This window comes from Enoplosus armatus, chromosome 7, assembly GCF_043641665.1.
Source record: "Enoplosus armatus isolate fEnoArm2 chromosome 7, fEnoArm2.hap1, whole genome shotgun sequence".
NCBI classification, from domain to species: domain Eukaryota; kingdom Metazoa; phylum Chordata; class Actinopteri; order Centrarchiformes; family Enoplosidae; genus Enoplosus; species Enoplosus armatus.
The window spans coordinates 160208-303756 of record NC_092186.1 but is presented as its reverse complement, the minus strand read 5'-3'; the positions used below and the strand labels follow the sequence as shown (position 1 = coordinate 303756).

General features: G+C 43.2%; 7 protein-coding genes and 1 long non-coding RNA gene across 9 annotated transcripts in view; 5 read left to right on the top strand and 3 right to left on the bottom strand.

Moving 5' to 3' along the window:
- map1sa (microtubule-associated protein 1Sa) overlaps positions 1-7013 on the top strand; it is an 11930-nt gene extending 4917 nt beyond the window's left edge. The window contains exons 3-7 of the mRNA XM_070908842.1: positions 1420-1502; positions 2055-2195; positions 3106-6361; positions 6556-6770; positions 6858-7013. Coding sequence (XP_070764943.1) covers positions 1420-1502; positions 2055-2195; positions 3106-6361; positions 6556-6770; positions 6858-7013 — 3851 coding nt within the window. The remainder of the gene's footprint in view (positions 1-1419; positions 1503-2054; positions 2196-3105; positions 6362-6555; positions 6771-6857) is intronic.
- Positions 7014-20681: 13668 nt separating this feature from the next.
- Positions 20682-37103, top strand: palm1a (paralemmin 1a). Its single transcript, XM_070908841.1, has 10 exons — positions 20682-21184; positions 21566-21611; positions 22529-22609; positions 26180-26307; positions 26552-26615; positions 28173-28194; positions 28271-28339; positions 29099-29173; positions 30623-30754; positions 36520-37103. The coding sequence occupies exons 1-10, from the start codon at positions 20682-20684 to the stop codon at positions 37101-37103; spliced, it is 1704 nt and encodes a 567-aa protein (XP_070764942.1).
- A 9509-nt stretch (positions 37104-46612) lies between these two features.
- Positions 46613-52894, top strand: misp (mitotic spindle positioning). Its single transcript, XM_070909121.1, has 5 exons — positions 46613-46670; positions 47194-49225; positions 51200-51462; positions 52220-52258; positions 52495-52894. Exons 1-5 carry the CDS (start codon positions 46632-46634, stop codon positions 52582-52584), a joined length of 2463 nt encoding a protein of 820 aa, XP_070765222.1. The 5' UTR covers positions 46613-46631; the 3' UTR covers positions 52585-52894.
- Positions 52895-58870: 5976 nt separating this feature from the next.
- Positions 58871-69090, bottom strand: plppr3b (phospholipid phosphatase related 3b). Its single transcript, XM_070909250.1, has 7 exons — positions 69007-69090; positions 64895-65080; positions 64107-64233; positions 63345-63540; positions 62978-63035; positions 62107-62280; positions 58871-60253 (listed from the first exon to the last, which is right to left on the bottom strand). The coding sequence occupies exons 1-7, from the start codon at positions 69088-69090 to the stop codon at positions 58871-58873; spliced, it is 2208 nt and encodes a 735-aa protein (XP_070765351.1).
- Positions 69091-70711: 1621 nt separating this feature from the next.
- med16 (mediator complex subunit 16) lies at positions 70712-89282 on the bottom strand. Of its 2 annotated transcripts, none has more exons than XM_070909196.1 (17): positions 89271-89282; positions 89107-89170; positions 87508-87692; positions 87142-87249; positions 86427-86596; positions 84993-85274; positions 84744-84893; positions 84467-84572; positions 84059-84214; positions 83035-83258; positions 80863-81069; positions 74595-74805; positions 74371-74504; positions 73509-73701; positions 72631-72847; positions 71672-71755; positions 70712-70957 (listed from the first exon to the last, which is right to left on the bottom strand). In XM_070909196.1, the coding sequence occupies exons 3-17, from the start codon at positions 87644-87646 to the stop codon at positions 70831-70833; spliced, it is 2508 nt and encodes an 835-aa protein (XP_070765297.1). In that variant the 5' UTR covers positions 87647-87692; positions 89107-89170; positions 89271-89282; the 3' UTR covers positions 70712-70830. The 2 variants fall into 2 exon arrangements, with proteins under 2 accessions (XP_070765297.1, XP_070765298.1); XM_070909197.1 differs by having other exon boundaries at positions 71672-71752.
- Positions 89283-91169: 1887 nt separating this feature from the next.
- tmem259 (transmembrane protein 259) lies at positions 91170-103965 on the top strand. Its single transcript, XM_070909276.1, has 10 exons — positions 91170-91226; positions 94638-95043; positions 96393-96707; positions 97205-97313; positions 98312-98422; positions 98524-98646; positions 99001-99101; positions 99394-99451; positions 99909-99992; positions 103829-103965. Exons 2-10 carry the CDS (start codon positions 94822-94824, stop codon positions 103963-103965), a joined length of 1260 nt encoding a protein of 419 aa, XP_070765377.1. The 5' UTR covers positions 91170-91226; positions 94638-94821.
- A 15224-nt stretch (positions 103966-119189) lies between these two features.
- Positions 119190-122489, top strand: LOC139287282 (uncharacterized). The gene is made up of 3 exons (XR_011597417.1): positions 119190-119212; positions 120413-120439; positions 122255-122489. It is a non-coding gene; the product is annotated as an uncharacterized lncRNA (long non-coding RNA).
- Positions 122490-125991: 3502 nt separating this feature from the next.
- Positions 125992-143549, bottom strand: part of grin3bb (glutamate receptor, ionotropic, N-methyl-D-aspartate 3Bb) — a 66245-nt gene continuing 48687 nt past the window's right edge. The window contains exons 5-9 of the mRNA XM_070909014.1: positions 133571-133686; positions 132414-132565; positions 127346-127510; positions 126853-126920; positions 125992-126733 (exon numbers count right to left, since the gene is read on the bottom strand). Of these exons, the coding sequence (XP_070765115.1) occupies positions 125992-126733; positions 126853-126920; positions 127346-127510; positions 132414-132565; positions 133571-133686 (1243 nt within the window). The remainder of the gene's footprint in view (positions 126734-126852; positions 126921-127345; positions 127511-132413; positions 132566-133570; positions 133687-143549) is intronic.

Genomic DNA, 143549 nt, shown 5'->3' with positions numbered 1-143549 from the left:
GAGAGACAGAGAGAGAGACGTAGAGACACAGATAGACAGACAGACAGACAGACAGGTAGGCAAAGATGTATGGCAGCACTAACAGTAGAAATAGCTGTAATATTAGCTGAGATTAATAATAGCAGCTTTAATAGTAACAGAACTACGACTAAACATAATAACTGTAGTGATGAGAGTCAGGCAGGCCCATGGCGGCAGCAGCACCCAGGCGTACCAGGACCACGATCCACAGCGACCTACGAGTCGACAAAGCACAAAGAAACTCCGGGGAAGAAATAAAGTTAGTAACATGCATTGGACTGTGATGAATGTGCAAAGATGAGGAGGGAGAGGAGGAAAGCTCAGTGCATCATGGGAAGTCCCCCAGCAGTGTAAGCCTATAGCAGCATAACTAGGGGGCTGGGCCAGGCAGGCCTGAGCCAGCCCTTAACTATAAGCGTTATCAAAAAGCAAAGTTTTAAGCCTACTCTTAAAAGTAGAGAGTGTGTCTGCCTCCCGGACCCAAACTGGGAGCCGATTCCACAGGAGAGGAGCTTGATAGCTGAAGGCTCTGGCTCCTGTTCTGTTTTTGGAGACTCTAGGAACCACAAGCAGCCCTGCATTCTGGGAGCGGAGTGCTCTAGTGGGGTAATAGGGTACTATGAGCTCTTTAAGATATGATGGTGCATGACCAGTAAGAGCTTTGTAGGTGAGGAGAAGGATTTTAAACTCTATTCTAGATTTTACAGGGAGCCAGTGCAGAGAAGCTAATACAGGAGAAATATGATCTCTTTTCCTGGTTCCTGTCAGTACACGTGCTGCAGCATTCTGGATCAGCTGGAGAGTCCTCAGGGACTTATTGGGACAGCCTGATAATAAGGAATGGCAATAATCCAGCCTAGACGTGACAAATGCATGGACTAATTTTTCTGCATCTGTTTGAGACAGGATCTTCCTGATTTTTGCAATGTTACAGAGGTGAAAGAAGGCAGTCCTTGAAGTTTGTTTTACGTGAGAGTTAAAGGACATGTCCTGATCAAAGACAACTCCGAGATTCCTCACGGTGGCGCTGGAGGCCAGGGCAATGCCATCTAGGGTAACAATATCCTTAGATACTGTGTTTCTGAGGTGTTCAGGGCCAAGAACAATAACTTCTGTCTTGTCTGAGTTCAACATCAGATAATTACAGGTCATCCAGGTCTTTATGTCCTTAAGGCATGCTTGAAGCTTGGCTAACTGGCTGACAGATATCCCAAAGCTTTGTGTCTGTCTGAAGAAAGACTGAACCAACATTTAATCACAGGCACAACCCTAAAAAGGAAGCTCTGTAGAAATGATACGATGCTCAGAAGCTAACTGCTAACGTGTCTCTGTGCTCAGCCCGATGTGCTGTCCTCCTTGTTTGTTTGCTTTCTGACCAGCTGGTGCGTTTCCCTGCAGGTCAGCGGACTCTGCAGCACAGCGGAGATGTTCTGGACACTCAGGTTGTGGTGAATCCAGCTCACGACTTCGTCTGCTCAGAGGTGAGAACAGATGTAAATACAGAGAGAAATAAGAGTTCTTCTTTAACAAACTGAGAATATGTCCTTGTCCAATAAACACTGAACAAGTGTCCCATTTATTAACTGTGGAACTGATTCAGGTCATGTGTTTGAGTCTGTTTCACCATTTATTCCTCCTGTTCCACATCATTTCAGCCCTCCTAAGCTGCAGCTCTGCAGTTTATCTGCACCGTGTTCATCAATGTGTGTCAGCCTGCAGTGAACCATCTGTTGAATTGATTTGATCAGATTCCTGCAGCTCATCCCTCTCTGATGTAATAATGTATAGATCAGATGACGTTAGTAAAAGTTCTGAGACAACGAAATGCAGTTTGGCATAAGAGTAATATACATATATGAGTATGCTAAGATATACACAGTATGAACATATGCAGCAGTTAATGTAGGCAAAAGACAGTGCAGGTGTAAATACAGACAGTAGTATGGGCATGTGAGAGTATATATAGTACTGGTGTATGTACAGCAGTAAGTCAGTACCACATTCATGGATGAGTTTCCTGTTTGTGTGTTCAGGTCCGGCGACTGGTCTGTGATTCGTCCCGACACAAACTGTTGGTTCTGGCAGGTCAGTGTGTCGAAGACACCGGAGACATCGTGTTACAGAGAGGTTGCTTCTCTCTCAAACACTTCATCCACATATTTGCTGATGAAGAGGTAAGAAAATGTGTCAGACTGATATTTAATGAAAGTAATGATGATAGATGTCCCATTAAACTGTGAAGATGTTTAGCTCTTAAAGCACGTATGTGGTGGGAAGAGTAGCACACTAGCAGGACAGAGGACTCACACACACACACACACACACACACACAGCTGGACTGAGTTTACAAAGTGCTGCACAAGAAAGTAAAAAAAATAGTTTAAATGATTGGTTGATTAGTCAATCAACTATACTTGAAAGTCGATTGTCATTTATGAAGAAAATGAAAAAATTCCACAAAACTGGAGGTTTGTTGCTGCTTTTTATCAATTATCTCAGTAAACTGATTCTCTTTGGATTTTAGACTGTTGGTTGGACAGAACAAGACATTTGAAGACGTCAGCTTGGACTCAAAACACAATCAATCACAAAAAACAGATTAGTTGATGAAGTTTATTTCCATCCACTGTTGCTGTGTGAACATGAGTTCACTGGTTGATGGAGATAAACAGCTGGTGGAGCTAATTCTCCAGTCGCTGCCATTAAACCACTGTAGAAGAAGAGGAGGGCACGATGAGATGACGTCATTAAAAGAGCTGCAGTTGAAGCTCAGACGATGGAGAACCATGTGGAGAAAATGATGGAAACATGACATCTGTGTTGTGAGGAAGGTTACAGCCTCCTCTTCGCTGTTTTACATCAGCGGCGTCCATCTTGGTGGTTTACCAAAATGCCTCAATGGCGCTCCTCTGTCAGTTATCATATGAAACCCACCCCATATTAGATAAATGATTCTGCGGCAGACCTGGTAATATTTTTATAAGTCCCACTCTTTCCTGGATTTGTGCGTGACTGACAACTGTTTCCAATATTCAAAATAAGAATGTTTATCATCAGTCAGGTAATTTCTCTCTGTTTTGATAGGTTGGTGAGTTGTTGAGCTCTGCAGACCCAGCGGTGAAGGCCAGCCTCACCCTCAGCTGTCCAAACTATGGTCTTTGGAAGGACACTGTGTTGGAAAAACACAACCTTCAAGACTTCATAAACATCCAGATCAACCCTCCCCTGGTTCACCCAGAAATGGAGGGTCTGCAGGAGTTCACGGAGTATCTGTCCGAGTCGCTGGAGCCTGAGTCACCCTTTGACCTACTGGAGCCCCCAAGCACCGTTGGATTCCTGAAACTCTCGCGGCCCTGCTGCTATATCTTCCCTGGTGGGAGGGGGGACTCTGCCTTCTTTGCTGTTAACGGTTTTAACATCCTGGTGAACGGCGGCTCCGATTCCCGCTCCTGCTTCTGGAAACTGGTTCGACACCTGGACAGGATAGACTCCGTGCTCCTGACTCACGTCGGTGTGGACAATCTCTCCGGGCTAAACAGTCTGCTATGGAGGAAGGTAGCTGAGCAGGAGGAAGAGTCTGCTGGATCTCAGACGGAAGAGGACTGGATGAAAAACCTCATCTCCCCTGAGATTGGGGTGGTCTTCCTTAATGCTCCCGACAGATTGAAATTCATACAGGGAGATCCCAGCAAGCTGCAGAGTTGTGACCAGGTGGCACTCACTCTGCAGCACCTACAAAGACTGGGGATCAAACCTGAATTTCTCAGTCGGTCCAACGGACCCAGTATAGAACCAGTTATCTTATTCCAAAAGATGGGAGTTGGCCGTCTGGAGCTGTACACACTGAATCCAGTCAGCAGCAGCAAAAACCTTGAAGCTTTAATGCAGATTTGGCCAAACAATGGATCAAATGTAAAGGGCTCAGATCTTCCACTACCATGCCTTGTTTCAATTTGTGCTTTGCTGGTCTGGCATCCTTCCAGCCCTCAGGAGAAGATCATCCGTGTCCTTTTCCCAGGATGCACACCACAGACCAAAATTCTGGATGGACTTGAGAAACTCAAACATCTAGATTTCCTCAAACATCCGGTTGTGTGTTTGAAGGACCTAGAAACATCCAAAACTGAGAAACAACCAAAACGAGCAGAGAGTCGGGAAAGCCTTAAGTCCCAGTCTAAGGACTTCAGACCCAGTTGTGCCTTGCAGAAAGACAAGCTTGGACGAGTAGATGTCAAAAAACAGGAGGTGAAAACAAAGCCAAAGGCAGCAGGTGACATTACACCTAAAGAGAAGAAGGATGGGGAAGGAAAGCCCAAACTAAAGGATGCAGATACTAAATCCAAGCCTCCGAAACCTGTTGAAAAGTTTGTTCCAAAGAAAGACTTGTCAAAAGAAGAGAAAAAGGAAGTCAAAAAGAAGGACGAGAAGGCCCCAGCTGCTGTTGTAAAGAAAGAAGAGAGTGGAGAGAAAAAGCAGGAAGTGGTAAAGAAGGAAACTCTAAGTTCAAAACCAAAGAAAGACATCAAACCTGAACCAAAAAAAGACAGCAAGAAGGATGTAAGAACAGACGAGAAGAAAACAGCTAAACCAGCTGTTAAAGAAGTGAAGAAAGCAAGTGCAGTATCAACAGCAAGTACAGAACTAAAAAAAGCTTCGGGCAAGAGCGGGACTCTAAAGAAAGATGCGACTCTTCCAAAGAAAGACACTTCGAATAAAGGAACAAAATATAAGTCAGGTTCAAAGGATAAGGAAAGCCAGAAGGAAGTAGATCGCTCCAAGGTGTCCACACCTGAAGACGTGACAGCTGAATTTAAAAGACTTCAATTGGAAGATGACAATGGGAGCAACGGTCAAAACTCGAAGGTCACGGCAGTAATGAATTCTAATGGCGCAAAGGCTAATGGGAACCAGACCTCGACAGTAGAAAGTCCAGAGAAGTTTCGCTGTATGGAGACGGACCAGGATATGGTCGTCGCCTCCTCACTTCTTGCCAAGACTTCAAAGGGTGAGCTCAGTGTTAACTTTGATTTCCTTCCGACTGCATACCACCCTGTCGGGGATTTCTTGAGAAATGGTTCAGATGACGTCTGCGCAAGTTTAAAGGAAAAAACTCTGGAGCTGGTCTCTCCTGCAGATTCTGCCTCTAACTGTGCTGGACATTCCCCGTTCCATCAGTCCCATGAAGAGGACATTGTGGGTTTAGGTGAGGACAACAGCCTCGAGGTAAGAAGATCCAGTCTTGACTTCAAGGATTACAACCAGGGAGGTTCTTGTAGATCCTCCAACCGGAGCTCCCTGAGGGAAGGTCTGGAAAACTCCACGTCCTCTCAACAGTCCAGTCTTTTGACGCTCAGTCCTCCTTTGAAAGACATTATGCCAGATTCCTCCCCCACCATGACCTCCATGCCAGCTGAGGTCGGCTCTCCTCATTCTACAGAAGTTGATGAATCCCTGTCTTTTTCTTTAGAGCAAATGCTGCCACCCACTGCAGTGTCACCGAAAGGACCCATGGGAGACAGAGTATACTCTAACGGACATGTTAGTGAGTCAGCCTCCAACACAGGTGTGGCCTTACCTCTGAGATCAAACCATAATGGGCGTTGTGGAAATGGATCAGAGGAACACATCCACGGGATGTCAGAACTCATCTCAGATGTTCCACATGATGTCGATCTCTGCTTGGTGTCGCCTTGTGAGTTCCAGCACCCCAAGACTCCAGAGAACCATCAGCAGCATGTTAGCCCTGGCCTCGCCACCAGTAACTCGCCAGACCTCTCCAACAACAACAACAACCAGTCTCAGGATCAAAGCAGCAGCGATTGCCCTTCAGCCTACAGCCAGGAAACTCCACCCACATCAGTTAGCGACTCCCTCCTGACGGCCACGGACTCTGACGTCCCCCCTTGTACAGAGGAATGTCCTTCCATCACAGCAGATGTTGACTCTGATGATGATTCAAGTAGCCTTTTCCTGCCCAGTCATCCACAAGATCATCCCAGTCAACGCTACTCCCACATGGGTGGGCAGCTTTCCTCCCATGACCCGCCACCAGCCCAGGTCACGGATTTGCCCCCATTACCACCCCAGCCTGGAGCCTGCATGGCTGACGCAGAGGCTGACTGCTCAAGCAAGAACCTGAAGAGTTCAGTTGCCAAGACCAAGAAACCAACAGGTCCAACGCAGAAGGTGACCTCTGGAAGTACTGCAGCCCTTAACATCAAGTCCAAAGCTGGCAGCTCCATGGGGTCACTAAAGATGACCTCCAGCCTTGACACAAAGCCATCATCCCGAAATTCACTTGGAGGCTCCAGAATTGGAACTGCAAAACCTTCATCCTCAGGTTGGCATAGTCTTGAAAATGCTGACAGGGTATTTAATAGAAACAATGCATAGAAGTTTGCTTGATATTAGATGATACTACATGGCATAAAATGAGTCACTATGGGTAATAATTATGCTAATAACTGATTGATTCACAAAGATTGTTTCTTTGTGGGGAACAGTTTTAATCTCATTCTGCTGACCTCCTCCCAGCTTCCAAAGCTGCATGTTCTGAGGGTTCTGTGACCTACGTGGACCTGGCCTACCTGCCATCTGGCTGTGCCTCCTCCACTGTGGACCTGGAGTTTTTCAGACGTCTTCGTTCCTCTCATTACATCATCAGTGGAGACGATCCTGTGAAGGAAGTGGCGATGAGGAGCATCCTGGACGCTCTGCTGGAGGGGAAGAGCAACTGGCCGGAGGTTCAGGTCAGTAAAAACACTGAATGATGTTTGTTTGCTTCACTTTCTTATGATCTGTTCACTGACTTGTCTGTTTCCTTGACCTTTCTTCAGGTGACTCTGATCCCAACATTTGATTCGCTGTCAATGCACGAGTGGTACCAGGAGACCCATGACAGGCAGAGGGAGCTGTCAATCACTGTGCTGGGCAGCAACAGCACTGTAGCCATGCAGGAGGAGACCTTCCCCGCCTGCAAGGTCGAGTTCTGAGCCCGCAGCTTCACCCACTGACAGCCCCGCCCACCTCACCTCTGACCTCTGCTCAGATGTACGAGGAGACAAAGGAGACGGAGAGTAGACTTTTGTTGTTGCCATGGTTACATTCAGACCAGACCAATGAAAGTTTGTGTTCAATCAGGTTTCATTAATAATCTGTCGGCTCAACCTGAAAGCCCCACCCCTGTCAGCTGAGTCTTTTAGTGAGCATGCTCAGTTACTCCCTGCACAGCTCTCACTTTTAGTCTGAAGGTTAATGGGACAGGAAGTCCAGGTAAAGCTTCAAAAGACAGTATCTGAATGAGATGCTGGCCTCTTAAATAAGAAACGGTTCCCTTTTAGATTTCCTTCACCTGTGTGACATCACTGCACGGTCACCAACTGTCACTTCCTCTCTGCTGGATCAGGACCTTCTGCTCACCTGCTAACAAACATTAGCAGATTAACAGGGGGCTGAATATTAACACGAATGTCCCAAATTAACTTTCTGAACTGAAATTGAATCTAATTGATTCTTAAAGTTTAAACTACTTCATATAAATAAACATGAAAATACTTATTGATCCTGGGAACTGGGACCACTGGAGCAACATTGCACCAAAATAAGAAACTAAACAAAATTTAACTCTAACATTTATAATGAGCACAGAACATTTAGCACAGATATTCATTGAGATACAAATATAATTATGTATAATGTAGCATTAGTTGATAGCTAATGTTAGCATAACTTGCACTGGTTGTCACTCGTTAGCAGCTCAATGTTCAACTGTAACTTCAGTTTCACTGATTGTTCTTCAATTTCAGATTGATTTCGTTTCTTACCTAGTTGGACAGAAGCTCACTGCGTCCTCCAAATAACAGAGCCTGGAGATGTTATCTTGATACTATTTATCTCATAAATATGAGATATGATCGCCTTGATTACGAGATGAGACCTTGTAATGAAGAGTTCTATATTTCACAATCTTTATTTTTGTGGTTATGCACTCTTTATCCTGTGATTCCGTCTCGTTGTTGCTAGATCTTTATCTTCTTTGTCTTGTAATTACACAATCTTTGTTTCGATGCTAATTGTATTTCACACAAGAACATTATCTTGTAATTGCACAATTTTATCTAGTAGTTATGCAATCTTAATCGCGTAACTACGACATCTTTATCTCGTAATTATGAAAACTTTTAACTCATTGCATGATCAGTATCTGGTATGTATGCAATCTTTATCTTGCATTTACGAAATTTAAATTTTTCCACGAAATTAGGTGATTACCTCATAGTTATTCTGAGATCCTTATCTCATAACTATTAAAGATTTGTAAGATACAGAATTCATAATACGAAGAAAACATGTCGAGTGTTTTTTAGGTGAATGTGTTGAAGCTTCTGATCCAGCAGATGGAACGACTGCAGAGACTTTCCGAGTTTAATATTCCCACATGAATCTGTTTGAATTGATATTTGGGACCAAATGCTGCCAATAAACAGCTCTGTGATCAGTTTTATCATGTGAAGGTTGAAACACAACTGCATGCTGCACAGCTCAGATCAGATCTCACCTGTTTGAACTGAAGGAGAAAACATTTCTACTTTGACTTGTTTGTTGAGAAACGTAGTTTTAATTTTTACTGTGTGAATCGTTGATTATTAAAGACTGAGCCATCCTACAGGTTCAGCAGGTAGAAATGCTCAGTTTGCTCTGTGGCTCTATGTACTACATTACCCATGAGCCTCAGCTGTTGTATCACATTCAGAACTAAAATGTGAAAGTGAATTGATTTGATTCAAATGTCTGAATTTGTCTTTCAAAGCCCAACTTCAGCCTCCCGCTATCTACTCAACAACAGTTTGGAGCTCTCTGATTGGATGGTTCTTACAGCAGTGCTTTCTGGGACTTGTAGTGCTTTTCAGATTTAAAGTAGCCAGTTGAATCTGTGGGGAAAATCAATCAGTCTGTTCCATGTTTGTTTGTTTTTTAGTTTAGAAACGACGACTAAACCCATGAAGCTACATCTTGACCGTCCTTTTATTTTTTCATTTCTGTGCGTCAGCTCAGAAAAAATCAACAAAACATTTCAATCTTTAACTTATTTATTTATTTAATCTTTTTTTTTTTTTTTACAAATTGTCCTTTTTTTAAATTCACGTCTGCGTTTTGACAAAACCCTGAGTCTGAACTTTGGTACGAGCTCTGACTTTAATCAGCAGAATTTAATGTTGAAATAACCTTTGAGCATTAAATGTTTTGCTCCTTTAATTCACGTCCAGTTTCATTCAAATAGAAAATATTGCTGAAGTTAATTGATCGGTGAATCTTTAAGGGCTAAACACACAAACATTCAGGTAGTTTATTTTTCTCGCCGACGTTTGAACTTGAAGCTGATCTCTCTGCTGAACAAGGGGTTTTTATAAACCGTTTGTTTCCTGTTCATCTGCAGTGTGACTGTTACTGCAACATAATTATATAAAGCGGAAATATTTAGAAATAAAAGTTGTAATATTATTTAAATAAAGTTATAATTTAGAATTAAAAAGTCACATTTTAGGATTTGATCTTTTCTCTTGAAATTACATTTAAATTCACAGAATAATTAGAATAAGTAAAAGTATGACGACATTGTCAAAATACTTTGACCTTGTACATCATTTTGAGTTCTTAGAATATTTTCACCTTTTCTTGTATATTTAAGTTTTAATTGTCATATTTTGACTCAATTAAAATGCAGCTTCATTCTTATATTTGCAGTTCCTTAGAATTAGAGCTTTATACTTAATAATAAAAGTATAATAATTTTCTCCAAATAATGACTTTCTTTTCATAATTTTACAACTTTATTATCTAAAATTTATTTTTCTTCATTAGTGACTCTAAAATGTTGTTCAGCCGAGAAGATCTGTAATCCAGTTTAGCTTTAATCAGACGTCAGTCGTTATTTTCCTGTTTTTCACCCCACACACACGCACGCACACACGCACAAATTTCTGTATGGAAACACTAATTTGAATGATTCTTTCAAAATAAAAGTAGCCCTTTAACAGAGTGTCTGCTGTGTGTTTTATTCTGAAAACCATGTGTCAATCAGTGTTGGTAAAAACGGTTCATCTCTGTAAAACTGTTAGTGTCCTCTGCCGCGTGCAGGCCTGTCTCTCTGCCTGATAATAGATAACTTTAGTTGTAAATAAGTTCAGTTGGTCTGTTTCTTTTTATTGATTTTGCATCAATACACCTGATTGCTTTGTTAAATCTGTTGACTGAGAGAAAAGACTTCAACTGTAAAGCACTGCAGTGTGATGTTGCCCTCTGCTGGACTGACAGCACACACAGCTTCAGCTTCATCATCGTCACCGCCATCATCCACCCTCCTCTCTTCCCTTGTTTCCTCCCCTCCACCCTCTACTCCTCCCGTCTCCTCTCCTCCCCTCTGCCCTCCTTCCCTCCTCTCCTCCCTTGTTTCCTCCCCTCCGCCCTCTTCTCCTCCCCTCTGCCCTCCTCTCTTCCCTTGTTTCCTCTCTTCCTCTCTCCTTCCCTCTTCTCCTCCCTTGTTTCCTCTCCTCCACCCTCTACCCTCCTTCCCTCTTCTCCTCCCTTGTTTCCTCGCCTCCGCACTCCTCTCCTCCCTTGTTTCCTCCCCCTCCACCCTCTCCTCCTTCCCTCTGCCCTCCTTCCCTCTTCTCCTCCCTTGTTTCCTCGCCTCCGCCCTCTCCTCCCTTGTTTCCTCGCCTCCGCCCTCTTCTCCTCCCTTGTTTCCTTGCCTCTTCCCTCCTCTCCTCCCTTGTTTCCTCGCCTCCGCCCTCTTCTCCTCCCTTGTTTCCTCGCCTCCTCCCTCTACTCCTCCCCTCTCCTCTCCTCCCTTGTTTCCTCGCCTCCCCCCTCCTCTCCTACCTTGTTTCCTCCCATCCACCCTCTACTCCTCCCCTCTCCTCTCCTCCCCTCTGCCCTCCCACCCTCTTCTCCTCCCTTGTTTCCTCGCCTCCGCACTCTTCTCCTCCCTTGTTTCCTCTTCCTCCAGCCTCTCCTCCTCCCCTACGCCCTCCTCTTTTCCCTTGTTTCCTCGCCTATGCACTCCTCTCCTCTCCTCCCTTGTTTCCCCACCTCCTCTTCCCGGTGGGCGGGTCTCTTTTCTCTTTCGGATGTAGATCAGTTGATTCGGGCAGCAGCGGACTGATCTGCAGTCAGACATGGAGTGAGTACACTTTTCTTTCTTCTTCTCTTTAATAATGTCTATTTCTTCTTCTTCTTCTTCATGGTTATGACGTGAACTGTGACTTGAATGTGAGTGTGCGGTGGCTCGTGTGTCGTCATTGTGCGGCATCAGTCCGTCAGACCGCTGAGTCAGGATCTTTATTGCCGGGAAACGGCAGAGGAGCGGAGGGAAAACTGCGCACAAACTGCACCAAACTCCATTGCTAATATCAATAAAATAAGCGGAGTGATGAACAGTATGATCAGCGAGTGTCAGAGGCACTGTAGGCGGACATTAAAGGGTTAAATCACATTCAATCTGGGCGGAGTGACAAATGCACTCTGTGCACTACTTTTCTGTGCGGAAGCAAACCGGATAGAGCTGATCACTCATCAATGAGCAGCACGAGCCTTTATAATTACATATAGATCAGTTTTTGCCACAAAGGACCTGATTTATGATCAATAGCTGCTGTCCAGTTAGACATGTTAGGACAAAATGACTTCCGATCATTTTTCAAAGTAAAACCCTCGCTATTGTCCGGTTTTATTATTATTAATAACAATGATAATAAACTTTATTTATATAGCACATTTCATACATACAATGCAAACTGTACATACACATTGAAACTAATGCAATAAAACAGGGTCGAATTATATACATTATTTATTCTATTCTATATTTATATTTATACTTGAACTGTGCACTGCTGACTGCTACTGACTTAAAATTACAATAACCTGTGCAATAATTAATCAGTGCAATACATATATATATATATATACATACACATACATTGTTATTGTATATATTTTTCGTTTTCACTTAAATACTGCAAATGTATATATTTTTTATATATTTTATATATTTCATATATTTCTTATATTATATAATATATATATATAGTTCTTATATTTTTACATACATACTTCTTCTATTCTTGAATGGGAGCACCTGTAACGTGTCTAATTTCCCTCCGGGGATCAATAAAGTCTTTCTGATTCTGATTCTGATAAGAATAAAATGTAAAATAAGATAAAAATGAAATAAAAATAAAGTTGCCGTAAGATTCAGTAAAACCAGGATACAGACGACTGTAGATTAAAGCGCTGACAGAAGTTTATATTCATAAGAGAAGCTGTGGAGGGTTTATAAACTAATAATAAAATATTATAATCAATTCTCAGAGACAGGAAGTCAGACATCGGTGTGATGTTCTCTCTGACTCTGAAGTCAGAGATTATTTTATTTAATCCTGTAATCCACATTATTCTGCTGTTAAATTACAGAAAAAACAGACAAACATCATTGAATTAGTCGAGTTTATGAACTGAATCATTTCCTTATTCATGTATTATTGTTGTCAGTTAATTGTGCTGATGCTGTAGACGGTTGAAGGACTGAACTCACCTGCAGAGACGTGGTTCAATATGGTCTCTGGTCTCTCTGGTCTTGGTGTTTTTGCAGGTCTGAAGAGGATCAGAACTGCAAATTAAAAACATTCTGCTGAATACATTTGGTTAAAACATCTTATAAAGTATAGCAATCACAATAATAATAATGATATTAATAGTAATAATAATTCTCTCGTTTTGTCATGAATCTCTTTTCTGAGCTGGTTTCTGGACTCTTCATATTCTGTTTTCTCTCCTTTTGTCTTTTCAGTTATTTAATTGAATATTTTATTTTCTTGAAGAAGAAAAAACAGGAAACACAACAATAAATAACCAAAGCGTTTATTTTAAAAAGTTTTAATATGATACATAAATATTTTAATCACATTTAAAACTTCTAATTGTACCACACACACTTCCCTCAAAAACGCTGTAGTTTTATTTTGAAGGTGAGTCTGGCTCACTTCCTGTGTGTAGTGCTGCAGCAGGGGGTGGAGCCTCGGGGGGCGGATTCATGACAAGACAAGGACACAGACGAGTTGACTGCATGTGAACTGATGTAAAAACACAGAGAATAACATCTACAGCTTCTTTTTATTGTGAAAAACAAAGCAGGAAGTTGTTCTGAGAGTAAAAACTAAAGCTGGTGTTTGTGTCGATGCTCCAGAGATCCAAGGATGTCATGACTTCTCGTTTCAATTAATCAATGTATGAATCAATAAGCTAAATAAAAGCAAACAGCCGATTAAAGATAATCACTTCCTGTTACCTACATGTGTCTACGTTTGTTTGTCTGTCCTCATCTCGTCTGTCTGTCTGTCTGTCTGACCTCATCTTGTATGTTTGTCCATCCTCGTCTGTTTGTCGTCATCTTGTCTGTCTGTCCGTCCTCGTTTGTTTGTCTGTCCTCATCTTGTTCATCCTCATCTGTTCTCGTCTGTCTGTCCTCATCTCGTCTGTCTGTCCTCATTTCGTCTGTTTGTCTGTCCTCATCTCGTCTGTTTGTCCGTCTTCGTCTGTTTGTCTGTCCTCATCTCGTCTGTCTGTTCTCATCCCATCTGTTTGTCCGTCCCCGTCTGTTTGTCTGTCCTCATCTTGTCTGTCTTTCCATCCTTGTTTGTTTGTCTGTCCTCATCTGTTCTCGTCTGTCTTTCCTCATCTCGTCTGTTCTCGTCTGTCTGTCCTCATCTCGTCTGTTCTCGCCTGTCTGTCCTCATTTCGTCTGTTTGTCTGTCCTCATCCCGTCTGTTTGTCCGTCCTCGTCTATTTGTCTGTCCTCATCTCTTCTGTTTGTCTGTCCTCATCTCGTCTGTCTGTCCTCATCCTGTCTGTTTGTCTGTCCTCATCTCGTCTGTCTGTCTGTCCTCATCCCGTCTGTTTGTCCATTCTCGTCTGTTTTTCTGTCCTCATCTCATCTGTCTGTCTGTCCCCATCCCGTCTGTTTGTCCGTCCTCGTCTGTTTGTCTGTCCTCATTTCGTCTGTCTGTCCTCATCCCGCCTGTTTGTCCATCCTCGTCTGTTTGTCTGTTCTCATCTCGTCTGTCTGTCTGCCCTCATCTCGTTTGTTCTCGTCTGTCTGTCCTCATCTCGTCTTTTTGTCTGTTTGTCTGTTCTCATCTCGTCTGTCTGTCTGCAGTCTGTGCACTGCAGCCATTTTATAGAACAACCCAGATCAATAGAAGATATTATGAAGAAGTGCTGTGGCTCTGTTTGATGTGGAAGATGATGAGATCTTCATCAGTTAGTTCCCGTACAGTCCGGCCCCCTCCTCTGCTCCGGGGGGATGTGATGGACAGAAAGTGCTGATGAAATGTTGAGTGGACTTTGACTTCAGAGTTGAATTGGCTTCTATCTTTTCAAAGTAAAGGTGTGTATGGAATAGTTATGGCTCTCTACAAGCACAAGTACAAATAACCCTGCTGGTCTGAATGTTTCTGATAACGTGGATCTATAATTAATGTTTGAAATTAAGTGACATTAAATGTGTGAGAGGCGTCATGATACGGTCTGGCTTCAGTTCACCACCTCACCGTCTCCAACATGTTGGTAGAGTTTAGAACAGGTGAGCTCATTCTCAAGTCAAGTTTGTTTTTATAGTTCACAACTTTTGCATTTTTTCAGGCCCCCTTTTGTTATAACGGAGACCCCTGGACTGTACTGGACTGTACTGGACTGTGCTGGTGGGTACTGGGTTGTACTGGTGGGTACTGGGCTGTACTGGACTGTACTGCTGCAGACTGGTGGCTGCTGTGTCTGTGTCGGGGGTGGGCAACAATAACAGAAACACAAAAGCTGGTTTAGGAGCTGGTTCACTCTGATTCTGCAGTTTGTAGTTTTTTTGCAGTTTGTAGTTCAGTTAACTTCCTGTCTGTACAGTGCTGCTGCTCTCCAGTCTGAACTGGTTTCCAGTGGATCCAGTACACACCATCAAACCCTGTTGTTCCCCTCAGATTGTCTGTTGTTGAGTCCGGTCTCCATGGAGATGGACAGCAGCTTTGTTCAGGATCCTTTGAATTCAGCTTCACCAAAACAAAACTGTGCTGAGCTCAGCAAAGTTCAACTGGTTCCCAGTTTAACTGTTTGACAGCAGGAACACTGAACACACACACACACACACACACACACACACATATACACACATATTTATCTACTGATATTAAATAAATATATACAGTGGGGTCCAAAAGTCTGAGACCACCAGTCAAGATTCTTCTATTTTGCATTTGTTTTTGTTTGAATGTAATAGTAGGGCATTAATGACAGCATGCAGTCCAGCTGGCATGGACTCCACAGGTTTGTCAGAATCAGAATCAGAATCAGAAACTGTTTATTGCCAAGTAACATACATTACAAGGAATTTGCTGTGGTCTGAAGGTGCTATTGTTTTGATAACAAATAAGTAGAATATAAAAAGTAAAATAAGAATAAGAATAAAAATAAGATAAGATAAGATAAATAACAACAGTGCAGTGACCAGAATAAAGTAAAGTGTCCAGGTAAAGTGTCCAGTAGGGGGTGGGTGCGTTAATGTAACGTATAACTTGTGTTTGTGTTCGGGGGGGGGGGGCTCTATGTAAGTTTGTCAGGTTGACTGCAGAGGGGAAGAAACTGTTTTTGTGGTGGGAGGTTTTGGTCCTGATGGACCGCAGCCTCCTGCCAGAGGGGAGGGGGTCAAACAGATGGTGTCCGGGATGGGAGGGGTCAGCAGCGATCTTCCCTGCTCTCCTCAGGGTCCTGGAGGAGTACAGGTCCTGAAGAGATGGGAGGTTGCAGCCAATCACCCTCTCTGCAGAGCGGATGATACGCTGCAGTCTGTGTCTGTCCTTGGTGGAGGCAGCAGCGTACCAGACGGTGATGGAGGAGGTGAGGATGGACTCTATGATGGCAGTGTAGAAGTGAACCAGCATTGTTTGTGGCAGGTTAAACTTCCTCAGCTGCCTCAGGAAGTACATCATCTGTTGGGCTTTCTTGGTGAGGGAGCTGATGTTCAGCTCCCACCGGAGGTCCTGGCTGATGATGGAGCCCAGGAAACGGAAGGACTCCACAGTGTCCACTGGAGAGTCACACAGGGTGATGGGGGTGGGTGGGGCTGCGCTCTTCCTGAAGTCTACAACCATCTCCACTGTCTTTGAAGCATTAAGCTCCAGGTTGTTGCTGTTGCACCAGGTCACCAGATGGTCAATCTCTCACCTGTAGGCAGACTCATCCTCACCAGAGATGAGTCCGATGAGGGTGGTGTCGTCCGCGAACTTCAGGAACTTGACGGACTGGTGACTGGAGGTGCAGCTGTTGGTGTACAGGGAGAAGAGTAGAGGAGAAAGAACGCAGCCTTGAGGGGAGCCGGTGCTGATCGTCCGCAAGTCTGAGACGTGTTTCCCCAGCTTCACGTGCTGCTTCCTGTCAGACAGGAAATCTGTGATCCACCTGCAGGTAGGGTCAGGCACGTTCAGCTGGGAGAGCTTGTCCTGAAGAAGAGCCGGGACGATCGTGTTGAAAGCAGAGCTGAAGTCCACAAACAGGATCCTGGCATAGGATCCTGCGGAGTCCAGGTGCTGGAGGATGAAGTGTAGAGCCAGGTTGACGGCGTCATCTACAGACCTGTTGGCTCTGTAGGCGAACTGCAGGGGGTCCAGCAGAGGGTCGGTGATGGATTTGAGGTGGGACAGGACCGGGCGTTCAAATGATTTCATGACCACAGAGGTCAGGGCGACGGGTCTGTAGTCATTTAATCCTGTGGGCCCTGGTTTTTTGGGGACGGGGATGATGGTGGAGGCCTTGAAGCAGGCTGGCACGTGGCATGTCTCCAGTGAGGTGTTGAAGATGTCCGTGAACACTGGAGACAGCTGATTGGCGCAGCGCTTCAGGCAGGATGGGGAGATGGAGTCTGGTCCAGCAGCTTTCCGCGGGTTTTGTCTCTTGAAGAGCCTGTTCACATCTCTTTCAAGGACAGACAGAGGTGTTGATGCTGGAGGAGGAGGGGGGGGGCACTGTGGGGGGCAGCTGTGGTGGTAAGAGGTGTGAGAGTTCAGCCCCAGGTGTGATGAGGGGGTTGGGGCTGTTGGGCTGGAGCTGGTGGGTGATGGTGTGGGGGATGGTGTCAGGACTGTCCCATTGTCTTTCAAAGCGACAGTAGAAGTCGTTGAGGCTGTTGGCGAGGTGTCGGTCGTTAGCAGAGTTGGGGGCTCTTGGCTTGTAGTTGGTGATCTGCCTGAGCCCCCTCCACACAGAAGCAGAGTCGTTGGAGGAGAACTGGTCTTGTAGTCTCTCTGAGTACAGTCGTTTAGCTTCCCTCACCGCCTTGCTAAACTTGTACTTGGCTTCCTTAAACTCTGCTCTGTTGCCACTCTTAAACGCCTCTTCCTTTTCCAGCCTCAGCTGTCACAGTCTTGCTGTGAACCAGGGTTTGTCGTTGTTGTAACTCACCCTGGTCCGAGTTGGTACGCAGCAGTCCTCACAGAAGCTGATATATGAAGTCACAGCCTCTGTGTACTCATCCAGACTGTTGGTAGCAGTCCTGAAAACATCCCAGTCAGTACAGTCCAAACACGCCTTCAGGTCCTCTGCAGCTTCACTGGTCCACTTCTTCGAAGTTCTCGCAACAGGCTTAGAAAGTTTTAATTTCTGCCTGTATGCAGGAATCAGGTGGACCATGTCGTGGTCAGAGTGTCCCAGTGCAGCGCAGGTGATGGCGTTACTGACTGTGGTGTAACAGTGATCCAGAGTGTTCCCCTCCCTGGTGGGGCATTTAATAAACTGTTTGTATTTGGGGAGTTCATGTCTGAGGTTACCTATGTTAAAGTGACCGAGGACAATAACTATGGAGTCCGGGTTGGTCTGCTCCGTTTCCAGTATCTGGTCGGCGAGTGCGCGCTGTGCGTCCTGCACGTTGGCCTCCGGTGCAATGTAAACACCGACCAGAATGAATGAAGCGAACTCACGGGGGGAGTAGTAAGGTTTACAGTTTATGAAAAAGGTTTCCAGGGAAGGAGAGCAATGCCGTCGGATCACTGTCACGTCGTTACACCAGCTGCTGTTGATGTAGAAACAAATACCTCCACCCTTTGTTTTGCCGGAGAGGTGTGCGTCGCGGTCTGCTCGGAGAAGCTGGAATCCGTCCAGCTGCAGCGTTGCGTCGGGAGTTCTTTCCACCAGCCATGTCTCCGTGAAGCACAAAACAGCAGATGAATAAAAGTCCTTGTTTCTCCTCATCAGCAGCTGGAGTTCGTCCATCTTATTCCCCAGTGAGCGCACGTTAGAGAAAAATATTTCGGGCAGCGGTGTGTGGTGGCACGTTTCCCTCTACGTCGACGTAGAGCTGCAAAGGTGAGAGCACCTTTGACCAGAATGTCCCATAAAACAGTTAAAGGTGCAAGAAATTCGGGAAACAAATCCACTGGAGTTGTTCCCCTGATGTTCATGAGCTCTTCTCTGGTGAAAGAGCTCCTTGAACCAAAACAAAAAACACCGTTTACAAACAAAACAAGGCAAAACAATGCGCTCCAACAGACCGAGGCAGCCATCCGCGGCGCCATCTTGGTGTCATCTTGGTGTTGTGCCAAACCTGATGACCCATGTTATCCCAGCATGATCTGACAATGTTCCAAAGGGCTTCTTGTGATGTCACAGAAGGCTTGGCTTTCTGAGTCTTCAAGTGCCCCCCCATAAATAGTTCAATGGGGTTGAGGTCAGGTGACTGTGGAGGAAAGTCCATGACAGTCAGGACTCCTTGGTCTTCTTTGGTCTTCAAGTAGTTCTTGCAAAGCTCTGAGGTGTGTTTGGGGTCCTTATCCTGCTGCAGTATGAATCCCTCTCCACAAAGATGCAGACCTGAGGGTACACCATGTCTCTGAAGAATGGAGTGGTGCTTCTCCTTGGTCAGGGTATAGTCGATTCCCTGCAGGGGTCCAACTCCAGAGTAGGCAAACCCTCCCAGTGATGAAGGCAACCCCCCCCAGTGATGAATATTCCCACCACCATGTTTCCCTGTTGGTTTGATCCACTGCGGTATCATTCTCTCTCCTGTTCGTCTCTTTACATACACCCTTCTGTAACTGCCAGAAATCTCTAACCTGGATCAGTAAATAGGACTTTTCTTCATCGACAGTAAAATGCTGCTGTTTCTTAGCCCACCCCAAGAGTTTGGCCTTGTTTCCCCTTCTGAGAAGTGGTTTAGAAACTGCTACTGGTCCTCTGAGACCACTACAAGACAGCCTTCTTTTGACAGGACTTTTGCTGATCTTTATTTAGCATATTGTGTATCTGTGATGAAGGTGCTTTTCTATCTCTCGGGGAACTAAGCTTGATGTATTGATCTTCTGATGGTTTGGTCACTGTTGGTCTGCCTGATCGAGCTTTGGATACAACTGATCCTGTTTCTGCAAAGTGTTTTAGAGTTCCATGCACTGCCCCCTTAGAAACCTTTAGTCTGGCCATGATTTGACTCTGAGAAAGCCCCTCTTTGCTCAGATTAACAGTTTGACTTCTGACACTTTCACTTAGTTCTGATGTCATGCTTCCCACTATCACAAGGCCGCTTAAATTTGATTGCTGACCTAAAAATATGAAATATGAAATAACAACTTTTGACCATTGCATGTCACTAACAATATCTAATTGAAGAGCCCCTTTAAAAAATGTGTGTCTGTGAGCACCCGCCCCTTTGTATTTAGTCTTTTAAAAAACTGGACCAGGTCTGAATCAAACAACCAATCAGGGTTAGTGAGCACGTAACTGGCCAATCATTGATGTACAAATGATGGCTTCTATGGAAGGTTCCACCTTCTGGATTGGAGTGTGAATCAGAACGGTTGGAAGAGAGGAATCAAAACACAGAACCCGTGATTACCCTGATTGGTTGTTTGAGTCAGACCTGGTTCTTTCTGCTCACAGGGTTTACTTTTATGTTTACCTCATAAATTGAAACTTTGGACAGAAAACAAGGAAAAGCATAATAGGTCCCCTTTAAGGGAACCTTATAAACAATGTTTATTTATCTTCTGGATCAGTGACATTAAATGTTTTATATACTGTTTAACATATATTTTAAAGGTCTAGATAAAGTTTCAAGACAAAGTTCTGGTGGAGAGATATTAAATCCATAATATATATCAGTAAATAAAATCCACTGAGTTTAATTAGTGAGTAACTGTTGAGCATAAACTCAGACAAATAACATCTGCGTCCTGACTGAGTTAATTTCTTACTTTCAGTCTGAAACAAGAAGAAACAACAAAGTAAAGACAGGAAGTTTGTTAGTAAACCAACTCAACAGACCTTAACACAAACTTTAAACTTACACTAAGTTTAAAGGTAAAACCTAAAAAACTGAAATAGAATAGAATCATACTTTAGATTAGTCTATTAACTACAATTCAGTTTTTAGATAAATCTCCTTCTCTCTGTCTATAAAATCATCTCGCAGAAACAGAAACGTGTTGCAGTTTATAAAATCTTCTTCAGCAGTATGTTGTTTGTGAGCAGCAGCTGGTCTCTGGTGGCTGACTCCACCGTTAAACAAAGAAGATTCAGTAGCAGTGAGCTAACAGCTAGCGGCTAACTCTCATGTGACAGTCAGGCTGCAGATGAACAGCAGCTCTGTGATGCTGAGACTCAAACATCCAGACTCAGACATCCAGAATCAAACATTCATACTCAGACATCCAGACTCCGACATCCAGAATCAAACATCCAGACTCAAACATTCAGACTCAGATGTCCAGAATCAAACATCCAGAGTCAAACATCCAGACTCAGACGTCCAGACTCAGACGTCCAGAATCAAACATCCAGAATTAAACATCCAGACTCAGACATCCAGAATCAAAGATCCAGACCCAGACATCCAGAATCAAACATCCAGAGTCAAACATCCAGACTCAGACATCCAGACTCAGACATCCAGAGTCAAACATCCAGACTCAGACATCCAGACTCAGACATCCAGACTCAGACATCCAGAATCAAACATTCAGAATCAAACATTCAGAATCAAACATCCAGACTCAGACATCCAGAATCAAACATCTAGACTCGGACATCCAGAATCAAACATCCAGACTCAAACATCCAGAGTCAAACATCCAGAGTCAAACATTCAGACTCAGACTTCCAGAGTCAAACATCCAGACTCAGACATCCAGACTAACAGCAGTACCTCCACAAACTAAACTCCACTCTCCTTCAGTGTTCTGAAGCCTGATACTGGTACTTCCTGTCCACATTCTAAGATAAATGGGTCATTGATAAGCAGACTGTGGCTTCACCCACACCCCTGACCTCATGGGCGAGCCCCCCCCCCCCCCCTTGATGTATCACCTCCTGTGGATCAGGATGTATACAGAGTTTAAAAACTGTGTAATGCTCTTTTAAAGGTAATTAGAGCTGAACGTTTGTAATTGACATAAAACATCAGAAACTCCGTCCTAACATGTTTGTCTGTCTCTCTGTCTCTCTGTCTGTCTCTCAGGGTGAGTGAAGCTCTCTGTCAGCAGGATCGATCGCAGCTCCTTGCAGTGAGTCCAATTTACATACTGTCAGTGAACACACCACCTCAACACAGATAAATACACACATGTATGTTCATACATGATATATGATATATATATGATATCTGATAGCAGCAGACATTTCAAACCTCCAGACACACCCTGAACGCCCCCCCATCCCCTCCTCTGTGAGCTGATCTGAGATCTGTTTCAGAGCTCTTTCCCTAATGCACTTATTGATCCACACACACTTATCTACTTCCTGTGTAACTCTCAGACCTCAGCAGTAACTGCAGTAGTATTAGTGGTAAAACTGTGTGTACATGCTATAATACTGTGTAAAAATGACTAAATGAAGTACAGTTGAAATGAGTCTCAGGATATTAAACATGGTATAATCCATTGTTTGCTTATTGATAGTGATGTTGTAAAACACACAGTTCAAATAAGGTGTTGTGAAAAGTAGTCAAAGGAAACAGCACAGTTTTCTGAAGATAATTGAAGTGTTTTGACTTCATACAGTTAACTAGTTTTAACTACATACAGTTAACTGGTTTTAACTAAATACAGTTAGAGAGTTTTAACTAGTTTTAACTACATACAGTTAGCTAGCTTTATTTACTTTTAACTACATACAGTTAGCGAATTTTAACTGCATACAGTTAGCTAGTTTTAACTACATACAGTTAGCTAGGTTTAACTACATACAGTTAGCGAGTTTTAACTAGTTTTAACTGCATACAGTAAGCCAGTTTTAACTACATACAGTTAGTTAGTTTTAGCTAGTTTTAACTACATATAGTGAGCTAGTTTTAAAGTCGAGATTAAAGTTAGGTAAAGTATCAGTTGAAGTGTAAGATCTGAAAACAGTTGAAGTGTCAGTGATGAGAGGTCCCAGTCTCCACATGCTAGAAGCTTTAACTCTGTTTCCCATCATGCCTCAGGAAAAGAGGAAGTGGCAAACAGAGATTGAGAACAAGAAGCGTCAGCTGGAAGACGACAGGAGAGCGCTGCAACACCTGAAGGTGAGACAGACAGACAGACAGACAGACAGAGTGATGGTTCAAATCCCGGGAAAACTGTCTTTGGATGTAGTTTCATCGTGACACCTTGTCGTGGGTTAACTTTCATTAATTAGTATATCAACAACTTTGCAGTGTGTAATGTAGATTTTCTTATGCTGTCTGCTGGTTAACGTCGCCTTATTTTAAATATAATGCATATGATAATAATATGTCTGTGACTGACTGATCAAATAAACCTGAACAGAAAATGTCCAACAAGATGCCAAAATCAGAGTCAATAATGACATAATAACGGGTTAATAGCAGATTATAATATAGCTGTATAATGTATAATGTAGCAGATATAAAGCCATGTATTGTTCAGTATTTGTTATAACTTCTCCTATGAAGGCATATTTTATATTATTACAGCTGTTTTATGATATTATCATTATTTCTTCATAGAGCAGCCTTCACTCATTATAGTTGTTAACTAATACATGAGATACTGAGGTCCTTCAACATCTGCCGGACTATCCTAAGGATGTTCTATGAGTCTGTGGTGGCCAGTGCTATCCTCTATGCTGTTGCATGCTGGGTCAGCAGTCTGAGGGTGGCAGACTCCAACAGACTCAATAAACTGATCCGCAAGGCCAGTGACGTTGTGGGGGTGGAGCTGGACTCTCTGACATTGGTGTCAGAGTGGAGGACGCTGTCCAAGCTGCGGGTCATCTTGGACAATGTCTCACATCCTCTCCATGACGTACTGGTCAGACACAAGAGCAGCTTCAGTGGGAGACTCATTCCTCCCAAATGTACAACTGAGTGCCACAGGAAATCATTCCTGCCTGTGGCCATCAGACTGTTCAACTCCTCCCTCTGAGTGTCAGACACTCAGAAGACACAGACTGATTCTGGACTTATTTCACCTCTGTCAGCAACCACTTCCTCATTATTTATTCGAGTGCAATACATATATATATATCTATATATATATAGATATAGATATAGATATACGCAACAGAGCAATATATATATATATATACACACACATACATATACATTGTTATTGTATATATTTTTTACTTTTATTTTTCACTTAAATATTGTAAATGTGTATATTTGTTTTTCCTATTTCTTATGTTTATATCTTATTTTTGTACATACTCTTATTTCTAAATTTATGCTACTTTCTACTCTTGAATGGGAGCACCGGTAACTGTATAATTTCCCCCCGGGGATCAATAAAGTATGTCTGATTCTGATGAATAAACACTGAGATCAGCTACATTATAGTCTGTTATTAAGTGTTTATTAGGTAATGCTTGATTTTACAGGTTTGCAAATTTCATGGTAAGTAGGTGATAATTAGACAGTAACGTGTTTGAAACTTCTTTGAAACTACACCCAAATTACCCCAACATTAGCTAATAATTATATTCCGCTATTTCCCAATAAGAAGGTAATAAATAGCTGGTAATTTCTTTAATGCATTTCCAGGAAAGTAATACAACGTTAATTGATAATCATGAGGTAACAAAAACGCTTTACTCCAAGGTCCGTCAATCCTTGAAATTTCTTGGAAATTACAACCAAATAATTGTATAATTATATTCTCTTTCCCAATTGATAATTAGCAGGTAATTTATTTTACATGGTCCTACCAAAATATGCATAATTAGACTCAAAATATAGAGGAATTACATACCTTTGTAATTAGGCCTACATTCTTTTACATGGACATTATAGCACCTGTCTGCTCTAACCCCTAATAACCCCCCCTAATAAAAAACAAAATAAACGCTAACTACTGAACTAGCTAGCTAGTGCTTACACATTGGTCAGAAGAGTCTGTGTGTTGCTAACTAATTTAATGGTTTGGATTGTTTGGTTCATTCATACAGTTTCAGCGAGTTTAAGTTTTGTGAAAAACCGAACCGTAACTTCTTATTAGGAAAGAGCAGAATATAATTCTTAAATCATTTTGCAGTAATTTTCAGTACATTTTGGGGCAATTCGGGGATCATTTCAAAGAAATTTCAAACACGTTACTCGCTAATTTTCACCTAATTACCATGAAATTTGCGGACCTGTAAAATGAATCGTTACCATTTATTACATGCTTATATGCTGGTTACACATTCAGACAGGGGGGTTGAAGTTAAATGCTGCTGTGATTTGATTAAATTAGGCTGAAACTAATGACTGTTTTCATGTTTGATTAATCTGTCCATCATTTTGTCAGTTAATAATAATTTAGTCTTTAAACATCAGGAGGCAGTGAAAAATTTTTTGTTCAAAGCTGAAGAGATTCAGTTTACTGATAAAAAACAGAAAAACAGATGGACTGAGACATTAGAGACATTAGAGAGGCTGACAGCAGAGGATGGAGTGAGGTGATAACTGAAATAAATAAGATATTAAAACAACATTGTGACACTGGGCCCCTCTTCAAGATCAGGTCAAATACAGCAGCTGCTGATCGTGTACAAATAATATTACTAGGCAAATCTGCATGGGCAAACTAATAATATAAAATAATAACAATAACAGTAACTTTGAATGAAAGTAAACAATAACAATAAAAAAATATATAATGCGATAAAACAATTTAAAAACAATATAAACCAACTAATGACCACACACAGTAAACCAGGAGCCTGTGGAGCCCCTGAGGACCAGTTTGCCTCGTTGCTGATCCAGCCTTGTATTGTTCAGAGTCAGTGAGAGGGATTTATTTACAGTGTACATCCAGAGGTGTGGTGGCCCGGAGCTTTATGAGGCTGCAGACTATGAACAGCTGCAGAGTAAAAATATCTGCAGCTGATCTCAGATCGGCTGCTTTTAATGCAGGAACGACAGAAGCTCTGTGACTGCTTTCACTCTCAGACTCACAGCCGCTGCTTTCAAATAACTCAGAGTATTTTTAACGCAGCACACACAGAAACATGTCGGCTTCAAATATTATCTGATCTGGAGTCAGTGAAGATCTGAATAGAAACTGATAGATGAACAAAAATAATATATAATATAATATATTTAATATAAGTGTAAAAAAAAAGCTAAACAGAGAAAATAAAAGTTGTTTTGTAATTGTTGTATAAATTATAAAGTGTTATAAGATAAATTACAAATCTGAACTGTTACATTTGAATTTGAATTCTGTCCTGATTTGAGCTTTCTTGTAAGGAAAATAAAACACGACATCGGGATTCTTGTGAAATCTATCAGACATTATGAAGATGGTCATGAACGAGCTAAAATCCGGATGTTACGGACATTATTAAAATTCAAATGTTAAAGCCCAGTTAGCACTCTGCCTGTCAACCTGAAAAAGTTAACTTCATGTTCTGTTTAATTCTCATTATGGCACTGACAGAGTTTTCATGTTTTATTCTGTCAGTAATTATCTGTTGATTAAACAAGTATTCATTGCTTCATGTGTACACTTACTGATTAAATTATTTGATTTTAATATTGGCAGCAACAGGCTTCCATAACTACTTTTTTATGCAACAACATCACATTGTGTGTTTTTATATGTTTATACACGATGAACGTAGCGTGATTGTATTTCCTGTCTGGCTTCAGTCGAAGGCTCTGAGGGAGCGCTGGCTGCTGGATGGAGCTCCATCTGCTGGACCAGAACAGGACGATGTGAAGAGACAACTGGAGCAGGATGAGGCCAAGACCAGAAACCTGGAGGAGACCATCAACAGGTCTAAACTAGTTTGATTTAATCTATTCTAATGTAAAACCAGAAGCCTGGAGGAGCCATAACTCAGTCAAATCTGAACACACAGACATGTAACACATATTAATATTAAATCTTCAGACAGGATTTAAACAACAGGAGGACCAGCCAGTTCACAGAAAAGCAGGAGGCCTGGCTGTAATTATTACTGGGGGGGGGTGAAAAATGACCCACATACAGATTAAAATCCCTGTCTTTATGTGTTGCAGGTTGGAGCAGGAGCTGGTCAGTTTGGAAACTGGAGCCGTGAGTCAGACCATAACACACACTACTGTGAGTACACACATAACACACACACACACACACACACAAAGTTTGCATCTTTATTCATATTGGTCAGATTATATTAGTCACATTAAACTAGTCAGATTACAATAATCAGAGTACATTAGTCATATTACACTGGTCAGATTATATTAGTCACATTAAACTAGTCAGATTACAATAATCAGATTACATTAGTCATATTACAGTAGTCACACTACACTGGTCAGATTACAGTAGTCAGATTACACTGGTCAGATTACAGTAGTCACATTACACTGGTCATATTACAGTAGTCAGATTACACTAGTCACATTACAGTTGTGAGATTACACTGGTCAGATTACAGTAGCCAGATTACACTGGTCAGATTACAGAAAACAGATTACACTGGTCATATTACAGTAGTCAGATTGTAGTAGTCAGATTACACTGGTCAGATTACAGTAGCCAGACTACATTGGTTAGATTACAGTAGCCAGACTACACTAGTCAGGTTACAGTGGCCAGATTACACTGGTCAGATTACTGTAGCCAGATTACAGTAGTCATATTACACTGGTCATATTGCAGTAGCCAGATTACACTGGTCAGATTACAGTAGTCATATTACACTGGTCATATTGCAGTAGTCAGATTACATTGGTCATATTACAGTAGTCAGATTACGGTAGTCATATTACACTGGTCATATTACACTGGTCATATTACACTGGTCAGATTACAGTAGTCATATTACACTGGTCATATTGCAGTAGTCAGATTACATTGGTCATATTACAGTACTCAGATTATGGTAGTCATATTACACTGGTCAGATTACAGTAGTCAGATTACACTGGTCATATTACACTGGTCATATTGCAGTAGTCAGATTACATTGGTCATATTACAGTAGTCAGATTACAGTAGCCAGATTACTCTGGTCAGATTACAGTTGTCAGATTACACTGGTCAGATTGCAGTAGTCAGTATACATTGGTCATATTATAGTAGTCAGATTACAGTAGTCATGTTACACTGGTCAATTTACAGTTGTCAGATTACACTGGTCAGATTACAGAAATCAGATTACACTGGTCATATTACAGTTGTGAAATTACACTGGTCATATTACAGTAGCCAGATTACTCTGGTCAGATTACAGTAGTCATATTACACTGGTCAGATTACAGTTGTGAAATTATACTGGTCATATTACAGTAGCCAGATTACTCTGGTCAGATTACAGTAGTCAGATTACACTGGTCAGATTACATTGGTCAAATTACAGTAGTCAGATTACACTGGTCATATTACTGTAGCCAGATTACACTGGCCAGATTACAGTAGTCAGATTACACTGGTCATATTACAGTAGTCAGATTACTCTGGCCAGATTACAGTAGTCATATTACACTGGCCATATTACAGTAGTCAGGTTACACTGGCCAGGATGTTTATTCTTATTGTGGCTGTATAGAACTCTGCAGCCTGTAGGGGGCGCTAGCAGGAGTTTAGGCTGCAGTTCTGTTTCTTGTTGGAACTTTAAATTTGAACTTCCTCTCTCTGTCTTTGTGTTTACAGGTGTCATCAGGATCAGTTAAAGGTAAATGTCTTCTTCTCTGTTTGTTTTTGTGTAGCTGTTTTCTCTCCTCTCCCTCTCACTGTGTCTCTGTGATCAGCTGTAGAGGTCAAAGGTCACAGCAGCCATCAGCAGGACAGAGCTGCAGCTTCAGGTCAGATAGTTCAAGGTGAGACTCTGCTGGACTCTATTGGACTCTGTTCTACTGTGTTCTGTATCTGTAATCAGATTACAGTAATCAGTTTGTTGTAGTCAAATTACAATAATCAGATTACAATAAATAGATTATTGTTGTCAAATTACAGTAGTCACATTAGTCTAGTCTGATTACAGTAATCACATTATAGTAGTCAAATTAAACAAACAAGATTACAGAAATTAGATTACGCTGCACACAGTAATCAGACTGCGGTAAAATTACAGATTACACTAGAAATTACAGTAGAAATATTAAACTAGTTAAATTACATTATTGTCGTAGTTGTAGATTATAATAATTTGGTCATCACATTACAGTAAAATACAGTCATCAAATTACGAGGGCTGCCCCCTCAGTTGACTGAGGTTCTTCAAGTGGAGCAGCCGTTTTGCTTTTTGTCACCTCGTCACCCTGAACCTCCCGCCGAACCCTGCTCAAAAATCTGGCAGTTCAATGAAGTGTCTATATGAATATATATTATATTATATATCAACAGATTGTATTGAACAGCCAAATCCGTACAGATTACTGTCGTCAGATTACACGAATCAGATTACAGCTATCAGATAACAGTAGTCGCATTACTGTGATTAGAGTATAGTAATCAGATTACAGTGGGTCTGAATGGATCAAAGAGGAATCAACAAAGTGATGACCTTCTGATGACCTCACACTCAGAACTTCAGTCTTTGCTCTGTCTCTGCGCCCGCCTCCTTTCTTTCCCATGAGCCTTTGCAGAGGTCAAAGTTCACAAAAGCCCTCGAATGAACAAACCAAGAGAGGCGACGGAGGAGATGAAGAGAGGTGAGTCACAGAGGAAGAAACAGACCAACAGATGCAGTTTCTACTGTTACAGAACTCAAACCTGTCCTTTAATAAAACAGACCTGAGTGTACAGAAGAATCAATAAAAACTAATAAAAACTGTTAATCAGACAGACTGTTGATGTCCTGCCAAAAGTTAGCGTAGAGCTCTGATTGGCCACTTCAGTTCATAATCACAGCAGCTGCACATAGAGATGTGTAGAAAGCCAAACATGGCTGCCTGCTGGATTAAACCATAGACTGTATATAAAGATGGATGACATGACAGCCCCCCAAAAGTAAAGCCAAAACATCTCCATTGCCCCCTGGTGGATGGCTGCAGTATAGGTCATAAGCCCCGCCCCCTCCATGTTAGCAGATGAAACATGGGCCAAACTAAAAAAATCAAACAAAATCAAATACATTTTTCCCAAAGATGGTTTCTGTCATTTCAGGTAGTTCTTATATCACGCTGATGTTTGTTCAAGTGTTCATTTTTTTATTATTATTTTTGTTGTTATTTGATGCTATAAAAACGGGGTGAGACATCATGATTGACAGTTCAGATTGACTGTGGTGTGCTTGCGATTGGGTCGGACGGGTGTATGATAGGGACCTCCTGCTCCTGCGTCCGACGTTCAAGGTGATTAAACCCAAATTGAATGGATATCATGTTACATTGTCAATTCACAGTATTCTTGCGTCCCTCAGTAAGAAGACAACATTACCAATTTGTTAGTGAATGGTCAACGCCAGAACAACAAGTGAACAAGAACAACTAGCCCTCTAACATCCCTCTAACTCTCAGCCAATCACAGACGATCCCTCATAGGTAGCTGGAGTGACTGACAGGCTTCACAGCTTCCAACATGGAAACATGTTGACTGCAGTAAACAGTCCTTTTCATCTTGGCTGACCTTCTATCTTTGAACACTGTGACACTCGTAACATAACAGTAAAATACCTGTTAAAACTCTGTTATCATACAATCGTCTGCAATCACAAGTAAATGGTCTTGACTCCAGTCTGAATGTAAGTCTAGATCAGAGACCTGGTTCAGGTCAGAATCATGTCTTAAACCAAAGACCTGTTGACCACAAACAGTAGAGGTGAGCAGAAGTTGGGAGGTCAGAGGTCACAGCAGGTGACAGGTGAAGGGAAGAGGTGACATCAGTAGGAAGAGTTCAGATAAATGTGTCTTTATGTGTAACATTTAACCGTCTGTTGGTCTGTCTGTCTGTCTGTCTCTGTGTGAGTTGGTCAGCTTCAATGCTTTAATTCTCAGTCTTCTGTTTAAAATTTTTCTGTCTCTATCTTAATTAGTTTTGCTTTAAATCAGCAGCAGCAAGGCTGTGTGTGTGTGTGTTTGTGTGTGTGTGTTTGAGTCTGTATGTGTTTTGTTGACCCTGTGTGACCTCCTCTAACCCTACCCCCCCACCCCCCCCTCCAGCGATGTACTCGGTGGAGATTAAAGTAGAGCGAGACAGATTGACGGGGGAAACCAGGGTTCTGTCCACTAACACTACACTTCCTGTTGACCTCTCTCACCAAGGGGTCAAAGTTTACGAGGACGAGCGGAAAGGTGATGTAAGCAAACAAAAAAACAGAGATTTATGAGACGTTACATGCTGAACCAATATAGAGGCCCAAAAGGGGATAGCAAAAAACATTTTGAACCAGGTAGTTTCTAGAGAGTGCCAGGTAATTTCTAGATAGTGCCAGGTAGTTTCTGGATAGTGCCAGGTAGTTTCTAGATAGTGCCAGGTAGTTTCTGGATAGTGCCTGGTAGTTTGTAGATAGTGCCAGGTAGTTTCTGGATAGTGCCAGGTAGTTTCTAGATAGTGCCAGGTAGTATCTGGATAGTGCCTGGTAGTTTGTAGATAATGCCAGGTAGTTTGTGGAGAGTGCTAGGTAGTCTCTAGATAGTGCCAGGTAGCTGCTAGAGACTGCCAGGTAGGCTCTAAATAGTGCCAGGTATTTTCTAGAGTGCCAGGTAGTTTCTAGACACTGCAAGGTAGTTTCTGGAGAGTGCCAGGTAGTCTCTAGAGAGTGCCAGGTAGTTTCCGGAGAGTGTCAGGTTGCATCTAGAGAATGCCAGGTAGTTTCTGGAGAGTGCCAGGTAGTTTCCGGAGAGTGCCAGGTTGCATCTAGAGAATGCCAGGTAGTTTCTGGAGACTGCCAGGTAGTTTCTAAACACTGCCAGGTAGTTTGTGGAGAGTGCCAGGTAGTCTCTAGATAGTGCCAGGTAGTTTCTAGATAGTGCCAGGTAGTTTCTAAACATTGCCAGGTAGTTTCTGGAGCGTGCCAGGTAGTCTCTAGATAGTGCCAGGTAGTTTCTAGATAGTGCCAGGTAGTTTCTAGAGAGTGCCAGGTAGTCTCTAGAGAGAGCCAGATAGTCTCTAGATAGTGCCAGGTAGTTTCTAGAGACTGCCAGGTAGTTTCTGGAGACTGCCAGGTAGTTTCTAGAGACTGCCAGGTAGTCTCTAGATAGTGTCAGGTAATTTCTGGAGACTGCCAGGTAGTTTCTGGAGAGTGCCAGGTAGTCTCTAGAGAGTGCCAGGTAGTTTATAGATAGTGCCAGGTAGTTTCTAGATAGTGCCAGGTAGTTTCTGGAGACTACCAGGTAGTTTCTAAACACTGCCAGGTAGTTTCTAGATAGTGCCAGGTAGTTTCTAGAGAGTGCCAGGTAGTCTCTAGAGAGTGCCAGGTAGTTTCTGGAGAGTGCCAGGTAGTCTCTAGATAGTGCCAGATAATTTCTAGATAGTGCCAGGTAGTCTCTAGAGAGTGCCAGGTAGTTTCTAAACACTACTAGGTAGTTTCTAGAGAGTGCCAGGTAGTCTCTTGAGAGTGCCAGATAGTTTCTGGAGACTGCCAGGTAGTATCTAGAGAATGCCAGGTAGTTTCTAGAGAGTGCCAGGTAGTCTCTAGATAGTTCCAGGTCATTTCTAAACACTGCTAGGTAGTTTCTGGAGAGTGCCAGGTAGTCTCCAGATAATGCCAGGTAGTTTCTGGAGAGTGCCAGGTAGTCTCCAGAGAGTGCCTGGTAGTCTCTGGCGACCACCAGGTAGTCTCTAGATAGTGCCAGGTAGTTTCTGGAGACTGCCAGGTAGTCTCTAGATAGTGCCAGGTAGTTTCTAGATAGTGCCAGGTAGTTTCTAGAGAGTGCCAGGTAGTCTCTAGAGAGTGCCAGATAGTTTCTGGAGAGTGCCAGGTAGTATCTAGAGAATGCCAGGTAGTTTCTAGAGACTACTAGGTAGTTTCTAGAGAGTGCCAGGTAGTCTCTTGAGAGTGCCAGATAGTTTCTGGAGACTGCCAGGTAGTATCTAGAGAATGCCAGGTAGTTTCTAGAGAGTGCCAGGTAGTCTCTAGATAGTTCCAGGTCGTTTCTAAACACTGCTAGGTAGTTTCTGGAGAGTGCCAGGTAGTTTCTGGAGAGTGCCAGGTAGTCCCTAGATAGTGCCAGATAGTTTCTAGATAGTGCCAGGTAGTCTCTAGAGAGTGCCAGGTAGTTTCTGGAGAGTGCCAGGTAGTATCTAGAGAATGCCAGGTAGTTTCTAGAGACTGCCAGGAGGTCTCTAGATAGTTCCAGGTAGTTTCTAAACACTGCTAGGTAGTTTCTGGAGAGTGCCAGGTAGTTTCTGGAGAGTGCCAGGTAGTCCCTAGATAGTGCCAGATAGTTTCTAGATAGTGCCAGGTAGTCTCTAGAGAGTGCCAGGTAGTTTCTGGAGAGTGCCAGGTAGTATCTAGAGAATGCCAGGTAGTTTCTAGAGACTGCCAGGAGGTCTCTAGATAGTTCCAGGTAGTTTCTAAACACTGCTAGGTAGTTTCTGGAGAGTGCCAGGTAGTATCTAGAGAATGCCAGGTAGTTTCTAGAGACTGCCAGGAGGTCTCTAGATAGTTCCAGGTAGTTTCTAAACACTGCTAGGTAGTTTCTGGAGAGTGCCAGGTAGTTTCTGGAGAGTGCCAGGTAGTCCCTAGATAGTGCCAGATAGTTTCTAGATAGTGCCAGGTAGTCTCTAGAGAGTGCCAGGTAGTTTCTCAACACGACTAGGTAGTTTTTGGCGAGTGCCAGGTAGTCTCTAGATAGTGCCAGGTATTTTCTAGAGACTGCCAGGTAGTCTCTAGATAGTGTCAGGTAGTTTCTGGAGACTGCCAGGTAGTTTCTAGAGACTGCCAGGTAGTCTCTAGATAGTGTCAGGTAATTTCTGGAGACTGCCAGGTAGTTTCTGGAGAGTGCCAGGTAGTCTTTAGAGACTACCAGGTAGTTTCTAAACACTGCCAGGTAGTTTCTAGGGTGTGCCAGGTAGTTTCTAGAGAGTGCCAGGTAGTCTCTAGAGAGTGCCAGGTAGTTTCTGGAGAGTGCCAGGTAGTCTCTAGATAGTGCCAGATAATTTCTAGATAGTGCCAGGTAGTCTCTAGAGAGTGCCAGGTAGTTTCTAAACACTACTAGGTAGTTTCTAGAGAGTGCCAGGTAGTCTCTTGAGAGTGCCAGATAGTTTCTGGAGAGTGCCAGGTAGTATCTAGAGAATGCCAGGTAATTTCTAGAGAGTGCCAGGTAGTCTCTAGATAGTTCCAGGTCGTTTCTAAACACTGCTAGGTAGTTTCTGGAGAGTGCCAGGTAGTCTCCAGATAATGCCAGGTAGTCTCTGGCGACTGCCAGGTAGTCTCTAGATCAGGGGTGCACAGACTTTTTCAGCATGCAAGCTACTTATAAAATGACCAAGTCAAAATGATCCACCTAGTATAACAATGCAAAACATATATTTATTTATAAATATATTGAGTATTTTTTATATGTACAATATATGTTGGTGTACCTTGCATAACTGCATGAACCCATATTGCACAATATAACTCTGGGATGCATCTTGGCGTGCTTGTACGCGCATGCGTGGTGATCCATGTGTCAGAAAAGATCAGATGTCAGACTGGCTGCCCTGTATGTCAATCAAGTGACAAATTTCATACTGAGGATGGATGATAGGCTGACGTCTATTTTTTTAATGCCATGCAATCTACCCACACTACCTTTGCGATCGACCGGTAGATCGCGATCGACGTATTGGGCACCCCTGCTCTAGATAGTGCCAGGTACTTTCTGGAGAGTGCCAGGTAGTCTCTAGATAGTGCCAGGTAGTTTCTAGAGAGTGCCAGGTAGTCTCTAGAGAGTGCCAGGTAGTTCCTAAACACTACTAGGTAGTTTTTGGAGAGTGCCAGGTAGTCTCTAGATAGTGCCAGGTAGTTTCTAGAGACTGCCAGGTAGTCTCTAGATCAGGGGTGGGCAAACTTTTTGACTCGCGGGCCGCAATGGGTTCTAAAATTTGACAGAGGGGCCGGACCAGGAACAGATGGATTGAGTGTTTGTGTGAACTAATATAAATGACATGTAAAAGCCATTACATGAAAGGATTTGGCCTTTAACAGGTAGCAAAGCATGAATATGCAAGGCTCATTGTACAAATTGTTTTTCAAATGCATTCATTTCATAACACAGTAGAGAAACTCACGTTCAGTTTCAGTGGGAACAGTGTTGTTGATCTCCCTTTTTTGCCAGTGCATCAAAGTCTGGAGTTATATTTGTTGTGGCAATTCTCAGGATAGATCCGAGGTGTTGGTCAGTTAACTTGGATCTGTGACGGGCTTTGTTGATGTTAATGACGCTGAATGTCTGCTCACATACGTAGGTCGAGCCAAACAACGTCAGCATCTTCTTGCCTTTGCTCTCCGGACACAGCAGACCTGCTGTCTCTACCATGCATTCTTTCAAAAACTCGCCTTTGGAGAAAGGCTTGCTAGCCTTTGCCAATTTGAATGCCAGCAAAAAACTTGCCTTGGTACATGACTCTTGAATTGCAGTTTGTCGGTGAAATTTTTTTTGCTGAGTCTGTAAATTAGCTGTCAACCTCTGAGCCGTAGCTGCCGGTTCTTGTGTTGACTGCTTGCTAGCGTAGTTAGCATGCTTCGTGGCGAAGTGGCGGCTGATATTGTATTCTTTGAAAACCGCAACAGTTTCTTGGCATATCAGGCATACAGCCGTTGATCCGACTTCAGTGAAAAAATATTTTGTTGTCCACTCATTATTAAACACTCAGCACTCACTGTCCACTTTTCTTTTCTTTGGTCCGCTCATTTTTACAGAAGGGCTCAAAGGGCAAAGCGCAAAAATTAAGTAGAGAGTAATACACCACACTCCAACAAAGGTCAATGTGTCTGGAGTGCGCCATCTATTGGGGAAACGCAGGCATTGCAGGGAAAAGGTCAAATGAATGAGGTTAAATTATGATATAATTTAATTTATTAATATAATTTGGACAAGTTCGGTGGGCCGGATTAAAAAGCCCAACGGGCCGTATATGGCCCGTGGGCCGTAGTTTGCCCATGTCTGCTCTAGATAGTGCCAGGTAGTTTCTAGAGACTGCCAGGTAGTTTTTAAACACTGCCAGGTAGTTTCTGGAGAGTGCCAGGTAGTCTCTAGATAGTGCCAGGTAGTCTCTAGAGAGTGCCAGGTAGTTTCTAGAGAGTGCCAGGTAGTTTCTAAACACTACTAGGTAGTTTCTGGAGAGTGCCAGGTAGTCTCTAGATAGTGCCAGGTAGTTTCTAGAGACTGCCAGGTAGTCTCTAGATAGCGTCAGGTAGTTTCTGGAGACTGCCAGGTAGTTTCTAGAGACTGCCAGGTAGTTTCTGGAGACTGCCAGGTAGTCTCTAGAGAGTGCCAGGTAGTTTCTAGAGAGTGCCAGGTAGTCTCTAGAGAGTGCCAGGTAGTTTCTGGAGAGTGCCAGGTAGTTTCTGGAGAGTGCCAGGTAGTTTGTGAATAGCACGTTTCCAATTTTCAAAGAAGTAAAACTTCTCTGGACATTTAAAGTTCATGAAGCAACCTGTAAACTAAATAGTCCTTTGTAATAGTCATGGCTGACTTGAAGTAAAACCTGACTCAGCATGATACCTGCATGCTCACACTACACTCTCCTCTTCCTCCTCTTCTTCATGTTTCTCACAGTGACTCTTCACATCAAATGATTAAGACAAAAAACAGAGAAAGTCACCTGAAAGTCACCTGACAGTCATTTGACGAGCAGACTTCATCAGGTGACAGAGTTCAGTACAGACCTGAAGGAGGAGGAAGACGTCTGCAGCTGAAGGTCTGATTGTTGATTAAAGAGTAACTTTGCTCCTACCTATTTTCACCTTGCTGCAGTTATGTACAGGTGTACTCCAGTACACTGTGACATATAGCAGGAGGATAGTCTGTTTCTATTGGTCCTTCAGCTGGAGATCAGGTGTGAACTGTAATAGCAGTGTCCTGATCTGGACTCTGATCCTGATCCTGATTCTGCCTCTGTCTCTCAGTGGTCCATGAGATGAACGGTGAAGATGGCGTCCAACTGCTCAGCTTCTCCGAGGTTGAAGAGCTCATCCACAAAGCCGACGAGGCCTCGATGATGTCACAGACTGTTGCCACGGTGACCTCTCTCCCGACAGCGGAGGTCCAAGAGGAGATGGGTCCCAAGCTGCCGCTGCCGGAGATCACTGGGCTGGAGGCCAAACCAGATGGCGAGCCAAGCGCGGGTGAGGCCAGCGCAGAGAACCCAGTCACCATGGTGTTCATGGGATACCAGAGCGTGGAGGACGAGGACGAGACCAAGAAGGTGCTGGGGCTGCAGGGGACGGTAAAGGCTGAGCTGGTGCTCATCGATGACCCTGATGGAAAAACATCTCCGGGCGAAGGGAAGGAGAAGACCAGCGGTGTTCAGACAGCAGTTCTGCCTCAGCCTGCCTTGACTGCCCTTCCCTCCTCCACCAAACCTCCCGAGACGATGGCAGCGGCGGCGACGAGCAACGGGGAGTCGAAGGGGGAGGCAGAGGAGGTGCCGGAAGGAGCGGTGGAGATAAAGAAGGAGAAGCAGCCGTGTAAGTGCTGTAGCATCATGTGATCCTGCGGGGGCGCTGCTTTGACATATAATAACATAATATAAAAATAAAAAGGACAGAGACTTTCCAAGACAAAAACAACAGGAACTAAACTCCACCCACTGCCCCCAGCCCCACCTCTAACAACATGACATCATTTCCTGTTTCTTCATTCTCCTTTATTTTATAAAACCCTTCTTTACTTTTTTCTTGAAGCCTTTTTACTTTTGTACTCCTCATGTTTCTAGTTGTGACGCCTCAATGCATCTGATTAGCATTAGTATTAGCATTAGCCATGCAGTCCTGAGAATTGTAACATAAACCTCTCTCTTTATAAGCTCTAGAATATAAAACAGTGAATCCATTTTAGAGTTGTATTTATTTGATTTTGTAAGTTTCTCCTGCTGCAGTTTCACTCGATGATTCTGTTTGTTGGAGTCTTTTCAGCTTTTTTGGGGTTTTATAAGAGAAAATAAAAGTGACCTGACGGGTCGACTCAGTGCTGAACAGAAAAAACTGATTTTGTATTTGTGTTTGCAGACAGACTCCGTCACCTCCATCATCCTCCATCACATCACATGATATCACATATCCAACATGAGTCTCTTAAACCTGCGATTTCATTCATTCAGTCGACAACACAACATTTTTCTTTCTTTCATAAAACCTTCATGACTGACAGCTGACTGAACATCTGTGGCTTAATGGTCAGACTGAATTGACTGTTCACTAAGCCCCACCCTCCTCATGGTCAGTCTGTCCATGTTTATACATATTAACAATGATAACACTGGCAGAGTAATTTTTGCAGAGATGCTGCAGTCAGCTAACATATCTCAAACAGCTGCTGCTGATCCTCGTTGGAGCTCTGAGAGGAAACCGAGACTGTAAATCACTGAATGTTTCATCAGCAGAAGCATTACAGAACAAACACGCCGATGTAACAGGAAAGTCCCTGAAACTCACCCAACAGAGTTATTTCTGCCCCGTGTCTCTCGTCTGTTTGTTGCCTTTCAACTTTGTGGTGAAGTTATGTGAATCAATATTAAATCCTTCATATCTCATTGAACCAGATATTATCATTGTCATAATGCAAAATCCTACTAACTAAATAATCTGAGTATAAATATATATAATATAAATGTCGCAGTAGCCTGCAGAATAAATAAAGTCAAGATAAATAAATATGAGGTGTCCCAGTTTATTTTTACCTGGAGTCTCTGTAAGACGTCTGCTAACAACCAAGTGAAGACAACACGTCTTTACACGTCACAGGTTTTGTTGCTCGTTCGTAAAGTAACAACCAGACTAAAGGTGTTCTGACAGGATGGGAATTTTCACCTTGTTTATTTGTCCCAAACAGCCAAGAACAACGTGCTGATTTCATTCGGTTTTGTCTCTGTGTTCAGGAAACAGACTCATGAAGATGCAGGATAAAAGTGAATATCTCAAGTTGAAACGTCTTCAACTCACATGGTTGCGTCTTCATGTCAGTTTGTTTCAGGTTTAATAATTCAGGTCACTCAGTCATCAAAACGCAAACTTTGCTTTGCAGTCCGTTTGAAGAGACAGTCATGCTAGCATCTGTATGTGCTGCTTTGAACTAAATGCTAACATCAGCATTCTAACATGTTGAGGTGATGAAAAGAATCAAACTTTTTACAATCGTCCTGAGGGGAACATGAATGAACCACATTTCATCACAATCCATCGCATAGCTGTTGACATTTCAGTCTGGACCAAAGTGGAGGACAGACAGACGGACAGACAGACGGATGGACTGAGGGCCATTAAACATCCAATACAGCTCATCATTTATTCCTCACTCACTGACCTGCTCTCAGGGCGGCCATGTTGTTGTGATTCAGCAACAGTCAATAAACAACATGTGATCGTTTTTCTTCATAAGCTCCTGAAAAGCTGATTTTCTTTCTCAGTTGAAATTTAGCTTTTTGTCAGTGGAGCTGATGTGAAGCAGTGAGACGTCCTCAGAGACGAACACGCATCAGGTTTAAATGGCTTCATGTCTTCCATCAACAGATCTACACTGATCTGCTGACAGATGGTCGCCACGGTGACGACACAACAAAGATGGCCGACTGAAACAGATAGTGAGGACAAGAAGAGACGGATGAGCTGGTCCTCGTTTGTGTTAAAGAAGCACTGAGACGAGACATTTTGTCCAAACTCAAAGGTTCATCCTCTGAATGTTCTGACTGTTGATATCTGGAGGCTTCCGGCATGATGAATTTATTAACATCAGATCAAAAAATACAAAATCCTGAATGAACGTGAATGTACATCAGAAGAAATAAACCGGTGGACTGAACGCTCGAGGACTCACAAACCATCATGCGTTCACCGTCATCACATCGTGAACTGTGAGACTTTGTGTTTCCATGGTGACGAATTGACCCTGTTACAGCTCTTAATGGCATTGTTAATGGCACTTCATGCAGGATGTGTGCAGGTTTGCTGCATCACTCAGCAGCTCCAACAGATCTGGGGTCTCATTTATAACGAGGCCTGAAGGAGGCGTATGTTACTGTACTAGACTTTACCACCATGGTGAACTGAAACCAGACTGTATCATGACGCCTCTCACACATTTAATTTCACTTAATATCAAACGTTAATTATAGATCCACGCTATCAGAAACATTCAGACCAGCAGGGTTATTTGTACTTGTGCTTGTAGAGAGCCATAATTATTCCATACACACCTTTACTTTGAAAAGATAGAAACCAATTCAACTCTGAAGTCAAAGTCCACTCAACATTTCATCAGCACTTTCTGTCCATCACATCCCTCCGGAGCAGAGGAGGGGGCCGGACTGTATGGGAACTAACTGATCTCATCATCATCCACATCAAACAGAGCCACAGCACTTCTTCATAATATCTTCTATTGATCTGGGTTGTTCTATAAAATGGCTGCAGTGAACAGACTGCTGTCTGGAGACACCGCGGTGGTTCCACATACACTCTGCCTTCTCCAGTCACCTCTCATCTTCACCAGCTGCACACGGACTGCCATGAATCACCGTGACGTGCCGTCGATCAGCAGCTCATTGATATGCATCAGTATTCATGTGGGCGGGACATTCAGGATGGATCCCACAAACTGTTTTAGAAATGAGACCCCAGGTCAGTTTTACATGAGCTGCCAAACACTATTCACTTTAAACCCTCAGCTCAGGATCCTCACAGGAAGTTTGTGTTAACAGCAGAATTATACTGATGCTTATTTAAAAACAGACGTTTGCTTTGTGTTGCACTGCAGGACTTGAAATGTGAATGAGGTTATAAACACACAATAGAAACTTCATACTGTTGTCTTGGGAAAAAAATCTGCATGCCATTACTGTGAAACTGTAAATAATTTATTATTATTATCAGTTGTTACGAAAGTCATATTTATGTTGTTACAGTAGATTTGTGAAAAAATCTGTAAAAGTTTTGATGCAAACTAAAAAGGGAAAACTTCAGCTTTGGTCAGGGGACCAAATGTTTTTGTTTGAGGGCTGGATTTGGCCCACGGGCCTCTATTTGCCCACCACTGCTGTACCTGTCTAACTTATAACAAACTAATCCAAAGTATGCAGCCGTCTGAACGTCAAACCTCACTGCATCAATGCGTACAACAATAAAGCAAATATCTACAAAAGTAAATAGTACACATTATTATTTTACATTGTGACATCTATATTGCTGTGAATTGTGGGTCATTTTCTGAGGAGAGTCTGGTGAAGTCTGCACCGCAGCAGACCCTCCGGAGGAAAATTGTACATTTGTACATGTCTTAAGGTGCTGCGCAGGATTGAACAAACAAGGTCTGACATGTTAATCAGACATGTTAACATGTTAGAGCTGCTGGCAGGTGGATTTTGTTACCTTTGGACAGAGCCAGGCTAGCTGTTTCCCCCTGTATAGTCTTTATGCTAAGCTAATGCTGGCTGTACCTTCATATTTAGCCTAGAGACATGACAGTGGTTTCAATGTGAACACAAGAAGAAGAGGATTTCACTAAACGTTGAACTGTTGCTTTAATTACACGATGCTCGTTAGTAAAGCAAGAATTCAGGATTCCCAACCTGAAGTGCATGAAGATTTTCTTTTCCTTTCCAAGTAACCACGAGGAGGACGACTGGCGCCATCTTGGCTGTTTTAATGAGTAACATTCAACAGGAGAAATAAAATCATTTCACTCTAAAAACGGGGAACTGTTGGTACGTTTATTGCAGCAGAATTAGAATTATGTGTAAGGGAGAAGCACAGCCTCATCCTCCTGCCAGCTAAAGTAAGTGTGTGTGTGTGTGTGTGTGTGTGTTCCTGCTCTTCACAACTCTTAGCTCAGGCATTGATGTGATAAAGGGCTGACTCTGTAGAAACAGTTTGTTTAACAGGATGAAATCCATGTTGCAGAATTCTTCCTTCAGGATCAAAACTTAGCCCTCGTCCTTCTCTTCCTCTTTCTGCTGGACTATGAAAACCACCAACCCTCCTCTGACACCAGACATGACAGCTTTAATATTAAACAGACAACCAGAGAAAATCTTTGTTCAGAAATAATAAAGGGTCCTGGACTGGAGCCCTGTGGGGCTCCTCAGCATGTAAACATCATATGACATATTCTGGTAAGGTTTGTGTTGTATGAGCATGTTGCTTATTTTATTTTTCTTTCTAAAGTTTTGGGATTTTTTTTCTAAAAGAAGGTTGAACTGAAACAACCGCCATGTGATGTAACAGCACATGAAGATGATGTCACTGTGAAACTTTCTGTTTTGAGATAAAAGAAAATTATAAGCCCAGAAAGTTCAGACAAAAGGAAGTCATATGATCAAATACTGTGTGTGTGTGTGTGTGTGTGTGTGTGTGTGTGTGTGTATGTGTGTAGGTGTGTGTGTGTGTGTGTGGTCAGTCGTTGTATGTGTGTGTGTGTGGGGGTGGGGGGGCTCAGTCATTGTGTGTGTGTTTCTGTTGGTCAGCAGCATTCCTGACAAATTCTACTGCTCAGCAACACACACACACACACACACACACACACACACACATACAGACACACACACACAGTCTCTGGGGATCAGTCCTCCGTCAGCTGGCGGACCTGAACCTGCAGGGTGAGTCCACTTTCGGTTTATTTCTGTGTGTTCTTACCTGGGTGACATCATCATGACATCACCTACCTGTCTGTGTGCGTGTCCTGTCTTTTGATCAGCTGGTGGATTCATTGATTAATCATTGATGGAAAGAAATATAAAGTATTTTAGCCCCGCCCACCTCTGCCGTTGAGACAACATGATTGGACACTGCTGACACTCCCACGGTGATCGATAGCTCTGTTGATACAGAGATCACTGATGTTTGTAAACAAATGTTTGTCGACAAACAAACAAACTTATGATTTTTCCTCTGTGAACAAAATTAAACTAAACTAAAGTTTCTGAGTTAAAGATTTATTACGTTTTTACTGCAAACATTTCTGATGATGACAAAACTCTTATTTTCTAAAAAGAAGAAGAAAAAAAACTTCTTACACTGAAACAATAATAATAATAACCTGGTAAATCTATTATTGAGTTATTAGTTCTGTTCTATTAGTTTACGTGAAATTAAACTGTTTGTCAGTAGTGTGACGGTTTGTTAGTAACTTCCTGTTTACACTGTTGACACTCTCTGATTGGACAACATGACATTGACAGAACAAACTGATCAATGAAGAGCTGAGTCACTCCCTCTGTCTTTCTCAAGGTTGATGGTGATTGGTTCCTGCTGGCTGAGGGTCTGACTGATATCATCATCATCATTAGTATCATTATCATCATCATCATCATACAGACCAGAACCAGTAGGAACCAGTCAGATCCAGTTGAGACCAGGATGTTCAGGTACACTCCTCCCTGGCAGGTTCTCTGTCACAGTCTGGACCATGATGCTAAGGTGAGACTTCATATACACAGACAGACAGGCAGGCAGGCAGGCAGGCAGGCAGACAGGACTGAATGAGGACATAAAAGAGACATGACACAGAGAGACAATCACAGTGTCTGTTACCACAGTAACTGACTCAGAGTCAGCTCTGTTTCTGGACCTGAAGACCCAGAGTGCCCCTCATCTTAGGGTTAACTAACTCAGATTCTCACTAAATTCTGGACTGGTCCCCCTGCTTCTTCACCATGTTGACCACAACAACATCACACATACTGCCAGACATGAACCACAGACCACCAAGACTCACTGAACAAAGAGCTGCGATGTCTGACTCTGTTTATATCTGTGTGTTTTTGTGTTGAAAGGTCTGAATCAGTATTCAGTGAGTTAAATGCTACAAACATAACGCACCTCTTGTAAAACCATGGTCATAATAACTTTTGAAACGTGGCATTAAAGAGTTTGAAGAATACAAGAGAGGACAGATGACAAATGTCCTGATGTCCACTCCCAAGGACATTTTTTTAATGAAAAATGTCATTGCAACTTGTTTTGTTTCATTTTATCTGATAACAACTGAAACACAGAGAGAGATCATTCGTTTTGATCAATATTAAAGCACCTGAATGAAAACCTGAAAAATCTCCAATATCATCAACCTCAGCTCAGACAGGAAGTGATGTCAGATATCAGACACCTGTGGGCATGTGCAGTGTTTGTGTTTGACCAGCAGAGGGCAGGAGCAGCTCACCTACAGAAACACACAGTCAAAAACACAAGAAGAAAAATGCTGTTAATCACAATATATATATATATATATATATATATATATATATATATATATATATATATATATATATATATATATTACTGGTGCTGTTTCTCTGTATATATATTTTACCTGCTGAAGTTCAGAGGAGTTCAAGTGATTGACAGTGTGCAGGGTTTTTTGGTTCTGTCTGATTTTAGTAAAAGCACAAATGTATTATCAGCAGTGTTTCACTGTTTTATTTCCCAGAATGATCATGTGTGTAAATATATGTAAACAAAGTGAGGATGTTTCTTAAGGGGCTGGAGATCTGATGGTACTCAAAAGTATAGAAGTTTAAGTGTGTGTGTGTGCGTGTGTGTGTGTGTGTGTGTGTGTGTCGGAATGGGCGGGGTCTGTGTGGTGGGTGGGGTCTCTGATTGGATGATAGAAGCTGAACTTTGTCACATCAGTCAGTTATTATTCAGTCTGAGAGTTTCTGCTGCTGCTGACAGGGAAACTGATCTCAGGTAAGAGAAACAGCTTTCATAAGAAATAATATCTTAATAACAAATCATCATTAATGACAAAATCATCTTTGATAACAAATTAACTTTAAAATCATCTCTGAAAAACAGAAACATGTAGACAAGCTTTCAGGTCCAGTCTGAATGTTTGACAACAGCAGTAATAAAATAACATATCATAAATAATATATGATATATTAATATAATATCACTGACAGACGTTTATGTTCATCTTAATGTTTTAAACATTCCTTATAGTTAAGTTTTATATTTATTATTTTATTATCATTTATTACAAATAAAAATGAATTGTTTTAACTTGAACAATTTCATAAAGCTGCTGTCAGCGTGTTACCGCCTCCTGCAGGCCGCTGTTAGCGTGTTAGTGCCTCCTGCAGTCCATTGTCAGCATGGTAGCGCCTCCTGCAGGCTGCAGAGATAATTATAAACATCCTCCTGATGACTCGGCTGTTCTTAAACATGTGAAGTTTGTTCTGCAGGAAGAAAACATGGAGGCATTAATATGGTTAGGCAGACAGGCAGACAGGCAGACAGACAGACAGGCAAGCTTCTTGTTGGAGCTGTGGGAGCTGAAGTTCTGTCTGCCTGCCTGCCTGTCTGATAAACAACCAGTGCTTGTTATCAGCTGACAGCAGCAGTCAAATTGTAGGCGGGGCTTATCACTGACACACAGACAGACTGAGCTAGTGTTATAATGCTATAATGCTAATATAGTGCTAATACCTATAACAGACACTAGCCTCTCTGTTTTGTCTGTATGGAGCCGTTTGAAGCGTCTGATTGGCTCTCCAGTGTTCATCATCAGTGCTGACTGAGTGATGACACGTTTTAGAGTCAGTGACTGACAGTCTGCGATCAACATGAAACTGTTGAAACTACTAAATATCTGGTTCTGATAAAAGGCAAGAGGCCTGTGGACATAAAAACTGAAGGAGAGAAGTCAACTACAACTCCCAGGGTGCGTTTCAGTAACAAATAGCCAATCACGGAGCTTCACATTCTGTCACCCGCTAACAGCAGCTGAAGAGAAAACTGAAAACAATCTGCAGCGTCAATTAATTTGCTTTTAAATTCTGGTGCAGTTGTGGGTGAATTCAGTAACCATGGCGACGTGTTTTGAATTCACCACCCTGATTCACACCTCTGACTGGCCTCTTTTCCGTAGCAACAGCAGCTCAGGCTTGTGGGTATTGTAGTATTTAGAGAGAAAAAGTGCAAATAACTGAAACCTGTTTTATGGTTTCTGTGTTCAGTCACATTCAGAATCCCATTAAAGAAACACTTAAAATAAGACACAGAATGAACCAGCAGCTTGTCACAACTGCGCCCAGATGACCTTTGTCTGAAGGAGAAATAGTTTAGTTTGGATTTTAACCTTTGACCTTGTTCAGACTCACATATCTGTTTTATGATCAAATTAAAACATTCTTTGACCTTCTGATTGATGGGAACACACTGATGTGTAGTGTTAATACCACTTAATTCAGGCAACACCAAATATATGTAGCAAAGGCCTAAATACACATTGAAACAAAATGTAAAAGTAGAGGAATGGCGCTCAGCAGTATTTATACAAAATAACAGAATTTAATTCACATTAAATTCCCCTCGGGGGCACCACCTTATACATATACAGAAACTGATTCACAAACATATTTATACATTAATTAATGAATTAATTAATGAAACGTCTTTAGTATCAGTGAAATAAAATGTGATTTCTGTAGTGGAGCTGATGATTTATTAGTGGATATAACAGAATATGTATTTCATATCAAATATTATTTAAATAATGATGGATTAGACTTCAAGCATCACAAGAAGGAATGGTTGATTTATTAGGGGTGAACATCTTCTAATAATAATAATAGCAGAGATCTCAGTCAGTGTGAGACTTCATGAATATTTGTTAATCTTTGTAAAGTGACAGTTTCCTGCTGATTAATATTGATTTATAACTGATAATAATCTTATTAAGTGACAACTTGTTTCAGACCTTCGTTTGCTTCAGACATGAAAATTTTATTAATTTATTTGAGGTTATATTCATTCCTTCATTAATAAACAAACATTTATTTAAGTAATCTGTCCAATAATAGACGACACATGACAGATGGATCTGACCCTCCAGCTCTGGGTTCGTGGACTCGAAGGACCTCGTGTACTTGACAGACTCACCTGTATGATGACACAGTGGTTGCCGCGGCAACATGTCCTGTCAATGACTTTATGAGTGACGCTGTAAACTGTGTTATCACTGATCGATCAGCTCTGATAAACTTTATTGACATTCCACAGAGTTCTTTCCTCCAAACCAGAAGGTGATGAGTACATTTACTCAAGTACTTAAGTACAATTCTGAGGTACTTGTACTTTACTTTATTTCCATGTTATGCTACTTTCTACTTCTTCTCAGCTACACTTATCTGACAGCTTTAGTTACTTTTCCGATTTGAGAAACAAAATATGAGTTTATACAGTATATAAAATATGATGCAGTACACGTTGACAATTTACAACATGAAGTAGTGTACTTAAGTGAAGTGAATGTCCAATGTCATTTGAATTTTAAACATGTTGAGATTTTAAAGAAGAGGTAGCCACATTGTGTTTTGTTCTGAAAGACTCTGAATCCCATAATGCTTTTTTCATTGGAGTTTTTGTGATGTTGTAGTTTATTTTTTACCTCATCCAGAGAGCAGAGGGACTGTAACCTGACGCTGTTGTTTCCAAGTAACAGACCCATCCTCTCAGCTGTTTCCATAGTAACAACCCATACTCTCTGTTGTTTCCATAGTAACAACCCGTACTCTGTTGTTTCCATAGTCACGACCTGTACTTTCTGTTGTTTCCACAGTAACAGACCTGTCCTCTCTGTTGTTTTAGAAACACTCAGCAGGCGACCGTCAGGATGTTCTAACTCCTCAGAGTTTCCAAACATCAAGCTCCATTCAGCGTCTTCCTCCATCACAACCTCCGCCCCCCACCAGCCCCACAGCACCCACTGCAGCCATGGACAGCACCCCAAGAAAGTGGGTTCTGAAGCCTCTCTCCCCCCTGCTACAACCCTCAGACCTACGCACCATCACTGGCCCAGCCTGGAGCGACACCCCCGACCTAGACAATCTGATGGTCTTCACCTCCGATAGCATCTCCATCGGCCGTAGTCATTCCTCAGTGGTCGTCTCCTCACAGCAGGGTGACGGTTCCAGGGACGTGGTGGTTCAGGCCCGGCAGGTTGCAGTGTTGCAGGATGGAGGGAGCACCAGTGACGAATGGCATCCCAGCAGCCCCAGCAACCCCAGCAGTCCCAGCAGCAGCTCAGGCTCTCACTGTGGTTTCTACTCCTTTGTGGAGGATCCAACGAGTCCCGAGGCCGAGCTGAACGAAGCCTGGATGGCCTCACCGCAGCGGCAGACTCAGCTTGCAACCCTAAGGGAGGAGAAAGGATTCAAACTACAGACCTACACCAGCAGCAGGAAGCCAGAGAGTCTGTTCTCAGAGAACAATGGAGACTCGCAGTACAAAGTGGATCTGAACAACGGCATCGAAGCAATCCAGGAGGAAGAGGAGAAGCAGCTTCGGAAGGAGATCATTCAAAGTCAAGCACCAAAGAAAAATCCAACATTCAAAGATCAGCTGAGTGCCCTGGAGAATCTTGACCTGAGCAGATCTACTAACAAACTGCTAGACGGTTTCAGCGTGAGCTACAGTCCTGTCAGCTCCAGACCAGGACCTCTCCTCACTGCTGAGCACGGGACCATTGACAAGGAGCAGATCAACTTCAGCGCTGCCCGACAACAGTTCCTGAAGATGGAGCAGGGCCGGCCGATTGCACTCCTCAGCCCTCTGAGGTCCCCAAAAACACATCTGAACACATTTTTGCAGCCAGATCATAATGTGTCCTTGTCAAAGCAGGTGGAGACATACCACAGCATGGAGGTGAGTAAAGACACACTGTTTAATCAATCAGAGGAAGATGAGACCCACCCAGACAGGAAGGTGACAGTGTGCCAGACTGAGGATAGTCTCAGCCGGCAGAGCAGTGTGTTTGAGGACCTGGACTCCAGCCTGGAGGACCTGTCGGTGGAGGTGAGCAGTACATCCACATGTGACTGTGAGACCCCGATTGAAAGGGAGATCCGGTTAAATCAGGAACGTGAGGAGAACCTACGGCGCTCTCGAGGGATGAAGTACAGTGAGGGCAGAGCAGAAATGGTCGAGATCAAAACCAAACGTTTACAGTCACTGCTAACCCCCAGCAAAGCAAAGGAGAAGAACCGAGTGAGCTTCATCATCCAACGTGAGATCCTGAAAGAGAACCAGAGGAAGTACGAGCCTCAGCAGCAGGAAGGGTTCCTGGAACAATACCGAGATCCTCCACAGGAGCTGGAGGACATAAAGAGGGAGTTTGACCAAGAAGACAAGGACAAGAGGACAGAAGAAAGACCTCAGTCTGGAGATGCCGAAGTCTTCCCGCCACCTTGCTGTCCTCATCAACACCCCGAAGAAACAGAGTTGTACATCAGCCAAATTAGTTCAGCTCCTTCTTCCTTCTCTGCGAGGGACTCAGAGGTCCAGGACACAAGAGCTTTTCACCAAGATCGAACAACTTCTTCATCCTCCCACTCCTCCTCATCTCCATCATCCCCAACACCGACACCTTTGTGTATCACAAGTTCGACCATGCCTCGGTCCTGGAGGGAAAATCTGGAGTCCACTGGCCTGCAGTCCAGAGGACAAGGAGCTCCAGGTTTCATTGAGAAGGAGATCGAGGAGGCCTTGAGACGAGAGCAGGAGCTGAGGGAGCTGAGGGAGTCCAGGGAGGAAACTCATCGACAGCTCTTCTTTCCAGCTCCTCTAGTGGAACAAGCAACCAAGATGGCTGTCAGTCAGTTCTACCCACCTGTAAACACAGGTATGTAGTCCTAGTCCTATCAAGGCAGGATTACCTTCCAGGCAACTGGGGGCAACATTACATCTTTAATACTTTAATTTAAACTGGCGCTTACATGGACTGTGTTGCACCAGCTCTTCACAAATCCATCACTTCTTTAGAACAAGTCCTTCCTAAGTTCTCAGCAACTACTAGCTTGTTTCAAGCTACTAAATCACGTTGCACCATTAATATCAGATAGTAATACTAATGTGTAAATAGGTTGCTGGGAAACATCTGTAGCACTGTCCAATCAAGAGCAATCAACCACGTAAACAGGAAGTCACTGTAGCATCACAAGCCGTAATATAACCTTAAAAAATACATGTTTAAGAGGCCAAATGAGTTATTAAACGGTCAGTCCTTTGTTTTATTTATATCTGTGTTTGTGTAGTGAGTTATACAATATCAGATTAAGCTAACCGACAGTATTTGGTGTTTTTTGTGAAATGCAATTTCAAGTCTTTTGATCAATTCAGGTCAGACATGTCAACAATATTAACTCTTTTACTCCTCAGTCCAAACCGGTCATATATCAGCATGCTAACGTATAATAACACATTATTCCTCTTACACATGAAAAGTTGAACCCATAAGCAATAAAATAACATAAAGCATTAGGGTGTTTTGCTGCTGCAGTCTGGTGTTTCCAGTAGCGTGTTGTGGCTAATGTTAGCAACCTTTACAATGTGTTTGCTTATTGTTTCATTTCAGTGTTAACATATGTTAATATAGTTACTGAACGACATAGTGTGTCAGTAGCACACAGAAATATATATTGATATATATTGTAACCCGACTGAGTTTGATATTTCAGAGTCTGGTACAAAATCTGATAATGAAATATCAGCTGATATTAATTTTCTTAACATAAATAAACATTGTTGATAAGCTACAGCAGCCAAACTGAGCGTACTTAAATAAGCAATGGTGTTTTATTGCTTATGATTTAAACTTTGAAGATTATGTTACTCATTCTTCACTTTAAAGTACAGTTTGACTCATTAGCTCCAGTACACTTCACATCCCTACTGATTCTTTAGAGCGATTTCCCTCCAGGCACGTTGGTTTCACATTATTTCTATGAAAATGAACCTGCAGATAATTCATCACATCTGCTTTTATTTTTGTCAAAGTTCTACAGTGCAGGTTCTTCAACCAATCAGCAGCCTCAGAGTTGCAGTTCCTCTAACGTCTATCAGATCCTTCTGTGATCAAACTCTGACTGCATTGAAGTGAATGAGGAAACCTCCAACTTCTCTCTACAAACACAAAGTCAGTACACTGATGGAGGATTTTTAGAAGTTCCATTAAGAAGACCTTTAGGCTTCTTGTATCTTGATTGACATGTGTCTCGGCCTATCATGCTCAGCCTTGGTGATTGCTGCTTATTGGTTCCACCTCCACTAAATCCAGTTTAACTGACAAACATGGTGGTGAGCGGGAAACCTAAAGTCCAACTTTCAAAACAAAATAAACCCTTTGGGCAACAACCCAGAAAGCACCAGTGGTTTCACCACACAGTGAAGCTGCAGAGAGACGTGAACTTTGACATCAATAAAAGTCTTTGCAGGTCGATTTTCAAAGGAATTGTCTGAAACAAACGGCTGCCTAGAAGGAAAGAAATCAGCAGATGATTTGGAAAATAATCATCAGGAACGGAGAGTAAACAGGATGTGTAGTAAAGGGACTAAAACCTGAATGGAGTCTGGTGTGGATGCTGTTGTTTGTCACATATATATACTGGAGACAATGAGTAACTTAATGAGAGAATGAACAAAGTCCAGCAGCTTCAGGTGGTTCAGCTGCAGTTTGAGTAAATCAGTAACCAGTCGACAGGTTTTCACAGAAACATCAATCAGATCAGCAACATGTTTTAGACCCTCATGCTGAGGTCAGAGGTCAACGCTTCAGTTCAGCTGTCATTCATGTATTCTCCTTCCTGTTGTGTTGCAGATAAACCCGTCAGTGTGTCCTCTGCGTCTCCCCGCCCCATTGTCCGTCTTCCCTCCATCTCCTTCATCACCGCTCAGCCGTGGACCTCCTCACCTCCTCCCCCGTCCTCCTCTCGTCCCTTCTCCTCCTCCCCCCTTCCCTCCTGTTCATCCTCCTCCTCCCCTGCAGTGGTCCGCCCCCCCCCTCCTCTCAGAGGTCTGACGGAGACTCTGCTGCAGGACTTTGAGGAGAGACGAGTCCAGCTGAAGCTGGATGAGAGTTCAGTGAGTCATCAATACATCCTGGCTCTTATTTTGGAGGTTTTGTGCTTCACCCTGTCTGAATAAAGTTGGACTCATCAGTTGATGGTAAAAATCCATCTTATGGACCTTCTTCAGTTTTGCTGAAGTTTGATCACTTTAGGACAGCTGTTCACTGGAAAATAAGAAAATAAAACAAAACTTACAATTAATAGAACACTTATTGATGTGTCTCTGCCTCCGTCATTATTTGATCTTTTCAGTTTTCATAAACTGGTTCACGTTCATATTCATGAAACTTTCCTGTTTGAGTGTTTCAGAGTAACGTTTGTCTCCAGCAGCAGCTAAATGGATCCAAGTTGACTTTATTCAACTCACTTCCACCCAGGAACATGAATCATAAAGGCAGCTGACTATTGACTAACGGAGTCAGAATATAAAACATGTATATTGTTTACAACATTTACTATTTGTCATTTATGTTTTTTAATATTTTTTATATAACACGGCTGCAGACAGTAAATCAAATGTTAAAGTTGATCATCTCCTCAGCACAACAGATGGCTTTAATTTAAATGTATTTTAAACTTTATAGTCAGGAGACTTGACATACTTTCTTTACTGGCTCAGATATCTGAGTTGAACTGGACTGGTTTCAGACTCTGATATGAATCTGCTAATAACTACCAAAGTAAGAGCTGGGATGGAAAACTGAAAAGTGTTATTAAACTTTACTATCAGATAATTTTAACAGCAGAACTTCTGTTGTTTCTCATTTCAGTACGCAGGAATCCAGCCGGTGGATGACGTGAATAACGAGGTGCAACCTGACTTCAGAGCCATAGATTTCTAGCCTGTTGGCAGAGATGTCTCTACATTATATAACACCATATACCTCATATGAAGATGTTTTGATCATCAGACATAAAACGCATTTAACATTTAACATCGTTAAACCAGAGAGACACTGATGTGAGCTACTCTCGCTGTTCTCTCCGTGTCTCCTTGACACTTTGTCTCCTTGTTTCTTCGTCTCTTCATCTCATCTGTTTTCAGGTCGTTGAGTCAACTCGAGTTATTCGTCATAAAAACCAGCGTGCTCTCCGCTGGGAGGCTGGAGTGTTTGCCAACCAGAAGGGCCAGTGAGACCAGAAGGACCAGATCCAGGACCTGCAGGGGGGAAGAGGGGGAAGAACATGGTGTCTCCTCTGGTTCTCTCTGTTAGTTCAGATGAGGCGTCTCTTCACGAACAGGAGTTTTCTCTTTAAACTGGAACACTCCAAAGAAAAGGCTGCTCCTGATTGGTCGTAAAGATGAAAGCCCCTCTCTTCATCCAATCAGCTGCCAGCTGCTGAGTAGAGCCTCAGAGACATGTCTGATTCAAATAGAAAAGAAATGAAAGCTGCAGAAATAAAGAGTTAAAGTGAGTGAAGAAGTGTGATGAAGGTTTCTGATTTCAAAATAACAAAGAATAAAAATGAGTTTTCAAACTGTCAGTTCTCAGACTGTCTGTTAATATATCAGAAGAGCTCTGAACTGAAACTAATATCAACTGAGAGATTTTAATACTGAACACCAACAAACTCAAGATCACCAAGAGACAGACCTGAAACCTCAAAAGAAACTGGAAACATCCTCTGAAAAGTAAAAAGTGAATATAGTTCGGATGTTAGTAGGAACAAAAGTAGTATTTTCACAGTTAAAGAAAGGACCCTGTGGAGCCTTCGATTACCAGTAGCTGGTTTCACATTATTCCTCTGATCAACTGTTGGTGGCAGTAATGCTCCAGGAAACACATCAATGTGCCAACAAAGGCAGCAAAGAAGAAGACTGTTAGCACGTCAACATGGAGGTAAAACACGTTGTATAATTACAAGAAAACTTACAGTGTTCAATTGTAAACCAAAAACTGAAATACTAAAAAGCAGGAGAGTTCTTCATTAATCTCACAGGGAAATTACAGTGCTCAGCATATAAATAACAAACAGAATCAAATAAAAGCTGAGAATAGGAATCTGCTGTCGTCCAATGAGATCGCTTCACCAGAGACTCTGCTCATGCTCCTTCAAATCAAAAGACTTAAAATCAGGAAAACATACACACACAGCAATATGCACACACCAACACACCGAGCTATTAAAATGCCAAATTGCTCACACACACACATTCCTGGCTGCTGTTGCCATGGCAACACGCTGGCTGCTGGACAGCTTCCAGGAAATAAAGAAAAGAGAGGTGTGTGTATGCAGTTAACTGCCTATCTTTGTGAGGACCAGTTTGAGTTTTACACCTTCACATTTAGTCCGGTTTGGGGGGGGGGGGTCGGGGTCTTAATGACCACTGTGTAAACTATATTATTAAATATTGTTATTAAAGTAAAATATTTCACATTTTTATGTTTTATATTTACATACATGTATTTTTAAGTATGTAAAATAAATTAATATAGTTTTGTATTTACAAAATATACTTTTTCATATTTTTTACCTATCTGACGTCACTAATAAATGAATAGCTGCAACTGTTCTTCCTATTATTGTTATTATTATATTGATAAATGATTTACAACACTGATGTGAATTGTTTTTATATCAAATGGCCTCAATAATGTTAATGTGACACGGAACACACCTTATTATATATTTCATATTATATGTGAATATAAACTATATAAATACTAAATATATAACAAATAATAATAATAATAAATAATAAATATATACTATATAAAAATATAAAGCTTCAATAAACTCACTAACAAACAATGAACAGGAATAAATAACCTCCAGCAGACACCGTGTGTGTGTGTGTGTGAGCTCTTATCAGCCATCAACACTGTTACTGTGGAAACTGCATAATGAGCCTGAGGGTGCAGGACTTGAGTGTTTGTGCTTCCATTCATACTACAACTGATGCAGGGTTTATGCTCAACGCAGTGTCAATGCTCCAAATGTGACATCATCACGTATCTTGCGTCAAGCTGGAAGGCTCTGCAAGCTGTCGCAGCGCGTTGTCGTGCACCTCTGAATTTGTGTAACTTGGCGACGCGCCCTGAGAGTTTTATTTGAATGTGGATGCTTTGAAACTGGACTGACCCTGCAGGTACGCCTTTACAAGCACCTCTTTGAACCCTGCATGAGAGACCTCAGGGACCGCCACATGATCCTGAACTCATGGAGAGAGATTCACCACATTTAACAGATAAAAACTGATCATTCCTCCTCAGCAACAGCAAGACTGCAGCCATGTTGGTTTATGACGATCTTCCAACACTGGTCCTTTTGGACGGCCCCTGGTGTTTCGGATAATACTGCAACGGATAGTGCATTAAGCATAAACGCCTCTGAGCAATCTCGAAGATCATGCAACATCTGAGGCTCGCGTCACGGTGTCTCGCACAAGCATTACAAGGCTTGAGGGTCTGCGTCAGTCTGGCATTCCACGTATGCGCATTTCCTGATCCACACTCCTTTCCAGTGTGTGGCGGTGATGCACCATAATGTTATTGCCAAATGCCATAAAAATGAAGAAGAAGAAGTGTGTTTGTTGTTTTTGGCTGAACAAGAAGAAGAAGGCAAAAAGAGAAAATACAATGTGCGACCGCTTAACAAGAACGGGACCAGGGACAAGGAGGACACTGGAGCAAGAGATGAGGAGGAGTGAGGAGGAGGAGCAGCACTACGTTTGAGCATGTGCAGTCGCCAAATTCCCTTGCGTCTACAGGAAAGCATCTTGTATGAAATAAATATAAAAATCTTTTGGGAGTTTGGGAGCTCCATATTATATTTTGTACTGTTTTACTTATATGTATTCTTTTTATTTTGTCCTGTCAGACTGTGACTGCGTGTATTCCCAACTGTTCCCAACTAAAGAAAGGAAGATGATGAAGATGATGAAGATCCTGAATGTGAACCTGTTCAGTAAAAGTCAGTTTTATATTTTTCATTTATATATAACTTCTAGTCCTATGGAGGCCCCCTGGGGTCAGCTGAGATCTGTGTGCATGGAAACAGACAGTACAGATTTTTTTTCTAAGTTTGCCTCAAGGCTGAAAGGGAAATCTCCCAAAATCTGCCTGACTCTGAACGTCTCACAGGTCTTTAACCTCTCAACATTATTTGGACGGTTTAACTAGATGTCCTGCGGGACCAAGAACTCCAGGAGATTCAAATTATGAAGAAACTGTGAAGGAAGACAAGAATCTGAGGCTCTTTAAAGTGACGGATTAGAGAGGAAGTGACCTCGCTGATGGACTGCTAGAGACGGCCGAGATCAACTTCAGCTCTACGTTTATCTACGTTTATTCTTCATGTCTGTTGTTTTTCTACAGAAACCTTTAAGTAAAAAATGAAGTCAAGTTTCTTTTTAAATCTTGACAAAACAAGAGATACTAACTTGTATGCATGAGACACTATTTTGAAAGCACCAGATAACTTGTACTAACTTGTATTAACTCGTATGTACAAGACAATACCTTGTATGAGATATCAACTTGCATCCAGAAGACACTAAGTGGTCCTAACTGTATCACCCGGACCTGAATGAAAAGTTGGATTATTACTTAAAGCCAGAAAAAACTAAACAATTGCTTGATAAAGTGATTATAAAACTGGAGGTGAAAGAACTGGTTTAAAGACTGAGTGATCAAGAATAAGTTTTAATTTTTAACTTTCATCATGACGACCACAGAGCATGCAGCATCCATCCTCCAGACTGAACCTGTTTCTACTCTGTTCTTCTTATTTTGACAGATTCAACTCTTTTTATAGCAGCAGTTTTTTCTTTTTACTGTTTTCAGTCACAAAAGATTCAAGAAAATGATGCTTTGTGTTTTTACATTCAAATGGAAATGTTGCAAGAGATCATCAAAATTTAAAAAACTGCATCTCAGAGATGAACCGGATGTCCGTCTGATTTTAAATCAAACTGTCGACACATGCAACAACACACAGATACAGTAACAGCAGGGACAGGCCCAGGATCATTAATACTTCATATTTACAGAAACACTCCTTGACTTGGTTTCAGAGCCTCAACAAGCTGAGAGGCAGTTTGTCTTTCACATAATGATTTATGTTTCTAAGAGCTCCTGTTCTACCTCTGTGATTGATTGATTGATTGATTGATTATTAATGTTAAAGAAAACACAGATTATATCGGCAGAAGTATCAATTGTCCAAAATAAACTAGTTAACTTGTTTAACTTTTTTGGGGCGCTGTAACAAAATCAGTGAGTGTGTCTTTAAATTCTGAATATCTATATAAATATTTAATCTCATATTGGTCCATCCTTCCATCCAATAAATACACACATCCACACCCACACCCACACACACACACAACACTCTGAACAGACTTACAACCTCAACCAATCAGAGAGCAGCACACAAACAAACAAACATGCTGAGAATCACTATAGCAACCAAGCAATCACAACAGAAAGGCAACAACACACTCATCCAGGTAATTTACAATCAGTGTAAGACCTCCAACATGGCCGCCACAATGGCCATGAAGTCAGTTTATCTTCTTACTGCATGGAAACCAGCCATCAGTTCTCTACAGGAAACAGGAGGAGCTACACTGCAGGTTTCAGGTTTGTTGCATGTGTGTTCTTCCAGAATTAACCTTTAAAATCGTCTCTGTGCTCTTTACTTCAGCTTCACTTCAGATTATCCACATAATGAGTTGCCATGGAAACTCTCCAGCTTCCTGCTCGGTGGCTTAACGCTGTGGACAGTGTCTCTCCACTAACGATGAAGGACTCTAAGAACTAGTGCCCCCCTGTGGCTGTTGGATCTACTGACCATCAGATCAGGTATGTTGTTTTTTCCTGCATTAAAACCGGACCGACAGGAAGCGGGAAGTGGACGTGGCCGAGGGGGGCCCAATGTAAGCAAAACATTTTGGCTTTGTTTAGACTTTAACTTCTTTTCTAGAACAAAAAGCTTTAATTTGGCGCATACTTGTGATGTTAATGATGATTACAATGGACCATTTCACTGATCATGAGAACTGACCAAGTCCTAATACTTGTTTGCTGTCATGTCCTAAAAGCAGGGGTACCCGGATATGGCAAAGGCCAAGTGTTCTTCCATGTAGTTTTAGTGGTGCTATACAATTTCATTAAAATGCTCCTCTGTGCTGGTCTGGGAGTTTGCATCAACAAACACACCAAAATAGTACAGCAAGTTCTGCATGTAGCGTAAGTCTGGGAACCTGGAGAAACACCTCCCGTCCGGGCACAGCAGCATTAAATACAATGACATTTCATCAATAAACCAAATGGCTGCAATTAGTGGCTGAAGCGAAGATGCTTTCACGTGGAGTTCAACTTTGACATGCAAATTTACGCCACTTACCAACCCCCCACCTTGCAGCATCTTGACAGTACTGACCGTTGAACTTAACTTAAACTTTACAAAACCCTGCTCTGCCAAACAAGAAGCCAATGGTTGCCACTGCTCGACCTGCAAGTCCTCACTACATCGCTGAGGTTCCAGCAGCATGTCCATAGATGGTGCATTTGGTTGACATCATGCCCCTTTCAAACAAGGGTACCCCAAGGCTCAGTGCTCGAACCACTACTCTTCATCATCTACATGCTTTGGATGACAAAAACAGATGTCATGAACTCAATGCTATGCCTATGATACACACCTGTACCTTCACACCCAACTGCCTCCCGTGTCACTCTTCAACTGCGTTCATGACATAAAAAACTGGACTACATCAAACAAGCTCAACAACTTAACTGAACTCATGGTTACAGCATCCAAGACCGTCCTCAAGAAAGTCTGTGATTTGGTACTCTCCGCTGACAGCTGCTCCATCTGCCACTCTTCTGAGGTCCACGGCCTGGACCTCACAGTATTAACTCCACCCTACAGCACCATCCCTACCCTACAGCACCATCACCACCCCACAGCATCACTTCCAATCTACAGCATCCTACTGCATTACCCCCACCCTACAGCATCACCACCCTACAGCATCACCTCCAATCTACAGCATCCTACAGCATCTCCCCCACCCTACAGCATCACCCCTACCCTACAGCATCGCCTTAAATCTAGATTTATGACTCATCTTTTTAGCCAAGCTATTTATGTAGTTTTTCTTGTTTTCTGTATGTAAAGTGTTAATGGTTTTCGTCGCTTAAAATGTAATTATTGTTATTACTGGATATTGACATACTCTGTTATAACACAGATAAGACATCTTTTATGTTGAAAGACAACTATCCAGAGCGTTGAGCCACCGAGAATCAAGCCTGACCCTACTGGATGGAAACTTTAATTTCTTGCAGCTCCAACTTTCCATCACATGAAGCTCAAGAAATGCATAGCAACATGGTCCTCACTGCTGTCCAGGTACTGTGCTGTTACTGACCAGTTTCAAAATAAGGCTTTTGTTTTGAAAAGGTAAGAGACTAATCCTTGAACCTTCGTCCCTGCAAACTCTTATAATAGTTCTCCTGTTCAGTCTGGTTACGAATCTCTCGATCCAACAGAACTAGAGCCGTCTTGCGCCTCATGGCCATCTCCCTGCGCTGAGCATCTACTGACATCTCCACCTGTGGCTGAGGTGGGGGCAGGGCTGGGTCGGGGTCAACTGTGGCGCGTGGCGAGGCGGATCGGTTCGGCCGGAAGCTGCTGCCGCGGGCGGAAGAGTCTCCCCGGTTCAGGCTGTTGAGGTCGTAGGTGTCTCGTGGGTCGCCTCCGTTGGATGCCCCCACCCACTCCCATGGGTTAGTGTTACCTGCAAGGGGCGGGGCTTGAGGAGGGGGTGGGGCTTGCACAACAGGATGGTGGGGGGCGTGGGCATCCACCGTGATGATACCCTCCCGTTGTTGCTCAGAGGGGAGGCGGTAGTGCGGAGAGTCAGTGGTGGAGGAGGTGCCGGAGCAGGTGGAGGTGGTCTCAGAGGATTTCTCCCCCGAGGAGGAGGAGGGGAGGAGGCCTTGCTGCTTTGACATGGCAATGACCTGCATGAGTCGCGGCTGGTTCGTGGCACCACGGAGCGACCCCTCCCCGCTCGTCTTCTCTCGGATGGCGAGCCACTTGGCCCTGGTCAGGGCACTCTTTGGGGACACTGGTGGGGGTCCTGCTTCAGGGATCTGAGGCGGTCTGGGAGTTGCCACGGCTTTGGCACTCCCTGGAGGCGGTGTAGGGTTGCGACCTGAGACTGCCCTCCCAGACTGCACTGCAGGCTGGTAGAAGGGGACCTGAGACCCTCCCTCGTCTGTCCCCACAGAGCCCACCTCAGAGCCGTCCTCGCTGGCTTCGCGCTCCACCTCATCCCGGACGCTCAGGCCTCTCATCTCCATTGATTTCTGCTTCCACTCTGACACCAGCTGCTGTGAACGCATCGGGTCCATAGGAACCTGCACGGCCTTCAGACGTCGCTGCACTGGTTGCACTGGCTGCACGAGATCCTCAGGTCCCGTGTTGGCCCCCAGAACCCCGTTAACATTCATGCTAGCCCTCGGCAGCGTGTTGCTGAAGGTCAGCATGGTCTCCTTCCCCATGGGGCTGCGAGGAGCCAGCAGCTCCACATCCACACTGGCCCTCTTTAGGCTCCCCATGGAGTCCTTCTCCCTCTGCAGGGGCCCCAGGCCCTCCAGCCGGTCCATGGGGGCCGGAGCCGCCGCTATCTCATCGTTACTCTCCGAGGCGGAGGCAGGGCCCTTATTGTAGACGGACTCGTGTCCTCGCTCTGTCAGCGCCCGCAAAGGGTCCTCCTTCGGGGGCGGGGGAGGTGGGGCTGGATTGATGTCATCAGAGGACTTGAAGTTAGCAACAGCGTGAAAAGCCTGAAGAAAAAAGAATCATCTTTAAATGTTTAAAAAAAATCCTCTGATGTCACGCTGTAAACTGATGAACCTCTTGTGCTAATTAGTTCTTTTATGATCCATCATCAGTTTTACTGATTCAGTCGCAGAAACTCTACGGAGACGCTGGAGGTCAGTCACAGAAACACACTTTATAATGACATCATACTAAATGCTGCACGAAATTTGTGGTTTTTGTATTAATTTAAATTATCATTTCTATCTGATTGTTATTAACAGCAATTTCAGATGTTTTACAAACAAACGAACAAACACCAAAATACTGTTTATCAAAGCAGCCACAGAAAGTCAACAACACTTCAGTCAGCATGAAAACTGAAAGATGAAGAGCGAGTGAGACATGTGACCAGTTAATCATGTTTGTAATTTGTATTGATGAGTTGAGTGTGTTGGGGGAGAACTACCTTATGAGTGAAGATTTTGTTTCTATAGTTATGTAATAAAACAGTTTGATTTTTTAATTTGAATGTTGACTTGTGTGTGAAGACGTTTTGTTGTGCATTTTTTATGTTGGAGGTGCAGAATCCTCCTGCTGCACTGAGACGCTCCATCAATCTACTGTTTTATACTGATGCGGTTGTCGTGGCAACAGAAAGGACTGTTTGATCAGCTGCAAAGAATCACAGAGAGTCAGTGGTTCCCCCCGAGACACCCACCCCCCGATATAATGACAAATCCTGCTGCACCTTTGGACTGACCGCCAGTGTTTACAGGATGTTTGTTCCAGAAAAGGTCAGTTTCTCTTTCATGGTGCACTGGCGTGAGAATAGTCTCCAAGTCCTTCTTGCCAGTGTTGGACCATCTAACTGTATGGTGCAGACCATTCGACCTACCTGTTGTCTACATACATCCCAAAACGAATGCCACTGCAGTGCTCGAGGACCTGTATGTAGCCATCAGCAGGCATGAGAACGTGCACCCAGAGGCCTTTTCAGTTGTGATTTTAACCATTGTGCTGCCAAAATACTACCAACATGCCACATGACCAACCAGAGGCGACAAAACACTTCTTCACTGTTACTGCACGATCAAAGGACCTTACAGATCTATCCCACGACCTCACTGGGAAATCTGATCACCTGGAAGCACTCTCGTTAGAAAACACCGGTCACTAGCCTAAATGACGATCGTCCTGTTGCCTTGACTTCTATCATAATGAAGTGGGAAAGACTGATTAACAACCCTTGACCATAACAGTTTGCTACTGTTCCAATAGATCTGTAGATGATCTCACCCGATCTACATAATGCTTCAGTCCACCTTTAAAAGAAAAATACTTGTGTATGTGAGAATGTCATTTATTGATTATTGTTCTGCTTAATACAATCGTACCATTCAAATTGGTGGCGTCTCCGTCTGCACAGGATTGTTCTGTGACACAATTTATTATAAAGAGTCGGTCTAGACCTGCTCTATTCTCAGTGTCATGAGATGACTTTTTGACTAAAGAAAGCCCATAACATGAGTAAGGACAGCAGCCATCCTGCTCGTGGACCGGAGCCACCTGTCTCAGTCACAGTCCAGCTGCTGAACATGCACTGATCACATTCTGTAAGTCGTGTTACATGTGAGTGCACTGGCTGTGTGGTTATATGGGTAGTAAGTGTTACTGTTATGTGGGCTGTAGATATTATGGGATGGGTGGTCTGTATCTACTTTTTTCTCTCCTCTCCTGCTCAGAGAGGACGGAAGAATGAAATGGAGAGAACAAGTGTATTTTTAACTTTTTGACCTGGATAGTGAGTTTAAATGTGACATAGAGGACAGTGGTCATCAGGTCTCCAATTCAGATGCCTCAGAGTTTCAGATCTCACCAGATAAGCAGCGACGAAGGCTCCGATGAGGAAGCCCACGTAGACGTCAATGGGATGGCTGCGATGCTGCGTGATCTGAGTAAGACCCGTCAACGCCGCCGCGATGGCGAAAGCAAAAACCAAGACGGGTTTCAGCAGCTTGGTGCTGTCAGAGATGGTCGAGTTAAAATACATCTGAAAGATAATCAACAGTCTGAGATTAGTTTACTTCTAATATGGTGAACAGTTATGAACATTACATTAATAACAAATAACTATTACATACACAGCATTCTGTAAAACAAACTTTAAACTAATTTAATAAAATCCTTCTTTACATTACATCAATTATTAGGTATGAATTATATTTTAAAATTATATAATCAACTTTTTTCACAGTAAGAACAGGAAGTGACATCATGACCGTGGTTTAGTTTTAAACAAGCTAATTAATGTTAAAAACAGCAGCATATTTCCTCATTACAGTAAATTATTAGTTATAATAAGTTTACCAGTCGGGGAGGAGCAGGAAGTTAGCCAAGCTGTTAGCATATAGCTAGCATTTAGACTTTTAATTCATTGATATTTGCTTCTTAAACTATGAACAGCTGCTGACTTCTTTTTAGGGTTTATGATAACTTGTTTGCTTTTATTCATGTTGTCATGTAGTCATTCATGTTGTCTAAAACTGATGAAGACTCTCTGAGGTCCAAACCAGTCTGTGTTTTAACCAACATGTCCGGACTTTATTATTCTTTAATATTCTGTCTCTGAACAGCAGAACCTGCTGTATGAGACCCTTGAGGGTCAATTTATATGAAAGTAAAATCTCAAATAAAGTTCTGTTGGTTTGAACAAAGATGATCTGTGAGTTTATAACATGTTTTCTTACAGAAACATAAACGGCAGCGAAGGCAGACAGAGTTGCATGCTGGGAAGGGAAAGTTTTCCTGTCGGGACAGAAGAAAGACAAACTTTAATCAATAATCACTTTCTTTTTTTCCAGCTCTTTATTTAGAGGACAGTTGAGAGCATTTCAACAACTACGAAGAAGTAGTCTTTCAGTTCCAGTGAACATTAGAACCTTGTATGAAATGTTGAACAACTATTTACATTCTGATGTATTGTAACAAACATTAACAATCCAGTAACTTATCTGAGTTTAAAACAGGAGACCAAACAACCTTTTCCCCAGACAGAAGAACTGAGTTCAATAATCAGTCGTGACCAACCATCCAACAGAAACACAGGTAACTCACCTGGCGGCCATGATAGCGTGCTGGTCGTGTCCTGAGCAGATGTCTTTAGTGATGTAAGCGTTTCTGTCGCAGGAGACGCCAGCGAGGGTGTAGTTTGGTTTACAGACGGTGAGGAAGAACGGAGCGTGGTAACCTGTCGACAGCTGGATGATGTCAGTGACCAGAGCCGTTGCACACAGGCCGAACACATGCACACCTGCAGAGAGACAGACAAGTGTGAGGACTGAACACCTGCAGAGAGACAGACAGGTGTGAGGATTGACAATCAGCAGAGAGGCAGACAGGTATGAGGATTGACCACCAGCAGAGAGACAGACAGGTGTGAGGACTGACCACCAGCAGAGAGACAGACAGGTGTGAGGACAGACCACCAGCAGAGAGACAGACAAGTGTGAGGACTGAACACGTGCAGAGAGACAGACAGGTGTAAAGACTGAACACCTGTGTAGGTGGTTGTGCGGGTGTGGCTGGTACCACCCACAGTAGGTCTAGGTGTAGGTCTAGGTGTGGGCGATGTTGTAGCTGTAGGTGCGGGTGGTGTTGTGGGTGTGAGTGGTTTTACAGGTGCGGGTGGTGTTGCGGGTGTAGGTGTGGGCGGTATAGGTATGGTTGGTGTTGCAGGTGTAGGTGTGGGCGGTGTTGCAGGTGTAGGTGTGGGTGGTGTGGGTGGTGTTATAGGTGTGGGTGGTGTTGCAGGTGTAGGTGTGGGCGGTGTTGCGGGTGTAGGTGTGGGTGGTGTCGCAGGTTGAACCGGTCTCGTACCCACGAAGCGGACTGTCCTCCTCAGGAAGGAGTTGAAGTTGCAGCCTCCTGCGTTGATGCTTCCTTCTGGTCTGCGGAGCTTCAGTCTGGACTGCAGGCAGTAGATGAGACCTTCAACCAGCATGATCTGATACACAAAACAAACGCACCCTCAGAACCTGTCAGGGGTTCTGTTTAGATCCTCACAGCTCCAGGTTCAGGTTCAGGAAAGATGGAGGTCTACTGCTGAAAGTCAGTGTGGAGACACAGAGATCCACCACAACGGGACTCTACCAGACCTGAGTGTGTGTGTGTGTGTGTAGACGTGTATTACTCATGTTGTGAGGACAAAATCTGTTTACACAGTCACATTGTGGGGACTTGCCTTCACGTTGGGGTGAAGACTTGGTTTAAGTTAAGGTTAAGGTTAGGTTAAGTTTAGGTTAGGTTAAGGTTAGGTTAGAAGAGAGATGGACTACATCCTGAGGATGAAGTAAAAATCTATATGAAACCTCTCTAAAGATAAAACATGTTATTAAAAGAAAACACATCTTTAAAGGTGCCAGTAAGGGGTGGGGGGAATAAAACCATGATCCCAGCCTCTCGTCCTCAGTATAGAATTGTGGTCTTCCCTGCTGAGCTTTTTTTGCAAGTCTTGTTCATAAGCGAGCTGCTGGTCCCATAGGAGGCAAACAGGGGTTGGAGGTAGGCAAGGGGTTGTGGTTATTCTCCAGGAAATTCATGTGTTATGTAATGTCCTCTGAAGTGATGGAAACACAACTGAGTGTGTGTGTTGGTGTGTATGTTACCGAGGCAGCAGGTCCAGCGAATGCGAGGCTCAGCAGCATCAGCAGTGGGATCAGTTCGTCTCCTCCGTCCACATACGGCATACTGAGCTCTCTGTCGTGGCAGCGGAAACCCACCTGAGCCGGCTGAACCACGTCAGTCAGCTCCAGGAAGTACAGAGACACCATAGAAGAAGCCACGATGGGCAGCTGCACACACAACAGTCATATCAGCTCTTAATACAGAGTGGACTGACAGGACGCTACGTTACATTACGTTAACTCAATTCAATTTTATTTTTAAAGTGCCAAATTATAACGGAAGTTATCTCGGGGCACTTCTCATGTGGAGCAGGTCTTCACAGGACTCTTCATATTAATATTTACAGGCAGAAACCACAAGCAGAACCGGGGTCTGATTGGGCGGGCATCTGCCTCGACCGCTTGGGTAGAGAGAAGTACGTAATGTTTTCACCCACAGCAACACCAACACATGCAACCACGCCTACCTGTCTGTCTCTGTCCAGGTGCTGAGTCTTTACATCTGTCTGTCTCTGACCAGGTGTTACAGTCTTTAAAGTCGTAATATTATGTTATGTTACATTGTGTTGCGTCACATCACATTACGTTATACTACTTTACGTTACATTACATTACATTATCTTACGTATAACGTTATATTACTTCACGCTACCTTATGTTTTCAGTTACGTTATGTGACGTTACATTACATTACAGTACACGTCTACATGAAGACTGTTTCAGCCTCTGTTCAGACAGTTTAATTGCAGATGATGTAGCTGCTCATTGAGGGTTGACGCCTGATTGTCTCACTTGTCTCTTTTCATGTTGTTCAGGTGTCTCACTGTGGACAGATGTCTACTGAAACACCTGGGGACTCCGTTAGTGATGCAGATCGATTTCACATGAAAACTGCGCTTTAAAACGTCGATGACTTCTAACTTTTATCTGTGAGAGTTCAAACATGTTGAGGTGAGCTTCAACACACCTGTAACACCTGATATCGTCCCTGTGATGGAGGTTTAAGATAAAAGTCTAAAGTTTAAGATAAAAGTCTAAAATCCTCTTTATATCGGTAAAGTGGAGCAGAACAGTTTCTGAGTTTAATATTTCGAGGATAAAAACATTCAGAGGAAGTTAAACAACTGAATATTCTCCACACAGTAAACCTCATGTTCAGACTCAAAGCAGCAGTGAACGTATCTACTAACAGTGTTGTGTGTGTATCACAGCTGATACAGCTTCGTTTTCATCTTCACTGTAGTTTATCTTGACTCAGTCACACACACACCGTCCTGCTGCCCCAAACACTCACTAGAGCACCACATGTGGATTCATCCGCCACTGAAAATAGTCCCCAACACATGCACTATTTCCTGCTGTTAGTTTGATAAAAACTACAGCGAGCAGCTGTTGGACGAAATGACTGAGCCTTTTAAACATGAAACTATATATCTGTGAAGTGTTTTTAAAGATGATTTGATTTGATGGTTTGGCGATGTACTTTCTGTATCATGATTATCATAAGATTTTAAAAAACTATCTGTTAACTGTCGAGTGAACCTAAACACATGTCAGCCACCTACACAGACATATGTAAGACATACACTATATTGCCAAAAGTATTCACTCACCCATCCAAATAATTGAAATTAGGTGTTCCAATCACTTCCATGGCCACAGGTGTATAAAATCATGCACCAAGGCATGCAGACTGTTTCTACAAACATTTGTGAAAGAATGGGTCGCTCTCAGGAGCTCAGTGAATTCCAGCGTGGTACTGTGATAGGATGCCACCTGTGCAACAAGTCCAGTCGTGAAATTTCCTCGCTCCTAAATATTCCACAGTCAACTGTCAGTGGTATTATAACAACTCAGCCACGAAGTGGTAGGCCACGTAAAATGACGGAGCGGGGTCAGCGGATGCTGAGGTGCATAGTGCGCAGAGGTCGCCAACTTTCTGTAGAGTCAATCGCTACAGACCTCCAAACTTCATGTGGCCTTCAGATTAGCTCAAGAAAAGTGCGTAGGGAGCTTCATGGAATGGGTTTCCATGGCCGAGCAGCTGCATCCAAGCCATACATCACCAAGTGCAATGCAAAGCGTCGGATGCAGTGGTGTAAAGCACGCCACCACTGGACTCTAGAGCAGTGGAGACGCGTTCTCTGGAGTGACGAATCACGCTTCACCATCTGGCGATCTGATGGACGAGTCTGGGTTTGGCGGTTGCCAGGAGAACGGTACTTGTCTGACTGCATTGTGCCAAGTGTAAAGTTTGGTGGAGGCGGGATTATGGTGTGGGGTTGTTTTTCAGGAGCTGGGCTTGGCCCCTTAGTTCCAGTGAAAGGAACTCTGAATGCTTCAGCATACCAAGAGATTTTGGACAATTCCATGCTCCCAACTTTGTGGGAACAGTTTGGGGATGGCCCCTTCCTGTTCCAACATGACTGTGCACCAGTGCACAAAGCAGTCCTGACCTCAACCCGATAGAACACCTTTGGGATGAATTAGAGCGGAGACTGAGAGCCAGGCCTTCTCGTCCAACATCAGTGTGTGACCTCACAAATGCGCTTCTGGAAGAATGGTCAAAAATTCCCATAAACACACTCCTAAACCTTGTGGAAAGCCTTCCCAGAAGAGTTGAAGCTGTTATAGCTGCAAAGGGTGGACCGACGTCATATTAAACCCTATGGATTAAGAATGGGATGTCACTTAAGTTCATATGCGAGTCAAGGCAGGTGAGCCAATACTTTTGGCAATATAGTGTATTAGAAAAGTTTAAACTGAAAAGTGATTTCATCTGTGATTTTCATGTGGATGAAAACGAGCTCATTAGCTCATTAGCTAACTCTGGCACATTTACATTGATGTGTAACCTGAAATGTTGATTAATGTGCATTGTCCCTGGTAAATAACCAGAGTTTTACATACTGCCACCTAACCATGGATGGATTTTCTTGCACCAAATACATGACTGCAATGCATTATGGGTGATATACACCTCTGGGGCTCCATTTATAAAACGGACTTAGGATCAATTTTGATTTTAAGTATGACTTAAGCAGAAAACCACGTATAAGTAGTTATTTATAAAACCTTACTTTGGCGTGGAAACCATGGCTGTTCTTGTGTTCTTGTGTTATTGGAAGACATTGAAAACTGTGCTTTTAGAAGGGAGAGAGTTTTCAGAGACCGGAATGACACACGATGATCCATGGCTTATAAGTAGGAAAGGAAGACACACTGTAATCATGAAATACCCGTATCTGTCCACTTTCTGTCCACTTTGGGATATAAAGAGGAAAACGCTGATTGTAAGACAGGTGCCGTCCATTTTAAGTTAATTTGAGATTTATAGATCACAGGTGCATGAGTTACAAAAGGTTCTTTTTAGAACCTGCATAAGCAAGGTGTTTTATGCTCTGTGTTATGAATCGAACGTAAGCACACAGTCGGAAATGATCTTAAGACTAAGTTCAAGTATAAATCTAAGAACATTTTTATAAATCAGGCTCCTGAAGGCAAAATCGTTTGTGACTCGCTCCCTCTGCCCTCCGAGGGTTGAAGTTCACTTCAGTTTCTCAGACAAATGGAACGACACTTATGATGGCGGCGGGATTCAACAAGGGAAAGACAAGGAGGGCATGTTGAATTAATGAAATGCAGCCCAGTCTGCACATGAGATTGGATGGCCGAAAGAAAAATATAGAATAACAACTGAATTATACTTTAACTCAGTAGAACTCTGGATAATATAGTTTTATTATTGTCTGAATGTTCTGTTCTATGTTCTGTCTGTGTTTTAACTGATGACGTCGTCCTCTGCAGGAAACAGGATCCAGAGGTTCTTCTGGATTATAGATCTGTTACTGAACACTGACAACAGATTTACTTCCTGTTTCAACAGGAAATACATCACAACAAGGAAGTTACAAACATGTTAGATAGCCTGTTACACATAGAAACATCCTCCACTATTAATTATTATTAACATATCTGCCATGAAGAATATTAAGAAAATATTAGAAATAAACTTTAAATTGAAAACCTTTGACAGTCTGACAGCGTGTCATGTGACCAAGAGACCATGTGACTGAACAGAAGCTTCTTCTTACCTCCACAAAGTAGAAACATGGCAGCAGAGTCAGACTGTCCTTTGGAGGTTTCTTCTTCATCTTCTCAGAGGAGTTCATCATCATCCTTATCAAGCTGCAACACACACACACACACACACACACACAGTGTCTATCAGTGATTTCATTTCCACTAGAGTCACTGAAACAAGTTACAATACATATATATATATATATATATATATATATATCCTGTACATTTTTCAAGAGTCAACTTTTCACTCAAATTGTTAAACTGATGTCATTCGTAATGAAAACAAATAGTATTACATTTGAAACAAATGCAAAATAGAAGAATCTTATCTATCTATAGACCCAACCTGGTCTATAGATAGATACTCATATACACAGCAGAGGAAAATATTAATATTAATAAATAAAGCTGCACAACAGACAGACAGGAGGGGGTTAATGAGGGTCCAGAAGATCATTGGACAGGTTCGACCAGGAGATCCATAAACCATCATCATCACCATCACCATCACCACCATCATCATCATCAGTTTTCTGTTTCACCTCCTGCTGCCAATTAAGATTCGACCAATCAGAGACCACAACTCAAACATGTACCGTTACGTTAACGTTTAAACGGACGGACCCGCAGACAGACAGGCAGGTAGACAGGTCGACAGTCAGACAGGTAGACAGACAGGCAGACGGCTCTGCTGCCTGAAGGACTGCAGTCATTTTCCGACACACATTGCAGCCCGGCTCAGTGTGGACTTGATACACCGGGTATAAACCGGGTCTGTTCCGTGTTTTATTGTCTAACGGCTCTGATGCAGCTTCAGTTGATCTGCTGAATAAATGAGTCAGAGGATGCAGCTCCGCAGAACACACACACACACACACACACACACACACACAAGAATAGAAAGCGGTCGGTCTCACCTCAGACCATCGATCCACTTTGATTCCTGTCACGTTGCCTCCTCCTCCAGCAGCAGCAGAACCGGACCCGCTAACGGAGCCGTTACACCGGACACACCTGGGTGGTCGTCCCGGGTTACAGCAGCTCGTTTTTAGTGCCGCGTCTCGTTCCGTTTGTCCCGGTTAAGGCTCCGTTCTCCCTGAAATACGGCAGATCTGCGACCGTTTTCTGTTTCCTGGCGGAGATCTGCTGCTGCTACTGCACGGTGTGTGTGTGTGTGTGTGAGAGAGAGAGCGAGCGAGAGAGCGAGAGAGAGAGACGCTGGTGATACATGGAGGCGTTAAAGCCTGTTCCTGGCAGTGTGTTGCTGTATGGCAGGTGATTAGTGCCTCCTGTTTGACAAATTTTTCTTTTTCATTTATGATAATAAGAAAACAACTGATTCATGTTTTTCGTTTGAAGTCGTAGATTTAGTGTCTCAGTTATGTGTCTGCTGGACCCTTCAGGTGTGCTGGTTTCTTTCTGTCAGAGGGGTCAGATGGAGGTTTTCATAGTGTGAAGCTGCTGTGATTTAGATTTTGTGTCACGTGATGGATGAGCAGCTGGTCAGAGTCCAAAAGAGAGAAGATCAAACCTTTGTGTTTAATATAAAACCGCACGAGTCCTTCCAGTGTGAAGACCACAGAACGACCGTCAGTTCTGATGGAGAAACACTGACAATTGAATTTCTATATATTAACCCTGAAATCAGCCTAAAAATCCCACCCAGTTCAAAAACAACATAAAGCAACAGAGCTTTTATTTTGACAATTTTATTTTAAGTGAGATACAAAAGAAACTTTATTTACAGTTAAAAAAAACTGACAGAGTCACAGCAGTGCTGAAACCCCAGACCGGTTCACCTTCATTCAGACTCTGATCTCCACCTGTGGTGTTCAGGTGAGTGTTGGAGGGATCCTCCTCCACAGACCTCCACACAGACAGTTCTTGATCCAGCGCTGCTCCCACTGCTTCATGGCGTTTGTCTTGTTGGGAGAACGGAGCATCGTCACACAGCCGCACCTGAACACACACACACACACACAATCGTGTTTTTGTCACTTCAGAGGACATTCCATTGACTTGCATTAATTTCCTGAAGACTTACCATAACCATAACCATAACCATGACTTGCCTCAACCTAACCCTTAACCTAAACTTAAACCAAATCTTCACCCTAAAATTTTAATTTGGGGACTTGCATTTTGTCCCCAAAGGGAAGGCAAGTCCCCACAATGTGACTGTGTAAACAGATTTATGTCCCTACAACATGAGTAATATACGTCCACACACACACACACACACAAAACATTTAACATCTTTAAAAGTTCTTCGTGTTTATCAGAACCACAAACTCCATTAGAGTTTTTAAAAAGATATTAAAGACATGTTTCTATAATCAGGCTTTTAATCTGAAAAATATCCCTCCGATGTGATGTTTCCCACAGTAACGTCTTCTAATTGTTCTTGATGTTTGAAGGTTATTGTGATCACACATTTGAATTGTTTGTTGTTGTTCCTTAAAGCTGCAGTACAAATAATAATAATTATTATCATTCTAATTTACTATCTGAATAAAACCACAAAAACTTCAAAGATGTTGGAGAGAAAACTAAACGCAGAAGAGAAGCTGCAGATCCAGTCATCTGCTGATGTTGTCACTGATCATTATTGATCATTTCTTTTGATTCGTTATAACTGCTGCTGTGCTGTGACGTCACTTCCTGTGGACTCACCTAGTGCAGGCCTTGCTCTCCTCAGTGGGACAAACTCCCATATGAACACAACGCAGGTTATCCATCCTCTGAGAGCCGGGACTCCTACACACACACACACACACAGATCAGATTTATCAGTCAGAGTGTCTTGTCACATGTTCTGTTTCACTCGGCTGAACATTTGGTTCGAATTGTCAGATGTTTTTATTCTGGTTTGTCAGAGAAAAATGACAATGGAAGTCAATGGGAACAATCAATAGAATCTCAGTGTTTGTTGATGCTACATGAATCATATTTGGTGCATATGTTCCCAGGGACATCTGTAGTGCCACCATGGGCAGGGTAATAGCCTTCTTTAAATTGTAGGTATTTAAATTGGTATCAGGAGGGAAAACTTCAGATCACCAGTACACAGAATATTTGGGCAAACCAGAAAACAAGTATATTTGTTTTTGATACTTCGTCAGTTTACAGTTGATGGTTACTGAATTCTAGCAGCCTTAAACACACAGTGCCAGAACTCTTGAATGCATCATCCAACTGCAACCAAATGCAGAGGACTGATGTAATCTAAATGTGGGGCGACCGATAAAAAAATCCTGACAGGAAGTTGTGGAAAGTTGCCTCACAAAACAGAATCCAGGATCCAGGATCAGGAGTTCCTGCAGGTCCACTGATATTCTGTTCAGGTTTACTCTTCACCTCATAGAAACATTTTAACTGTTCTATTGACGCTCTATGATATGTACGCTTGTTTGAGAAGATGTGAGCTATGAAGACATCCTTTATAACTCTTGTTAGACAATCCGTCACTGATTTGCTTTATGAGGTGAATCTCATTTGTCTGGGATCTGTATTTGTGTTAACATTTACTATTTGATTTGTTAGGTGTACCAAACTATTTCTGGGATAATCTCAGTGTGTTCAACCAGCAGCCCCTCAGTGAGTCCGGGTTCAGGTCCAGGTGTGTGTGTTACCTGGTGAAGACCTCCAGCGGGGCGGTGGAGCCCACTCCGGGCAAAGACGAAGCTTTTCCAAACTGCAGCCTGAGCGGGTGTTTGCCCTGCAGCTTGACGATGACGCCGTCATTAACTGGGAGCCAGTCCATACTGGGAACCAGCAGCTGACTGGGCAGCAGGCAGCACTCGTCTATCAGACTCTCATCAGGGTCCTGGGGGGGGCCGTCATCCCGAGCTGAGACACAGTCGTTAATCAGTGCACATGGTGACTGAGGGAAATACATTAACTAAAGAACACAACTAACACGACATCTGTGATAAGTAACAAAACAGGGACGATTCTCTGAATGAAAGTCTATCATCATCATGTGTTCCTGTCAAGTGTTAGTACTGCTGATCATAATGAGAATCAACAGGACAGGAGCCGACGCCACTTACAGATAATTACTACTAATAATAATGAGAACAGAACAGGAGGTCAGGGGCACTCTGAGGGCTTGTGTCCATATAGCGTTTCTTTCTTTTTTCAATTGTTCCGCAGAAAGCGTCTCCAAACGCTTCAAGTTGAAAATTGAACTTTTCAGACAGAAAATCCCATTTGTGGGAGCAGATTGACCAGACACCAAATGTTGCTGGTGAGTGTTGTTAGCTTGTTGTTAGCTGTGTAGTCAATTAAGATATTGTTGTCATAGATAGAAAACCAACACGCAGAGTTTCTTTTCTCATCGCACAAGCGCTTCATGCCAGAGCTCCCCAGAGCTCTTCTGCCAGAGACAAATGCTGTATGGACACAACCCCTGAGACGTGTCCAGGATCAGTAAAACGACACCTGGTTCTGTCCTCTCAGAGCGGATCAGTTCAGGATCAGTAACAACAAATCGTTGGAAGTTTCTTACAACAGAGCCACAGCTTGGTGAGCAGTTTAAACAGCAGCTGCATGCTGTCCTGGTTGTCTGATGTGGCGGTGAAGGTGGGCAGACAGCCGGGCTTCAGCAGACCCCAGATCCTGATCATCACCAACATCTCCCTCAGCATCCCCAGAGACGCCCCGTCCCTCATGAAGCCGAACCCTGGCCGAACCATGGAGCCCTGCAGGAGAGCAACTGATCAGAGCTGTTTGGTTTGTTGACTGAGGTGAAGATCTGCCATCTTACCCGCTTCCCTTCTTATGAGGACCACAATGGAAATAAGCTTTTAGCTTTATTGTGTTTTTATAACTGTGTGATCAGACTGGGTGATTGCAGTTTTGTATGTACCTTTGTATGTGCCTACCTTGATGTTTTTGGTTCTAGATGGTTCCCCTTTTCTGGTCTAATACTCAAGAAGGGACAACTCTGTGGTGGTTTTGTCTCTGCGTGGTGGTTTAAGGCTGCTTTGTAATATTGTAAGGAAAATCCTCCACCTTATAATTCACCTCATGTTCCCAATGAAGGAACATTGACAATTACTTGTCCTTACCTGGAACTTAGTCTTGCATAGCCTGACCTGATTCTGATTCTGATTCTGATTCTTAGGAGAAAGGTCTGACTAAACCCATCATCATTCTGGGATAGATGAAAAACGCTCTGGCTTGTTTGTTTTTCTTTAAACCAATCACAATCGTCTTGGACGGAGCTAAGCCCAGCGATGGTAACACGCAAACAGGAAGGGGAGGAGAATGAGACTGAAATAGTCGGCCAATGGCAGACTTGTCCCAACGGCCTACATCCGGTGAGTCCGACTACCTGGAACTTATCAGCTCTGTTCTTGTTAGCTCACCTGGTTGGGCAGGTTGGCCAGCAGGTAGAGGACAAAGTCTCCCACCCATTGGATGAGCTGCTGCAGGGACTGAAGGGGGGGTCCGTCCAACACAAACTCCTCCGTCTTCAGATTGATCATCACCTTATCAATATCTGAGGAAACACATTGTGATCAATCACAGATCATCACCTTATCAATATTTAATGCCTCCAGCCCTCTCATCTGTCCCTCAGGTGTCTCACCTGTGTCTGTGTTCTTGGCACAGATCTCAGTCAGTCGGTCACCAGGACTCTTGTCAGGTGTGTTGAGGACGTGCGGCCTCAGCAGAGACTTTAAGGTGGAGCTGATGGCGATCAGCAGCAGTTTGGCGTGGAAGTCGCAGGCTCGAGCCGCAGTTGCCGTGGAGAGTTTACAGAGAGACGCCTTCACCGCCAAGATACGCGTCGCCAGAACCTGAGATAGATATCACTCTGCTTAAAGAGGAGAGCTACACTGAGGCATCATGGGAAGTTTAGTTTACGGCTGTTCGGGAAACTAGAAAAGGTGGAATTTCCTGAAAAAAAGGGTGTACTTGCTCACACTGACAACTTCAGATGTAACAAAGATGTTAAAGTGGCTTCAAATGTTAAATATTTGCATGTGAGATGTTAAAGGGGTGTTGTGGCTGTAGTTATTAAAACACTCAAAGTGTCATTTGAAGAGTAGGAACCAACATTATCATATACATATATCAAAGTTGAATCCCTGTAAGCAGTTGAACTGTCAGTTTGCATGAACATGAAAGTAGTTAGAATAGTTGATTAGCACGAGGTCAAAACAGCTCAAATGTCAATTCAAGCGTTGCAATGTCAAAGTTTCCATTAAAGTTGAAGCGTTCAAGTGTGTGGACTGTAAATACGTGTCAGTTGGTATGTAAGCAGTGTTAAAGTTAAAAAGAAAAGAGTGCTTTGTATTATAAAGTAATAAAATGTATTAAGCATATCAAATAAATCCATATCTGATATTAAGGTTTTCACAAGTAAGAAAAAGCTGTGTGTGATGAAACATGTAACCTGACAGTTATTAAACTCTTAAAAAACATGACCTAGAAAGACAGAAAACATGAGGAAGTAGAGAGAAGAGACGCATGTATGAGCAGTAGGCAGTAAAACCAAAAAAATACCACTGAGGATCACACAAAGGGGGGGCAAGGACTGAACATCACACACAGCAGGTGAGGCCGACCAGTGACGATAACATCAGGAAAGGCCCAAGGACACCGATGCCAACATCAACTGAGGGCCTTTATGTGAGTATCAGCAACAGGTCATAAATTCAAAACAATGGGACAGCTGAAGCTGACGCTAGCAAGTGCAGACAGCTGGTGCCCGCAAGTTCGAGAAAAACAACACGAGAAGGAAGGGCATGTTGGAGTATATAAGAAGTTGGGTATAACATGTTTAGTTAGTCAGGTTCCGGGACTGCCTCGGGTTTTATCTCTGTTAAAGAATAAAACTCTATTGCATCGAACTTTGATCGTCTCCAGTGAATTTTTTGAACCTGTTTGTGACTCCAAGAGATACGAAAACCTACAGAAGAATAAGTGTTGAAGGAGAGATCCAGATTTTAACACTGGCCCTGAACTGGACTTCTTATCTTTGACAGCAGTGACAGCAGTTCAAGTGTCGGCAGAGGTATTCGAAATGCCAATTCGAAATACCAATTGAAGAGCAAAAAGTGTTGAGTTGAGGTGTTATTTAAAGAGGACCTATTATGCTTTTTCTTGTTTTCTGTCATATGCATAGTGTTACAATGTTGGATATTCTTATTAAACGTCACGAAAGTTGCCAAATAATAAGGAAAACGTATGTAAAAGTAATCCCTGTGAGCCAAAATCAGAATCAGAATCAGAAATACTTTATTGATCCCCGGGGGGAAAATTACACAAGTTACCGGTGCTCCCACTCAAGAGTAGAAAAGTAGCATTAATTTAGAAATGAGCAGTATGTACAAATAGATATAAAAAATAAAATACATACATTTACAATATTTATAACCCTAACCCTATATTTTTATAAGTGAAAAATAAAAATAAAGAGTATATACAATAACAATGTATATGTAGGTGTGTGTATGTATATATATACAAATATGTGCATATATGTATTGCACTGGTAAAAAAGTCTGACATTCAGAGGGAGGAGTTGAACAGTTTGATGGCCACAGGCAGGAATGATTTCCTGTGGCGCTCTGTTGTGGATTTGGGAGGAATGAGTCTCCCACTGAAGGTGCTCTTGTGCCTGACCAGTACATCATGGAGAGGATGTGAGACATTGTCCAAGATGACCCGCAGCTTGGACAGCGTCCTCCTCTCTGCCACCACTGTCAGAAAGTCCAGCTCCACCCCCACAACGTCACTGGCCTTGCGGATCAGTTTATTGAGTCTGTTGGAGTCCGCTACCCTCAGCCTGCTGCCCCAGCATGCAACAGCACAGAGGATAGCACTGGCCACCACAGCCTTAAAACATCCTCAGCATAGTGGAGGAGGGACCTCAGCCGCCTCAGAAAATAGAGACAGCTCTCTAGACATTAGTGTTCTTCGCCCAGTCCAGTTTATTGTCAACGTGAACTCCTAGGTACTTGTAACCCTCTACAATGTCCACACTAACCCCCTGGATGGAAACAGGGGTCATCTGCACCTTGGTCCTCCTCAGATCCACAGTCAGCTCCTTTGTCTTTGTCACGTTGAGCCGCAGATGGTTCTGCTCGCACCATGTGACAAAGTTGTCCACAGCAGCCCTGTACTCCTCCTCATCACCCTTACTGATACATCCAACTATTGCTGAGTCATCAGAAACCTTCTGAAGATGGCAGGTCTCTGTGCAGTAGCTGAAGTCCGTGGTGTAGACAGTGAAGAGGAAGGGAGAGAGGACAGTCCTCTGCGGGGCCCCGGTGTTGCTGACCACTCTGTCTGACACACGGTGTCGCAAGCGCACATAGTGTGGTCTGCCAGTCAGGTAGTTGACAATCCAGGGCACGAGGGGGGCATCCATCTGCATCTCCGTCAGCTTCTCACCCAGTAGAGCCGGACTGATGGTGTTGAACGCACTGGAGAAGTCAAAAAACATGACTCTCACAGTGCTCGCCGGATTATCCAGGTGGGCGTAAGACGCGGTTGAGCAGGTAGATGATGGCATCCTCAACTCCAAGTCGGGGCTGGCGAACTGAAGTGGGTCCAAGAGTGGCTTGAACATGGGCCGGAGCTGCTCCAGGACGAGTCTCTCCAGGGTCTTCATGATGTGGGAGGTCAGTGCCACGGGTCTGTAGTCCTTGGAGGCACTGGGACGTGGCGTCTTCGGCACAGGAACGAGGCAGGACGTCTTCCACAGCACGGGGACCCTCTGAAGACTCAGGCTCATGTTGAAGACATGGTGAAGTACTCCACATAGCTGGGGGGCACAGGCTTTAAGCTCCCTGGGGCTGACACCATCAGGGCTCGCAGCCTTGCTTGAGTGGAGTCTCATCAGCTGTCTCCTAACATGGTCAGCAGTGAAGCACACTGTAGAGGTGATCGGTGGGGGAGGGGTGGAGTAGTGAGGTTGGACAGTGCCGTCAGCCTGGGGACTGGGGAATGAGGTTTGAGGAGAGCTGTCACAGGGGGGTGGGGGGCTGTGAGGAGGAGAGGGAGTGGAATAGGTGAAGGTTGGAGGCAGACAGCAGAAGAGTCAGTTCGTTGGCTCGGTCCACACTGCCTTCAACTCCTCTGTTGTTGGTTGGCCTGAAACCAGTGATGGTCCTCATTCCACTCCAGACCTCTCTGATGTTCTGCTGGAGTTTCCACTCCAGCTTCCTCCTGTACTTCTCCTTGGTCTCCCTGATCTTCACCTTCAGTTCCCCCTGGATCGTTCTAACCTCCTCCCTGTTCTCTGAAGGCCCTCTTCTTTGCATTCAGGATGGCCTTGATGTCCGTTGTCACCCATGGCTTGTTGTTTGAATAACAATGGACAGTCCTTGCTGGGACAGTGGAGTCCACACAGAAGTTGATGTAATCTGTGATGCACTCTGTGAGCCCATCAATGTCCTCTCCATGCGGCCTGCCAGTCAGTCACCTTAAAACATCCCTGAAGTGTCTCATAAGCCTCCTCCGACCATCTCCTCACTGTCCTTATGGTTGCAGGCTGGCTCTTCAACAGAGGCACATAGCAGGGGTTGAGGTGCACTAGGTTGTGGTCTGACCTACCCAGAGGGGGGAGGGGAGAGGAGCTGTCCAGGGTCCTCTCCCCTCTCCCCTAAGTGTCTTAGCCATGATGACGTGGTTGACGTCACCTGAAATAGCAATGAATGCATTCAGGTGTTGAGTCTGTAGACGGGCTATGGCAGAATGAATGACGTCACACGCCGACGTCGGGTTGGCAGAGGGAGGGATGTAAACATTCACAAGAATGGCATGTGAGAACTCCCTGGGCAAATAGTACGATCTGAGTCCAACCACCAACAGTTCAATGTCCAGGCAACAGACATGATCCTTGATGGTAATGTGGGAAGGATTGCACCACCTGTTGTTAACGAGAACGGCAAGCCCCCCTCCTTTACACCCACTCCTGGTGCAATCCCTGTTGGCCCGGACAGTCTGAAAGCCGCTGATGGAGATGTTGTCATCGGGAATGTCCTGGTGCGACCATGTCTCCGTAAAGCACATTAAACTGTACTCCCTCTGACTCCTGGCCAGCGCCGTTAGCTCATCCATCTTGTTTGCCAGCGATCTCACATTGCCCATGATGAGAGAGGGGAGACACGGCTTATAGCTCCTCTTCTCCATAAGCCTCTGCTGTCTCGACCCACCTCTCTTCCCTTGTCGCTTCCTTCCTCCTCTGCATCCTCTGTGTGTTTTTCTCCAGATTTCAGCGGGGATCTCCGATGATCTGGTCTCCAAGCCGGCCGGCTTCAGAGCAATCAGCTGATCTCTGGAGTAAACACTGCGGCCATGAAGTTGCTGTGCGACTGTACGATGTCTGACCGAAAGTAATTCTAGGGTGAAAAAAAGTACCAGAACTCTCTCTACCAGCATGTTTGGAGAGGGCACAACTTCAGAAGTCAGTAGTTAAAAAAAAACAACTTTATGATAAATGAATAAAGGAGAAAAGTAAGAAAAATAAGAAAACAAACAGGAGCGACTGTAACAGGCTGCATGCACGGACGGCGCATGCACACTAAAAGCTCAGTCTTCAGACTGCTCTGAACGCTCCCTTCACTTGTCGTGTCTTACTTCCGTGAGGCGTATTACGTAATAAGCCTCAGGGATGATCATCTGCTCAGGGCACAGCAGTGACAGCACACCCATGAAGAAGAAGAAGAAGAAAACAAAGCACAGCCACGAAGTAGAGGGCCGCTCACTCCCCCCTCAGTCTGTCTGAGTTGTTGGGCTGCTCTGCTCAGGACGGCTCTTTACTGCTACTCAGGTTGTTCGGTGTTTCACAGAAAGAGCTTTTTCTGTCGTGAACGGAAGTAGGTAGGTAGGAGGTCGTTTCTTGATGGACAGGTGGCTTTACTTGTCATCGTTAACTACTGCTAACTGTAGCTGCCGTTCGCTAGTTAGCTGTGCAGCTAGCAGTCCTCTTAGCCATAGATATATATCTATATCTATGCTCTTAGTTAGCTGACTCTAACCATCTGACTCTCGGAGCCTGGGACTGAAAACTTCCTCCTTCCAGCGGTCCAAAACTCGTGTGCTGGCAGTGTAAACACCAACACTCCCCTGGTGCTCAGAGCTAACTGAGCTAACGGCAGCAGCAGTTAGCAGTTACTTTCTAAAGCTTTCTGTCCATCAGGAAACTCCGTAAATCACCGAGAGTTGAGGCAGAGCAGCCGGAGGACATCAGAGGGAAAACCAGAAAACATTTTCTTCATAAAATGGTGGAGTTTCACCAAAATCAGTGAATAAAGTTGTGTGTTTTTGTACAGTAATCTGTGAGGCCCAGTCCCCAGAAACACTCTGCTCCAGCAGCATCTATCATTTTTCCAACCTACTTCTTGTCTCATTTGTGAAGTTCATCACATTCAGTCCCCATGTCTCTATTTTCCAAGCTAAGTTACTGTTGCTGTCATGCAGTCGGCCACAGCGGCTCAGTATGAAGCGGTGCACTGTGCTCAGGGCTCAGAGGCGTCTCCCTGCCCCTTGTGGGCTGCAGGGACTGAGGGGCTGCATGAAGGGCCACAATAAGATGAAGAAGGACTTATTTAATCTGTGAATCATGCAAAGCTGCTCTAGTGGAGTCCCAGAATAAAGATTATAGAGCTGGAAATGAGCATAATACCTCCTCTTTAAAATGTAAGAGCTGAAAGTAGTTGAAATGTTTCTAGTTTAAGTGCTGTGGGCAGTAGATGAAAGCAATTATGTGTAAGTTAAACTGTAAACAATAAAATCAGTTTAACTTGAAAGTGAAGCACTGGTGAGAGTGGAAATGTCAGTTGGTATGTAAGCTGTGTAGAGTGTTAATGTAGACGACTCTATAGTCTACTATCATGCCTGACCTGCTGCAGCGCCTGGTTCTGCCTCATGTACTCCTCATGCAGCTTCTCCACCAGGTTGTGCACCATTGTGGGCTGCACATGTAGCAGGACATCCCACCAGTCGTAGCCCGTCACCATGCAGTACTCCAGCAGGAACAGCAGGTGGCGCAGCGTTGTGTTCATCTCCAGCACCTGACCCATTGAGGGCGACACTCGCAGCATGTGGAGCTGAGGAGGAAACAACAAGGTGTTTTCAGTTCAAACATTTCACCAGCTAACAGACGTGGACTCATCTTCACATCAAAGACCACAGTGGGACATTTTCTTCATAGTATCAAGTAAAGTAAACTGAACAGTTCCTTCTGTAAACTGCTGTGTTTGAGAGTAAATCGGCTGCTGGGAGTCGACTTTACTGAAGAATGAAAGTAGCTGTGGACAAAACGCATACAAGCTCTTCTTGTGCTCCACTGAAGTCTGGGACAAACCTGAAGATGAGCTAAAAGATACAAAGACAAACCAAAATAAAGATGTTTCAGTGTCTGACAGTCAGGAAGGAGCAGAAATCACCAGACAAAAACACTGAACCTCTGCTCAGGAACCTCTGGAGCTCTGCAGGGAGATGCGTGGATGCCAATCCTGGATGGAGGCGTGGAGGAATGTAGAGCCCACAGAGGGAACTAGAGCGGAGTCAACTTTGTAAAATGAAGCTAACTTCAGGTAAAGCTGTTTATCTACAGGTACGTCTCCCCTGGCAACACACAAGTGAAGTCATCATCGGTCGCCGACGTCAGTCACAAATATCATGTAACATGTTTAAAAGCGTTTTTGTAAGAACAACTGGCAGCGACAAAGTTAGCTAATGTGCTAAAAGTGTAACAAGAGAAATCACCTATTCCTCAGAGTTCCCCATTTTCTGATGAAGCCGGCATGACAAACCTTTCGACACATAACATTATCCATACCTACAACAGACAATACTTTATTTAAACTTTCGTGATATGAAGTGTGAGCTACCAACACGATCACCTCAGTCCAATCCTTTTGTCTTATCGCGTTTAACCACAGTTGTCTTTGATTTGTTTGACTGGCAGCGGCAGCTCGTATGTGATAACATTTCAATTTGGAGCCATTACTCCTTCTATTCTGGCAGCCAACAACAAAGCAGGATGATGTTTTCAGGAGGTGTTGTAGCCAATGACTCTGAGGTGATTTGTGTTTGCCTCCAGCGTTTTTCCTCCAGCTAACACCGTGACGTCACCATGTCGTCTGCACTAAAAGGGTCTATAATGAAATTTATATAGTATATATATGTATAGAACATTTAGTAGGCATAACAGCCTGGATCTCCTGTGTAGAAAATATTGTATAAAAATAAAGAGCCTAGCAAACAGGAGCCAGACTTTATAACAGACTAATTAATGATTAAACACAGCTAACAGGTTAAACAAAAGGAAACTTGTAGTCGCATTTTTCAGACCTCAAATAGTCCTAAAATAAAATAAACAGGTCAGGTCTACCTCAGTCCTGACTCGCAAACAGCTTGTCCACTGGTTTTTATTCAGAAATAGCAACGTGTCCACATGCTGGGGGGTGGGCACGACAGTGAGACCTGCGGTGGAGAATACCCGCTCCGAAGGTACCGACGTCTGGGGAACGCAGAGACAGCGTCTCACTGGAGCAGCCAGCCTCCAGCGTCTGTATACTTTTCCACTAGTCAAGAGGATCCAATGAGGGGAGACTGTCTCTCATACAGGTGTCCCCCTCTGGCTCTGGGTCATTAGCTTGATGACGGCTGCTCGTCTCCCAGGAGCAACATCGTGGCTATTAATAATATTTCTTTTAACTGTTTAACTGATCAGTCAAAACGGTTAAAGAGTTCATTCTTAACATCCCTGGGTGTGATGTGCCAGATACTTCTGTATCGCTTGCCAGGCACCTCACCTCACCTCACCGATATCACTGATGCTCTGTGGATGGGTAGCCATGATGTTCTGGGTTTTAGTCACCCACTGCAGAGCCCTCCTGTCCTGGGCCATGCACAGTTCCCAGTCAGGATGCTTTCTATCTATTTGGTGACAGAAATGTTATAGATTCCAGGTCTGAAAAGGGCAGAGAGATCCTGCTGTGACTGAAGATGAACACTGTGATCACAGACGTTTATGGACCACCAGGTGTCCAGGTGTGTGTCCTCACCTTGCCGTGGTTGTCGACTCCTGCCAGTGCCAGTGAGGTCCAGGAGAACTGCAGAGCCTTGAAGTGGAGGGTGGGGCCTCCCGTTCTTTGGCGTTTGATGGCAGACTCATCTCCGGGTCTCTGACCTGAAGAGGAGGACGAGGAGCTGTAGAAAACCCCCATAGTGTGGAGGGAGAGACGGTGGAGGATCTGAATACTGCCATCGTGGAACGCCAGAGCCAGACCTGAAAACACAGGAGGACAGAGAGAACTGGTTCTCAGACAGACAGTCTGCGGGTGAGGTGGGTTTAAATGTTCTCTGATTTCAGAGATGGGGACACAGTGAAGTCACCTGTGAGAGAGTCTCACCTTGAGTGACCTTGGGTTTCTATGGTGTGATAATGTAGTTATAAATGTTGGTAATCCATTAATAAACAACAAAGGTTTGAAGTTATAAATGTTAATAAGTTGTTAATGAACGGATTGGGGGGGGGCAGCCCTTTATAAGAAGCTCAAAACAGTCACAGTGAGTTTTCACAATCCGGCAGCCCAAGACTTCTTCATGCTGGTGTTTAACTGATCTATAACTAACTAGGAAATAAAAAAATATTTATTAAACATTAATAAAGCCATTAGTCACTTATAACCAGTTATAAAGGACAGCTTATTTGAAAATGGTGCCTTGTCTTTGATTGATTTTTTGGGCATTTGCAGAAAGAGAGGAGGGGGGTGACATGCAGTAAAGGGTCCGTCCACTGCAGTAAGGACTCAGCCTTAGTTTCAGCCTTAGTTTGGCCTTAGCTACCAAACAAGATAATAAAAACACAAAGTGATCTCTAAATCAAAATATAGATAGGCTGCAGGTCTTCCTCTCAGGCTGCAACACCAATCAGAGGGTTAAGCAGCCTAATGTAGCCTGACAGGCGAAACTGAGGGCTTGGTCCAGTCCCAGGTCCTGGTACTGGTACTAACTAACTAACTAACTAACTAACTAACTAACTAACTAACTAACAGGCAGATTGCTGATGGGCAGAGTTCTCCTCACCAAGTCCGGGGCAGAACTTGGTGTCTGACGCCACCTTCAGGTCGGTGTTGGAGATGGAGATGGGCAGTTTGGGCAGAGCGACGGCCGACACTCGCTCCAGATCGTTGGTTGTCGTCAGGATCCTCCACTTCAGGATAGTGGGCTGCTTCTCCCCGACTGGACACAGGAAGGAGGTCAGAGGTCAAACATCATCTATGTACTATGTGCACACTCTGAGTGCTTCCTCATGGTGGGTGTCTGTAATAATATTTTAAAGAGGACGGTCTAGACCTGCTCTATGAAAAGTACCCTGAGATAACTTCTGTCATGAATAAATGAAACTGAATTAAACTGAACACCAAACACTTGGTGCGTCATCCATCATCACCTCAGCAGTTAGGCCCAGTTTAACCAGTTTGTGTTTCTTACCAACTGGTGATCTGTGCTGGAAGATGTTGTTGACAGGAAGTCCCTCCTTCCTCAGAGACCAACACTCCACGATGCTGCCGCTCTGATTGGAAGCACACAGCAGAACCTGCAACACACACACATTCTGTCAGGTTCTCTGGTTCTGCAGCTGCTAAAGGTTCTGTTTGATGACTCAGATCTGTCAGAACAGAGCCCTGGTTCTCCTGGTTACCTGTTCAGAGGTCTCTCAGGTTCTACTGGTTACCTGTTAAGAGTTCTCTGTGGTTATTCTGGTTACCTGTTCAGAATTCTCCCTGGTGAGGAACTTGAGGTGGGTGACAGCGGGGTACTTTTCCCTCCTCAGCGGGTCGGTGGTGCAGCGCAGGAACAGAGACGGTAGCAGTTCGGTGTCGATGCGACACTTCTCGCTCACCACGCTCACCACCACCTGAACACACAGAACGTCAAAGTGTTTATTTCATCCTGATGGTGGAACCAGTACAGGTCAGAGGTCACCATTTCAATCAGGTGTTCTTCTGGTTCTGACCTTGTAGAACTGGACGGGGGACGAGCTGCTGCCGTCGGTCGCTGCCACCACGATGTTCCCTCCTCCGGTGAAGGCGATGTCTGCTAACGCCACTCGTCCTCTGAGCCGGCAGAGACTTTCGCTGGCCGTCAGCAGAGCGCCACCCGGCTTCAACAAAGACACGGTTACCAAACCGCTCACCGTCACCGCCAACCAGCCTTCCATCGGCTTCCCACCAAACAGGGTCAAAGACGGAGAGAACTTCACCCGAGAAAACTTCTCACCAAAGTTTGTAGAACCCGACTGAACCAAGAGGAAACAAGGAACCATGAGTTATCCACCTGTTTACTGTCCGACAGGTTACAGGTGACTATCTGACATATACTGTGAACATATGACTTATTATCTGATGTATATTTATTATTTCCCATATATGTATAAATCTGACATATGTTAGTGTTTCCCACAGGTTAAGAATTTCGTTGTGGTGGTGGCTGGTGTGGCGTGACGGTGCGGCTTTGTGACGGGCAGGTTCAGTAATAAACTACTCCTAGTCCGACTCCCCTCATAAGTTAAAAAAGGATGTGTAACATTAACACCAACACATTGAATACGGCACGGCAGTCTTTTTTTATGCATTCAACACTAGAGGTGTGACGGTACACAACATTCACGGTTCGGTATGAACCTCGGTTTTGTGGTTGTGGTTTATGTTTTCAAAACAAAAGAATGCCATGTCATTTATTTTGAAAAATGTAAACATTGAGCAGTGATTCATTAGCCATAATTCTTACTGTAACAGTTAATGCACTCAATTACTGACATATTGTCAAGAACAAAAATAATAACAAGACTCTGACCTGTTGAAAACTCCTGAACAGCTGCAGCTTATGCTGGTTTATACAGGACAGGAACAACAGACTGACTAACATGCACGCTGAAGGCTCATTGGAGCTCAAGCACTTTGACCAGATGTTTAAATTCTGAATTCTCCACGACGGAGTGTGGCCACATATCTGTAGTGATACACGCTCCTGTAACATCAGTTATTACTTTGGTCTGAATCTGCAGTGAGAGGCTGCTAAATGTCATATTTGAAGTGTTTCCACAGACAGACACGACTTCAGCTGAGCGATGTCGCCATACAGTTTGACACCGGGAAATGGTTGCTGCTGTGGCTGCTACAGCTGATAGACAACAAGTGGTGCACTGCCAAAATGTCCCGGGTAAAACTTATGCTGTAGTGTTCCGCGGCACTGAAGTCCGCTGGTCTGTGTGCATTATGAAATGATAATTGTGCGTCTTGATTGAAACAAAAATGGTATTCGGATTTTATCTATCTGGGCGGGCCGCCCATGTAGAGCCTATGTGTGGGAAACACTGTATGTATTATTTTCCATATATCTGACATGTATTTATATATTTTCCATATATCTATACATCAGTCAGTTTTACCATTTCGACGTGCAGGGCCAGCTTGACTCCGTTGTGCAACCAGCTCAGAGCCACGATTGGATCTCCGTCCAGAGAGCTGGACAGGACGCTCTCCCAGCTGTTCACCAGGTGATCGGACATCGACCAACATTTAATCTGGCCGTCACCGTCTGCAGACAGCAGCCTCGAACCTCAACACACAAGCAGAACTAAACACATGACCGACTTCTCGCCAAACACAAAAACACATTCATAAATACACAAACAACGTGTATCAGTAACTACACAAACACTGAGCTGTTTGTTACAGTGTGTCACTGCTGGACTATTACAGATACTTTGATGCAACTTGTACAGAAAAGTTAAGCAGCCCCTTCAGCAACTTTGTATTTCCAATATTAATCATTTATAAGATCGATACTTGCCGTCTATGTATTGATACAATATTGAGCAGCAGTTCAGTAATATAACCGGGAGCCAAACCATGAATCTTAAAATCTTAAAAACATTTATCATCACACTCCCGTAACTCATAGAGTTAGACTTATTCCACACATTCTTCTTCTTTGTCCAAACCTGCCACCAACATTATGTTATGCTAGTAGCTGCTAACGTAGCCTGGAGCCTCCAGCCTGCAGCAGAGATGAGGAGCAGCTACAGATCTCTGGTCAGCTCACTGCTTTCTAACCATTTTCAAGGTGACGCCACATCACTCAACTGTGAGTGTAAAGCTTACCTGATTGGTCCCACTCCAGACAGGAAATGACCTCAGTGTGTCCAGAGTTGATGGAGTAAATATCCCAGGGGTGCTCAGTGTCGATGATGTGGATCATGTGACCAACATCTGAAGGACGGACACACACACACACACACACACACACACACACACACACACACACACACACACACACAAACACAAAGATCACCTGTCACCTTTTCAGGTTCTGTGACAGGTTCACAAAGTAGAAAATGCCCACTTTGACTTCCTGCTGCAGGTATGTGTGTTGGGGGGCGTGTCTGTGCTGCAGATGTGTGTGTTTGGGGTCGTGTCTATGCTGCAGGTGTGTGTGTTGGGGGGCGTGTCTATGCTGCAGGTGTTTACCTTTGTCGTCATCCTCATTCTTCAGGTCTGTGGTGAAGGCCACCAGGTTCCTGCAGGACCAGGAGCAGACCAGAGGAATGGAGGGACAGTGTGTGCTCTTTGGACGTTTCTCCCACTCACACACGTATGCCAACTCCATGATTTCACCACAGACGAAGAAGCTGGAGGCCAGGAGGACACCTCACCTGAAAACAGAGAGGGCCAGGTGAAGGAGGCCACAGACTCGTCTTGACCCAGCCTAGACGCATCCTCAGTTAAATGTGAAGAATTGTGAAGAAGTTCTTCCCCAATAAAGTTGAACAGATTAAAGCAAACATTTTAGCCAGTTGAACTGTTTCCAACCCCTCTTTCAGCCTCACTCAGCGAGGCTGTTTTCAACCTGCCCCCTTGACATAGTCCCTAAAGGACTCATCTCCTAAAGCAGGCCTTTGACTTTGGCCACTTCTGGCCACTGGCACTGTTCCGTCCTGCTTCAAACACACTGTGGTCCAGTCCCTTCTAAAAACAACCAACCTAGACCCGTACTACCTAGCAACTACAGACCAAAACAACATCCTGGATAAATCAGGTTTCAGGGCAGCTGACAGTACTGAGTCTGCATTACTGAAAGTCCACAATGACCTGATCTCGAGAATGGGTTGGTGTTGGTGATACTGCCCTGAGTTGGTTTATCTCCTGTCTCAGAAACAGAACTTTCTCTGTCAACTTTGGCAACTTCACCTCCTCTCCAGCCAATCCACCCAACCATTCAGAGGCACAACATCTCCTAATATCCAAATAATCAGCTAAACTACCTCAGAGACTGCCTGCAGACATAAAAAGCTGGATGGGTCAAAATGTACCCCCTCTGATATCAATTTTTTTGTTTGTTTTGCTTATTTCTCATTAGATTCCTTGTGATTTGTTCTTATGCATTCTTTGTACAGCACTTCGGTCAGCTGCTGCTGTTTTTAAATGTACTTTATAAATAAATCTAAATTATCGACAGAACACACTTCATAAGATTCAACAATCCACATGTAAGTAAAATGCTGTCTAATGCATCAGTGATAATAATACTATATGTAACACTATGAAGGGGGGCGTTCCGCATAATGAGTACGTTTTGCTGATATATGTAACACTATGAAGGGGGGCGTTCCGCATAATGAGTACATTTTGCTGATAATACTTTTCTAGAGAAATTTGAATGTAACTTTTGCTTGTAAAGTAGTAGTAATTGAGGTATTTTTATATTTCAGTATTTTTAGTACTTTTACTGAATTACAGGATCTGAATACTTCTCCCACCACAGCCACTCTACTGTTAGGCATTTGTTCGACCCTCCACTGCAAACTTCATTTAAAAAACCTCTGAATTTAATCATTTCTTTCCGACAGTTTGGACTGAGGCTGGCTGTAGAAGTAATCTAAACGCCGAGACTTTCCTGTAATAACCAGCAGCTCAGTGCACAAAGTTTCTGCCGAATTAAGTCAGACTCCAGTCAGAATAACGCTCAGTTAATAAATGGTAGTTAGTAAAAGTTTGTCAGTAGGTAACAAGGAGTAAACATTTGAAATGCAGAAATGTCAGTTAGCCGCTAACGTTAGCTTAACTTACTTTAATGTCAGCTCCAGCGAAGCATAAAATAAGTCCGTTTTCTTGACAAATGATGAACATTAGCCTTTAAAATGAAAATATAGAATAAGCCAGTAGAGTCAGTTTCAGCTGTATAACAGAATAATAAGTAAAACGGTGGATGCTACTTGGTGTTACATACAAACCTTCCACCGTTCATTCAGTCCAACAATGTATCAGGACCCCACAGGTCACAGGGCTGTCTGTAGATGTGCCTGTCGGTAAATCATTTAATAAAACTGTAAAACCTTTGCTCAAACCGTGAATCTGTGTTTGACTTCTTTTTTATAATGTGTTGTTGTAGTAACCTGTACAGTGTTTGTATCAGCTCTGTAAGACTGCAGTTTGTGTTTATCTGACGTGGCGCCGGTAGGCAGCTTCCTCTGAACTCATTGTCCTGGACAACGTCTTCCAGATGCATCGGTTGGGTCTGGGAGGACATCATACTGAGAGCGGAGAGTAAACTGAATGTTCTGTGGTTGGTTTTTGTCTACCTACTCAGGGACAACAGATGTAAATTAGCTGCTAGCTAACTCTGGTGCAATTACAGAATCAGAATCAGAAATACTTTATTGATCCCCGAAATTACACAGTACCGGTGCTCCCATTCAAGAGTAGAAAGTAGCAACTGTAAAAGGCTGCATGCTCACTACTTTTAATTGTGCGCTGTCCCTGTAAAATAAACAATAAAAGAATAATAATAAGTAATAATATTCGTTTAATATAGATCTATTAGATTATGCTTATTTAACCAGCGAAGAAGCAGTTGTACTTTTTTTTAGAACATTTCAGAAGGATGAGAAAGGAAAATATCACTGGCAGTGTGTCTTTAGTTAAACGGTGATGTACCACCTCGTTTTAATGTTAAACTGGTATCAGACAGGGATGCCCGAAAGCCCCATTTTTATTTTTAATTGCTGACGAACTTATTAACCTATATACTGACTGTACATTGCACAAATGTTGTCGGTATAAAAATAGGAGAAAATAACTTAATAATTAGTCAACTAGCTGATGACACCATATTGGAGTCTTTAAAGAATTTCTCAGGTCGTTCAGTTAATCAGAGTCAGTGTGAAGTTTTAACATCATCAATACGTGGTATAGATGTAAAAGATCAGTAAGATATCTTGGTATCTTAATAAACAAGCCAGCGTCTGATAGAGTATGACGTTCACATGAAGATATTACATAGACAGCACCGTTGTAATAAATTATTACATACATTTAAAGTATTCATATAATAAATATGTTCTTCTATATAACAGAAATTTAATCCATTTCTCATTTATTGTATGAATCTCAAGAGTTGCTGAAGTTGCTTTGTCGATTTATCAAAGTTTTAACAGATTGACATTGTCGTGTTTCTGAATTGTCTGACAGGATAACATTCTACTAACAATGCTCTGAAGCTCATCTGTCTTCTCTGCTAACATCACACCCATAAGGTGCTTCAGACCAAGTCTAATATCTGCCTGTTTTGTGTTGAACTATAATATCTCTTTGACTCTGTTTCTAAGGTGGCAGCGAACAAGAAATCTATTAAGACCTCTCAAATAATTGAAAAAATACTGTGTAATAAAATCCTCAGGAGGGTGATGCCTGCTGTCCTTAAACTACAAAGAAGAAGAAGTCTCCTGGCAGACATAACTCGGGGAGCTGGCGTGGAAAACTCAAAGACCCGTATTTCCGCTCTGGTTGTGGTTCCGTCTCAAAACAGCAGCCGTCAGTCTCCTGTTAGCTCCCATTACCCTCTGTTAGCTCCTGTTAGTTGCAGTGAAGCTCAGAGTTCATCTTCAACATCCCGAAGAGTCAAAGTATTTTATCTCCTGTTATAGTCTGTCGGATCAAACTGAAATGACTCCACACAGAGTCCGGGACCGGCTAGCTGCAAGCTAACACAGCTGCGCTTTTACACTTAAACTAGCTTTAACTGCTAGCTGCTTTAGCGTTATCTTCCTTCGTACGACTAGCGCGCTAACGGAGCCTGCTAACGGTGCTAAACAGCTAGCTGTTGCGTTTATGAGTCTGCTTGTTTGTTCTGATGAAAACACCGAGGAGAAGACGTTAACATGGACACACAGCTGCGGAAAAAATAACAGGTAAGTTAGCTAAATGCTAATCCAAAGCTAATTTGAACTCGAGGATCAAAGTGTTAGCTGGAGGATGTTTACCTGCTGAACCAGAGGAGATAACAGGCCCCGAAACAAGTAGAACAACCAGCATTTACTCTGCTGCTGATACAAATTCATATAGTCATACAAATACACTGATTCAAATACATACAGTTATACAAATACACTGATTCAAATACATAGTTGTACATATACATATAGTCATACAAATACACTGATTCAAATACACATAGTCCTACAAATACATACAGTTATACATATACATATAGTTATACACATACTGATTCAAATTCATATAGTCATACAAATACATATAGTCATGTAAATACATATAGTCATACAAATACATATGGTTATACAAATATACTGATACAAATACGTATGGTTATACTGATACACTGATACAAATACATATACTAACATGATGGGGGGGTAGTTTACCCTACGTGCTGAGCAGAACTCGTCTTTCTCTTCTCTCTTTCTGCTACTAACGGTGTCTGATGGGCCTGGTGCACTGCAGTATATTGTGAAGGAGACGGTCTCCCATCATACAGTTGAGAAGGCAAGTTTTAGAGAACTTTCAACAAACGGTACGAGCTGCAGACCTTTGAATCCGCCCACTTCATCCAGTGACTGTTCCTGGTTTGGCATCATGACATGCTCAACAGCGGTTTCTCAGTTGAAAAGCGATTGATCCAATGAGCGCTGCAGGGGTACCAACGATTGGCCAATCAGTGCCACAGGCAGGACTAACGAGGTTGTCATTAGTCTAGTGATTGTTTAGGGACAATCGAATCCCCCTCCCCCATGGAAGGGTTAGAGTGGAGGCAAAGTCAGACTGAAGATAGAAAGTGTAAGAGTTGACAATTCTGTCTGATATCAGGCAACAAGCTGCTGCGACGCAAGAACTTCACCAACACCACCATCTTATCTCTATTACTGTACAACAACACTAAACATTTGAAAGCAGACGTGGTCAAGCATAAACTTGATCATCTACGTGTCTGTGACAGTCCGTTCTATTTCGGAGGATTAGAAACAGGAGCCGAAATGTCTTGAAATGACATTCATCCTGGAGAAGCACACTGCAGAGGTCCTGGCTGAGGGGCTGACATAGGCCAGGATGTGGCTGTGAATAATTACCTACAGAAGGAGAAAGCAGCGTCTTTTTGGCGTCTTCCACTCTATGAACAGCTCATCCTCTCACAGCTAGCGGAGAGAACGAGGGCTCCACTGTCTAGAATCTACCTCAACACATGCTGGTGACTGGATGTCCACTGCCTTAATTTATTGGCTTAATAATTGTCTATGGACTGGGTTATCAGGTGACAGTCTCATCTCTGCTGCATCTTATTAAGGATATCCTGAAGCAGGAGGAGGCTGATGTAAAGATGACAGCAGAACCATTCAGTCGATGCACAAAGCCACCCTCCTGCTCCCATGCCATAAGGGGGGTCCTGTCGATGCCCTGCACCTTGATGTGATCAAAAGTCAGCATGAGGTTAAGATGGTGGCATTTTGGAAAGACAAAACCAAGTCACCTGGACGCAGCAGCTGAGAAGCAGCCGGCTAAGAGGACCAAAACACTGGCCTCCCCCCACCCCCCCACCCCCCCAGAGCAGCAAGCAAAATCATAACTCACAGTTATTGATGGTGATGATGAGAGAGAATGGAAGCCGCTTTCCTTTTCTGGCCAGAAACTCGCCAGCGACGTCTGTTGGTTTGAACGTGAACGAGATCAGTGATTGCAACCCTCATTGTATGCTGAGTGATGTTCAACACTTGACGCTTCCAAGCCAAAGTTACCTAGCAACCTTAGCTAGCTAGCCAAACAGTCAGTAACACAGATACTTCCTTTGTGACGTTTAGGGACAATGTCAAGGAGGAAAGGTAAAAGCCAAAACACCTTAGCAGTCTCTTCATCATCACCATCACCACCACCAGCTGCGGGGCATCTTGGACAATGTTTCACATCCTCTCCATGACGTACTGGTCGGACACAAGAGCACCTTCAGTGGGAGACTCATTCCTCCCAAATGCACAACAGAGCGACACAGGAAATCATTCCTGCCTGTGGCCATCAGACTGTTTAACTCCTCCCTCTGAGTGTCAGACACTCAGGAAGAGACTGGAAATCTGTATCTACCTCACCTGTTCATACACCACCTCACTATTTATTCTAAATGTTTAAGTGCAATACATATATAGTCACACACTTTAGTGCAACACATACATACATATACATTGTTATTGTATATATTTTTACCTCATTTCACTTTAATACTGTAAATGTGTATATTTTGTATTTCTTATTTTTATATTTTGTAAGTACTCTTAGTTCTAAATTATGCTACTTTCTACTCTTGAATGGGAGCACCGGTACTGTACAATTTCCCCCCGGGGATCAATAAAGTATTTCTGATTCTGATTCTGACCATCACCTCCAGTATTTGGCCGTCTGAAAAAAATGTGTAACATTCACGGCTCCACCGAGTCAACAACGTCAGTCGAGTCGAGTCGAGCACCCCGTTCTCCTTAATGCCGCTAAAACAATCCGGATATTGATTGATTAACTTCAAGCAGAAGTAAACACAGAGTCACTGGAGGCTGAAGAGTTTAATGAAACCGAGTAGAAATACTAGTGCTTGCTTTCGCTGACCCAGTCTTTGTTTGATTCCAGTCCTCATGAAGGAGGCCTGATTGTTTCCCTTAAAGTGATCAGATTGGATCTTTTGGTTGATCTAGCACAGTAGCCAATCAGGACTAGAATACATTTTTTGTAGAGTGTAAAAACTTTGATATTATTTATTTTAAATTCTTTTGTTGTTGTTGAAAACACAGCATTCCAGAGCTGTTCACATTGTAAGACCCTATTATAATTTTAAATGTGTGTCTGAATAAATGACTTATTTCTAACAATACATTACTTCATGTTTTCAAATCTCCCATGTCGGGAAAAGATACTTGCCACCAGGCCTAACAATTCAGGGAAACCCTGCAAATAACAACCATCAGCTGATCTCACATCAGGTTCAGGAGTCACGTTCTCCAGTTAAACTGTCATTAATATCGTTATTGATTGTGGTGTTTGCTGAAACCAGCTGTTCCTCTTGTTTAACCCTTTGTGTGACTATAAATCCAGATGTAGTAGTTTGTGTCTGCTGTTAACTTTCTCTGAGCTGCGACTAAACTAGTTTCACCTCCTGATGATGATGATGATAATGATAATAATAATACTGTAAACATAATACACTGTGACCCTTTAGGGACTCTGTAATTAATCGACTAAAGGTTTCTGTTCTAGTTTGAAGTCACTACCTGATGAACATCTCAAATGATCAATAATTAAAGATTTCATTGGTCCATTTTCTCCAACAGTTTCAGATGAAGAGGTTCAGTCCATCGGCAGTCAGCTCAGTGTGAATCAGCTGTGGATGCTTCAGACTCTGTAGAGACCTTCTTCATCTGATCTCAGGTCAGAGTTTCACCATCACAGCCATGCTGACCTAGAATCAGCTGTTAGTTTGTGCAGTGTGAGCTGAATAATCCAGAGACAGAGATCATGTCTGAGAACCAGGCCAACAACAACAACGTCCCTCTGAACAACAACAACAATAACAACATGGGGCCCAATAGGATCCGAAACCCCAACATCAACCAGAACCCCCTCATCAACGTCCGAGACCGCCTCTTCCATGCCCTTTTCTTCAAGATGGCCGTCACATACGCCCGCCTGTTCCCGCCGTCTTTCAGGAGAGTCTTTGAGTTCTTTGTCCTGCTCAAGGTGAGAAAATCTCTTCACTTTAACTTAAACTGAGGTTTAACTTAAACCTGTAGCAGACCTGAAGCCTGGACTATGAATGTTCACTTCTTACCGGGGTAAATGGGCTTCGCTTATATAGCACTTTTCAACCTCAAAGGTTCCCAAAGAGCTTCACAGATCAGGTCTCATTCACCCATTCACACACCCGCATGGTGCCTGAGCTGCTATGCAAGGTGCTGGCCTCCATCGGAACAACTTAGGGTTCGGTGTCTTGCTCAAAGACACTTCCACAGGTGTAGTGGGGGAGGTGGGGATCGATATACATGTATGTATATATGTGTATATGTATGTGTGTATATGTGTATATATATATATATACACACGTGTATATATATATATACATATATTCACACGTGTATATATATATACACATATATGTGTGTATATGCATTTATATATATACATGTATATGTGACGACATAAACCTGTTGTCAACAACAACAGAATGTTCCTGTAATCTGCAGGAATGAGGATTAAAATGACAGGATTTTGAATGGAGTCTGGTATGGAAGTCCAGAGTTTGTGTTGCTCCATCAGATTAACAGCAGTCACACCTCCAGGCTTTTCTCAGCAAACACTTTGTGATGCACCAGACTGCTGAGTTATAAAACAGACTGCCGAGTCATAATACGGACTGCAGAGTCGTAGTGATAGAAACACCTTTTAAATCCTCTGTGTGGTTTACATCAGTGTTAATTGTCAGTGTTGTTTGTTTATGAAGGAAAGTGTATGTCAACCTCACTTCATCCTATTCAAAATGCATTTAGCTCTTTAGTTCAGTTTAGACTTCGGCCTGACCCAACTTGTCTTGTGTCCAGAACCACATCCTGTGTGCAAGTGCACACTGTGCGAATTCAGTTTGTGAATGGCAGACCCCGCCACTGACCATGAAAACTACGACATAGGGAGGTCACAACTACATGCCATAAATAGTATCAGTATGGCTATGTAGTGTGTGGGTCAGGGGACACGGGGAGACCTTTCTTTTTTTATATAAATTTCATGACACAGATAAGTCCCAACTGGTTGACTCTCTGTCAGCATTGGCCCTGCAAGGTTCAGGACTGATTTTTAAACAGCAGACGGCATGTTGAGCCATTTTCAACCTGTTATTTCTATACATTGGGTAAGAAATGTCAATGTTAACAGCAGCATGGATATGTTTCATCACATTACTGAATATCATTTAGTTTACAGTGTGTGCACTACCTCTTTAAAATCATATTTCATACATGTTGAAATGTTGTGCAGGCATTCTTCATGAAACCCTGACAGTATTAACTCCTCTGCTCCTCTCTGTTCTTGGTAAGGCGCTCTTCGTCCTCTTCATCCTCGCATACATCCACATCGCCTTCTCTCGCTCGCCCATCAACTGTCTGGAAGTGGTGAGGGAGCGTTGGCCTCGTGATGGCATCCTGCGGGTGGAGATCCAGAGGAACTCCAGCCGAGCCTCCGTCTTCCTGCAGTACTACGACTCCATGGGCCTCCAGGAGGAGTTGGATGCTGAGGAGGGGGGAGGAGGAGCAGGAGGAGGAGTGGCAGGGCTCAGTCTGGCAGCACTGCAGGAGGAAGAGGAGGAAGAAGAGGAGATGACCCTGGAGATGTTTGACAACAGCTCAGTGCAGGTGAACAGAGATGTCAAATCTCTCCACAGACATCAAGTGTGAGCAGGGGTCAGCAAGTGTGAGCAGGTGTCAGCGGGGGATCAGCAGGTGTGAGCGGGGAGTCAGCAGGGGATCAGCAGGAGTCAGCAGGGGGTCAGGAAGTGTGAGCAGGAGTCAGCAGAGGGTCAGCAGGTGTGAGCAGGAGTCAGCAGAGGGTCAGCAGTTGTGAGCTGGAGTCAGCAGGGAATCAGCAGGTGTGAGCAGGAGTCAGCAGAGGGTCAGCAGGTGTGAGCAGGAGTCAGTAGGGAATCAGCAGGTGTGAGCAGGAGTCAGCAGGGGGTGAGCAGAGGGTGAGCAGGGTGTCGGCAGGAGTCAGCAGAGGATCAGCAGGGGGTCAGCAGTTCTTGTGATGTGGTGGAAATTAAATCAGGAACCTGAAGTTCTTAGTTTAGTTCCTAGAACTTTCGGTCTCCAGCCTATTTTCACCTTCCTGCTCTCTGTTGCTGTTTCTGCGGCAGTTTGAGCTGGACATCGAGCCTCGCCTGAAGCCGTCTCTGATTGGAGGAGGAGGAGCAGGAGGAGGAGTGAACGACAGCCAGGATGTCTCCTTCAGCCAGACCACTAAAGGTATGCAGCCGCTGAAGGACTCAGTGTCTGAGCTGGAGATGATGACCAGAGCAGGTAAACCTTCCTCCCTTCCTCCCTTTCCTCCTCCCCTTCCTCCTCCCCTTCCTCCTCCCTCTCCTAGAACATAATCAGCAGATGAAGTAAGAGAAGCTGTGGAGCATTGTCGTCTTCCTCAGGTGTTCAGATGTAACCATGATTAAGTTTTAAATGTAGTTTATTCATTCGTTAAAAAGCTGAGATTCTTCTTCACAGCAGCAGGTGGCAGCAGATTATCTGATGACTTTTCATTAAACTCAGATAATCACTTTGCTCTGACTCAGAGTTTGAATCACTGCTCTGCAGGATCACAGTAAACAATACTGTGAAGACTGTAATGATGATAATAATAATAATAATCAAATAATGCAGCATTTAAGAATTGAAAACTTCACTTTTAATACGCAATTTCCATATTAAAGAAATAATTCTTCAGCCTTAAGTAGTACCACTCATTAATTATACTTAAAGTAGCACAACTTAATTGGTACTTCCACCACACAATTTTGATTTCAAACTCTCCTTCTGCTGGTTTGTCTTCCGTCTCACGAGCTGAACAGAACAGAACTGAACTTTTATTTGAGTCAGTCCGGCTGTTTACATAGACTGAATAACAACTTAAATTTCACTTGCGCTGCATGCCAGTAAACGCAACCTAAAGCTTTTTTTCCACCTATTTTGTTCCTTTTTTCTTGCATAACTACAGTGATTGTGTGTTGGGCTCTGAGCGCTGCCAAAATACGTGACCTACACTCAATACGGTACCTGAACACATCATGTGTTACACAGATTGCTCAGTTAAGCTGCTAACATGCTACACCTCCTGTGTAGACTTTGTGTTAACTTCCCTCTGCTGTGATACTTCTACATCTGAGTGAGAATGTTTCCTCTGATCAGTCAGTCAATCTGTACTGATTGTCTGTTGATGTCTGACTGTCGTCTGTCTGTTGTGGTTGTTTCAGTGTGGCCTCAGGAGGAGTACATAGTGGAGTATTCTCTGGAGTATGGCTTCCTGCGTTTGTCTCAGAGCACCAGACAGAGACTCAACATTCCCGTCATGGTGGTCACTCTGGGTGAGACACTGAAACACCTGTCTGCCTCACAGTCACATGACTTTAACACCCGTCTGCCTCACAGTCACATGGCTTGTGTGCATGTCTCTGGGTGTGTTTAGATCCCATGAAGGACGAGTGTTTCGGTGACGGCTTCAGTCGTTTCCTGCTCGACGAGTTTCTGGGCTACGACGACATCCTGATGTCCAGTGTGAAGGCACTCGCTGAGAACGAGGAGAACAAAGGTAGAGAATGCCAGTTCCTCTGATAACCAACTTGGATTACTGAACCGGAGTTCCTCTCATCCCCCACTCCGATTACAGAACCAGAGTTCCTCTCATCCCCCACTCCGATTACAGAACCAGAGTTCCTCTGATCTCCCACTCTTAATACAGAACCGGACTTCCTCGAATGCCCTACTCCGATTACAGAACCGAAGTTCATCTAATTCCCCACTCCAATTGCAGAACCAGATCTCTGGTTTATCTGGCACCGAATAGATCAGATTACTGCGGAAGGCTGACAGTAACCTGGTTTCTGAAGTTCAGGTAAACACTTAAAGGTGATTGTTGGTGATGTCACAGTGTGGTTCTCTGCAGGGTTTCTGAGAAATGTGGTGTCTGGAGAACATTACCGCTTCGTCAGCATGTGGATGGCCAGAACCTCCTATCTGGCTGCCTTTGTCATCATGGTCATATTCGTAAGTGAATAAGTCTTAATTGACAGGTTTTTATCAAAATCTGCTGTGAAAACTGAAATTCAACTTTTAAAGACACTAATTCAAAGTTTAGACTTTCATAAATAGTATTTACAAGTTAGCATGACAGTGTGAGAGTTTGTGTTCTAGAAAAAAGAGCAGAGGAGTTTACAGTTTAAAGGAAAGAAAAACCAGACTGAAGTCAAATCAAATTAGTTTGAATTGTTTTAAAGGGTTTTTTTTTTTTTTTTTTTTTTGAGGTTGTTCAGTTTGGTGTTTGTTTTGTGTTTTTCAGACTCTGTCAGTGTCCATGCTGCTCAGATACTCTCACCACCAGATCTTCGTCTTCATCGGTCAGTTTCCTCTGGGAGTAAACACCAATCCAAACCAGTTCAGTGTAATTCAGTCTAGTCTAATCCAGTTTTGTCCGGTCCAGTCCAATTCAGCATAGTTCAATTTAGTCTGGTCCAGTCTGAGATGTTCAGTTCAGTGTAGTCCAGTCCAGTGCAGTGTAATCCCATCTAGTATAGTCTAATCCAGTCCAGTCAAGTTCAATGTAGTTTTGTTCAGTCAGGTCCAGTTGGAGATGTTTGAGAACTTTGATAACTGACTCAGACCCGACCAGTTCTTTTCAGTATAATCCAGTTCATTTCATCATAGTTCAGTCCAGTTTAATACAATCCCGTGTTGTCTAATTAAATCTTGTCTAGTTCAGTCTAATCCTGTCCACTCTAGTCTGACTGACTGACTTTCAGTTTAGTATTGAATGATCAACTGTGTGTTGATCTGGTCTCGGTCTGTCCCCCTCAGTGGATCTTCTTCAGATGTTGGAGATGAACATGACCATTGCCTTTCCAGCAGCCCCTCTGCTCACCGTAATCCTGGCCCTCGTCGGTAAGTTCATGTCCTGGAAACTGGTTCAAACACACAGTCTACATCTAGATTCTGATCCCTGTCAAACTCAGGAGTCACCAGTGAAATCAGGCTCAGGATTCAGAGAGGCAGCAAGTCAAGCCTTCTAAACCTTCTCTGATTGGTCCCACATCAAAACGCTCAATTGTTTAGTCGCTAGTCAAGACAGACAAGTCCCAAATTAGGACCCATGTCAAGACAGTCAAGTCCTTAGTCGAGGCAGTCAAGTCTCAGGTCAAGACAGACAAGTCCCAAGTTAGGTCCCAAGTCAAGACAGTCAAGTTCCAGATCAAGACAGTCAAATCCCAGGTCGAGGCAGTCAAGTCCACAACCCAGCATTCCTTTCAAATCGGATATCTAATTCCTGTCAGCCACCAACTGTAACTAGTTCTATAAAACTAGGTCTGCTCAATGTTAGATCTCTAGCTAACAAATCATTATTAATTAATGTTCTTATTACAAATTACATTTTATACTTTTAACTGAAACCTGATGAGACATGAATAGCAATGCCACTCTTATTGAGGCATGTCCACCAGACGACAACTCCTATCAGTCAGTGAGACAGGAAAAAAGAGGGGACGGGGTCGCTACCATTTACTCAAAGTGGTTCAGCTGTACAAAGATGGACCTGGGTACATTTTCATTCCACTCAAGGAACAAGCAGTACTCATTTTAACAACATAAAGGCCTCCAAAACCACTATTGCTATCTCTCCCAGCTGGTTGCTCTTATTATCACCAAATATGATGGAATCATTTTTTTAGATTTTAATATTCATATTAACAACGGCGCTGACTCGTGAATCTACTGGAAAGCGTTGAACTTACTCAACATGTCACAGAGGCCACCCACCAGCATGGCAATATCCTCGATTTGGTAATGTCAAAAGGGTTAGCTATTGATAATCCCAGTCTCTGATCATTATCGTGTGTTCTTTGACAGCTTCCTATCCGCAGCCAGGATCACAGATTAGTGTTTGGTTCAGAAACAATTCTGAAATTAGTTCTCTGAGCCTGTAACTTCTTCTGATCCATGTGATGTGAGCTGCTCATTAGATGAAATGGTTATTGCTCTCAATATCAACCTGACTAGCACATTGAACAAAGTTGCCCCACTGAAGGTTAAAAAGAAGTCATGCAGTAAAATATCTCCATGGATAGACAACACTATCCATAAGCTCAAGAGATCGTGTAGAGCAGTGGAAAGAAAATGGAGGAGAACAGGATTTATAAAGAATACACAGTCACCTCTAATAATACTGTATGCGTTGCCAGAAGGGCTTACTTCTCTAAGATCATTATAGAAAACAAAAATAACTCTAGAATACTCTTTATTTCTGTTAAATCCTGTTCCTGCCCCTGACCTTCTAAGACAAGCACCCACAGCCAACAGAGCTCGCATTGCTAGAACTGCCGACGACCATGAGCTTATTCACCAGCATCTCAACCCCAGAACATTGTAAAATTGTTACTCTGAGCAAACCGTCATCCAGTTATCTCGCCCCGATCCCTTCTCCACTCTTTAAGAGTGTTTTCAATAGTATCTCAAACTCTGTCCTGAAAATTATTAACACATCTCTTGAAACTGTTGAAACTCTACTGAAGAAGCCTAACCTAAACTGTGGAACCTGAGTCCCTCTAATGCTCATATCAAACCTTCTGCTTTTAATCAAGATTCTTCAAAAAGTTGTTTTCCACCAGATAATCAACTATCTAAATGAAAACAATATTCAAGAGACGTTTCAGTCATTTTTCAGAACTAATCAAAGCACAGAGACTGCTCTCACAAAGGTAGTTAGTGATCTGAGACTTGGTGCTGATGGCAGTAAGGTTTCGTTCTGGTTCTCTTAGATTTAAGTGAAGCATTTGACACAGTGTACCATTAAATTCTCTTAAACTGCCTGGCGAACTAGGTTGGCCTCTCCAAATGTGTTCTAAACTGGCTCCGAACATATCTTACAGGAAGAAAATGTTATGTCCGTCTTGAGGACCATGTGTCAGTGAAACAAGACATAAGCTCTGCTGTTGCACATGTTGTCCTTACTGTACATGCTCCCTTTAGGTGATGTCATCAGGGAACATAGCGTTAGCTTCCATAGCTACACTGATGATAACACAATTGTACATATCTGTTGATCTGTTGATGTATGATGCGTTAAGATCCCTCACTGCCTGCCAGGTGTCAATAGATATATGGATGGATAATAACTTTCTTAAACCAAATGAGGATAAGACTGGAATTCTATTAGTTGGCCCCAAGTCCAAAAGGGGTGTGCTTTTGGGGTGTTATTTTAGACCCCGACTTTTGTGTCGTTTTATGTCCTGTACAACGTGACCATGGTAGCATTCTTCCGTCTCAGAAACATTGCCATGGTACGGCCTCTCCTGACCCAGCAAGATGCTGAAAAATGAATCCATGCTTTCATTTCTAGTAGACTAGACTACTGCAATGCACCTTTTACTAGTCTTCCTAAAAAGTCCATTGAGAGGCTGCAAGTTATCCAGAACTCTCCAGCTAGACTGCTAACAAAAAGAAAGAAGAGAGAACACATCAGTCCAGTCTCAGCTGCGCTACACTGGCCCCCTGTACCTTTTTAGGATTGATTTTAAAGTCCTTGTACTTGTATTCAAGCTCTCAGGAGCTTAGGACCGGCGTACATCACAGATTCCCTGTTGTTTGATGTTCCTTCACGAGCCCTTAGATCATGGGTCACTAGCAGGCGGACCGCGGTCCGAGTCCGGACCCAGACGCCGTCCTATATGGACCCGGACCTGTAATCAATAAATTAAGGGATTTTAAATTTTGACGGGGCGCTCCTATTTTAACCGGCGCAGCTTTTCTAGTCTTTGTGGCACTGGTTTAGCGGCTCAAGAAACTCACAGACCAATTGCATACGCCAGCCCACGTGACGCTACTCAGCCAATCAAATCTGTGCATTCCAGGCAATAAACATTGCGACTCTGAATACAGACAGATGAGAGAGGTGAGGAGCGAGTGACAGATGATAAGACCAGTGAACGATACAGGGAGAGAGACTGTTAAGTCAAGATGTGAAACAGTTAACAAAGAAAAAGGGAAACTCAAGCTGCTGCTACACTTAATTTTGTTTTTCTAAAATTAAGCACTTTATTTTAAGATTTTTCTAAAGCTATTTTATTTATTTTCTGTGTTTTATTTTGAAATGCAGCCCTTCTTTTACTTAATGAGAGAAGAACATAATACATATCTACAGTATTATATATCTGTATAGTTCAACGTTAAGTGACAATAAATATGGTCAAAATGTTTTTGAATTGTACTTTCTTTATTTGATTTGACAGTCAGTTGTTGATCACATGCAGACGTTGATACAACTACTAGGCTACTTCAATACATAATCACACTAAATCACAACGCAAGTTAGTCATTATGATGTTCCGGACCTTTGCTTGAGGAAATTTTCTCGAACTGGACCTCTTCGAACTTTAGTTGAATACCCCTGCCTTAGATCCTCTACTGCTAGTTTCCTAGTTACTCAAAACCAAAGACAGCCCAAAGACATCAGAGAGGCCGGCTCTGTTTAAAATTTTAGCCGCCACTTAAAAACATATCTTTGTAAGACCGACCGACAAGTCCCAAGTTAGGTCCCAGGTCGAGGCAGTCAAGTCTCGAGTAAAGAACATAATGTTGTGTTCACCGCTTCATGAGATGAATACTTTTTGATTGTTGGCATCAGACAAATCTGAAATGGTCGGTTGGTTGCAGAGTTTTCGATCAAAACAGCTAATAGAGACAAACCCAAACCTGAACCTCCTGATGTCACTTCCTGTCATCAGGCATGGAGGCCATCATGTCGGAGTTCTTCAACGACACGACAACGGCATTCTACATCATCCTCATTGTCTGGTTGGCCGATCAGTACGACGCAATTTGCTGCCACACCAACACCAGCAAACGCCACTGGCTGAGGTGAGTCACCAACACCGGCTCACGCCATTGGCTCATTTAAAACCAATCTCAGCACCGTCGAAAATCCTAACAAGTAACGAGATTTTAATTAATTTCCTATTACGCGTATCCTAACTGTGCAGATAATCCTTTATTTATATGATATGAAATATCTTAAATTAAAATTTAAATGAATCAGTTAGTTTGAATGTGTTTGTGTTTTTCAGGTTCTTCTATCTGTACCACTTTGCCTTCTACGCCTATCACTACCGCTTCAACGGTCAGTACAGCAGCCTGGCCCTGGTCACCTCCTGGCTCTTCATCCAGGTCAGAACCACCATCTTCATACTGTGACCCTGATCCTCATGATGAGTCCCAACAGGAAGGCACAATGCTTTAATTTCAAAATAAGATCACTGTTGTTAGCTGGCTTATATTCAGATAACCAAATTATCTGAATGAGAATGAATGAAATTATTTTATCCTGACAGCAACATGCCAGTCTGGATTAGTTCAACCAGGTTCAAGATCAGGGCCGCGTTTATAGAACGAAAAGTTTAAATGGAAATGAGCCAAATATTCTGCAGTCCCACTTTGAGTCCCACTATAAAGGGTCAAAACAAAACCCTCATAAACCCTCTGAAACACTGTCAGACCCAGTGCAGAGTAAAACCTGATGAAACACTGAAGCTCAGCAGCTGTTAAACATCTGTGCAGACACGTCGTTCACTTAACTCTTTCATGCAGGTGTTTCTGTCCGCCTCACAGTGGATATATGAGGTCAGGTGGTGCAGAGGGGTCAGCTGAGGTCAGGTGGTGCAGGTGGAGAAGGTATTCAGTCTGTAGCTGCTACAGCAGTGATGGGTTGGATCTGACACTCAATAATAGATCAATAATGATTGTTAATAATATTCATGTTTGATTTGTCGTGAAATGAAACGTGTCAGAATAAAATCTGACGTCAGTTCAGTTTCATCGGCTGCGTCTCTGAAATCTGTGATCGTCACAGTTGGATTTTCTCCCGTCAAGTTTGTTTTTATAAATTCAAACTTTTCATAAATGAGGTCTCAGATCAGGAAAAAACAGATCCAGTTAGACTAGTAGAAGAGATTTACCAGTGTTCATGTGGTCCAGGTGCTTTAAGAGTTAGATGGAGCTTCTGTTTCCAGCTACGGATCCTGGATCATCAGTGCTGGTTTAGTGAATCGAGAAGAGTCATAATCATAAAATGTAAATAAAGAGGAAGAAGAAGAGAACCTGTGAAGTTCAGGTTTCATGTGTGGACCCTTTCAGACCAGGAGCTGGAAGGTTAAATCAGGGCACATCCTGTCACTAACATCGTGCATCATCTTCTTGTTCAGCACTCCATGATCTACTTCTTCCACCACTACGAGCTTCCTGCCATCCTGCAGCAGATCAGGATCCAGGAGATGCTGCTGCAGAACCAGCAGGCGGGTCAGGCCAACCAGACGGCCCTGCAGGACAACCTCAACAACAACCACAGCGCTGCTGCTGCTGCTGCAGCAGGACCTGGACCTGCCAACACCACCCAACCAGGACCCAACGCCACCCAGCCTGGGCCTCAGACTGACCCCCAGCCCTCCTCCTCCTCTCCAGCAACAGGAGGTGGAGGTGAGGTGAGGTCGGAGCTGAACTGGGTTGCTCAGACGGCCGCTGTCATCACCGAAGCTCTGTCCTCCTCCGACCAGCACACCACCTCCCCTGATTCCATCGACAGAGTCAGGGGAGGAGGGGTGCCTGGAGGTTTGGGGTCAGCAGGAGCAGCAGAGGTCAGTGTGGTGGCCGAGCTCTGGATGGGAGCAGCAGGAGGAGCATCAGGAGGAGGTAAAGAAGAGCCTAACGTCGTTTCAGTAGAAATTAAAACCACAGCAGGAGGAGCTGATCCTCCACCCAGCCCCCCAGTTAGAGGGCTCCCTCTGGTGGAGGCTGGGCCCTCGGAGGTTGGGCCCTCGGAGGTGGGGCCCCCACAGACAGATTGCCCCCCCTCACAGAGTCCAGGTACAGACTGGGACTGCAGAGCATTACAGCAGCAGCAGAGCTCCTCACAGACCCCGTCCTGAGAGTCCAGGTGTAGTCCTGCTGACATCATCTCACCTGTCTGACACGGTGCCTCAGTCTGTCAGCTGATCAGGGGATCCGTTAGCGATCAGCCCATCAGGGAGGGGTTCTGCCGTCGATCCACGTTCTACATTTTTATTTTTTATTTTAACAAAGATTGATTGATTGATTGATTGATTGATTGATTGATTAGTTCAGTGTTTCCCAACCGGAGGGTTGGGGCCCCACAAGAGGTCCCAACATCAATCTGAGGGATCAAAACAGGAAATGGTGATTTTTATTTTCAGACTTTACTCGCTGAACCATTTCAATTCTGATAAAAAGTCCCTTTGGTTCAGCTGGTCTGGGATCAGGTTTTTGTTGAATCTGAATCCAGTCCAATTCAGAAGTTCAGGGGTCAGTTTACTGACAGAAAGCCCTCCAAAAGATTCTAAATAGTTTGATGACTGCAGCCACAACATCAACAGCATGACATGATTCTTTTTATCTATTTAGTCAAAAATGTCCAAAGTGACGTCTTTTTGTTTTGTTTTGTCCAAAACTCAAAGTGATAAATCTGCTCTCATTAATCGATATTATAAATCACTGTGTAATATTTGATATTTAAAATCTGTAGATAAAACAACACAAACTAATAAAGCTCTTCAGACCGTTTTGTTTCACATTCCTCCAGCAAACTTTGAATCAGATTATTTTCAGTTGGTCAGGTGATCATTTGATAGAAAATCACCTGATCGTCTGTATTGAACCTCATGTTCAGACTCAAAGTGTGTATTGCAGCTGATATCTACTAGGTGACATGTTCCTTCATCACCATGAACACACACACTGTAGTTTATCTTGACTCAGTCCCACACACACTGTCCTGCTGCCCCAAACACTCACTAGAGCACCACATGTGGATTCATCCGCCACTGAAAATAGTCCCCAACACATGCACTATTTCCTGCTGTTAGTTTGATAAAAACTACAGCGAGCAGCTGTTGAAGGAAATGACTGAGCCTTTTAAACATGAAACTATATATCTGTGAGGTGTTTTTAAAGATTGACATCTTCAGTAGCAACCAATGGGCTGAGAGCTGAGAGCCACATACAGGAAGTGAGACAGGACTGAGAGACGGTCTGACAGGTTGATGGTTTGAATCTGAACATGAGATTTAATGTTCATAAGAAAATAAGAAGTTGGTTAACCGTTCAGGTCATTTTTCAAGCATTAATGCCGTCAATCTGATGGTTTTTTTCCACAGATGATTCCCCTCAAATGTGAGAATTTTCTGCCTTTCTTTGTCTGAACATGAAATGTCGACTGACAACAAAACATTAATTGAGATGAGAATATTATTAATATCATGTTTTCTAGTCAAAACAATTAACTGATAAATTGAAAATGAAACTCCTAAAATATAGAAAAAGAGCAGATTCTAAATGAAACTTGATGTAGAAACCATCTTGTGTCTGGACCCCGTATACCTACCTGCAGGTCTAGTCTGGGGCTGAGAGCCACAGACAGGAAGTGCTAACAGGTGGATCCTTTAAAATCAGCTGAACCCCTCTGAAACTGGTTTGAAATGCATCGTGGAGAATAAAACCATTGAAAGTCATTTTTATTGACCATGTTGAGCAGTTATTGATCACCTGTTGATCAGTTATCGATCAGTGAATCGGTGTTTATCAGCCCTGATGCTGACAGACTGAAGCACAAACTCTGAGCTGTGTTGATTTCTATTTCCATCTGCTTTTATTTAGAAGAAAAAGACTCTTTGAGAACAGGACGTTGTTTGGTGGTCGGACTGCTCGATCAGGTCTTCCTGTCAGAATGGATGCCTTATCAATAATCTTCAGACTGTCTGTGGACACTTCAGAGACTCATTGCTTGTGCAATATGACGCCAGCTGTGTCACATCTCAGGCTCCGCCTCCTGCCAGAGGGCGTGGCCTGACACTGTGATGCGTTCAGGGGGCCGAAGGCAGAAACTGCTTGTGCTCTTAAACAAAACGTGTGCGGGTGCGTTCAGGTGCTCCTCGTCAGTTTCGTAAACATAAGTGTTGTTTCATATTCGGGTAAATACAGATACAGATCAAATTGGGGGAAAATAGAAAATAGAAAGATCAATCAGGTACGTGAGCAATCAGTAATCGATGAATTGAATGAGTGATTAATTCCCTGAAATCAAACTGGGACCAGTCACATGATCTCTGAGTTATTGACAGTTAACAGCACCTGATCACTGATGAGTCACCTGAACGCACCGTTAGCCACGTGATCAGAGGTCAGACAGACAGACAGACAGACACATCCATCCCTATGTTTTTTACAGATCTTAAAGTTTGTGTCGTGAAGAAGGCGGAGCCTAAAGTGTGACATCAGCATCAGACTGTGGGGGGGTGTTGGGGGGATTTTGGGGCTTTTTTCTTCTTCGTGCCTCTCTGCTGGATGACTGTAGCCTCATTAGTTGATCTGAAGCCTGAAACTCATCAAACTGTATTTAACTGTCCAGTAAAACCAGTAAAACCAGTGCACAACAAGCAGCTTGCACACAAATGGTGTAAATGTGAGTTCTTTTTGTCTGTTAAAACCTCCTGAGTTCAGTTTGTGACGACAGTGACGAGTTTATTAGACAGAATCACAGTAAATCAAACTCAAGCAGCTTCAGAGAATTTCATTGAACTGTTGACCTCCACTGATGTCGTGACGACCACACTGTTACTTAAAAAGATCCAAGATTTTCAGAAGGAAGAGAAATGTTCTAATACAGGAGAATTCAATATTTCGACTCAACGACGATCTCAGTGGCCCTAATACTTATAAAGTTGTGCAATTAGTGTTAACGTTTTACAAAACTCTGAATATTAAACCTGAATATTTCAGAGCATATTAACAGTAAACAAATGAGCTGTCTGATTGGTGGCCTGAGAACAGCACCTGTAGACGGTACTGAGGGCTGAAAAGACATCGTTGCATGTTGTTTGGGTTTTTTTAATGTACAGTTCATATTAAATGAAACATCATAGATGAAACCGTAAAGCTGCGAGCTGTTGGATCATGAAGGACACAGTTTTTACTACCATCAGAGCTGGAGACTTGGACTCGAGTTGGACTCGTCTGCTGTGAGACTCGACTGACTTGAGACTTGAAGGTAAAACTCTGGGGAGACTCGACTTGGTGACAACTATTGAAAATATTGTATTCAATCGATATTGATTGTAGTTTTTCATGAATAGTTGATAAACTGCAGCTGCTTTAGTTAGAAGGTGAAACAACTGAATTACAAAAGAACTTTTACTTGATAAGAGTCATACGGAGGAGCTGCGAGTTTCACGTCTGCGTCGTTTTATACAGGACGCTACCTAATATCACTTTTAATGTGACTGGGCAGATGTGTTAATATTAAACCCAGTGATGTACAGAAGAACCACAGATAGACAGACAGACAGGAACTCATCGTGGGGATTTTTAGTTTCCCCTTCGTGTTCAGTGTTTTCATCCACTGCTTGACACAGATGCTTTGATTCTGAACAGTAAACACACTGTTTCCATTAAAAAGGAAGTATTTGATGTGATTTTGGCCTTTGTGCTTTTATCGTTTTTCATACTAAGCATTGATAGACCAGAAAAACTGCTTTTTATTGTATGTTTATTTTATTAATGGCTGAACCAAAACAGTAAATAAAATGAAATAATAAAAACCTCTTCGGACCAGAGAACCAACCTGTGAACATAAAAGCAGCAGCGTGTCAGACATCAGTTGTCTGTTTCTACATTGACTCTGTACAAGATGTTTTTATTCTGCGACAGCTGTGGGTGGATGCATTATGTTTTCGGGAAGTCCGTTCATCTGTCCATCTCTTTCTCATGAACACAATATCTCAGGAATGCTTGAAGGGACTTTCTTCCAATTTGGCACAAACGTCCACTTGGACTCAAGGATGAATTGATTAAAATCAAAGGTCAAGGTCACTGTCACAGTAATCAAGTACATGTGTACCTGTTAAGACTACCGTTATGAGAATCCTTCATTACTCAGTTCAACAATGTATATTCACTGGAATCATATATGTGTTTCATCAATATAGTGATAACTCCCATTCAGACAAAAAATACACTTTATACCTTTTATTCAAGTCTTCACTACAGATATTATATGAGTCTTGATAGACTGGTTGGTGGAGGCTTTAAAACATTTCATTTGTTGAGTTTTGTGAATTCACATGAACAAACTTTAGTTTAATATCTGATCATTCTGGAAGAATTGATTATTATTGATGATAGTCGTCTGTAAACATCTATTTATGAATATGGGGGTTTATGAGTCGACCTGTTCTCATTAAACAGTCTCATGTCTGCTGTTTCTTCACCTCAGTGGTCGTAATGGAAAGTTATAGTTTCTAAAAACGTTTTGAAAAAACCCACCAGTGACCTTTAAAACCAGTAGCAGCTCAAACAGGAAACATTAATTGAAGAATAATTTCTGGGTGAAAACCACTCATCCGCTGTGTCTAATTTCACAAACATCATCATCAACAGGAGGGACAAACCACTTCGGTAAGAAACCAGCTTCACTCACTGTAAACACTGTAGACACTGGCAACAGCTTTCTCAAGGATCTTTGAGAGAAAGGGAAGGTTAGTTATAGGTCTATAGTTGGCTAAAACCTCTGGATCAAGAGTGGGCTTTTTAAGAAGAGGTTTAATTACAGCTACTTTAAAGGACTGTGGTACGTAGGCTGTTGATAAAGACAGATTGATCATATCTAGTAAAGAAGTGCTGACTAAAGGTAAAACCTCTTTTTGCAGCCAGGTTGGGATGGGGTCTAAGAGACAAGTTGATGGCTTAGATGAAGAGATGGTTTTAGTAATTTGGTGAAGGTCAATGGGAGAAAAGCAATCTAAATATATATCAGGTTTTACAGCTGTTTCTGTTTCTGATTCCTGTGTTTGAAGGTAAGGTACCACCTGAGGACAGCAGGTGATCAATTTTGTCTCTATTAGTTAGAATTTTATCATTAAAGAAGCTCATGAAGTCATTACTGCTGAGGGTTATAGGAATACATGGCTCCATAGAGCTGTGACTCTCTGTCAGCCTGGCTACAGTGCTGAAGAGAAACCTGGAGTTGTTCTTGTTCTCTTCTATTAATGTTGAGTAATAGGCTGCTCTGGCTTTACAAAGGGCCTTCCTATAAGTTCTAAGACTATCTTGCTAGATTAAATGTGATTCTTCCAGTTTGGTGGAGCGCCATTTCCTTTCAAGTTTCTGCGCTGTTTGCTTTAATTTGCAGGTTTGAGTGTTATATGGAGCTGACTTTCTTTGTTTTATTATCTTCTTTTTTAGAGGGGCAATAGAGTTAAGTGTCAGTCGCATTGAGCCTGCAGCACTGTCAACAACACAATCAATTTGGGAGGGACTAAAGTTAGCATAGGAGTCCTCGGTTATTTTGAGACATGGCATTGAATTAAATGCCGTTGGAATCACTTCCAATCACCTCCACTTCCTCATCTAGTGTCACTTTTGCCTAATGTCATGTAGACCCATGATAGGAATTCAAAAGTTATTAAATTAATGTACTTTTTGACCTCTTAAAAGCCCCTGAAGTATGCAGATAATCAGATAATCAATTTAAAACATCTTTGTTTGGTTTTATTTTTTTTTCTTTATAACACATTTTATGTCTTTATATCAGCTTGTGTTTCTTTTATATCCTGTGTTAATGTCTATCTATGTCTCATATTTTTACATTGGTCCCTTCGTCTTGTCTTACAGGAGGATTGTTCTCTCAGTCTGTCAGTTAGACAGAGGGCACTCAACCCTGTCAAACGGAATCATGGGTAATGTGTTAAAGGCGGTTCGTGAGTTTCGACAGACCTGGATGAGACGAGCGAGTGTTAAGTCCTGGAAGAGTGAACCGGAGGCAGTGCAGGAAGATCTGCTGCTGTCTGAGCTGTCGGGGCTGCAGGAGGTGGAACTGTGGAGGGTCCACTGGTGTCTCAGTCAGGCCTACCTGCAGGACCTCCCTCCCATCCCTCCATACTGGCTCCACTCTGCCGATGCCTCCACCATTGCCAAAACCATGCTGAGGTGTTACCATGAGGAGGGGGCGCTGATGATGTTGGCAGCGGTCCTGACAATGATTGGCCGAGATGATCAGGTCTGCCACATCAACCACACCGAAGACCTACCAAGACCTAGACAGGCTACAAAACCTTATCCAGACTTTGTGAAAACTCAGCGCAGGAAGCTGATCAACAGGATGCAGTGGCCAGATGCCATCCTGGATGCCCTGCAGGACAACAGGTTCCTAAACATCACTAACAGGGAGGCCGTCAACATCTATGCAGTCCGCCGGGACAAGAACCGGGCTTTGGTGGACCTGATTCTGAGAAAGGGGGACAAGGCCCAGGAGGTGTTCTCACAGGCCCTCAGCCAGTCAGAGCCGTTCTTACTGCAAGAGCTTGAAGATGATCCAATCATGGGCAAGGTTTGTAGTCCATGTTACTGTTTCAGTGAGGTTCAAAGGAGACCATCAAGTCTGAGGAACATGTAGTCGAAAGACCTTCTAGTCTGGAGATCATCAGGTCTAAAGACCATTTAATCTAAAGTCTTGTAGTCTAAAGACGATTGACTGAAAACCATAAAATCTGAAGACCTTAAAATCTAAAGACGTCGAGTCTAAAGAAAATCAGGTCTAAAAACCACCAGGTTTCCCCTTTGAACACCTGTCACATTTTATTTCAGTGTCTGTGTCAAAGAACAGAAGCTTCATGAGGCCGAGGTCATGATCCTGATGTGTGGGATGTCATCAGCATGTCATTCCTCTGCTGCTTTTATTTCCCAGAATCCCTCAGAGACGTCTGTCCTCACAGAGATGTTGGAGCTTCTGGTTTCAGACGAGCTCAAATCTTTCCAGTGGTTGGTCAGTGATCACATGACTGAAGAAAGCTGCCCTCCCATTGGTGGAGAGCAGCTGGAGCACCCAGACCAGTGGACGACGCAGAGACTTCTGGGAAAACGCTTCAGACCCAAGGAGGCAGAGAGTGCCGCCATGAACGTCCTGCTGAAGATCGTCCCAACGCTTAGTACGGCCACACAAACTGTGCTAAGCCAGGCTAACAGTTTCCCCCTGCCTCCAGTCTTTGTGCTAGGCTAAACTTGTATTGAACCTTTCTCTGTATTGGACACGCAGGGTTAGGGTTAGGGATTGATCAGAATTATTGATATTGATCAGTGAAGGTGTGGTCAGGTGATGTGATGATGTCATTCTGCTGCAGGTGTCTGTCTGCGACTAGAAGCAGTGACATCACAGAGCTCGACTGACATCAGAGTGGAGACGAATGTAGACACAACAGTGGTAACCACATCAAACACAACCTGTACATGTCACTGTGATGTCACTCCTGATGGTGACTGATGATTGGTTAATTCAGTTCAGGTGTTTGATTGATCATCGGTTTGATCTTTTTAGGTTGAGATCACACCTGAAGTCCTTGAGGACTGCAACATGTTCAGGTAACACACTCTTTACCTCTGTCTGTCTCAGAACCAGAACAGAACCAGAGCTGGGCTTTTCATGCTCATGTATAAGTGACCCTTCACTAAGCCCTGCCTCCTAGTTACTGTTGCTATGTGAATCCTTTTGTTTTCACAGCACAGATAGGGTCTTAAATATGCAATGATGTGTACATACATGCTAAAAGACTGAGGCTAAAGCTAACGTGTCCCAGTTAAAATGTCATCATTTAGTCTAACTGCTAACATGCTAGCCGTCAGTCACAACATCTCTCTGAGCGTCTCTCTGTTTTTTTTTCTACTTTTGTTCATCACTTCATTCAGCAAAAAGTTACTGAAGAGAGGCAATAAAGCTTGTTAGCTTAGCTTGATCGCTAACAGGACAATAAGTCTCCACAGTTTATCCACTCAGAGATGCGCTTTGTCAGGACGGCTTGCTATTGGTCAACGGGGTGAATTCACCTGTCGAAATTCATCAGAGTTGAACTTGAAAAATTCAAGAGAATTTATTTCCTGCTGGGAGTGAAATGAAATCCATTGATGTCGTCGTTGTTGTTGTACCTCCAGGTTGCGTTGCCGGCAGCCGGGTGTTTTCCGCTGCAGTCTGACTGGCCTGCTGTTGGAGGGTTTCGGTGATGTGGTCTATGAGACGGTTCCCTGGGACGTGGACTTCCTGTCCTCTAAAGGTCTGAGGCCGGCCGGACCGCTGTTCAGGTTTACCCTGCTGACAGGAAGTTTCCACCGACTCCACCTGCCACACTGCCAGCTGCTCTCAGGTCAATTCAATTCAATTCAATTTTATTTATATAGCGCCAAAATTTACAAATAGAGCAGGTCTAGACCGACTCTTTGTAATGTTATTACAGAGACCAACAGTTCCCACCATGAGACGCACTATGGAGACAGTGGCAAGAAAAAAGAGGCAGAAACCTTGAGCAGAACCAGACACTAGGTGGGCGAGAGAGAGACAGAGAGAGAAAGACACACACATAGAGACACAGACAGACAGACAGACAGGCAGAGATATAAAGCAGCACCAGCAGTAGCCATAGCAACTATGATTATAATAATGGAAATATGACTGATAATAGTAGTTACAGCTGTAATAATAACTGAGATATGATTAATAATAATTAATAATAATACCAGGACCACGATCCACAGGAACCTGCGAGACGAGAAAGCACAAAGAAACTAGATATAAAGTTAGTAACATGCATTGGAGGGACATGAATGTGTAAAGATGGGGAGGGAGAGGAGGAAAGCACAGTGCATCATAGGAAGTCCCCCAGCAGTCTAGGGCTATAGCAGCATAACTAGGGGCTGGTCCAGGCAGGCCTGAGCCAATTGAATGTTCCAGTCTCTGTAATAGGATATGATGGTCAATAGTGTCGAATGCAGCACTAAGATCTAACAAAACAAGTATAGAGACAAGTCCTCTCTCTGATGCAGTTAGAAGGTCATTTGTAACTTTCACCAGTGCTGTCTCTGTGCTATGATGAGCTCTGAAACCTGACTGAAAGTCCTCAAGCAACTTATTGTCATGTAGAAAGTCACACAGTTGGCGACTGCTTTCAAAAGAATCTTGGAGGGGTTAGATATAGGTCTATAGTTGGCTAAAACCTCTGGATCAAGAGTGGGCTTTTTAAGAAGAGGTTTAATTACAGCTACTTTAAAGGACTGTGGTACATAGCCTGTTAATAAAGATAGATTGATCATGTCTAGTAAAGAAGTGCTGACTAAAGGTAAAACCTCTTTAAGCAGCCTACTTGGGATGGGGCCTAAGAGACAAGTTGATGGCTTAGATGAAGAAATGGTTTTAGTTACTTTCTTCTGGTTTGACTGTGTTTTTGTGGAAGTTTAAGCTATTTTAGCTATATTATTGTAAATAATGCAACAAGTGGTTAAAGTGGTTTCTGTGATCAGTGAGTGAATTGATCAAAAATAATCAATAACAGAGACAGTACTGAGCAGCTGGTAGTGTGGCAGTGACTCTCAGTGACTCTTTGGATGAATAAAGTTTGGTTGAAGGTAAGTTTTTCTGTCTTGCAGATGGCGGTCAGCACTTCCTGTCTGTAGCTCACGTCACTGGGGAAAGCGTGGACTTCATCACACCTGGTCAGGTGACAGACGGACACGTGATTGTCGATGTCTCAGGCTTTTCGTGTTTTGGTCTGGTGATGTCAGCGGCGTCCGGCGCTGCAATCAGCGGACTCGTGCTGCTCTTCTCTCAGCTGAGCTACTGCTCGCTGTTTGTCCTACTGCTGCCCAGGAACGTCTGCCTCACTCAGGTACACAAGCCCCGCCCACTGAGAGCTCAGGCATGCAAGCCCTTCCCCTTAAACCTCAGTTTAAGGTGTTTTGAAAGGGAAAAAAATCTATCAATAATTTTTCACCTTGATTAAAAACGTCTAGGGCTCTTTTTTAAGGTATCAGTTAAAGAGCACAGCGCACCTTTTCATACTGAGCCGCTGTGGTTGACTGCATGACAGCAACAGTAACTTAGCGTGTTTCTGGGGACTGGGCCTCACTGATTACTGTACAAAACCACACAACTTTATTCAATGATTTTAGTGAAGTTCCACCATTTTATGGAGAAAATGTTTTCTGGTTTTCCCTCTGATGTCCTCCGGCTGCTCTGCCTCAACTCTCTGTGATTTACAGAGTTTCCTGATGGACAGAAAGCTTTAGAAAGTGACTGCTAACTGCTGCCATTAGCTCAGTTCGGTTAGAATCAACTAACTCAGAGCATAGATATGTATATATATATCTAAACGGTAAATTATCTCACTTTTCAACCTTCACGTTTCCCAAAGCGCTTTACAGCTAAGTCTCAGCCGGGCATCTTATCCCCAACCCGCTCTGCCCTCCCATGCAACAGTACTAACCATTGCGCCACCATGCCGCCCAAAGAGGACTGCTAGATGCACAGCTAACTAGCACATGGCAGCTACAGTTAGCAGTAGTTAACGATGACTTTAGCAACAAGTAAGGCCATCTGTCCATCAAGAAACGACCTCCTACCTACCTACTTCCCTTCACTACAGAAAAAGCTCTTTCTGTGAGACACTGAACAACCTGAGTAGCAGTAAAGAGCCGCCCCGTGTTTAGAAATGAATTAGTAAACTTTATTTATCTGGTATTCTCTGATTAATCATCTCACGATCTGATCTAATCTCCAGGTGATGAAGGAGTGGAAGCGACGGATCAGAGTCGAGTATGTGGAAACAATACCTGACTGTGAGCTGATCCCAAATCAGACATACAAACTCAGCGGAGAGCCTGTCACTTTCATCCAGCCAGAGGTTTGCTTCAACTGACACTTCAACTGCTTTCATCTGTCACTCTTTATGAGACACTTCAAATGCTTTTGTTTCTAATGTAAGAACATTACATTTCATCTGCTTTCATCACTCACAGTTGCTCTGACCCTTCAACTGTCACGTACACTTCAGCTGACATTTCAACTCCTTTCAGTGCTTTCAGTATTAATCTTTAACTGCAACATTTCAGCAGCGAACACATGCAAGTTCATTTTCATCAGAAGATTTCCATTTTTTCCTTCATCACATTAAACATGAAACCTGTTTCTATTTTGTTTCAGAGTTCAAAGTTTGTGAACTTCAGTGACTACAACAACTTCCTGCCGTCGTTCCAGGTGCAACTGGCAGCTGACGTCAGGATGGTGAAGCTGCAGCTGATGAGTCTTGTGGCTCCGCTCCGTCTAATTGGCTGGCTGTTTGGTTCCACAGAGTCTGTGGTGTGGAGGCAAGTGGTCCAGCTGAGAGGTAGATCATTAATCAGGTCATGCTAACACAACATGTTAATATATATAGCAAGCCACCAGGTTCAGTGGGTTTGCGCAAAAACCCACATGTGACTTTACACAGCAGTAAGGACATGCAAGCTGCTGTTTTACAAAAAACAAAATGGCGCCGCACTAATGACAGCCTGTTGCAGCAGCTCTCACTCACCATTGAGTTTTTCTCCTCTTTACTTGTCCCCCGTGAGCTGAGGAGGAGGAGACAGGGAAATCGTGCTGGAGCCAAGCACCGCACTAGGAGCTTTGAACCCGTCCTTCCATCGATCATCATGGGGAATGTGAGATCTCTCCCACATCACTATTAAAGAACAACTCTGCAGTAAGGACAGTGAGCTGTTAGCCGTTAGCATGAGGCCATACTATCTACCGAGGGAAATCACTCATGTTATTGTGATTGCGTATATTCCCCCCTCTGCTGACGCGGCCTGTGACGTTCTCCACTCTGTTATAGGCAGGCTGCAGACACAGCAGCCGCATGCCCTCCTTCTTATCTCTGGGGACTTTACCCATGCCTCTCCGTCCTCCTCCCTGCCCACCTTCACCCAGTATGTCACATGCCGCACAAGAGACACTAAGACGCTGGACTTGTTCTCTGCCAATACCAAGGAGGCATATAACTCACCCCTCCCTCCCCTGGGAAGATCTGATCACAACCTGGTGCACCTCCGGCCTGTATACAAACCCCTGGCAGCCAGCGGTCTCTTGCACAGTGAAAAGATGGTCCGATAAAGCTGACGAGGCTTTGAGGGACTGTTTTGACACAATGGTGTGGGAAGTACTTTGTGATCCTCATGGGGAGGACATTGACAGTCTCACACACTGCATAACGGACTATATTATCTTCTGTGTGGAAAATACCATACCCAACAGGACTGTATGGTGTTTTTCCAACAACAAACCCTGGATTACCCCGGACAAGCAAAAGAAGAGGTAAAGGCCCTCTTCCAGAAACAAGGAAGAGCTGAAGAACCTGCAGAAGGAGCTGAAGTGGTGGATCAGGGATGGTAACAACAGAGACACGAGGAAGATGGAGGATCAGCTGCAGCAGAACAACATCAGTGTAGTCTGGAAGGGCCTTAAAACCATCTCTGGTTATAGGGAACCCAACTCCCAGCCTGTGGGGGACAGCAAGTGGGTGAATGATCTGAACGTCTTATTCAATAGATTTGTCCACTCTGCTGCAACCCCCATCATCTGCACCCCCTGCATACTGCCCCACCCCCACCTTCTCCCCCCTTCCCACAACAGTCAGCTCACAGCCACCCTTCACATCTACTGCACTTCCTGCCCAATCATGAGAATCATGTTCTTTGATTTCTCCAGTGCCTTTAACACGATAAGGCCCACACTTCTGAGGGACAAGTTGGAGCGCATTAACTTTGAGTCTACACACCTGACTCAATGTGTTACATTAACGTACATCTAGATTACTAACTTGCACACCAACCATTGACCTGTCTATTACCAGCCAATGGTGTTGATGCTTTGCTATACGTGTTACACTCGCACATGTTTACGTGCACACCCGGTGGCTTGCCATATCTCCTAGCTGTATACACATTAATTATGCTTTTCCTTATTTTCTGTCATATATATATAATGTTACAGTGTCAGATGTTCACATCAGATGTTGCCAAAGTTTCAGATAATGAGGTAAACGTATGTAAAAGTAATCTCTGTGAGCAGAAAGCTTCAGACTGCTTTGAACACGTTTCAACTGTTGATAGACACGGATGTCCTTATATGGTCATCTGCTCCAGCCACAGCAGTGACAGCACGTCCACGAAGAAGAGGGACGCCTTGTCCATCCGCCCAGTCTGTCTGAGTTATTCTGCCGCTCTGCTCAGGACGAGTCTTCAGCTGTTTGCAGGTTGTTCAGTTTGTCTCAAAGAAAGTTTGTCAGTTTCTTGATGGACAGATGGCTTTACTTGTTGCTATAGTCATTGCTAACTACTGCTAACTGTAGTAGCGGAGCCCGGGACTGAAAACCTCGTCCTCCCGGCGGTCCAAAGCTCCTGCGCTGGCGGTGTAAACACCAACACTCCCCTGGTGCTCAGAGCTAACTGAGCTAATGGCAGCTACAGTTAGCAGCAGTTAGCAGTTACTTTCTAAAGCTTTCTGTCCATCAGGAAACTCCGTAAATCACAGAGAGTTGAGGCAGAGCAGCCGGAGGACATCAGAGGGAAAACCAGAAAACATTTTCTCCATAAAATGATGGAGTTTCACCAAAATCAATGAATAAAATTATAAAGTTGTGTTTTTGTACAGTAATCAGTGAGGCCCAGTCCCCAGAAACACTCCGCTCTGGTAACATCTATTATTTTACAACTTAATTCTTGTCTCATTTGTGGTCTGATAAACAGGAAGTTCACCACATTCAGTCCTCATATCTTTAGGGAGGGGGGCGTTAAAACTACTCTAGTAGTGTCCCAGAATAAAAATACAGAGCTGGAAATGAGCATTTAAGAATTTAGAAATTAACCTGTTAACTGATTTGAATGCGTTAAAATTAGTTATTGAGATTAGTAGTAATTATTTAACAAAAAACAACATCCCATAAATAATGAAATTAAATAAAAAAAGAACATATCAAAGAAATCCTTGTGGCTGCTTTTATAACATCCTGAATTGGTGATAGTAAAACACATTTCTCTGGTCATGTATGACAGCAACAAGATGTTTTTATGTATTAAATTGTGTTAAATTCCAGCTGAAGTGAATCATATTCAATAAGCTTTGAATCCCAGTGTGTTGTGTCCTTTAAATGGATCTGAATCACCTTTTTACACCTGGAAGTTTCTTCTCGATATATTTCGAGTCAACTGACAGGCAGAGATACATTCAGAATGGGCGGAAACTGTTTATTTAGAAACGGTCGCACCACATGTTGTGTGAACCAGTTCATTAGACCTGAGCTGTTTATTTGACCTCATAAATGAGGACACAAAAACTGTGGTCTCCAGTTCCACTGCAGTCACATCAGAGCTCCTGTTTATTTTTGTAATAAAAGATGACCCTTTAATGAATGTGAAGAAGACTTTCTGATGTCACTGTGTTTATTTTCCTGCAGCTGCTGCCTCCGTTCTCTGTACACAAGGTAACTGTCACAGTCTCTTCCTCAGTTCCCCTCAGCTCCTGCTCACTTCTCCCAGGCCATGTTTTTTCCTTTAACTCACCAGACCTGCCACCCTCGAGCCGTCCACCAGATGCCCTCAGACTTTTCCACTATACTTCCTCATTCACCCACACACCTGTTCTCACTCAGCCCTGCAGTCACCTGCTCACCTGCACCTCATCACCCTTCACTGCTTATACCAGCTCACCTCCTTTGTTTTATGTTATGTTGCTGTGTGTTACACATCTTGGCTCCCTGTTTCTGCCTGCTTTGCCAGTGTTTTGGACCTTACTGTATGGACTGATTTGTTTGCCTGTGTTGGACAGCTTTCCCAGTTTTGACCCGCAACTGCCTCATTATTTGTTAGGTCTTTGTCCCCCTCATTTCATTGATTAAATATTAAACTGTATCAGCTCTGCCTCAGTTATCTGCATTTGGGCCCTATTACCCGTGTTCTTTGCTGCCCTGCTTGCACAGCCGTGATAGTAACATCAACACAAACACACCTTCATCTTATTAAGGAGTCACTGATTCACTTCAACAGATTTAACATTAAATGAAAGTTTATCTTTAGAAGACAGATTTTATCTGTTTGTTTCCACAAGATAATGAGATGGTGGGGGGGGGGGCAGTTATTGAGATAATCTTAATACTTATGAGAACCTCAAAAACATAATTTATTTAATCAAGATGATCAGATACTGTTGGCATAAATATCATATTTACTGTTTTAAAGGATAAACTATATCTAAAACCAAATAAAATTATGAAGTTAATACAGATGTAATAAGGAAATACATTTTATTTGGAATCATTTAGTCATAAGAAGAAAGAAGAAAAAGGTTATAAAGACTCTAGACCTGCTCTATTTGTAAAATGTCATGAGATGACTTTTGTTGTGATTTGGCGCTATATAAATAAAATTGAATTGAATTGAATTGATGAGATCAAAAAAGATCAGCTTAGAGAATAAATTAGTTTTTTCTCTCTGTATGTTTAGATAAAGAAGTTGTAATGTTGGTGAGTCTCTGTAAATCCAGTTTGATGGTTTCTCTGTAAATTGCGTTTAACCACTTTCAATCCAGTGTAACCAGTGTTGTGGTTGCCCTGTGAATCCAGTATAACCTGTGTTCTGGTCTCTGTGTCTGTCCAGTTTGACCATTGTTGTGGACTCTGTGAATCCACTGTAACCAGTGTTGTAGTCTCTGTGAATTAAATTTAACCCTTTTGAATCCAGTGTTGTGGTCTCTGCAAATCCAGTGTAACCAGTGTTCTGGTCTCTGTGTGAGTCCAGTTTAACCAGTTCTGTGGTCTCTGTGAATCCAGTGTAACTAGTTTGAATCTAGTGTAACCAATGTGTCATCTGTGAATCCAGTGAAACCAGTGTTGTGGTCTATGCAAATCCAGTGTAACCAGTGTTGCAGTCTCTGTAAATGCAGTTTGAATCCAGTGCAACCAGGGTTGTGGTCTCTGTGAATCCAGTTTGAATTGTTTGAATCCAGTGTTGTGGTCTCTGTAAATTCCTTTTCCCCCACAAAAAAACACACAGGCAAGAAAATGAGAATCAGCTTCTACAGTCATTACTCTGTAAATCCAGTGTAACCAGTGTGGTGGTCTCTATGAATCCAGTGTAACCAGCACTGTGGTCTCTGTTTATCCAGTGTAACCAGTGATGTGGTCTCCGTGAATTCAGTTCAACCAGTTTGAAACCAGTGCAACCAGTATTGTGGTCTCTGTGAATCCAGTGTAACCAGTTTGAATCCAGTGTAACCAGTGTTGTGGTCTCTGTTGTGTCAGTTTGTGTCTCAGAGTCGGTGGATGTGACCCTTCTGCTGCTCAGCATGTTGAACTCTCTCAGGTTGGAAGATTTAAAAACCTTCCAGCGCCTCCTGAGTCTGCAGACTGATCCTATCCCCGTTAGCAGACTGGAGGCAGCAGACAGAACCAGAACTGTGGACCTGATGGTCCAGAAGTATCACGCTGAGGGGGCCAAGGAGGTCACTGAGATGATCCTGCGGACGATGAACTACAACCAGCTGGCCGATGACCTGCAGAGGAACTGATCGATCTGAAGTTTTATCATTTTTTTTTCATTTTTGGTATGTTTACTTTAATCATGTATCCTCGTTGATCTCAACATGTAAAATAAATTCCCTTTCACATGAGTTTTAATATTTGTCAGAATCAGGTGATTAAATTTAACATTTTAACTGAAATCTTGAAATCTCGTGTTTTTTAAATAAAATGATAAGAAGAACAAGACTCTTCACTTGGTAACACGCTTATTTCCTTTTTAATTTTTCCAAAAATATGTAAAGATCAACATGAACAGAAACATCAGAAACCATCCAGGAGCCTCGTTTAACACAAACATCCTCAGCTTCAGTTTTCACACAAAGATACAGAACAGTGATCTCCTCACAGCTCATTAATAGAAACAGACGGTTAAGTGAACACCTCACAGAAACAAACAGGTGAGGAGGAAGACGTGGATTGAACCTGTGGAAACACCTGATCTCACCTGGTTTAGGATAGCTGCAGGAAAACCTAGCCCTAAACATTTTCTCCGTCTCCTTCAGAATGACATGAGGAGACAGAGTTCAGTTGAATTTTTATGGCTGTATGGACTACATACTGCACACTGCTTTTCATAGTAGTACGCAGTATGAAACTGTCAAATCGATTTATTTTGCAGTATGCCAGGACATGGTTAGCCTAGCTTAGTACAAAGACTGGAAGCAGGGGGAAACTGGACTGTAATACAGATCATTGAGAGGGGTTTAATGGATTATTTGCCCTTAGATTTACCATACCAAAAAAAGCCCCCTCTGAACATGAACTTGTTCATGTCTGAACACATAAGAATAAAATTAATTTTATATTATTTGGACAATTTCAAGGGGTTTTCCACAGCCTTTCAAATATCTTAATATATTACAATTGTTGAATTACCCTCTTAAAATACTATTGAAATACATTAATTACCCTTTTTAATGGATAATTTGCATGAATTAAGTGGTTTTTAAGGAGTTGAACACCCAACAGCATTAAAACTATCCCTTAATTTTAAGGCTCTTTTAAGCTATAAATTAAGGGATGGATTTTATTGTATTTTGTCACATGTATTTGGATTTTTACTTAAACTGTGCATGTATCCATTCAAAAATACCTTTTATATATAATAATCCATTATTATATAATTTATTAAGCACCCCATTAAAATACAATAATAATATTATTAATGGGTTAATTAATGGAATTTTTAAGGATAAAAAAATTAAGGGATTGAGTTTCATAGAGATTGAAGATAAAAACCTTAAACGGATTTAGGGGTTAGGATTATTTTTCAAAAAATTTAATGGATGGCTTTCATGCCCTGTAGTAGTTTTTACACTGTGAATAATCCATTGAAAACCTTTTTGTCTGGTGCCCTGGTAGCTCACCGAGTACAGCATATACCACATAGGTCGAGCTGTTTGGGTTCGATTCTGGCTGCATGTCTCTCCCCCCTCTCTCCTGCATTTCCTGTCATTCTTCACTGTCACTATCCAATAAAGGCAAAAAATGCCCAAAAATTCCTTGACTGCAGCAGTTCTGTTCGAAGTAAATCTGCACAGTTGAGAACAGCATCAAAGAAAACAGGTCTGTTATGTTTCAGGGTTTGTCGTGAGTCTCCACCTTGTTTTATTTAGTTTCTTTATCCTCTGAGGCTCCTGTTAATTCTCTGATGTTTGTTGGTGAGCAGAGCTGCCATGCTACTGCGTTCAGCCTCACAGGAAATCCTATTTCTGCACCATCAGAGTTCAAAGTTCCAACACCCACACTTTAGCGTCACAGCGGCCATTTTAAACATATATAGTTAAAAACTACTGTTATAAAAAGTGTTTCACATAAACTGAAACATAAACTGAAAAGTTGTCAAACTAGCAGCAACGGGATCCACCAGCTGCTTTAATGAAAGAAACGTATTAAAACTTAGTTAGTTAATTTACCAAATATATAAAAATATGCCTCTGGATTCTTCAAGGACATTATTAGCATTATTGTATTGTTGTTCAATGATTCCAAAGTTTTCTTTTTTTATGAAAGAGCCAAACCAACGTGTTAAATCTCCTAAAAAATGTGTTAAATCTGGTGTACCCCAGGGGTCAATTTAGGGTCCTCTGATGTTCCTTATTTACATATTGTGTCTCCAAATGATTGTATATTGCCATCTAATATTATATATTATACTTTGACTCCCTTAACCATCTGTAGCCCATAAACAATGATCCCCTTAATTAACCCTTAAATTACTCCCGAAAATACATTTAATCTAAATCAATGTGTTTGATGGTCAGCAGCCTCACATATTCAGACCTATCTTCACACTTTGGAGAAAGGTCGAGCTAAAACCATCATCATTCTGGGAAAACGCTCTGGCTTGTTTGTATTTCTTTAAACCAATCACAATTTTCTTGGGTGGAGCTAAACTCAGTGACGGATGCAGTGACATAACACACAGATAGGAAGGGGAGGAGAATGAGACTGAAGTAGTTGCCCAATGGCAGACTTATCCCAACAGCCTACATCCAGGGAGTCAGACTAGGTAGTCAGAGATCCTTAATTTGTCCATTAATTAAAACTAATTTAAGGGCCTCATGAGTTTCCCCTTAATTTCCAAATTAATGTGAAATATTTGACAATCTATGAATGATGAGTTTAAGGTGTTGATAAGGTTCAGGGATTTTGGTTTATGTTAGGACTGATGGTAATGATTAATACAAATAAATGAGATTTTAATTTAATTCTTATTTAGTATTCAGATAATTAACAGGTTTCCCAGATTTGGGACAGATTCATGGATCAGATTATATTAACATGGATTAAATTAACACTAGCACTTTTTTCCCTCTTTTTGCAATTTACATAATAACATTACATACCCCTTAATTTGTACCTTAAAAGAACCTTAATTTTTCAATTAAGGTACAAGTTCAGGGGTTAACCCAAATTTGGGATCAACCAATGAATACATTACGGGGTTTTTAAAAGGCTTGTTGGATCATCCGCTCGATGTAAGGGTTTATGGTAATGTATACCATAATTTAAAAAAGGTATAAACTAGGGGATGGATTTTATATTATTTATACGTTTATAGAGTCAGTCTGAGCGCGCTGTCCAAAGTCTCCACAGATAATGTGGAACGTAACAGGAGATTGTTCTGTTTTTGGCTGTTTTTGCTGTGAAACTAAAGGCCATAGAATGGGGGGTGTTTAGAGTCTTATCAAAAGTCTCCTCATAGACAGATTACTATTTGACTCAGAAAGATGACACTTCACGCTGTGATGAACAAATAAGTAAGTAATTAATAAAATAAGTAAACTTTATTTCTGTTGCTGAAATAGTAGCGTGGCTTTATTGTCAATGAGAAACAAAATGACTGTCAGCTTTGGCATTTAAAAATAAATCATTCATAATTTATTTTCCCCTCCCCTCTCTCCCCTTAAAATGGCCGCTGTGTGCAAAGGGTTATGGGTTCTGTGCAGAGAACATCACCTTCTCTGATTGGTCAGTCTGCTGTGGAGGGGCCGGACTTTGGACAGGACTTTGTGAGGCGGGTCCGTCATAGTTGTCACACACTTCGTGTTGGCAGGGAGGGGTGTTACCGTGGCACTGGTGGGCGGGGCTCCTGTCGTTATTGTTGTGGTGGTGTTTGTCACCGTAGCGACAGGTTTTGCCAGAGTGGTCTGGATCTCGGCCCTCCTGGCCAGAGCTGTCCTCAGCTTCTCCCTCATCTGTTCGATCTGTTCCTGCAGCTCCTGCAGCTCACCGGGCTGGGGCGGGGCCGGGGCCGCGGCCATGGTGTTGGGCGGGACCACGGCAGGGGGTGGGGCCTCCATTCCAGTGGGAGGAACAGAGATATTGGGTTGGGCAGAAGAGGAAGAAGAAGAGGAGGATGATGAGGGGAGGGAGAGCACCAGGCTAGCAAGCGAAGAGGCTGGTCCTCCGTTCTCACACAATCTGCTATTTGTCCCCGCCCTCAGGTTGGCTGCCCCCTCCCCCTCGCATTTGGCCCTGCCCCCCTTGGCGTCAGAGGTGGCGATGCGAGCAAGCAGGCGGCGGGTGTTGAGGGTCTCCAGGTTAAAGTGGACTCGTTTGAAATCTCGGGTGTCCTTAGCATCGGTGGCGGCAGCGGCCGCGTCTTTTCTAGTCTCGTTGTTCCACTTAGCCGACGCTCCAGGAGCCGGCGGGGCAGGGGGGCCAAGGGGGGGCTGAGGCTTCTGCAGGTTACAGCTGAAAAGAAACAGAAACATCAAGGTCTGGAAACCTTGGAAACAGCAGTTGAAATTTAATAAATAAAATCTAAAAGATCCTGTGACATGATGGATAATGACATCAGACACATGACGAACCTTTTCTCTTTTTCAGCTTGCTGCTTCTTCACGTCTTCATACGTCATGTTTAGAGCTCGATGGATTTTCTATCAAACACACAAGCAGTCCGATAAGGTTTTAATCCTCTGAACAGGAACAACAGGAAACACATTTTCACAGCTGGATCATCTGTATGTTTGAAATGAAAACACAGTAAGACGACAGCTGTTAGTTCTGACGTCTCTTTCCAGATTTCATCGACCTCTGAGCAGGAAAATCTGCCCTCAGACAGTAAACTCCCAACACTTCCCCTGCACCTCTTTAGAACCCTTCAGAACCTCCTCAACACCTCAACACTTCCTCAGAAGTTCATTAGAACCCTTCAAAACCTCCTCAACACTCCCTCTGCATCTCCTTAGAACCTTTCAGAACCTCCTCAACACCTCCTCAGAAGTTCATTAGAACCCTTCAGAACCTTCTCAACACCTTAACACTCCTTTGCACCTGCTTAGAACCCTTCAAACACACTCACCTGTGAGGTGTGCAGCCAGTATTTGAGGTTCTGTCGGCGACGGATGTGAGGCAGGATGAGCTGGTAGAAACTGTGTTCGCCTGCCAGAGTCAGCAAAGCTCCACCGACTCCAACACACAACAACACGAAGAGTCCTGAAAAGTGACTGATCCCCATCTGAAGAGTCTGACAGAGGAGATACAGGAGTTAAGGTTTCTAGAAAAACTTGGTCCATAAAGAAAGAAAAGGTCAAAACTCTGAAAGAACAACTTGTTTGTTCCTGTTTTTCAGGTGTAGATGTGTTGAAACGATGTGGGCTTTGTAAATAATTGGCGGACTTTCTGGAGGAGACCTGGTCTGATGAGGAGAGATGGCATTCATCCACTTTGGATGGAGCAGCTCTCATATCTAGAAATCTGACCGACTTTATCAGTGAATCAAAACCTGACAACCCAGAGTCCAGACCAGGAGGCAGAGTCGCAGTCCTACACGCTTCTCTGTGCTACGATTAGAGCAGTTACCCACCCAAAACCCCATAATGACTGTGTCTGCCCCCTGAAATGAATTCACTCAAAAGTAAACAGGAGAGGAGTCATTGATAAAAACCTAATAAAAATGAACACCACCACTGATATAGTCCAGAACAACGGGAAAATGAAGTGTGGACTGTTCACATCAGATCTCTGTCATCTAAAGCTGTATTAGTAAACGAGCTAATATCAGATAATCATATTGATCTACTGTGTCTGACAGAAACCTGGCTGTGTCATGAAGAATATGTCAGCCTGAATGAATCCACTCCGCCCAGTCATACTAATACTCACATCCCTCGAGGCACCTGCCGAGGAGGTGGAGTTGCAGCCATCTTTGCCTCAAGCCTGTTGATGAACTCTAGACCTAAACTGGATTATAACTCATTGTAAAGCCTTGTTCTGAGTCTCTCACTCCCAACCTGGAAAACACTGAAGCCAGTCTTATTCGTTATAGTCTATCGCGCTCCAGGTCCGTACTCTGAATTTCTATCTGAATTTTTGAGTTTTTATCAGGTTTAGTCCTTAAAACAGACAAAGTCATTATTGTAGGTGATTTTAATATTCATGTTGACGTTGATAAGGATAGCCTTGGTACTGCGTTTATCTCATTATTTGGTTCGGCTTCTGTCAGAGGGTACAGAAACCCACTCACTGTTTTAATCACACCCTCGACCTGGTTCTGACATATGAACTTGAAATTGAACATCTAATTGTCTTTCCACAGAATCGTTTGTTATCGAAAGATTATTTAATAACTTTTGAATTCCTATTACTGGACAACACGCCATTAGGCAAAAATGCCTACACCAGATATCTATCTGATAGTGCTGTAGCTAAATTTAAGGAAGTTCAATTCAATTCAATTGAATTTTATTTATATAGTGACAAATCACAACAAAAGTCATCTCATGGCTTTACAAATAGAGCAGGTCTAGACCGACTCTTTATAATATTACAGAGACCCAACAGTTCCCACCATGAGCAAGCACTTGGAAGTGATTCCATTGGCATTTAATTCAATGCCATGTCTCAATACAACTGAGGACTCCTATGCTAACTTTAGTCCCTCCCAAATTGATTGTTGTTGATAGTGTCACAGGTTCAATGCGACTAACACTTGACTCTATTGCCCCTCTAAAAAAGAAGATAATAAAACAAAGAAAGTCAGCTCCATGGTATGACACCCAAACCTGCAAATTAAAGCAAACAGCGCAGAAACTTGAAAGGAAATGGCGCTCTACCAAACTGGAAGAATCACGTTTAATCTGGTAAGATAGTCTTAGAACTTATAGAAAGGCCCTCTGTAAAGACAGAACAGCCTATTACTCATCATTGCACTGATCCCCCCCCCCCCCCCCCCCCAGCACAAACACAAGTTAGACGTTATATTAACGTACACCGCCCCTGTCCCCCCTGCGTTACATTAATGCACGCACCCCCTACTGGACACTTTATCTGGACACTTTATTTTGGTCACTGCACTGTTTGTTATTTATCTTATCTTATTCTTTTACTTTTATTTTTAAGTTTGTTGTCAAAACAATAGCACCATCAGACCACGGCAAATTCCTTGTAATGTATGTTACTTGGCAATAAACAGTTTCTGATTCTGATTCTGATCATTAATAGAAGAGAACAAGAACAACCCCAGGTTTCTCTTCAGCACTGTAGCCAGACTGGCAGAGAATCACAGCTCTATGGAGCCATGTATTCCTATAACCCTCAGCAGTAATGACTTCATGAGCTTCTTTAATGATAAAATTCTAGTTATTAGAGACAGAATTGACCACTTCCTGTCTTCACGTGGTACCTTACTTTCAAACACAGGAATCTCAGAAACAGCTGTAAAACCTGATGTATATTTAGATTGCTTTTCTCCCATCGACCTTCACCAAATTACTGAAACCATTTCTTCATCTAAGCCATCAACTTATCTCTTAGACGCCATCCCAACTAGGCTGCTTAAAGAGGTTTTACCTTTAGTCAGCACTTCTTTACTAGATATGATCAATCTGTCTTTATTAACAGGCTACGTACCACAGTCCTTTAAAGTAGCTGTAATTAAACCACTTAAAAAGCCCACTCTTGATCCAGAGGTTTTAGCCAACTATAGACCTATATCTAACCTTCCCTTTCTCTCAAAGATTCTTGAGAAAGCAGTTGCCAACCAGCTGTGTGACTTTCTACAATAAGTTGCTTGAGGACTTTCAGTCAGGTTTCAGAGCTCATCATAGCACAGAGACAGCACTGGTGAAAGTTACAAATGACCTTCTAATTGCATCAGACAAAGGACTTGTCTCTGTACTTGTTTTGTTAGATCTTAGTGCTGCATTCGACACCATTGACCATCATATCCTATTACAGAGACTGGAACATTCAATTGGCATTAAAGAAACCGCACTAAGCTGGTTTAAGTCATATTTATCAGATCAATCTCAGTTTGTACATGTTAACGATGAATCCTCCATGTACGCCAAAGTCAGTCATGGAGTTCCACACGGTTCTGTGCTTGGACCAACACTATTTGCCTTATATATGCTTCCTTTACGAGATATTAGAAAACACTCCATAAATGTTCATTGCTATGCGGAAGATACCCAGCTATATCTATCGATCAAGCCAGAAGAACCTCATCAGTTAGCTAAGCTCCAAGCATGCCTTAAGGACATAAAGACCTGGATGACCTGCAATTATCTGATGTTGAACTCGGACAAGACAGAAGTTATTGTTCTTGGCCCTGAACACCTCAGAAACATAGTACCTAAGGATATTGTTACCCTAGATGGCATTGCCCTGGCCTCCAGCGCCACCGTGAGGAATCTCGGAGTTGTCTTTGATCAGGACATGTCCTTTAACTCTCATGTAAAAACAAACTTCAAGGACTGCCTTTTTTCACCTCTGTTACATTGAAACATCAGGAAGATCCTGTCTGAAACATATGCAGAAAAATTAGTCCATGCATTTGTCACGTCTAGGCTGGATTATTGCAATTACTTATTATCAGGCTGTCCCAATAAGTCTCTGAAGACTCTCCAGAATACAGAATGCTGTGGCAAGTGTACTGACTGGAACCAGGAAAAGAGATCATATTTCTCCTGTATTAGCTTCTCTGCATTGGCTCCCTGTAAAATCCAGAATAGAGTTTAAGATCCTTCTCCTCATCTACAAAGCTCTTACTGGTCAGGCACCATCATATCAGAGCTCATAGTACCCTATTACCCCACTAGAGCACTGCGAATGCAGGGTTGCTTGTGGTTCCTAGAGTCTCCAAAAGCCGAACAGGAGCCAGAGCCTTCAGCTATCAAGCTCCTCTCCTGTGGAATTGGCTCCCAGTTTGGGTCCGGGAGGCAGACACACTCTTTACTTTTAAGAGTAGGCTTAAAACTTTGCTTTTTGATAAGGCTTATAGTTAGGGCTGGCTGAGGCCTGCCTGGACCAGCCCCTAGTTATGCTGCTATAGGCCTAGACTGCTGGGGGACTTCCCATGATGCACTGAGCTTTCCTCCTCTCCCTCTCCATCTTTACACATTCGTGTCCCACCAATGCATGTTACTAACTTTATATCTTCCCAGAGTTTCTTTGTGCTTTGTCGTCTCGCAGGTTCCTGTGGATCGTGGTCCTGGTATACCTGGCTGCTGCTGCCATGGGCCTGCCTGACTCTCATCACTACAGTTATTATTTTTAGTCATAGTTCTGTTATTATTAAAGTTGCTATTGCTATTATTAATCATATCTCAGTTATTATTACAGCTGTAACTACTATCATCAGTCATATTTCCATTGTTATTATAATTATAGTTGCTATGGCTACTGCTGGTGCTGCTATACATCTCTGCATGTCTGTCTCTGTCTGTCTGTCCCCCCCCCCCACACCTAGAGTCTGGTTCTGCTTGAGGTTTCTGCCACTTGAAGGATGTTTTCTCTAGCCACTGTCTCCAAAGTGCTTGCTCATGGTGGGAACTGTTGGGTCTCTAATAATATTATAAAGAGTCGGTCTAGACCTGCTCTATTTGTAAAGTGACATGAGATGATTTTTGTTGTGATTTGGTGCTATATAAATAAAATTGAATTGAATTGAAATTAATTGGAAGTGTATGTATGTATTCACCAAAGAAGAGACCTTACTAACTAATGTCATATTCATGAGATAAAGTGTACTTCTCTTTTGTGTCTCATTCTGGTGCAGTAACACAAATGTTTTTATCAAACACACTCAGCAGGTTTCAGAGTTTATCAGTCATAAACCAAAGTATTGGACACATTAACATGTTGACCTGGTGATGGATCAACAAGGTTATTTCAGTTCATCCTGAGGGGGGACAGACAGACAGACAGGCTGGCTGACTGACATAGTACTGAGAACCTCTTCTGTGGTAGTCCAGCTACAGTCAGTCTCTCCAGAACCACATTCTGCCACGATGTCACACATAGACTCACCAGGTGAAAACAAGCTGACACGGCTGCTAATAAAGAGTCCATCAATGTCTCTGATCATGTTGGTTCTCACAGAGACTGAACATAAACACAGTTATTCATGTGTGTCCATTGAGACTGACCTCAGTGACGGCGAACACTCGGTTCCCACAGGGAACCACTTTGTACCACTTGTCGTGCAGCAGGTCCATGTATCCTTCTGATTTATATCTGCTGATGAACTCTGAGATGTTGGAGGTCAGAGGGGAGTTCTGAGGCAGGCCGATACCGTAACCTGAACAATAAACAATAAGTCATTTACATTTTGATTTGCAGTTGACAGTGTAATTATAATTTCCTGTCACAAACAGTTTTTTTTTAACTAAATGTGAATTAAAGCAGGGTCAACAACAACAAACTAAAGAAGAAACAGAAGACAGAAACTGGTTTGAATGATCACATTGTACTATATCAGAGGAAATCACTGTTCACACATGCAGAGAAACAGAAATCTACTGTGAGTTAGAAAACATTGAATAACTTAAGAAGGATTATACAGCAATATTAAAACATCTAAAATAACATTTCTTTTGTTGTTACTTACACATCACGTTATCTTGTTATATCAAAAAACTTTAAAACAACAAACTGATTTATGTGGTTGTTAGTTGCTGTGGGATTATGAAACAAAACAAAACTCTGACTCCTGAACACTAATATGTAAATAAAAAAATGGGTGGAGAGAGTCTGAGGATAATAATACAAGAAATCACACATGAAGAAGATTATGAGTCAGAGTGAAGGTATGAACAGTACTTTTCTTTTGGAGGGAGTAATTAAACAAAAACTTCAATAACTGTGAAATTGAGAGATCAGCTGGAGGTCACAGCACAAAGAAAGAAATTGAAAACTTTCACTTTGGACAGTTTAAGATTTTAATCAAATACTTTACAATATTATAACTTTCACTTCAAAAGGAGCAGTCCATCGTTTAGAGAGACAAAATGAGATGTGCTAAGCTAGGCTAACAGTTTCCCCCTGCTTCCAGTCTTTGTGCTAAACCAGGCTTATAGTATATCTAGAGTATCTCTGTACTGGACCCTCAAGCATTAAATGGGCAGAAGTGAACTGAAGATAAACCAAGAAACACAGAGACATGTTTGTACCGTTATTGATATAATGCATTAACCATCACAACTGAATGTATAACCTGAACCTCCAAACATGTCCTCAGTCCCAGTGTCTTCAACTGAAACTGTCGTCACAGAGATAGAAATACAACACACACACACCATCTCACCTTCGATGGCGAAGGGTTTCCCGACAGTTGCCAGTTTACAGTCGGCGTCAATGGAAACTTCGTAGTCGAGCAGAGCTTTGTCCATGATGAAGGCGTCGAGCTGAGGAGGATCTGTCCTTCAACACAGAGCAACACGGTTACAACAGATCCTCCCACATTTTAGAGTAGGATGAAGCTCATAGTTAGGGCTGGATCGGGTGAGCCAGCCCTGAGTTATGCTGCTATAGGCCTAGACTGAGGGAGACTTCCCATGATGCACTGAGTTCTTCTCTCCTCCTCATCTGGACTCTCTCTCTCTATGTCTCTGTCTGTCTCTCTCTCTGTCTGTCTGTCTGTCTGTCTCTCTCTCTCTCTCTCTCTCTGCTGGCCGGCGTCTCAGACGCCATGGTAAATGGAGACTTCACCAGGCTCACGCGGAAACACGGCATTAAGATCTCGGCCGGGTTCCCGTGGTGGCTGGCGGTGGGGGACAGGGTAGGCCGTGCGGATGAACAGCGCCGTCGTCATCTCTTCCTGGTGAACTGCGTCATCGAGACAGGTATTTCAGTAAACGGGATGTTTGTGTCAGTGCTGCCGCTGATGCAACCCGCAACTAAAGTTGTCCTGTCCAATGTCCCTCCTTTCATTACTGATGAGTTTCTCAGTAGAGAACTCTCCAGACACGGGAAAGTGGTTAAAAATAAGTCAGGTGAGGAAAGGTGGAAGAAGCTGAGATGGAGGAGGAGGCAGCAGCAGCAGGAGCAGCAGCAAAGCCAAAACCTCCTAACAAACACAGAACACAGACAAAAAATGCAGTGAGCCAGTGAGGCTAAAACAAGTAGTTGGGGAGGACAAAGTGAGGAAACAGGTGCAGACGGATGAAAGCGGGAGTGAGGAGGAGTGTGTGTCGGACAGCAGTGATGTACCATGTTTTAAACTGAGCAGCAGCCAGCAGAGAAAGGTGTACACTGCAGAAAAGACCAGGTTGTTTCTCCAGCAGACAAAGAATCAACATGGTGTCAAAGTAGAAGACCATTTCCCTGATTTATTAGTCTGGAGAGACGTGGCCAGCTGCATTCTCAGACGTGCTAACAACCTGGGGCTGGACGCTGCTCTGTTTTTAACTGATTTAAAACTTTTAAAGTTAAGTGGGCTGCCTCCATTTTATCAGGGTGTTTTTAAGTCCTGGGCCCTTTTTAATAAAAAAAGGTGTCAGAAGTCTGACTCTCTGCACTGGTTGTTGAAAGATCCACTGATACAAGGGGCCAGGCTGGACATCAGCAGCAGCGCCACACCTGGCCTGATGGGGGCGCTGTGCAGGTACAGGACCCTGTGCCTACAGCAGCTGGTGGATGCGGCGGGGCTGGCGCTGAGCGATGCTGTGGAACGACCGGGGAACAACCAAACCGGACCCCGCAGGCCCGTTTCCGGAGATCTACCTGAGCCCAGGGCTAGGAGACCTGACCGGCCCCTTGCTGACTGTCATTAACCCAAACAAACTGACTTTGCACAGAGCGGACAAAAATACCTTTTATTCAAACTGTGTAAAAAGCATCAATAGAAACGGACTGAGTAACAGGCCCCCCACTGTGTGGACTAAAAGACTGGCTGGGGAAACCGGACCCAGCCCACAGTGAAGGATTTTGTACAAACCTCCCCTAAAGAAATGGACTGCCGACCTCCAGTGGAGGATTTCACATGGTGCGGTCGCCTCCAACGCTTTTAATTCTGTTCTTAACCCTGCTGTTTTTAACAAGTGTCAACTCTGTGATCTCCGTGAGACTGTTTTCCATGTTTTTACTGAGTGTCAGAGACTCACAGAGTTCTTCACTCTTCTAACGTTGGTTTTTAGTCTCTTTGGTGTGAAGTTTTCTCAGAGTGTTTTTATCATGGGAGCTGGCTACAAAAAGATAAACAGAGAGAAGTGGCAGCTCCTAAACTTCCTCTCAGGAAAAGCGAGCGGAAGAACCGGGTGGAGAACCGTGAGGGACAGGAGGCCAGGTCAGTCTGGCTCTGTAACATAGGTTTTTTAAACACATTGGTGATTTGGACACTTTTAGACAGCGCTGGTGCTACGGAGACATCGTCTGTTCTGTTAATAATGATGAATTGCATTTTGCACAGGTTTTTACTGGATAACTTATTTTTAATTAGCACTTTATTGAGTTGTCTGTAAATATGTGAAGTATGTAAATAAAGTGTTTTAGTAAAAATCTCTGTCTCTCTCTCTCTGTCTCTCTCTCTCTGTATCTTTCTCTGTCTCTCTCTCTCTGTGAGTATGGCGGACTGAGTGCGGAGTTGAGTTGATTCAGTGTGAGTGAGTTTTTCTAACTTTTTCTTTTCTTTGGGTTTCTGTGTTTATGTTTCTGTGTTGTTGATCTTGTCTTTGGTTAGCGGTGTGTGTTAGAGGGGTGGTGTAGGTGTAGGTGTAGGGGTGGTGGGGTACCATGCCGGTGGCGGAGGCTGCTGCTGCCGAGTTTGAGAGGCTCACTCGGCGTCATGCCATCAAACTCATCCCGGCGGTGCGGTGCTCCGTAGAGGAGGCTGGGATGGCGGTGGGGAGCGTGGTGGGTTGTGACAGCGTGTGACAGTCTGCCTGCCATATGAACGGGGCCATTGTTTCTGCTATGTTTCTGGACAGCATGGCTAAGGTTAGCGACACCGGACATGATCTGAACCTATCTTTTAATTTCAAGGTGGAGGGTTTTAGTTATTTGGTGTTTGCTTCATCGGAGTCGATGAAGTGCTTCAGATGCGAAGCAGAGGGACACTTAGTCCGCTCCTGTCCGGAGAGGGCTGAAGCACAGTGGCCTGTTTGTGCCGCTGCTGCGGGCGGGGATCTGGCCCCAGGGGCTTCAGTGCCCCCCCCGAACCCGGAGGCTCCGGTAGTTGCGACTGCCCCCGTGGGCGGCGCCCCCCCCCCCACTTGCTCCAGCGGTGTGGGGCAGTTTAAAGATGTTAACGAACAAAGAAATAAAGAGTGTTGAGTGTTCCACCCGTGTTGTGTCCGAGTCATACCCCCCCCCCCCCTCTCTCTCTTCTAAGTAACGGTTCAAATTCAGTTTAACAAGTTCAAACTAAATTCAGTAGTTAAGGTCAGGATGTGGTTTAGCTGACCTGTTCTCCGAATATGGGGCTGGACGTCCTGTCTTTAGATGACCTGTCTCTATAAATTCTGCCAAATTGGCACCTGTAAGGCACAGATACGAGCTTTGTTTTTGCATCTGCCTGACACCCTACGAAGTGAGAAACCACACACTCGCTAAGCAAGGAAGTTGATGCACTTGGAAAATGTGGTTTATGGTCTTATTGTGTTGTAACAATGTATTTCTTAGAAAATGACCTCTGTTGGACCCCCAACCTGCCACCTCGGACTGACTGACTGCTTGGGCTCTTGCCTTGGTTGTTTGTGAGACTGTTACTTGATTGTTATATTTTCTTCTTTTTGAACATTTTGTATCCATTTACGCTTTTTTGATAAAATAAAATTGGGTTCTACTTTGTACATTCCAACCAAAGCCCTCCTCTCTGAGATCATCTAAGTAGCCTCCCTCAGGTAAGAAGACTCCTCTCCTTGAGATAGGCTGACAGTAGATAATAATTTGGTTTTGATTGATAAATTCTAAGAAAGCTGCTATGTATATATTATGATGTTTAACATGGAAGGACATGTTGAATAGGTTCAACTCAGTTGTCTGATGTTTTGCTATAGAATGTTTGGTGGTTACTGTTGAAGTTTCTAAATAGTTAGGACACAGGGAGGGATTTCCTAAATTTATCTCTAAATTGTAAATTAGGGATTTGGGCATTTGAGGCGGCCCAGTGTGAAACCAGGTGAGTGTCCGCCACCCTTCCATATGGACATCCCCCAGTATTGATCTTTTCCTTCAGGGTCTTACTGGGGTACCACCAATCTTCAAACACCTACCACACACAGATATTCCTGCTAATATCCGGTCGTTGGCACATAGTCAACTATATAGGCCCTAGTGTTATGATATTCCGGGAATGTAACTGGACTCTCTAAGCAGGCTAAAGCGGTCTTGCGTGTAGATTTTGGGAGTCCGTTCGAAAACCTAAAGATTAGGTCGTAGAACAGCCGTCACTCAATGTGATATCCGCGTTGGGTGGGGGTATCGGTTGTAACATCTAAAAACCTCTTCAAGAGCAAACTGAGACAGTGGAAGAAAACGTATCAGGAAATTATCAAAGTAAACAAACCGAGTGTGGAAACAGTCAAACTGATGAAGGTATGAATGTGTGTGAGGAGTTCATTGAGGATGAGGAGATGTCAGATGAAGAAGTGTTAAAAATCCATCAGAAAAGGAAAAGCGCTGACTCTGTGCAGGAAAGTATAAAAGCAAAGAAAACGACTAAAGAGCCCAAAGTGTCGGCGGAGTCAGAGAGCGACTTCTCTCTGACTCAGGATGATCCACAAACTCTTTACTCTCCTGCTGACATCCAGGCTTTTCTGGAGCGAACCAAAGGAGCCCGGCTGCCGATAGTCGGAGATCACTTCTCTGATCTCAGACTGTTCATGAAGTCAGCCAGGCCTCTGACCAGGAAATCAGGAACATGTGGTGAGGTTGTGCTCACAGATCAGGAAATATATCGACTGAAAAAACTGATGGTGAGAGTGAAAGCACAAATCATCACTGATGAAGATGTTTCTTAAAAAGATCTTGAGCCTCTCTTTTTTACTGACTGATCTCATCACTGTTGTCTCTTTTATCTCCATGTGTGATTTTAACATCAGCATTTTAAACCTGAACGGAGCCAGGGCTGATCTTAAGAGAGCTGCTCTTTTTAAACTAATGGAGTTAATAATAAATATTCTGGTCACTGCACTGTTGTTATTTATCTTATCTTATTTTTTATTTTTATTTTTATTCTTATTCTTATTTTAGCCTTTATATTCTACTTATTTGTTATCAAAACAATAGCACCTTCAGACCACAGCAAATTCCTTGTAATGTATGTTACTTGGCAATAAACAGTTTCTGATTCTGATTCTGATTCTGATTAAAGAAAGTGGACGTGATGTTTGTACAGGAAACCCACAGCACCAAAGACAATGAGAGTGACTGGAGGAGGGCTTTTAACGGGGATGTCACTTTAACCCACAAGTCCAGCTGCAGTGGAGGAGTGGGGATTTTATTTGCCAGAAGTTTTTTACCCGTTTCCTACTAAGTGGAAGAAATTATTCCAGGTGTTTTATTGAAAGTTAAAGCTCTTTATGAAAAGGTAAAGTTGGTGTTTTTAAATGTCTACGCGCCCACCAATGGGGTGGACAGGGTGGCATTTTTAAACATTTTATCTGATACCGTTAGAGCTTGTAGCAACGATGATTTTATGTTTTTAGGGGGTGATTTTAATTGCACAGAAAATCCGAACCTGGACAGGAATCTTCCTGAGCCTCATCCTACCTCGTCTTGCAGGATCAGGCAGCTCATTGAGACGCATGAGCTGTCTGATGTGTGGAGGGGTTTTAACAGGAATAACAGGCAGTACACCTGGAGTCACTCAAGAGGAAATGTTTTATCTCTGGCCAGACTGGACCGCCTCTATTGTTTTAATCACCATGTGAACATTTTTAAGAAAAGTCACATTCAGCCTGTGGGCTTTTCTGATCACTGTCTTGTCTCCTGCTCTGTTTTTATAAAAAATGTTCGTTTAAATAGCGCCTATTGGCATTTTAACACGGCTCTTTTAAATGACCAGGTTTTTAGAACTGCTTTTAAATTATTTTGGTGTTCCCACAGAGAGAGCAAACCTGCTTTTAGCTGTATTCAGCAGTGGTGGGATTTTGGCAAAGTGCAAATTAAACAACTTTGCCAGCAGTTCACTCGCAATGTCACTAAAGACATAACCCGGTCTATGAAGGATCTGGAGACGGAGGTAGTAGCACTGCAGACTTTGGCAGAGTCTACAGGAGATCGAGGGCTTTTAGACTCCCTCAAGTCCAAAAAGTCGGCCATAGCCAGCATGCTGGGCGTTACGGCACAGGGAGCTCTGGTCAGGTCTCGTTTCCTGAACATCTCACAGATGGACGCCCCCTCTCATCCCCAAAGCTCTGGCCTTGAGGATGAGAGAGGTGATGGCGTCCATCATCCATCCCGACCAGACTTACTGTGTGCCCGGCAGGCTCATAAGTGACAATGTCACTTTAATTCGAGATTGTTTGGAACTCTCCAGTTCATTGGCTATAGACACCGGTCTTATTTCCATAGACCAGGAAAAGGCTTTTGACCGGGTTGAACACCAGTACTTATGGCAGACTTTGGCTGCCTTTGGGTTCAACCCAGGCTTTATAGCCAAGATACGGGTTCTCTATAGTGACATTTTGAGCATCCTGAAAATAAATGGTGGCCTGAGTGCTCCTTTTAACATCCAGAGGGGGGTGAGACAGGGATGCTCTCTCTCTGGCATGCTGTATTCTGTAGCCTTCGAGCCTCTGCTTCACAAACTGAGAAATGATCTTAATGGTGTGTGTTTGCCTCATTGTATTGTGCCTTTTAAGTTGTCTGCGTATGCTGATGACCTTATTGTGCTGGTCAATACACAAAGACATGTGGACATTTTAGCAGACGCTGTAAGCAAGTTTGGTTTTATTTCATCTGCAAAGGTAAATTGGGGGAAGAGCGAGGCTGTGATGGTGGGGGAGGGGCTGGGGGATCGGCTCAGGCTCCCTGGTGCTTTAGTCTGGAGGAAGGGAGGGCTCAGATACCTTGGAGTTTTCCTCGGCGATGAGGCCTTCACAAGGAAGAACTGGGACGATGTCCTTGAAAAGGTTAAAGGGCGGCTCTCAAAGTGGAAGTGGCTGTTACCAAAGATGTCCTACAGAGGCCGTACCTTGATTTTAAACAACCTTGTTTCATCTGCCCTGTGGCACCGGTTGGCCTGCGTCGATCCTCCAGTTTCTCTCCTGGCTCAGATACAGAGAGTTTTAATTGATTTTTTTTGGGACAGGATGCACTGGGTCCCACAGAGTGTCCTCTTCCTTCCTAAGGAGGAGGGGGGGCAGGGCCTGGTCCATTTAGCCAGCAGGGGCGCTGCTTTCCGCCTCCAATTCTTAGAAAGACTGCTTACTGGACCAGAGGACACTCTGTGGAGACCTTTATCCTGTTGCATTCTGAAACGTTTTAACAACCTGGGTCTAGATTTTAACCTGTTTTTAATGGATACCACCGAGATGAGCACATTGTCCCTGCCCGGTTTTTAGAAGAGTGTTTTTAGGGTGTGGAACCTGCTGAAGAAGGAGAGACAGGAGAAGGCAGGTTCCCTGTACTGGCTCCTACAGGAACCCGTCCTGTTGGGCACTTGGCTGGATTGTCCCAGCTGGGGAGGGGCCACACTGTCCAGACTGCTGCAGACTGCAGGGGTCTCCACGCTGGGACAGGTAGTGGAGCTGTCTGGGCCTCGGCTGGAGGACCCCGCTAGGTTGGCCGCTCGGTTGGGGTTGAGATCCGTCCGAGTCACCGAGCAGCTGCTGGAGCATTGGAGACGCAAACTGACAGGACAAGAGTGCCTACTTTTAAACTCTTTTATCAACGGTACAGTCGCTCCAAACAGAGAGGATCCGTATCCTGCCATCTGCCTGGCCCCGGATTATAAAAACTGTAGCGGACCTCTGATGGAGCCTGTAAATCCTGCCTCCCTGGAGGGGGCCTCAGAAAAAACCTTTTACAAACTAATGGTAAAAACTTTGAACAGAGACAAATTAAATGGACGGACTGACACTCCATGGAGGAGTTACCTGGGTCTGGATCCCAGATCAAGACCTTCATGGAGGTCTTTGTACAAACCTCCGCTGTCAAAAAAACATGCTGACTTGCAGTGGAGGATCCTTCATGGAATTTTAGCAGTGAACTCCTTTGTGTCGGTCATCAATCCATCTGTGGAGGACAAATGTCCATTTTGTGACCAAAGAGAGACTGTCTTTCACTGTTTTTATGAGTGTCACCGTCTTTCTGCACTGTTTCTGTTTTTACAAACTGTTTTTACCAGATGTGGAGAGGTTTTTAACAAACAGATTTTTATTTGTGGTTTTAAATACACTCGCCAGCACAAGCACAAATGCTAGGTTTTAAACTTTGTTTTAGGACAGGCCAAGATGGCGGTGTATGTGAGCCGGAGGAGGATGGTGGAGGACGGGTTGATCGTTGATGTTGTTCCTGTGTGTGTGAAGATGATCAAGTCCAGAGTCCTGGTTGATTTTAGCTTTTATAAGGCAGCAGGTGACCTGGACTCGTTCCAGCAGGTCTGGGGTTTTAAAAAGGTTCTCTGTTCTGTGGCAGAGGGAGAACTCAGCTATGGAGATGTGCTCGTCTAAGTTATTTATTTATTTCTGGAAGGTTTTTTAATGTAATTTATTAGGCTTTTAAATGTACGCTGTGTACATTTGAAGAGTGGCTAATAAAGTTGATTTCAAAAATCTCTCTGTGTCTCTCTGTTTCTCTGTCTCTCTCTCTCTCTGTGTCTCTCTCTCTCTGTTTCTCTCTCTCAGTGTGTCTTTCTCTGTGTCTCTCTCTCTCTGTCTCTGTCTCTCTCTCTCTGTTTCTCCTCCCTGTCCTGTGACTTCACGTGTCACTCACCGTAAGTCTTTTCCTGACCCCCTAACCAAGCAGTTTTGTTGCCTGACCCAAACCCTTCTGAGGTGTAGCAGGCCCGCTGATAACTCCCATTCAGTCGGTTGCACCTGCTCAGGTGTATGAACTGTGGTATATCTCCTGCTGCCATCCAGCTCTCTGCTCCTGTTGGACAGTGACTCTGATGTAACTGTCATAAACTGATCTGAGATCTGCGGATCCATAGACAGGGCTGGAGTTTATCACCATGGAAACCAAACATAAAAGACTCTGAGCCTCTGTTCCTGATTGGCTGAGTGCTCACACAGACAATGATGTGATTGGGTGAAATTGAGCAGAAAGTTCAGGCCTCAGGTCAGCTGTTAACATCAAAACAAACAGAAAACTGGAGCTGTGGTTGTCGTGGTGACAGAGGAAATGGAGATCAGACCTTGTGTGTGTGTGAGCAGAGTATTATGGATGATGGAGATGGACTAAAACAGAACGTTTGTCCAGCAGGCGGCGCTGCAGCTCGTCTCTCCTCAGGCCTGAAGGTCTTTACACGACTCTGAGTTCACATCTCATGTCACTTTGACGGCCATCTTAAACAGCATTCACCAAAGAAATACAAATTAGAGACCTGATAATTAAGACTTTTGTTTCTCAGCATATTAATCTATTAGTCTGCCGGACTATGCTGAGGTTGTTCTATGAGTCTGTGGTGGCCAGTGCTATACTCTATGGTGACTGTCAGACACTCAGAAGACACACTGATTCTGGACTTATTTCACCTCTGTCAGCAACCACTACCTCATTATTTATTCAATGTATATATATATACACATATATATACATTGTTATTGTTATTTTTTACTTTTATATTTCACTTAAATATTGTAAATGTGTATATTTTTTATTTTCCATTTCTTATTTTTTATATTTTTGTACATACTCTTATTTCTAAATTTATGCTACTTTCTACTCTTGAATGGGAGCACTGGTACTATATAATAAATCAATAAAATATTTCTGAATCTGATCTGATTCTGAATCAGTAATATTACTGATTAATATGCTGAGAAATATTAATCAGTAATACTACTGTTAATATTTCATCACACTTTATTACAGGCACTATTCTGGTATCTGTTACCAAATGGTACCATAATATTTAGCTTGGAAGCATTTCAGATGCATGACTTTGTCTTTATCTGATGCAGCAGAGCAACACCCAGCTGATGTCCTCATGTTCATTTATCATGTTGTCTTATTGTCTTCTCTTATTGTCTCTGATGGCATGCAGGACGCTACAGCTTTATTTCATGTCCCTCATTAATCATGCAAAGCACAGAATACCACACTGATAAGAAAACCATCCACATTATTAATATCTCCACTGCCTCAAACTAAGGAGGAAATAAAAGAATGAAATA

Bases quoted from the DNA above. Each gene is read 5' to 3' on its own strand.
- tmem259 (XM_070909276.1), top strand. From the start codon at position 94,822: ATGTCTGAGAACCAGGCCAACAACAACAACGTCCCTCTGAACAACAAC. The intron at 96,708-97,204 runs GTGAACAGAGAT...TTTCTGCGGCAG, and splicing joins TTGACAACAGCTCAGTGCAG to TTTGAGCTGGACATCGAGCC. The intron at 98,423-98,523 runs GTGAGACACTGA...GGGTGTGTTTAG, and splicing joins CGTCATGGTGGTCACTCTGG to ATCCCATGAAGGACGAGTGT.
- misp (XM_070909121.1), top strand. From the start codon at position 46,632: ATGAGTACATTTACTCAAGTACTTAAGTACAATTCTGAG. The intron at 49,226-51,199 runs GTATGTAGTCCT...GTTGTGTTGCAG, and splicing joins CTACCCACCTGTAAACACAG to ATAAACCCGTCAGTGTGTCC. The intron at 52,259-52,494 runs GTGCAACCTGAC...ATCTGTTTTCAG, and splicing joins TGGATGACGTGAATAACGAG to GTCGTTGAGTCAACTCGAGT.
- med16 (XM_070909196.1), bottom strand. From the start codon at position 87,646: ATGGAGTTGGCATACGTGTGTGAGTGGGAGAAACGTCCAAAGAGCACA. The intron at 74,806-80,862 runs GTCAGGCATGAT...TATCTATCTCAG, and splicing joins AGAACCAGGCGCTGCAGCAG to GTTCTGGCGACGCGTATCTT. The intron at 74,505-74,594 runs GTGAGACACCTG...GTGTTTCCTCAG, and splicing joins TGCCAAGAACACAGACACAG to ATATTGATAAGGTGATGATC.
- palm1a (XM_070908841.1), top strand. From the start codon at position 20,682: ATGAACAGCAGCTCTGTGATGCTGAGACTCAAACATCCAGACTCAGAC. The intron at 26,616-28,172 runs GTGAGTACACAC...TTGTGTTTACAG, and splicing joins AGACCATAACACACACTACT to GTGTCATCAGGATCAGTTAA. The intron at 29,174-30,622 runs GTGAGTCACAGA...CCCCCCCTCCAG, and splicing joins GACGGAGGAGATGAAGAGAG to CGATGTACTCGGTGGAGATT.
- plppr3b (XM_070909250.1), bottom strand. From the start codon at position 69,090: ATGATGATGAACTCCTCTGAGAAGATGAAGAAGAAACCTCCAAAGGAC. The intron at 65,081-69,006 runs GTAAGAAGAAGC...TTGTGTGTGCAG, and splicing joins CATGTTTCTACTTTGTGGAG to CTGCCCATCGTGGCTTCTTC. The intron at 63,036-63,344 runs GTGAGTTACCTG...CTGTCCCGACAG, and splicing joins CACGCTATCATGGCCGCCAG to GAAAACTTTCCCTTCCCAGC.